Raw genomic sequence first — 143083 nt, 5'->3', positions numbered from 1 at the left:
AAGCTTGCTGCCAGGTTGTGAGGTGTTGAGTTCTGCCTGATCAGGAATGAGCTGACCGGGCATCTGCCGGGAGGAGGAAATGGTAGGTGAACAGCTGAGAGGTGGTCAGCCAATGCAACCAGCCTTGAGGGCCATGGCCAGGCCTGCGGATGCCAGCCAAGCAGACAGCTGACCAGGGACAAAGTCTCCCACCCAGAACCCGAAGTCCAGAAGGGAGCAAGCAGGCCCTGGGGTCCAAACCCTGGGGGACGGGGTGGGGCGGAGGTGGGCGGCAAAGAGGAACTAGGACCAGACTGAGGAAATGCAGGAGGGCCCCAAACCTCCCAACACCAGGCCGGGTGGGTGGGCCTGTCGGGGGCAGGGAGTGCAGTCACAGGCCCAAGTCCTGCTTCAGGAGCCGTCCTCCTGGGAGACAAGGGTGCCAAGGCCAGCCCAGTGTGCTGCTCTCTGGGCTCCCTAGGGGACCCAGAGTGGAGGACTTGGGAGCAACTGTGGCCCCTTCCTTCATTTTGAAGATGAGGCCTCAGTTGGAGCCCCTGGCCCTGGGGGCTCTCCCAGGGCTTCAACACAGCAACACAGACCCGAAGACAGCAGGTCCCCGGGGAAGAGGGGGCCTTAGTAGCACGTGACTACAGAGGTAGAAGGCGAAAGAAGCCAGGATCTCCTGCAGCCTGCTATTTTGGGAAGAGTGCCTGGGATTTGCCTCCACACAGACTGGTTGGGGAGTGAGCGGAGTGGGCTCTGAGGGAGTGAGGGGAGTGGGCTCTGAGCAAGTGTGAGGGGTACACGCACAACAGAGGAGTGAGTGCAGGCGTTATGAGTTCTAGTTTGAAACTTCCCAAATCACTGCTCCCTAACTGTAACCAGTGATCAGCTCAATCAGCTTGACTGTACCGTCAGGCTGCTCCCCTGCTACGTGACTCACTGCTCCCCAAGGGGTTCAGGTCACTTAAGGTTTAAAATTTTTTTTTCTTTAATCTTTAAAAAGGCAACAGTGGCATTTCACCAATGCCGGATGTGACAGGCTCTAGCCTGGAATCTAGGGTCACCGACAGAAAACCATGTGAAGACTGCTGCCAAGTCCAGTGTGGGGACTCCTGCTTTCGTCATCTCAACTCTGTCTCCCCATCAGCAGGAGTGGCTTTGCTGGACCACACAGGCGCACACATGAGGCTCAGAGCTTAGAGTCTGGGCTCAGAGGCAAAAATTAACCCATCGCACTGCTGCATCTCTGATCTTGAAAACAGGTCCGAAAATGTACAAGGCGGGACTTGAAACGTAATGGATAAACGGTCGGAGTAGAGGAGGGGAGACAGAGGTTTAATCCCTCATCAGCGCCACGGCAGCTGGACTCAACAGTGCCATCCTTTTTCTTTTCACTGCCTCCCCAGGACCTCAGAGAGCTAGTGACACCAAATAGATACTTAGTCACATTTTAGTCTATTTATGGCAATACTGTGCCTGGTTATCAAAGTTACTAACAGCCCAATGGACAGACAGACACAGCTGCAGGTAGTGGCACAAGGCAGTTCCCCAGGGGTGGAACCCATCCTAGACACCCCAGAGCGCACCCAGGCTGGACACTCAGGGGTCCAGCCTCCCCCACACAGGAGGTGCAAGCCCAGGTGCACAGCCTGAGCCCTATGGTCCAGACTGTGGATCATCCACCCCTTGCCTTCTTCCAAATACCACGCCTCCTGACCCAAGGTGTTTAGAATCCTTTCTGGGAGCACAGAGCTTTCATTCCACAATCAGAAACCAAACATAAAATGAGAATCCACCCACAGAAAGCAATACCTTGGCTTAACTTCAAACTAAAGTGTAAATGACTGGTAGCAGACTCCTCACAGCTCAACAAAGTCTGGGCTTCTCTTTCTGTTAAAGCCTTCAGGGCCTCTTCCAACCCTTCCCTGCTCTGTTCTTCACTATGCACTTTGGGTTGAACTGCTCCTGCCTCCTGTCTCCCCATTTTGCCTCTGCACCCCCGTATGTACCCCCTTGGCTCCCCTCTGCTCCCACCTGCCCCATCTCTGCCATCTCTCTCCTACTGGATGCAATCAGCTCTCCATGCCTCTCTCTCCAAATACACTGGTTCTTCTTGGAACCCTCTGCTGCTTCGCCCATGCCTGGCACATGGCTGGCTTCTGGTAAATGTCTGTGAGGGAAAGAAGGGAGGCAGGCAAGGCGGAGGCCCAGGGCCAGATGCTGTCGGAGACTTCAGGAAGTCAGACAGCTAACACACACAGAAACAGCAGCACCCTTGCTCTGGCTAAGGATCCAGACTGCCTCACTGACCCCAGACTGTGCGTAAGGAGGGCCGGGACCACCAGCCAGCACAGGTGCCACAGCTCAGGACAGCCGTGGGCCATCGGTGTGAGCACCGCCTGGGGGAACATGGGCTGCGGGGAGAGCCCTCGCTCCTGGCTGGCTCTCTGGCCCCCTCCCCTCCCAGCTCTTGGCAGCTTGGCGGGGCAGGCATATCCGCTGGGATTTATTTGCATCCACTTTGGAACAAACGGATTTCTTCCATATTTATATCATAGAATAAACAGAGATTTTCCTGATCAAAGGCTGCCCAGGCCTGGAGACAATTACCAGGAGTGTTTTCCCAACTGAGTCACGCCTTGCATTCGGGACACTGGCTCTGTCTGCGCCCAGCACGTGATCCAGCTCAGTGATCATCAGGATATTCCAGAAAGGAACAAGGCTTCACACCCTCCAGGGTACACACTCCCCACTTAAACAACAAATGGAGCGCCCAGCTGATGGAGTCAGAGCAAGCACTTTGACACCACCATGCATGCCCCCCAACACAGCCAGAATCCTCTCCAGGGGGCCCATGAGGTAAACAGGGGTGGAGGCCTGGCCTGGTGACACCTGCCGGGCCTCAAGTAAGGGAGATTTGAAGCCACGGCACACAGCAGCCCTGCTCTGGGTCACAGGAGGAACAGTAAGGCTGGTTTACAGAAATGTTCTGGGGTTGCACTTCCATCAATAACGAAAGGGCGAGCCCAAGTCAGTGCCTAGTGATATGGGGGTTGGGGAAGAAGGGAGAAGAGAAACAGGGGCTTGGAAACCCGACCTCCATTCAGATGGGGAACTGCCTTTAGCAGACAGGTACGGGATGGATGGCCATTCCCGAGCCATTTCCCAGCACATCCCAGGAGCAGGGAGCCGTGAGGAGATTGCCCGGGAGGCTGGGTTGCTGACATATGCCAGGACAGCTGACCAGCTGGCCAGGGAGTCTCTCAGTCCTGACGGACATGGTTTTCCTCCACCCCTTGATGGTGCCCTCAGCCCTGCCCCAGCCTGGGTCTCTGACTCTTGATGACAGATTCCTCATCATTTTCTGAGAAGCAGCCTTCAGACCCATTTGTATTTCTTCTTCTGGAAACTCTTCAGATCCTTGGCCCTTTATTTCTGCATAATCGATAAAAGTTTTGATCTGAATATATACATCAGGTATCTGTGCACCAGACTTGACCTGAATATCTACGTCTGTATAATCATCCTGGTGCTGCTGTAACAAATTCATCAAACATATTAAGATGACAGGAGCTGATTCTCTCATGGTTCTGAAGGGCAGACATCTGAAACAGGTCTCATTGGCTGAACTCACAGTGCTGTGGGGCTGGTTCCCTCTGGAGGCTCCACAGGAGAATCCGTCTCCTACCATTTCCAGCTTCTAGAGGTGCCACATCCCTTGGTTCGGGGCTCAACCTGACCTTCACTTCCATGGTCACGTCTCCTCTGATTCCAACCTTCCTGCCTCCCTCCTGTAAGGAACTTATGATGACACTGGTCCACCCTTTCCCGGAAAAGCTCATCTCAGGAGTCGTAACTTCATCACATGTCCAAGTCCCTTTGGCAAGGAAGTGTCCCGGGCATTCAAACGCAGGCCTCTCTGGCGGGGCAGGGCTACCTTCTCCACATGCAGTACTGCCTCTTAGCCTGATGCACGTCTTGCACCTTCTGCCTTCATGTCTTTGCTGCACAACAGCTTAATTTTTTACACCACTGGATGTGTTCATCTTGTCCTTTATGGACTTGGAATTTGGGGTAGTAAGCCTTTCCTACAGTAGAATTATGAATATATTATATTTTTCTTCTATAGATTTTGTTTTGATATTTTTGCCATTTAAACCACATAGGCTTTATTTTGCACATGAGGTAAGGCTCCAATGTTATTTTTTCCCAAAAGGTGAATTAATTGTACTATTAATACTTTTGAATGATCTTTTCCTCTGCTTGAAGTGTTTCCAAATTCCTAAATTCTCATTTAAAGGGCCACATGTTAGACTCTATTTTCTACATCCATTTACCTGTCTCTGCACCATGCTTTTGAAGTACCACTGCTTTGGAGTGTATCTTTTTTAAATCTTTAACTTTATACCAGAGTAGAGCTGCCTAACAATGTTGTGGCAGTCTGAGACGGACAGCAGCGGGACTCGGCCATACATATACATGTAACCATTCTCCCCCAAACTCCCCTCCCGCCCAGGATGCCACATAACATTGAGCAGGTGCCCTGTGCTGTACAGCAAGTCCTTGTTGGTTATCCAGTTTAAATCTAGCAGCGTGTACATGTGCATTCTAGACTCTAACTGTCCCTTCCCCTCTGGCCCTAAGCTCATTCTCTGTCTCTGAGTCTGTTTCTGTTTTGTAGATAAGTTCATTTACATCATTTTTTTTTAGATTCCACATATAAGGGATGCCATACGGTATTTCTCCTTCTCTGTCTGGTTTAGTTTACTCAATATGACAATCTCTAGGTTCGTCCATGTTGCTGCAAATGGCATTATTTCATTATTTTTTCATGGCTGAGTTCTATTCCATTGTGTATCCATGTACCACATCTTCTTTATCCATTCCCCTGTCGATGGCCATCTTGGTTGCTTCCATGCTTTAGCTACTCTAAACAGTGCTGCAGTGAACACCGGGTGCATGTATCCCTTCAGGCCATGGTTTTCCTCTGGATATGTGCCCAGGAGTGGGATTGCTGGATCATATGGTAGCTCCAGTCTTAGTTTTTTAAGGAAACTCCATACTGTTCTCCATAATGACTGCACCAATTTACATTCCCACCAACAGTGTAAGAGGGCTAGGGTTATTTTAATAACTGGGAGGGCAAGGTTTTTCCCTGACTTTTTCCCCAGTATCTTCTAATGCCTCTCTCATACCCCATTCACCACTTGTAAATCCCAGGAGTTGTCACTGGACTTCCCCACTCCAGGTCTGTTTTCTAAATGGTTCTGTCTTCTCCTCACATCTGTTTCTCTCATTTGTGTCCTTAGATCCTTCCTTCTCACTGACTTTGCTAGAGTTTTTTCTGTGTAACTTACCCAGTGAGTTCATTTATTTTAAAAGCTATATTTTTTCATTTAAATAAGATCCTCAGGTTCAATTCCAAGTCCATTTCTCCTGTTCTGGTCTTTCATTCTAAGTCCTCCCTTTATATTTCATAATTTTAAGTAACATATTTATTTCATTTTGTTCTGTTATTTCTAGTTGACAGAGTGCTAATCCTAGGTTGGTTAGTTATTCCTCAGGAGAGTTCATTTCCTCGTGTGGTTTTTTCACTATGTGCTCATCTTGGGCATAAGCTGTTTTTTTCTGGGGGTGTCTGGAGACCCTGAATTCACTAGCCCCCTGGCCTCCATTTTACCCAAAGTCTCATCTGCTTGACTCCGTGCCATGAAGACAGCATAAACACAGTTCCCAGGCCCACTGCTGGTAAGGTTTGAGCTCATTTTGGGGGGCAAACTTCCTGTTCTATTCAAACCCCTGGGCAGAAAGGGAGCTTCTTCCTCACTGGGAACTCCACTTGTCTGTTATAAAGTATTAAACAATGGTTAAGTTTTATATATCTCGCTCCACACCAAACTAATAAAAGTTGAAAAAAAATTTATAGACATAATTCAACAAAAATCAACTTCTGAATTTGAGTCCAAATATGTGAAGACAATTGTAGGCCTATGTTCTCTGAATCTCAACAGCGTTTAACAGTCCCACCTTCTAATCTGTGTGAACTGTTTCTCTCCAGCACTGAACTTGTGTAAAAGCATGGTGTTGGCAGCTCTGGTCACATTTCTCCTCATGTCCCCAGGCCAAGGGCAAAGGTTTTCAATCCACAACTCCTTTGAGCTTCATGGGAGGGCTCCATCTTCTACCCCAGCAACCCTACAACACGTGTGGCTGTAGGTGCGTGGGTTGTGGGCTCCTGATTACCAGGGACATGCAGACCTGCACCAAGGGAGCCCGACCCTGTACCCTGGCAAGGTGGTGCCATGCTGTGCAGGGAGCTCCTGTCGACAGCAGGCCCTGGGGTGGCCTCGGGGTGGACTCTCCCAGCTCCACACCACCTGGGGTGAACTCTCTGGGGGCATCACTGACACAACCAGACCCGCCTCAAATTCTTCTAGCCAGATGCCATCTGAATGGGCTGGAACCCCACACAGAGTGGCCGGCAAGCAGAGGTGCTGGGGAAATTCCTTAGCAGATATGGACTCAGGATAAGGAGGCTTTGCGAGGTGAAAGAGGGGGAGAAATGGGGATGCTGCCCAGGAGCCCTGCCCTGAGGAATGCCCATGGCCCCTGCCCCAGCCAGCTGACTTCCACCTCCCAGAGGGGCAGGGAGCCCTGACCACCTGCACCTCCTTGAAGCCACATCAGCCTAGCAGCCATCAGGCCTGACCCCCGGAGCAGAGGCATGGGGGACCCCTGGGTCAGCAGAATGGAAGCTGGAGCAGCAAGGTTTGTAGGAATTACTTGGATTCCTATCTGAATGTTAAGTAGATCCTAAGGCATTAATAAGATGTTTACACAAGGATGGATAAATAAAGATGCTCACTGCCACGTGGTTTGTAGTAGGAAAAAACCCAAACTACTTAAACCCATCAATTAGGGATTTATTAAATAAACGCTGATGCATTCAAGCAGATCTCATGTTTCGTCTTCACTCTGTACCCCAAGCCCACCCAGCACAGAGGAGCAACCTCCCTCCATCAAGGTTTGCTGAGAAGGAACAGAGGAAAGTGCCCTCCTTCGATGCAACCACCGCGCAGATCCCCGGAAGCCCTGGCTGAAACGACCATGGGCTCCCCAGGGAGCCCACCACGCCGTTGCCTCATAAAGCCCCCATCCACCCCAGGGCACCTCTGTCCACCGGGTGTCTGCTTTGCGGGGGCCCTGCAGACCTGCTGACGACGTGTCTTAATTCACTTAATCCTCCCTTGCTGAGCCGCCAGGCAGCCTTCCAACCTCACTTACAGAGGACCAGGACACCAGTGAGTCTCTGTTCCAGCCACTTTCATTTGTCCTGAAATTTGAATCCACTCTTGCAAGATAAAGGCTTGTCACCAGCAAGAACATCCAAAGGAAGGAGGTACAGATGCTTTCAACTATTCCAAAAATGCTTTGATAAGTGGCAGCGGAGCTTGGGTGGGTGAGTGTGCGGAATGCAGGCTGACTCACTGCTGTCCTGGGTCGTGTGAGTCCTGACGAGTTTGTGACACTGGGCGGGCACAGCTTAGGTGGCCTGGACGTGATCCCAGCTCCAGGCACAGAGACATCACGGAGCTCAGCACACAGCAGACCTGTGGGCGGCGGGTGTTAGCTGAGTCTACCGGCCCTGGCTCAGAGCACCAGAACCCACCATCCACAGCCCTGCCCTTTGGTTCACATTTACAGCCAGGAAGGTAGCTGAGCAGGGCAGAGAGGTGACTGCTGGGAACTAACAACCGTGAACTTGGTAACTTAGAGCCACATAAGTTGACCTGAAGTCAGGGGGTCCCAAGCCAGACCCAGGCCTCATGGGGCTCTGGCGAGGGGCCGGGGGCCAGTTCCCTCTGGAGGTTCTAGGGGGAGGGGTTGGGGAGTCTGTGCTCCTGCCCCTCTGCAGCTTCCAGAGGCTCGGGGCCCCTCCCTCCATCCTCACAGCAGCAGCACACAGGCCTCCAGCCTCTCTGACCTCACCCCTGCCCCTGTGACCACATCTCTCCTGCTCTCAGACCTCTTGCCTCCCCCTTGTAAGGGCCTGTGATGACACAGACCCACCTGGATACTCCACCTCAACGCTCTTAATCTAGTCACACCTGCAAAGACCCCATATCATATCCACGAATGCTGGGGCTCTGGATGTGGACATCCTTGGGGTCTGCTACCCCGCCAACCACCGAGGCAGCACCTCTGGAACCCTGTGCTCTGTGTGGAGTGCAGGCCAGCCGAGCGCTGGTGAAGAAATGATTGAGAGGCAGCAGCTGCTGTGGCCGGGGAGGCCTGCGGTCAGGGAGAGGGGAGCACAGAGGGACCCCGGATCCCTGAGAGCCTCCCAGTTCTGAGCTGGAATGGCAGGCAGGCCGTGTCCTGTGACATTACCACGAGGGAGCGCGAGCCAGCTGAAGTCATCGGCAAGGCCGTGCTGTGGAGGGTAATTTCCAAAACATGTGGCGGAGAGTGATTGCGAAGCATCGGAACTCCAGCCCACGATGCAAAGCAGATGGAGAGGCTGGATGTGTTCTCTCAGCTGACTGGGCCCTGCAGGGCTGAGGTCAAGCACCACTGTCCTCAGCTCCCCTGAAGATGGACAGGAGCGGGGTGGGCACCGTGTCTTGCCTGGCCCAGATGTGCCGTGTGTGGGCAGCTGGGGACCCCCAGCCACCCATGAGGAAGGGACCCACCCCCAGGAGGTCACAGAAGTGAATCCTGACCTCGGCTGTGTCCAAGGGCAGCACATGTGCCCGTCAGCAGTGGACAGGGCAACGGCTAAGCCCTGTTCTACACATCCCTCCTGAATGGGGTGTCCACCGAGATGCCCGCTGGACACAGCTCTGCCTTCCTAGTCCACTTTCTCCCACCCTGCCAGCCACATCTGCACCCAGCACCGGCGCCCCGCCAGCCACATCGAGCCTTGCCAGCTTCATCTCCCAGCATCTGCACAACACTCGCGCAGGAGGGGTGTGTGGTGTGATCCGTGGAACCGTGGAAATGTGAAACCACACTTCCTTCCTTGCCCGAGGGCCAGAAGACCCAGGAAGGGTGGTTAGGGAAAGCCTGCCCCCAGAGGGGAGGGCTGGGGGCACTCACTGGCCCCCATCTGCCTCTGGACGGGTCACAGGCTTAGCAGACACTCCAAGCCTTTGTTTTGTTTTGCCTTCTTTTGTTTTGCTTTTCATTTTTTCAACAGTCTCTGGCTGAGAAAAGTGGTCATTTTTTAATTTATTCAACAGTGTAGGATGATGTGTGTCAACTTTTCACTTTACAAAGACTCAACCCAGGATGACCCAGACAGCTCCCCAGCAAGCCCTGTTGCAACGCCTGTTGTGAAAACACAAATTTGTTCAACTCGACTGATGTATTAGGGAACAGTCTGAACATAAGACAAATTGCCTGTCTTCTTACATGTAATTTCATCTGCCAAGAAACACTGGGGAGCTCAGATACGCCACTGAACAGAGCTGCACACACCCCAAGCCTAGGGCCCCTCATTGGGTACACCCACCTCTACCCCAGCCAGACCCCTCTGGCCCCTCTAGGACCCCCTTCTACTCATGTCCCATGCAAACTCTTGCCTTTGCCACCATGGTGGCAACGTGTTCACCCACTGAACCCAAGAAACAGTGCCCTTTTATTGGGCTTCCATCTTTACTTGTCACTGATAGAGTTTTGAGGGCTGTGTCCCCAGTGCCAGCTTTCCCACAAACCCTGTGGTTTTTACTGTGTGATTTTACAGGACGTGTTGATTTTTAGGAGTGCACATGTCACATTATAGCAGAATCATCCATGTGACATGTGATGTGCAGTTTTCCCAAACAACACCTTTGCCTACTGCACAGATTTGGATCACACATGACTGCCACAAGGCAAGGATTGGACTGTGGCGAGTCTCAGAGCATGAACTGTTTATCCCATGTTTGTAACAATCCTTTAAAATCAGATGGACAACTGTTTTTCACTAAAGAGAAAGCTACAAAAATGTCCTCCTGCAGCACAACAGCGTTTTGAGTACAAGAATTCAGCTACCAAATTGATAACTTTTTCAAACCAAAGAACTTAAGGCTTCCTTCAGAGTACTTCTGTGGCTGGTTAAGCAAACCTTTCAACTGAACAAGAGTTTACTACTCATCATCTGAGTGCTAAGTACTGGCCATTAAACCAAATAAGGCTCTAGACTGAGCAACAGGAGCTTGATAAGCTGCTATAATACAACACGGCACCCTCAACAGTAAATTCAAGTCAGAGGATGAGCCCGTCTTCCCTGCTGAGTCACAGGCTCACAGCTCAGCACAGGAAGACAGAAGAGAGAGCAGCTGCAGGTCAGTGGGGGCCTTCTGCCCACCAGACGCCGCCCACCACTCTGACAAGGCAGCCTGAGGTTAATCCCATCGTTTAAGTCAAGGGCTCCTAGGCTCAGAGAGGGCTGGTGACTTGTGCAAATGCAACCAGCAAGTGGAGGCATCTCTTGCTCCCAAGGAGGTCTCCTGGGAAGGAGTGCCAGTGCCTTTGGATTTTTGGGGATTTCATACTATAGTTCTTTATTACAAATTGTTTGTATTAACTCACGTTACTCACTGTTAACCATTTAGATGGCAGATGTGAGCACACTGCCAGTTTTAGGAGCAAAGGTATGTGTGTCACTTACTCATCTTGGTGCAAGGCCTCCAGTAAAGAGAGGGGCTTCCTCCATTCTTTACTCCAACACCTTGTGACCCTGACTGAAGCCTGAGCTTGGTCAGAGCACAGTGATGCCCCAACAGCAGACAGCCTGCCGGCCGCCCCTGTGCCCCCAGCTCCCTGCCCTCAGCCATGTTTCCCTGCAGCCTGGGTAAGCACAGCAGGGACAGTCAGGGAAACGGGGAGGCAGAGGCCTCTGACAGGCCCTGGTGCGGGTTCTGATTCCTTCCTGGGCAGTCTGCCCAGCCCCCTGGAGCTGGCAGGGCTTCCCAGCTGGCACTACTGGTAAAGAACCTGCTTGGCAAAGCAGGGGACATGAGGGACGCGGGTTTGATCCCTGGGTGGGGAAGACCCCCTGGAGGAGGGCATGGCAACCCACTTGAGTATTCTTGCCTGGAAAATCCCATGGACAGAGGAGCCTAGCGGGCTCCATAGGGTCAAAGAGTTGAACACGACTGAAGTGACTTAGCAGCAGCTTAGGAGTAAGCATTGCTTCAAGTAATGAAATTTTCCACCTAAACACAGTTTTGATTGTCACCAAATCTCATCTTCTTCAACTTAAGTATAGAATCCGAATCAAAAGGAGACACACCCTCACCCACAGCCTGAATCCATCTGGCATTCTCAATACACACAGAAACTTGGTGAGGGGGACAGGGTGACCCCAAGGCCTCTCCCACTTGTCACCTAGCATGTACTGTTTTACACACTTCAGTCTTTCTAATCTTAATGCACAATTATTGTCATGTCTGAATACCCCTAGACTATATATCTCACTTCTATCTTTAGTTGTAAGCTCAAATACAAATATTGAGAAATCAACTTGATGTGAAAAAAATCAGAATCAACTGACTAAATAGAAAGCAATCAGAAAAAAAAAAAAACACTGAAAACAGGTGAAACAATTACATTCTAACTGGATTCAGAGATCCTCATGGAGTATCGCTGAAGTCTACTAGAAATTCAAGGAAAAAAGTAACACCAAAATCATACAAACTCATTCAGAAAATACAGAGAAAGGGAAAGGGAATGAGGCCTGTTATTCTGACACCAAAACCAGATGAAGACCCCTCATGAGCACAGACACAAAATTCCTTAGCAAAATATAAGCAAACCATTTCCAGAGACGTATGAAAATAACAGCACGTTACTACCGAGTGGGGTTCATCCCAGGAATGCAAGGCTCACTGAACATTTTAAAAATCAATCAACAAATTTCCCCATTTCAGGCAGAAAAAAGAGACAATAAGATTCTCTCAAAAGATGCAGTGAAATCTTTGGGCAAAACTGAGCAACTGATTACGATAAAAACTCCAAGTCAATCAGAGATAGAATAGAACCTCCTCAGTCCAATAAAGGGCATCTGTGAAAAATCCAGAGAACACACTGGTCCTAATGATTAGATATTGGACTTTCCCCGTTAATGTGAGGTACAAGGCAAGAATGTCCACTTGTCTCAATTTTACTTTAATGCTGGAGGTCCAGGCCAGAGCAGAAAGGCAGAAACAGACAACGCAGAAACACAGGTCAGAAAGGAAGAAGTAAAACCTCTATTCTCATAAACAACAGGGTCCTAATGTAGAGCACAGAGAACTTTATTCAAAATCCTGTGATAAACCATAACGGAAACAAATATAAAAACAATATATATGTATAACTGAACCACTTTGCTGTATAGCAGAAGTTAACACAACACCGCACATCACCTACACTTGAATTAAAAAACAAAACCTTCTACTCTGAAGCAATGTGAATGTCTACCTAGATAACCCCAAGGAATTAAAAGAAAAAAATGACTAGAACAAGAACTGAGCTGGGTGTCAGGATAAAGGTCAATACTGAATATCAATCACGTTCCTCTGTATAAGGTCTGTATAAGCACAACTGATTGGAAATTGAAGAAAAAGCTTAAATATCACTTACAATTGAATCTTAAAATGCTTAGAGAAACATTTAACTGTGTGTTAGACCCGACAAGGAGAACTACAAAGTGCTACTGAGAGACGTTACAGGAGAACTAAGCATTATAGAAGAAGCAGCAGACTATGTTCATGAATTGGAAAAGTCAATACAGCAAGATGGCAACGCTTCCCAAACTGGTCCATAGATTCATCCCAATCCGAAACAAGGACAAGCAGATTGTTTTTGCAGAAACTGACAGGCCAATTCTAAAATTTACATGGAAATACAAAGGATCTGTAATAGCCAAAATAACTTTGAAAAAGAACAAATTTAGAAGAATGTATTTAAGGCATACTATGAAGCCGAAATAATCAGGACAGTGTTAGTGTGAAAAGAGACATCCAGGTCAAAGGGAGAGACTCAGAAATAGACTCAAAGGTAAGCAGTTGATTCATGTTCAAAAAGGTACAAAGTAATTTGTAGGGTGGGGGTGGGGAGAACAGTCCTTTCACCATCACTGCTGACACAAATACATCCATATGAAAACATATGAATCTCAACCTTTACTTCAGACCATATACAGAGATTGTCTTGAAATGGACCACAAATCTAAATATAAAAGCTAAATTAATAAAAACTTGGAAGAAAACATAAGAAAAATTATTCATGACCTTGGGATAGACAAACAGTCCTTGGAGAGGACACAAAAAGGCATGAACCATAAAAAAAATTGATAAATTAACCATAACAAACGTCTGTTCTTCAAAAGATATTATGAAGAAAATGAAAAAGCAAGGCCAAGACTGGGAGAAAAATATTCACAAAACACATATCTCATCAAGGATTTGTGTCCAGACTGCATATAAAAGCTCTCAAAACGCATTAATAAGAAGAAAAATACCCCAATAAAAAATAAGTAAAAGATTAAAGTAGACACTTCCTCAAAGATTGCAGATAAGCACATGAAAAAAATGTTCAAAATTATTAGTCACTAGGAAAATGAAAATTAAAACCATAATGTGTACCACTACACCCTTATTAAAATGGCTAAAAAATGTTTAAAATGTTTGACAGTACCAAGTGCTGATGAGGATGGGGGGCAATTAGGCACCTAGGTGGTACTGTGAGGAGTGCCCTCCCAGGCTCATGCAGGTCTGGGCAACAGGGATCCCAGGAGTGGGCTCACTCACCTCAGCTTCCTCCCAGCTCTGACACTCAATCTCGGGCACCTTCCTGGTTGGAGTGCATAGCAGGCAGCCACGTTGGAAAACACCTCAGCAGCTGCTTATAAAGTTAAGCCTACACTTGGACAGGCTTCCCTGGTGGCTCAGACAGTAGAGAGTCCACCTGCCAATACAGGAGACTTGGGTTCGATCCCTGGGTTGGGAAGATCCCTGGAGAAGGGTATGGCAACCCACTCCAGTATTCTTGCCTGGAGAATCCCATGGACAGAGAAGCCTGGCAGTCTACAGTCCATGGGGTTGCAGAGAGTCAGACATGACTGAGCGACTAACACCTCAGCTTACACTTGTCTAAGACCCAGCAATTCCATTCCTAGGTACTCACCCAAAAGATGAAAATGACAAGTGTGCACAGGGGCTTGTACATGGAGGTTCACAGAAGCTTTATTCATCACAGCCCCAAAGGACAACAAAAAACCCAAATGTCCATCAACATTAAGGTGTTAGTCGCTCAGTCGTGTCCATCTGGGCTAACTACAGCATGGACTGTAGCCTGCCAGGCTCCTGGAGTGGATTGCCATACCCTTCTCCAGGGGTTCTTCCCAACCCAGGGATTGAACCAGAGTCTCCTGCATTGGCAGGTGGACTCTCTATCATCTGAGCCACCAGGGAAGCTCATCCATCAACATGGGGACACGCAAAGAGCCAAACACTGGATGCTGCCAGTGATGATGGGGGATCAACCTCTGCTAAACAACACTATGCAGGTAAGTGTCAGTAACATGATGCTTGAACGAAGCTGAATGCACATAAGTATGAAGTGGATGGTCCCATTCACTTGACAGTTTAGAAAAGACCCACCTAATCTGTGAGAGGAAGCAGGTTAGGTGGGGCAGTAGACTGGGCTGATGAAAGCGATTTATCTTGATTGTGATGCAAGTTACATGCCATGTATAAATTTGTCCGAACTCATCAACATGTAAAATTCAAATGATTGAAAGCATTTAATGTGAAAAATAAAAACTACGAATTTGAAAGGACTCAGAAGCACCTCGGAGGGTTCCCACTGGGCAAGGATGGATTGTAGCACCAAAAACATGAAGACGCATGGATTCAAGCGAAGCAGCACACGCAGAGCCCTGGCGTGATCATCACACTGATGCATGTGCCTAGCTTTTGGAGGCTGCTCACTCATCAGGATGAATGCTTGGTTCCCCTCACTCTGCTTTACAGGATCCTGTGTGAAGCAGGAAAGTCCTAGAAGCAAGGAACTAATGCTAGACTCAGTCAGTCCCCGATGAAGCCTTGGACCTGGGCTTGCTCACCAGTGCTGAAGTGCCAGGCAGAAGGCAAGTAGTTCTTCCAGAGGACAGAGGGACCCCAACATCGTGGCCCGCTGGGCAATCCATGCTGAGGTCTGCTTTAAGCACTCAGGTGGTGGGCATGGGGTGGGCACGGGTGGGAGGAACTGAGGAAGCAAAACCACGCAATGTGGATAATTGCTGTGGCTGGCCACAGGGCGGGGGGTTCTTTCACACCGTTTGTTTTACTACTGTGTGCAACGGAAAACAGGGCAGGAAACAGCTCTGGTGGGGACAAGAGGCTCACCGTAGCTCTACACGTTTTAATGAAACTCCAGCACCCCATGGAATAAGAAAGAAAAGGTGTATTTCGACAAAATAAAACCCGAATTATAAAGAGTAAACGACCCAAGCCAGGACCTAGCATGTTAATATTTACATAGTTACATCAGAACTATGCAATTTGGTGTTGCAATTGCTTTGCCAATTAGGGATTAGGAAGGCAGGACTTAAAGGTTACCGAACAACAGACAAAATGATTTATTATTCTGAGGTCACTGGAATAAAGTATAGATATACTTAAACATTTCTGGAATTTCACCTACTCACTCTCACGCAGGCCCAGGGCCAGACTGGAGCAGACAGGCCAGCACCACGATCCACAGCCAGACGGCAAGGGCCATACAGCCAAAACCAAATCCCTCTCAAGCACAAGTCCATCCTCTGCTAGCAGATCCCTGAGCTAAGTGCATTCACCCACTCAATGGCCATGATCAATAGTTCTGAAATTTTCAGCCTGTGAGCTGGCTTTGGATGCATCAGCTTAGCTTCTATTTTCTGTCTGACTTTGTACAAATCTCTTATTAAATTCTCTGAATTTGACACTTAGCACAGATCAATGCGGGGCACACGAGAGGCATCTGGTCAACAAAGAGCGCGGACAGAACATCCACACCTTATCCTAGGGCTTCTCCAGAACCTCGAAAGGTCCCAGGAAGGCCAGCCCCTGCTGCAGCCACGTGGTTGCCATGGGAGACTGCCTTGGCACTTCAGCCTGACCTCTGTCTCCCTGGAAGAGGCCCCTGTCCCCAGATCCCCTAGGAGACATGGCCGAGCAGCCGCCTTCCATTTCCTCTCCCTGTACCTTCTGCCCACCCAGAGCCAAGTACAGAGGGCTCGTGGGAACCTTCTGTCCTCACCCGTGAGGTCCACCCGGAGCCATGGTGACTCACGATTTCTGGCGGGTTGGATGCCGCCAGCCCCGCCAGCCCAGCTGAGTGCTCCATGGACACAGGGCGGCGCCTGGCCTGGGGGAGTGGGGGGAGATACCTCCACTCAGCTGCTCACATTGGGGTTCAGGCCTGGGAATGCCCAGCCTTCTGCCACTGATGCATTTTCAGGTGACCCTAATAACTGACACATGACCACCTTCCCCAGCTGCCTGGGGTTCAGGGGAGCCCCCTCGGCTTACTTTCCCAGCCCTGTAGCTAGTAATGCCTCCCAAAAGGGCCGATGACATCACTCGTGAAATGGAAGCAAAGCTCAGAGGCACAGATGCATTTATCATCTGCCTTTTCTATGACTCGTGAGAGGCAGAGGAGGGGGCCTTGAGCCCCGTCTCAAATCCTGGAGGCACCGCCAAGAAGGGACGCCCAGGCCTGCTCCACCCTCTCGAGGATGTTCATCCTCAGAGACCATCAGGCTAACCCAGTGCTCCCTGGAGGCGGGAAGGCTGGAGAAGGGAGGGGGCGTGGGGGTGCATGCCCCACCCACCTTCCCAGGGCTCATCACCCACACGCAGCCAGTGTCTTCTCCCTCCAGAACCCCGTGTGGATGCAGGGGGCTTCTCAGCTCTGTTGGTGGGAGATCCAGGCTCCTGTTGCTGAGCGGCCTCCCCAGAAAGGACTGCTTCCCAAACTGTGAGAGACTTGGTCAGGACAGACAAACCACGGGGTTCTTCAAGCTGATCCAGGCATCTCTGCTCCAGCATCTTCCCACAGCTCGGTTAGAACAACTAGGGGTGTCCACACCCACCACCCATGGTGAGCTGTCTTCCCTCACCCGCAACCACTCTGATGTTTCTGAATTAACCAAGACCAGAGTTTAGGGACCGGGGCGAAACCACCTTCCTCAAAGTGCTCTCCAATTGTGGGGAGATGCTGGAACAGAGCATCCGCTCCCATGTCCAGCTCCTCTGGCCGGCCAGCATCTTCCCTGGTGGGTGGAGGCTGCATGCTCAGCAGGGGACAGCTCCCCACACCTGTGTCTCCATCTCTGTGTCCTGCCCTCTGTGGACATCACATCCAAGCCTGGGCCCTGGCCCCTGGCAGGAGCAGGTGTCTTCATCTCTGCACACAGGGTGTTTGGTTGTTTTGAGCCATTTGCTTGGAAAGGGAAACAGTGACTGGGAGAAAAGCTATGATTCCCACAGCCCAAGGGCACTCTCACTCTGCTTTACAGCGATGAATGCGCTGCGGGCTACTCAGGTGCCAGGGTTCTGGGCCAAGGGAGCCTGTGCTGAAGGGAGAGGGGCGGTGAGTTTGAACCAGGCTCCAGCCGAGCCAAGAACTGACGTGAAGGTGTGGCTGCACTGCGTCCCCCGAGCCCCTCAGCTTCCACAAATCTGACGCACATAAGCCTCTGCAAAGCCTTTCCTCCTCTATCTCTTTCCTTTACTCTCTCGACAACTTGGAGACTGGGGGAATGTCACTACCATTCAACAGCTACAAGCATCAGGAAAACCTGCATAGACAGAAATGGACAAACCCCTTCTGCCTCTCTGCCCTCACTGCCCTCACTGCCAGCCCTGCAGCGTGATCTCTATCCACAGAAAGGCAGGTGCAGTGCCAGGCGGCTCAGCCCCTCTGTAGATCCCCATTGCCTGCACATGTGGTTCTCTGAAACCTTTGAAACATGGGCAATGTCTCCCTGGTTCTCTCATTACTTAATGAGTGAAATAAAATCTCTGATGTGTGCATTTTGTACTGGTTACCGTCAGATATTTATCTTCTTTTTGAAATGACCCTTTCCCATTGGGGTCTTACTGTCAGGAAATGGCTAGTGCGGCCCTGAGCCCAGATTGGCCCACTCGGCACAGAAGAAAGAGGACAATGTGCATCAGTAATGTGCCAACCATCTGCATTTCATTTCATCCTCATTCCTCAGACGAGGAAGCTTAGGCTCAGCTGTATATAGAGATTAACTGGAAAGTGAACCAAATGCAGACTCTGCTCCTAAATCCATTACTGGCCCCAAAGCAAGCCCTCCACCCAGCACGGCCAGACACTGGGTCCTCTCTGCTGCATGTGCCTGTGGCAGCTGATGTGAGGCCCCAGCCCCAAGGCCTTCACGCCTCTGGGCCCTGCTGTGAATGGCCCTCAAGGAAAGTCCAAAGGCCTGAAGTACTGCCCAGGACTCTAGAGAAGACCCCCTGGAAGAAACACACCACCTCCGAAAGCCCTAAAGCAACTTTAATATAGAGATGCAGGTCAGTAACTAACTAGCCAGCCACAGAGAAAAACACATCTACGGGTGTGATTGCCTAGAAAAGAAGGAAAAAGGAAGAAGAGGGGTGAGCTAGGCTGGGAGGGAGGGGGAGGGAGGGGGAGGGAGGACCCCTAGTGGCCGTCTGTCTGTGACCTGGGGATCTGGCTCCTGGTGTGCAGCTGAAACACACTGAGACTTTAGTTACTAGAACCTGCCCTGCACCCTCAAGAAAGTTCCAGACTTTAATGCTATAAACATCCTCTAGGGCCACGGCTTACAGTGCAGACTCCCGGGTTCTGCCCATAGGGATCCCGGATCTGATCTTCTTGGGGGCCCAGCAATCTGTATTTTTGATGAACCTAGCCAAGGTAACAGAGAAGGCCATGGCACCCCACTCCAGTACTCTTGCCTGGAAAATCCCATGGACGGGGTAGCCTGGTGGGCTGCCGTCTATGGGGTTGCACAGAGTCAGACACAACTGAGTGCCTTCACTTTCACTTTTATGCATTGGAGAAGGAAATGGCAACCCACTCCAGTGTTCTTGCCCAGATAATCCCAGGGACAGGGGAGCCTGGTGGGCTGCCGTCTACGGGGTCACACAGAATCAGACACGACTGAAGCGACTTAGCAGCAGCAGCAGCAGCAGCCAAGGTAAACCTGCCATCCCCAGGATGGATAAAGGACTCCATGACGTTGAGTGGGAAAAACACTAAAATCTTCATTTTTTCTACCCTTTAGTGAACTAGAGTGTTTCCTTCAAGTATGAACATTGGCCTCTATGTGCAGTAGAACCCGCGGTGCCAGTGGGGCAGTGTGTGCTCAGCATGGCATCTGAGCCCAGGGGCTGCTGGGCACCACTCGGCCCTGTGAGAAACTTATGAATCACTGGGTTTGCTCTACTGGGAATCTGTACTGCGATAGAGCTGGGCTCCTTGGTATGTCCAAAGAGAGTTTTTACTTTATACATTTAAAAGTCTTTACAGTGAAAAAGGGTCCAGCACCCTAGCAGTCAGGGCCCCTTATCTGGGCCGGGACCACCCACAGCACAGCCCAGGAACTGAGCTCCTGGTGAGGGAACGAAACCCCCACCTTGGGTGGAGCCCCTGGTGTAGGAGCAGGGAGGGCCTCTTCCCCACAGGAACATGGCAGCTCAGAGACGGGTGTGGGGAAGCTGGCCCTGAACACGTGACCCCAGTCTCTCAACTGTGATGCTGGGACCGGCCACCAGGTAGCACAACATCACCCACAACGGCTGGCAGCTTCAGAGAGGACATACCAGAACTCACCTCTGACCCGGCTGCAAAGGAGGGCAAAGGCCTCTGCATCCCCAAGCACAGCCTGTCAGAGCCTGTCAGTCGGAGACTGGGGCCCAACCAGAGAGGTCAAGGGTCTTACTGTAGGTCACAGAGCAGGACATGCACTCAGAGCCTGCAGCTTCCCTCCCTTTGACACCTGTCAGTGCTCCCAGCAATAGGGTTCCCCAAGGCCTAGAGACCTGCTCTGGCAACCAAGGCATAACTGTGCCCTTGGGCCAGACTGGCTCTGCCTCTCTTGGCCTCTGCTGCCTGAGGGGCCTGGGCTGGGTCAGAACTCAGGAAAGACAAACTACTCCCCACAAAGGGCTTCACGGCTGACCCACTGTGGTGAGGACACACCTCACCCCAGCCACCTTCGGTACAGAGAGCTGGGTGACCCAGGGTGGACCCCAATTCGTCTGTGCTGAGGAAGGAGGGTGATGAAGGCCCCCAGGGCATGTGGCAGCCGGTCTAGTCATGGGGAGTGGGTAAGTGTGTGGCCTCCAGAATCAGTGTCAGGTTCAAATCCCCACTCTGCCACTCACTGGCTGTGTGACCTGAGGCCAGCAGCTTTACCTCTCTGTGCTTCCCTTCCATCTTCTGTGTCTGGCACACATTAGGTTCTCAGTAAGTATCTGCTGGCTGGATGCTAAGTGTGCACCATAGATGGGAACAGCCACAAATGTTACTATGCTACACAACCTTCAGAACACTCGCCCACACAGTAGGCATGATGACTGGGTAGGTTACTCATCCATTATCAAGGCTTAGCGAGACGGGGTCCCCAGCTCTAGCTAGGTCAAGGTCTTCCTGGAAAAGCCCCGCCTCCCCTGGGGTCTGACCAGCCTGAGTCCCCAGAGCCGCCTCGTGACTCAGATGGACTTAGTCACTCTCCAAGTGAAAAAGATTAAAGGGAGAAAAGAATTCGTGGTGCTTTGTCTTTGGTTTTCCCCTTATTTAAAAGTTTACTCTTTCAGTCATGACAAATTCACAGGAAACTGACACGTGCAGAAGGGCCCATGTCTCCTCCCCCACTCCCAGCTCCCCTGCATTAACAACCTGTACACACCTGGGAGGCGTCGTCGCTGCCAGGAGGCTTGCCTAGGTCTCACGTGTGTTTGGATTCCATCAGCTTGGCAAGCACGTGTGTGTGGGTGCATGTGCGCATTTGTGTGCTTGTGTGTGAGCAGCTCTCTACTCACAGAGTTCATTCCTTTTCACTGCCAAGTGGTTTTCCATAGAGGTGAAGGACACAGCTGTGGTTTCCAGCTTGGGCTGCTAGAAGTACAACTGCTGTGCGTGTTCTCGTGTGAAGACAGGTCTTCATTTCTTGGGGATATAAACGCCCTCCGTGTCGTTACTGGACTGCATTTTCACTTTTAGAGGAAAGTGCCAAACCGTTTTTCCAAGGGCTATGCAGTGCTGCACACTCCCAGCAACGGCTGAGACTTGGTTCCTCCCCATGCTGCCAGGACCCGGTGTTACCGACGTGAGGACGGTGGCTGTTCGCACAGGTGTGCGGCGTGTCTCACTGCGGGCCTAACATGCATTTCCCCAGGGACTCATGATGTTAAATGTCTTTTGGTGCCCCATTTGCCACCTGTATCTCTCAGATGAGGTGTCTGTTCATGTCTTTTGCCCATTTTCCAATTGGGTTGTTTCTTACCGTTGACTTTTGCGAGTTCTCTGTATATTCTGGACCCAGGTTCTTTGTCAGCTCTGTGGTTTACCATCTTTCCTCAGCCTGGGTCTTGTCTGTCCATCCTCTCCACCAGTATCTGTCAATACTTTGACCAAGCCCATTTGATCGGGGTCAGTACCTTTATGACAACCCTTCAAGGGGCTGCACTTTGCAACATCAGGTCTCAGAACTTCATCTGGCCCAGGTCCTGAAGATCTTCTGTTCCTTTTTTCTAAAGTTGTGTCATTACCCGTTTCAACTTCAAGTCCATGACTCACCTTGTGTTTACTACAAGGAATGCATGAACCAGAGGGGCTCTCAGAGCGTAGACCCCAGACCAGCAGGAGCAGGACTGCCTGGGAATGTGTGAAACATGCAGGTTCCTAGGCCCATGCATGTCAGCAAGACAAGACACCCGGAAGGGGCTCCTGCTCTGTTCCCCGCCACCAGCAGTTCTCATGTGCCAGGGCTGAGTGGCGTCCCACTGGGTGATTTCACAAGGGGCTGGGCTCAGACATCCTGTGAGAGCCACTTCCCACCCTAAAACGTTAATGTTCCACATGGTTTCTTCCTTGGAGGGTGTGTATTTCATAGCTGAGCTGTCCTCCCTAGGACAAATCAAGATTGCTAACAAGAGGATCGAGGCCATGTGGTATGTGCCTTGGGGACACTGTTTTATGGCAGAGGGTTTTCTGGATTCACCCCCACATGGGCGGCCACCTCTCAGGATACCTGTTTTCATCCACCAAGTGTATGGAGGTAAGATGGGAACTCACTTATAAAGTCCCCAACTTAGGGGTCAGGAATGTGAACACAACACCCACATGACCTGACAGGTCCAACTTCAGAGGCTTAGTCCCCTGCCTTGTATGAGGACCCTGAGGTTATGCCAGGCCCACCTGGATGATCCATCCATCTCCATCTCCAATCCTTTATCTAATCACACCTGCAAAGTCCTTCTGCCATGTCAGGTCACATATCTGCAGTTCTGGGGATCAGAATGGGGGCATCTTTGGGGGCCACTTTCGGGGGGCCTCCTCAGTTACCTCATCTTAAAACACAAGACCTTAAAACATGAGACCTGCCCTCAAAGGCCCAAGGGGGCAGAGGCGCACAGGGCATGCACACTCTGTGGGCCTGGCAAGGTCAACACAGCAGTGGTGGTAGGGACCACGCTGAGGTCACCCTGCCAGATGGAGAGCAGTGGCCCCCTGGGGTCCACTCTCCTGGCTGGTAGGGCACTCTCTCCGGGTCTGCTCAGGATAAATGGCCCCCAGGCACTTAAGCAGGATGGGGAGGAGCCTCAGGCCAGCCCTGCCCGCCTGCCCACTGCAGAACAGAAGCAGCCATGGTAGAGCCAGAAGTAGGGGTGATGTCCTCATTAGCCCAGACGGGAGCAGACTGACCGTGCACTCCCCACTCTGGTTGTCTGCTAGCTGGGTCTCTTTTTAAGGGGAAAAACTGACTTTCCAAGAGAAATGAGTTAAGCAGGAGGTCACAAACAAATGCATGCATGAGTATGGGGACCTGGCAGTGGGCCTCAGACACCTGATCCCCAGAGAAGGCACCTGGCCTTCTCCTCCAGCCTCCTCCGTGGGCACTCACTGTACTTGCTGTCCCTCCAATGGAGGACACTCCTCAGAAGCCCCAACTGCCAAGGACTGTTCGTTAGTCATGAGCAGGGGAGGCGCCGGGGGCAGGACAGTGGGGGACGGGCTCGTAATTCCTCTGCAATGCGCTGACTTCAGAGGTGCAAGGGCACATGGTGGGGGCTGGTGGGGGCTGGACCCCAGCCCGGCACTGGCACCCATCCACGATGCTCCCTCCGTGGGGACCCACCGGCCAAGAAGGAAACACACTGTGCTGGCCCGAAAGTCACCAGATGTGGGCAGGCAAGAGATTCTGGTTATTAAATCCTCGGTTATTCAGAGGGGGCTGACCTGGGAGATGACTTCCTCACGGACTCCCTGAAACCAGCCTGCTGGGCCTGGGTCCAGACTCCGCCTGCCTGAAACTTGGCCTGGTCAGCACAGCTGGGCCTGAGGAGGTGTCCTTCCATACACACACACACACACACACACACACAGGTTGGTGCAAGGCTTGCCTTCTGAGTGTGCCTGGCCTTAGCTTCCAGATCCACTTCTCCCTTTTAACTAAATCTGCCACCACACAGCTCACTGTCACCCCTTACCTAGCCCACAGCAGACATCATCAATCAATCACCAAATCCCAGTCGGGGCTTTGGAATCTTTTATAACATAGTGCTTTAGGCAGGTCCAGCTGAAATGACACATATTCACTTATCTTGCCTGAGGCTGCTGTTTGCTTTCAAATGCACACTTCATACACTATTTTGAAAAAGTTCCCCAGGGTCCCCTGGAAATCCCTTTTGCACTTTCAGAAGTGGAAATTCCTCTCCATGTCCAAGTGCTAAGGGAAGCCAGCAGAGTCCCATGGTTAATGGTGAAAGCTGGCTGTTAACTTAGCAAACCCGGCGGAGACGGCCAGGGGTCCTGAGCCTTCCGTGTTCATTTGTCACAACAAGGAGAACAGGGCAAAACATGAGGTCTCCATGAGAAAACATGAAGCGGTGCCCTAGATGAAGCTGGACGCTCCTCCTAAGTCTCTAGATGCCTTCAGGGGCTCTGGTGGGAAAGGCCAGGGGTCTCACCCAGAGACACAGGCTGCCACATGGATGTACCTTGAGGATGTGATGCTGAAGGAGGCAGAGAGACACAAAAGCCAAATACTGTCTGATTCTGTTCAGGGGGAAGGCCCAGACTGGTAAATCCATAGAGACATTGAGAGGATTAGGGATTCCAGCCACTGGGGAGAGGGTGTGACTGCTGATGGGTTGATGAACATGTTCTGAAATTGTTAGCAGTGAGGCTACTGCACCACTCCTCAGACTGACTGGAAACCAGAGAACTGTACTCTTTAAATGAGTGAACTGTACGGTACGTGAGTTACAGCTCAAGCAATCTGTTTTGTTTTTCTTTAAGATTGCATCTGCGAGGCAGATGACCCCTCTCCAGCACAGCCAGGTTGCAGGCTCAGAGCTTCCGGCCAGGTGGCCTTGGCAAGTGTCTTAACTGCCCTGAGGTCCAGCTTCTGTGACCATTGAGTGGGTTAAGATAACTCTCCCTGTGGGACTGTGGGGCCTCTGATGAGGATGAAAACCCACAACAGCAACAGCCTGGTGCTCAGGAGCAGGCCTGACCCCAGAGTCAGAGGGAAGGCTCCTCTGACCACTCCTGAGGGCTGTGCCCACCCCTCGCCCCCCATGGGACGGGGTTCATGGCTCCCACGGTGGGAGAGCAGCTCCCTGCAGAGAAAGGGAAGCAGGCTCCTACACCCCCATCCACAAGAAGCCCATGCAGTATGTATGGTGGGGGCTCTGGGGAGGAGGAACAGTGCCCCAAACATGCGTGGAGAACGCCCAGCAAGGAGGTTAAAGCTGGTCCCCAAGAGAGAAGTGGGGGTGGCTTTGAAAGTTGCTCAAATGAACCCTTCATGGACCCTCCCCCTAACAGAAAGTCCCCTCCCAGAATTCCCACAAACAATCCAGGACCATCTCTGCCTAGCTGGCGCTCAGTGGATGCAGGTCCCTGTGGACACACACGCAGTATGTGGGAGATGGACTAAGAAAGGCTTCCTGCTGCTGCTAAGTCGCTTCAGTCGTGGCCAACTCTGTGCAACCCCATAGACGGCAGCCCACCAGGCTCCCCCATCCCTGGGATTCTCCAGGCAAGAACACTGGAGTGGGTTGCCATTTCCTTCTCCAATGCATGAAAGTGAAAAGTGAAACTGAAGTTGCTCAGTCGTGTCCGACTCTAGCGACCCCATGGACTGCACCCTTCCAGGCTCCTCCGTCCACGGGATTTTCCAAGCAAGAGTGCTGGAGTGGGTTGCCATTGCCTTCTCCAATGCATGAAAGTGAAAAGTGAAAGTGAAGTTGCTCAGTCGTGTCCGACTCTTAGCACCCCATGGACTGCAGCCCACCAGGCTCTGCCATCCCTGGGATTCTCCAGGCAAGAGTACTGGAGTGGGGTGCCACTGCCTTCTCCAAGAAAGGCTTCCTAGCGGCTCACATTTCCATCTATTTCCCCAGTAGATCACATCAGTGCAGATTCATCAACATCCTGGGCTCTTTGTATTACCTACATAGTAGATGGTAGATAAATATCTAACCCTGTTAACTGCTGGATCTTAAACACATACCAAGTTCTGACATCTTAAAAGACCTCCAGCCAGGCTTCACCTTCTATTTTCCAGGGCAGCACTCAGGTATACTGGAGAACAACAAGAAGGGTAAATGACTTAAGCACAAAATGTGGGACTTAGCGTTCAGAGCCCTGCAGTTAATAATGCAGCCACTCACTAGGTATGTGTCCTTGGTCAGGATCTTAACCTCTCTGAGCCTCAGTTTCCTCATCTGAAAATGGGAGTTGCAAAATCAAATGAAATAAGAAGAAATAAAAGCATAACATACTTAAAAAGCTGCAGGAACACTGTGTATTATTATTACTGTCATCAAGTTACTATTACTGTTGCTATGTCACTAATATTGTTACTATGTTATTATCACTGTTACCATTCCAGCTCTGCAGGCAACAGTATTTCCAAATCTTCTCTTTCATCTCTTTACCGTTTAAGAGGTGGGGTTTTGTATTTTAATTTAAAAACTAACAGAAAAACCCCCAAACCCACGGGGCTGGGGGGAGTGGTATCATCCTTCCCTGCTATGGAAGCCTGTTAGTGAGGGTGGTGGGTGCTGTTGCATGTGTGGAGGAGCCCCTCCAGGTGGTTCACAAACTCCACATGGAAACCGCGACTGTCACTTTCGCTGGTGGCTGACTGTGTAATGGGAAACAGACACATCAAGAAGCACCAGGAAGCGAACTGTTTTGAAACTTGCTCAAATGAAGCCATTACCAGAAGACGTGTCCCCCCATGTATCACAGCATGGTTATCCACAGTGCAGACTGGTGACAGGTTATATGCCACTGAGAGGACCCCATTCTCCCCACTGTGGGTTGGGGGACCCAGCCCCGTCTCCACACTTTCTCAGAACAGCCATAATGAGATGCACATTGAGCAGAAAGTGTCACTAATTGGGCTTGTCTGCAGCACATCCAAGCCTGGGTGCTGAGACAGAAGACAGTCACCAGGGACGCGACAAAAGAAGAACTCGGGCAGCGTATAGAAGGCCCTAAGGAAGGAGGGAGCCCTGACTGTGTGGTCAGAGCAGAGACCGCAGGCAGACCTCTATCCACCAGACCAATCTGCCTCTGGGCTCTGGCTTTCCAGCCAGCACTCTGAGTTGTCAACAGGAAAGCAGAATTCTTTGTTTTGCCGTAAAGATGTTTCCAGACTGCATTTGTTGCCACGACTTGGTTGCGAGTCTGAATGCATGAGTAATAAGAAGACAGAGATGGCTCTCAGAGCAGCACACCCCAGCTCCTCAAGAAAGCGCTGTTTCGGACGCCCCTGCCGGCCCCTGGGGCCCCCGGGCGGCACTTACCCTGGCGGTGGCCGTGGCGTGTCTGCCGCGTGTCCTGCGGGCGGCTGTCGACGTGTCCTCCCGACTCCGCGCGCCCAGGTGCCAGCGGAAGCCACGGGGTGGCCGGCGCTGCCTCTCGCGGCTGCTTCGCCCTCGGCTGGGAAGTCTCCAGTTCCGGCGGTCTGGGATTCCCTCTCCGCCCCCCCCCCCCCCCCCCCCCCCGCACACACTTAACCCTGCTCGTGCCTGGCAGGGCGCACGAGCCGGAAGAAGCCCCGGCTAGAGGAGAGCTCGCCCGGTCCCCGCCGGGCTTCCCTCCCGCTCCTGCTTCGTCAACTGAACCCTGTGCAAGCAGCCGGAAGATGCTTCTCCGCAGAGCTGACCGGTCTCTCCAGCCTAGACCGGCCCCCGGCGGCGAGGGCGCACCTGCCGCCGGGGTTCCTGGCCCGCAGGTCTTGGGTGGGGAGTGGGGGGCGCTGCCTTTGGCAGGGCTTCTGTGGGGGCTTCCCTTGGAGCGTGTGGCGGTTCAGACCCGCCCCTGGGCGCGGAAGGGTGGAAGAAGCGCGGCCCGTCGGACCCCAGCCTCCCCCGGTTCCCCTCAGATGTTCGGCTGTCACGCTGCCCAGCGACCTCCTCCTGTCATAAGTCAACGACACCCGCAGCCAGCAATCCCCTGGGGGGCCTGTACGTGCCCGTGGGGGTGGGGGGCCGAGGGTCGCCTCTCCTCCGAGCTGCCCGTTCTGTACTTCCACCACAGTGTCCGCCGCTCTTGTCAGCCACCAAGGAAACCGACTCCGAGAGCTTAACACGGCCATTGCTGACCCGAGACGGATCCTGAGACCACACTACCCGCCGGGTGAGGCTTCCCCAGCCGGAGCAGGAGTGGAAGCCGACAACTACACCCCCTCAGGGACAGCAGCCCCAGCGGAGAACTCCCCGCCTCCAGGGGACCGGGCGCACCGACGCACGCATGACACGCACGACACGCACATCTGCCACAGACGTGCCCACGCACGCATGACACGCACGTCTGCCACAGACATGCCCACGCACGCATGACACATACGGGCACGCACGTTTGCCGCAGACGTGCCCACGCACGCATCGTGTTCACGCACAGGTGAGACGCATGACACACTCGCGCACGCATGCACATTCACACGCGCTAAGGCACCACAGACGCTCACGTTCTCACTCCCTTCTGACCCCGGGGACCCTGTGAGGCCGTGGTTGTTAGACTTCCTGGTCACACAAGGGTCACGTGATCCTTCCAAACGGTCTCAGGAATCCTCCCTTCTTGACTAAGACTCCATAAGGACTCTCGGCAGCCATTAGACTGGGAGCCTGAAAAGACGCCGCCTCAATCATGGTTCTGATTCCTGGTTCCAGAACTCACCTTAGGTGGAGAGCTCCAGTCCACAGGGGGAAGTCCCTGAGGTCTCCTTCAGTGGCTTCCCCTGCTCCCAAGTGGAAGAAAGGGGTGAGACCCCCCCTCCTCAGCGCCCACCCCTTGGGGCCTGAGAGGCAGCCCTGCATAGAGGTCTGTTGGACTGCCACCTGCAGGCCTGCAAGCCTTGTGCTTGTTCAATCTTGAGACCCAAGAAAGAATTGAGTCAGCAACAGACATCACTGGTTTAATGAGTGGGGGGCGCTTACATATCTAATCAGGGTCCGGGAGATACCCCAGCATGTGGGCAGAGGGCAGGCAGGACCAGGTGGCAGGCTTCACTCCCAGGGAGAAGGGGAGGTTACCAGTCATAGGGGGAACTGATGGGCTTATTGGTTACCAGGGAAACCAGCAGAGGGGCACTCCCCTCATGGCCCCTTTGATTAGAACAATCACCTTCTGGGACCTGGGGCAAGTATGCAGGAAGGTCAGTCCTGTGCATAGTGGGTAGGTGAAGCTGGCACTGGTTGGACCAGGGATGGCCACCTTGTCAGGTCAGACCCTGACTCTGAAGCCAGCTGCCTGTTCAAACCTGCTTCCAGCACTTGCTGGCTGTGCCACTTAAGGCAAGTTGCTTAACCTCTCTGATCTTCAATGTACAAATACACAAAATTCAGTTGATAATGGTACCTCTTTCGTGGGGATTATGTTCGGGCTTAAATGACTTTTAGCACATGGAACATTCTTGGAAGTGCTATTAATAACACTGCCACTCAAAGGAGAGATTCCCTCATCTCCTGGTACTGATGCTCCCTGAGAAGCCCTATAGTTTGAGCACATAAGAGCTGGCCCTGGGCACTCCGACATATGATGACAGTCAACCTGCTGACGTGTGTCTGCAGCCCTGAAAATGTTTCAACAATTTGCTGCAGTCACTCCATGGGCACTCCTCTAGGGGAGAAATCCCAGATCCAGGAAACATGTTACAAGGATGGTGAAGTGACGTGAAGTGAAGTCGCTCAGTCGTGTCCGACTCAGCGACCCTGTGGACTGTAGCCCACCAGGCTCCTCCGTCCATGGAATTCTCCAGGCAAGAATGGTGGAGTGGGTTGCCATTTCCTTCTCCAGGGGATCTTCCCGACCCAGGGATCGAACCCAGGTCTCCCGCATTGCAGGCAGATGCTTTAACCTCTGAGCCACCAGGGAAGTACAAGAATAGTAAATAACTGGAAACGAAGGGTCCCCAAATTGGGGGGTTGGTAAATTAGGAAACATCATGACACGGGTTAGCATGGGGCTCATGGGGTGATGCTTGAGTGGCTGTTATTACCTTGCCAGGTTTGTATCTGAATATATGTTTTAGATATAAATTTAATAGATGTAATATACATTAATACATATATTCAGAATTCTACTTAGAATTGACAAAATAATTGTCTATTTAGTCTATTGTCCAGAATAGAGGGACAATGCATTAAAATGAGTAGAGCTTTTAAATCATCTTAACTGATGTCTAAGACATTCAATCCTGAACTGGTGGTGGGGGAGAAGAAAACTGAATAAAATACCCCCCAAACTTTAATCTTGGTGTCTGGGTGGCAGAATCACAGGTGGTCTTTACCCACCTTGTTCTTTCTACTGTTCTGTATTGCTAAAGCTCTGTACAATGAGCAGGACTGAATCTCAAGACAGCAGCTATTTCGGGTGGAGTGTCCAGGGAAGGCCCCTCCAAGGAGTGGCCAGGAGGGAGCCAGGACATAGCAGGCCGAGTGTGGCACCTGGTCAGGTTGGCGAGGCACCTGGCCAGGCTGCTGTCGTGATTCAATCACGTGTTCACCTGAGGGCTGGGTGGAGGCCCCTGGGGGATGTGGGTGGCCCTGCCATCAGCTGACTTGAGGTGGAGATCCCCCTCCAGGATGGGCTGAGTAGCTTTTGGAGAAAAAGGGGGGTTTCCTCGAGGGAGGAGAAATCCCGCCTTTGGGCTAGGGTTGTTAGGAGCAGCTAGAACACCTGGCTGTTCCCAGGTGCCAGCCCATAGCTGTGTGCACCAAGCCCTGCAGTCAGTCTCTTTCTGTATAAAAACGGCACACAGCTTCCATCCCTGGTAGAGCCCTGCCCAGTGCCAGACCGGACCAGTCTCTGAGTAGCTACTGTGTGAAGGGACCTCATGAGTTAATAAAGCGCAGTGGTCCCCGTGGGGCCTCCTTCCTCATGACTTCCTTCCAGCTGGGCAGCTATGCTCTGGGCAGGTAGAGCCTCTGTGGTCGTTTACAGAATCAGTGAACTGCCCTGTTTGTGGCTCCTTCTATTTTAAGAGCCCAGCCGGGCATCCTGCCCTCCGCACAGTGTTTCCTGGGGCACTTTTTCCTGTGGCAAAATGCGATTAAACATAAACCATTTCAGGTTAGACCACCGTGTCCAGGAAAACCATTTCCTAAGATGTGGACTGCCTGATGTGTGGGAATCTCCTTTTTAACCAAGTGCTCTATGTTGTAAACAAGGCCTGAAAACACTTTACAAGCATCAGACTGGCCAATGTGAGCCAGCGGTTTCAGCCGCGGCTGCATTCTGAACATCCGAGTAGGTCTGAGCCTCCGCACGGGATGTGTCCCAGAAGCTGAGTGGGTATCCGGCTGGGGCGGGCACTGGGGGCTTCCAGCTCCCTGCGCCACTTCCAATGTGTGGCAGAGGCTCGGAACCTCTGGTCTACCCACAAGAACTCTGATTTAGGCGTTTTCAATGAAGGCTTTTCCTTCATGGGGCAGACACAGGCAGGCCCCCTGCTAACAGCTTGCCCTACCTCAGGGAGGAGCTGAGACCCAAACATGGACTCCCAAGCCGTGAAGCTGCTAGTCAGGTGAGGGTGTGTCTGGCTCAAGGCCCTGCAGGCAGGAGTGGACCCCCCAAGCAGGTCACCAATGCTGGTGGGAGTGCCGTTGCCCTAGGGTGAGTAAAAGGGGTCCTAGGCAGGGAAATGAGATGGTTTTGTCTGTCCTGGGTGCATCCCCATGTCTATGGTCTATGCAGGTCTGTGTGCGTGTTCCAGTCACTCCTGCTGTGTGTCTGGTCACCGCCACACTCGGCGGCTTATCTCACACTGTCAGCTGGCCAGGCCTTTGGGGAGGGCTCAGCTGGGCAGTTTTCACTTGGGCTGGGATATGAAGTCGTGGTCCTATGTCAGCTGGGGCCACGGCTGGACTGGGCTGGGAGGGTCACTTCCCAGGTGGCTCCAGCATGCGGTGGCACACGGCGTCTCTGCACGTGGCCCTCTCCGTGTGGCTGCCGCCATTCAAGAGGCCAAGGTGGAGGCTGCTGAGCCTTTCAGAGCCTCAGTCACCCCGTCAGCTCCACCATGTGCTCTCGGTCACACGGACCGGCCCTGATTCTGCATGGGACAAGAATGCTGACCAACAGGTGGGGTCGGTGGGACCACCATGGAGGCCGGCTACCACAGCGCCGTCGTGGAGGGTGGGTTGCGAGAAAGCAACGGGAGGGTCCAGGGAGTCACACTGACCAACCTGAAAGTGACCAAATGAGACACGAGGGTGATCAGTGTTGAATCATGAAAGGTCGGCTAACTGAGCTTGCAAAGAGCCAAACTCAGACTCCACAAGCCAGATCTTAGCCCTCCCGCCTCCCGTCTGGGGTTGGTTGTGAGCATCATGGAACTCCCTTGGCAGCAAAATGGGGACCACATGGTGCCTGACTGCCTTCTACTCCTGTGTGTTGGAGATGGAGGGGGTGACAGAACAGCAGAGTGCCAAAGGCGGATGGTGTTATCATTTACTTACTGTAGTGAGCGACAAGGCCCTTTAAATACGTGCTGCTTTGCTGTGATAAACTCACACACCGTATGTGTGGTTCAGTGGTCTGGGTCTGCCATCACCATGACAGACTCAAGCGGACATTCGACACCTGAGGGGGTGTTTTTAGGCCTGAAGAAAAATACCAGTTAAAGTGGCTCCGCAGGGAACTTCTTGCCCCCGGAGGTACATAGAACCATGAAGTTCGGGCTGAAGTTTGCTCTACTGGCCCCTACACTTTTCCTGGCCGAGGAAAGGAAGGGATGCTTATGGTGGGAAGCCAGTGGTGCCCAGGGTTGGAGGGGAAACAGGACAGGGCTTCTGGTGCTTTCTGCTCTCCCACCCGCTCCCTAGTCCTCACTCCTGGTCCCCCAGATGGCCCTGCGTCCTCCACCCACTAGATATCAGTAGCATCCCCGCCCGCCCCCCGCCAGCTTCCACCTCCCCAGTGTTCAGACATGGACCAGCGTCCCCTGGGGGGTGCAGAACCATCCGGTTGAGAATCATGAGGTCCTCCTGTGACCCACCTTTGTCCCCTCTATTCGCCAGTAAGGCTCTGGCAGCCATGGCTTGTGGGTGAGAGGACTCCACCAGCCCTGCTGTGAGCCGGGAGGAGGCAGGGGCTGGGCAGGCACTCAGGCGATCCTGGGCCTCAGGGCCTAGTCCCGGCTGTAGAGAAGCTTGGGAACAAAGCAAACTGCACCGAGTGCACAGGGATCCGCCTGCAGAGCTCATGATAAACCCAACAAAGACCAGACCCAGGCCTACAGTCAGCTACGCCCACAGCGCTGAGATCATCCTCCAATACTCGAGGGCGGGAAGCGCGGCGGCGATAAGCCGGGTCTGGGCTTGGGGGTCCTGGAGCTGCCCCAGGCTTCCCGGCCTGGCCAGCATGAGTCCTCACTAGGCAGGCCGCCTGCGGGTGGGCGGAGAGAGCCTGGGACTCCACCGAGAGGCCTCGCCCCACGCCCACTCGCCTGGCCGGGAGCCAGGGCCCCTGTGTGGTCACACCCGGAGGTCCTCGCAGGGAGCAGGGCCAGTGCCGGGGCGGCCAGGGGGCCGGGCCCCAAGGCTCACCTTGTCCGGGGGACAACGAACAGGGAACGTGCTGAAGACCAGCCCCACCGCCCACATCCCAGGCCAGAGCCCCTCATCCCTCCCGCCTGGCCCTTCAGCCACCAGTGCCCATCAATCAGGGAGTTGATGACTAGATGGAGGACAAACTCTGGTTTTGTGAGGCAACAGCTTACATAACTCTGAGGTCCTTTTCAGGAAAAGCAGTACAAGTCCCCGAGTGCAGACTGGCATAGCAGTGTGCACCCTGGACCCCAGATTGGCACGGCAGTGCACACCTGATGCTGGAGACGTCCCAGAGAACCACTGGCGCGTCAGGCCTGGGCATTCAGACTCTCCCTGGCCGCTGCCCCTATACCCAGCACAGCTAGCAGTGCTCAGTTCTACCAGAAGAGACAGCAAACCCCCATCAGCACGTTCCACCAAACCCAAATGCTCCATCTCCCCGGCCTGCTGCCCTGGGCCAGGCCCCAGACGAGCTGGAGCCGCTGCTCTGCTGGTGCCAGGAAGGAAGGTGATGTGGGGGGTGGAGCAGTGATCGTAACCAAATGTAGCTAAGACATTGCCGAGCACACTTTGCGGACGGTCACGGCCAGGGGAGCACAGCCTCAGAGGCTGGGGCGGGGTGAGGGTGGGGGGCAGGAGCCCCTGTGGACACCTCCCGGGGTCAGCAGGGGCTCGGGTCCAGCCAGGCAGCAGGGGCGTCTGCAGCCAGTCCTCCCAGCTCTGCCCACCTGGGTTTGCAGTCTGGTTCCAGGGTGACAGCCGAGTCCTCCTGGAACCCCAGGCTGCCATCCAGCTGTGTGTGTGAGCCAGGCTTGCCCAGTTCTCTCCACCCTCCCCTACCCCACCCCTGGCCTCCTCTGGGCATCACAGATACCCCGCCAGCCCTCGACCCTCTGCTCCTCCATCCAGTGAGAGGGCAGCTGACCTAGAGACCCCACCTGGGCACCCAGCAGCTGTGCTCACAGCAGTGACCCTCCCTCCTCCCACCTGCTGGTGCAGCTCCCGGGAGCCTCTGCCTCACCTCCTCCTCCTGCAGCCGTGAGGAAGAGGAGGAGCCAGGCCTGAGCCAGAAACGCTCCAGGCAAACCTCACTCCTTGTAGAGCCCACCAGCTCGCTGCCCCAGGGCTTCGGGTGTGGATTTGCAGGAAGGCATAAGCGAGGGCGGGTGGCGTGAGGGCTGTGTCATCTGGCGCCGTTTTAGAACAGGGCAGTGGGGTAAGGGGTCTTTGATGCCACTGGAGTGGGAGCCACAGCCTGACCCACCTCCCAGTTTTCTCGCAGATATGTGCAGAGAGGAGGAAAAAAGCCAAGAGGAGGCACGGCTCAGGGACGCCCCACTCCGCCTCTTGTCCTGAACAATGGATACCGTGGCCGCCAACTCCTTCCTCTAAACCATCGGCTCTGCTGTCCCCAGCTCTCTCAGTAGGGTCGCCAAGCTTCTCAACCGCCCCTGGGCCCACTGGGGCATCACTGAGAAACCACAAGGCTAATAGGCCATCTGGGTCCCGAGCCGGGTCACTGGGGGCTCTGCTCCACCCCGCCTGGCGTGGGGGCCGTGCCCTGCCTCCTGGTGCCCACGGTCAAGGACAAAACAGGGTTCCCAAGTTAGCCGCCTCTGGACTCAGAGGGAGGGGCTTCCGCCAGCCCCCATGTGGATCTGGGCCCTTTATTACCCCCTGCCTGGCACAGTTCGGAAAGTGGAACCTGTGCCAGGGTTACTGCCCGGCGACTCCAAACACTGGGCCCTGTGGGATGGCAGGGGAAAGGCCCTTCTGAAATGAGACTCGCTGGGGCCCAAGGAGAAGGCCTACCCAGGTTGGGGGGGGGGGCGGTCTGAGTTCCGAGCCCACCCAGGCGGGTCTGAGCAGAGGCCTCAGAATTTCCTGGCATGTTCGTTTGTGCTGCAACCAGAGGGTGTGTGGGGGCGAGAGAAAGCAAGGGTGGGGGGACCTTTCAGGGAAGATTGTGTAACCAGCGTCCCCCTGGCCACGTTTCCTGGATATAAAATAAAATCTCAAGCCGACGTGTCTCTTGGTCCCAGCGAGTCAGGGAGCAAATGATCTGCCTGTGGGTTGCTGGGTTTGACTTGCTAGTATTTTGCATACATTTTTTTTCTCTGAGTAAGATTGTTCTGTAATTTTCTGTCTCTACTTTATCTTCTGACGTTTGATGCCAAAGATATATGAGCCTCATAAAATGAGCTGGGAAATGTCCCATCTTATTTTCTGGAGGAGTTTGAGAAAGGATTGGATAAGGCCTTCTTTGAGCGTTTGGTGTAACATTCTTCATTTTGGCTGTTTTCTCCCACTTTATTTTCCAGTTCGCCAGTGATCTTCACAGCTCTGCCTGATACCTACATAGTGAATTCTTAACTTTTTCTATTAAAGTTGTAGGATGACCCTTTTGTACTTTGAGACAGTCTCCAGGCCAGTTTAAATTCCCCCTCTGAGCAGCGTAAGCAGGTGGAAAGCCTGGGCTGAGGGCCACACCCAGCGCTGGCTGTGCTGCTTTCGTCTGGGCTTTTTTCTGACGGTGTGCATGGTAGTGAGTGTGCAGACCTGCTTGTGGATGGAGCTCCACGTTACCCTCCTTTCTCTAGGATCGTGTTTGCTTCAGTACGCAGTGGGGACCCAGCGACTCAAGACCTGGGCAGCCCCGCTCTCCAAGAGGAGGCCCCACCCTGTGCCCCCTTCCTTCCCTGCCTTCTTTTGGATCCACCGGGTACTTTTCCTCACGGCAACTCCCTCCTTATTAGTTTGAAGCTGTAGCTGCTGCCCCTGGTCTTTTAATGGGTGGGGAATTACAACTTAATGGATTGAGTTTATTAACTTCCTACCATCTTTCTGAAAACTCTCTCCAGCACACTCTTATTGTTCAGTCATCCAGTCATGTCCAACTCTTTGTGACCCCACGGACTGCAGCACGCCAGGCTTTCCTGTCCCTATCTCCCAGTTTGCCCAAGTTCATGTCCACTGAATCAGTGATGCCATCCGACCATCTCATCCTCTGAAGACCACTTCTTCCTATGCACACGCTACTTCTTTCTTTTCCTTTTAAGCCCCGCAGACATTACTTTCTCCTGTGCAGTCCATTTTCTAGACGACTCAACACATTTTACCCCTTTCTTCCCCGCATCTCAGGCCCTCCATCCAGGCCCACTTTCCTTCTGCCAGAAGCGCAGGTTTTAAAATGTTTTAGTGCAAGCCTACTGACAGCACATTTTGGTCCTTTGTGTGCTTTATTATTTAAAGAAAACGACAACACCACTTTAAGTACTTAACACTGGTTAAGAATCCACCTGCCAGTGTAGGGGACATGGGTTCTATCTCTGGTCCATGAAGATCCCACATGCCGCAGAGCAACTAAGCCTGTGCTCTGCGACTACCAAGCCAGTGCCCTGGAGCTCAGGAGCCGAAACAAGGGAAGCCACTGTGATGAGAAGCCCGAGCACCACAACTAGAGAAAGCAACGAAGACCCAGAGCAGCCAAAAACAACAGCGTGCACAAAAAAAGCTGCTACCGTTAGAAAAATGGTAATAAAGAGGCCCACAGCACGTGCAGCGCGTTAGGCCCGGCTGCCCTCTCTCAGCGTGCCTTCATGGCTCCTCCACTTCACGGCCTGTGTTGGTGCTTCCTTCCTTCCCTTCACGGCCGAATGGTGGTGCTGCCGTGCGGGTGGACCTCTGCTGAGGGATGCTCAGCGGCTCCCAGCCTCCGGCCTCTGTGACTAGCGCTGCTGTGCACATGTGCCCGTGAACAATGCACAGTGTCCATTCTCCCGGGCATGCCCCTCGGGGTGGGACTCTGGCCAGACGGGCACCGTCATCTGCGTTGCTCAACAGCTGTCCTACTAAAGGCCCGACTCCATGTGGAGCATCTCTCTCTACGCCTCTGCTTCGGACATTCCCTCCCCGTCCTTCCTCCCTGGCTGCTTCTGCGTTGTCTCTGTCTTTGAGGTTCTGCACGTCCAGGTGTGGCTTTGTCTGTGTTTCTGCTCGGGATCTGCTCTGCTTCCCAAATCCCCTCACCTGTCACCTCCTTCTGTTCTTTCCTCTGGGATCAGACACATGTTACCTGCACCAGCTCCTTCCTCCCACTTCCCCCCTCAGGCCTGGCATCCGAGTGCCCGTCCCTGGAGGGCAGACGGGGACAGGGAACACAGGGATGCTGTGCCACAGCACGCGCTGCCCCGGACCACCCGCAGCCCATGGCAAGCCTCGGCATCACGAAGCCCAGGACCCCACAGGGTCGGGCGGAGAAGGCAGGTCTGAGGGGACACCCGGGAAGGCTCCCCGGCGGCAGCGCCGTGGCCACGTTCGGAGTCAGTGAGCACAGATACTGTGGGGACTTCACCAGCTAACAGACGACAGGGGCAGAGCAGGCCAGACCCGCTGGCCATGGTTAACACAAACCCCCTTAGGGGCTTCTGTGTGGAACTCCTTTCCTTTCCTGCCCTTCTCTTTACTGTTTATACACAACAGGGCTCCTTCGGACACGACTTCCTCCAAGGACCCCCTGGAGCTGGAACGTTCTGGGGCTGGAGGAGGCCGTGTCAGGCCTGGGGTGATGCTGAGCGCCCAGAGGAGGAAGAAGCAAGGCTGGCTTCGGGTTGAGGGCGGTGCTGGGGGAGGAGGCAGCTCCCAGGAGGAAACACTGTGACAGCTGCCATGGTCATAAATACATTTTATTTCATTCATTTCATTAGAAATGCACAATTACAGCGCTGAGCGCATCCGTCCCCCTAAAAAAGTAGGTAAGCAACGTCTCCATCAAAATCATTAGTCGTCTCCTGTGAACATCTATCCTTGTTACACTGAACAGATCACACAGCAAAAGGTTTCTGCTACTCCATTTTTTTTTTTCAATTTTCTTTTTTGTTATAAACACCATAGCAAATTAAAAAAAGCTGTTTGAACAGAGAAAAATATCGCAGTTCTTGATTTCCGGCGTGCACTTGACGCAACCGCACTGTGCTTCCCGCTCCTTCCCTGGACGTTCGGGGAGATCAAAAGAAACAGGGTCTCTGGGCAGGGCGGCAGGGGCTACCATTGTCTTTGTTTCCCAGGGCACACTCCCGGCAGACGGGCGCTCGGATGCACTTTAGCAGCACGCGGGCGGGCCCCTCCCGTGCGAAGCCGAGGGGCGGGCGCATGTGAATGGTGTAGGTGGCGGGGGCCAGCGTGCAGGGGTCAGCACGCAGCGGCGGCGTGGCTCGGGTCGGGGAGGGTCAACAGCCTCACTGGATCTGGATGGCCCCGTGCTCCAGCTGCATCTCAGGCTGAAGGGTGGGCTGCAGGGCGTCAGCCGCCTGCAAGAAGGGAGAGGGCTTTCTATCAAGGGGCCCAGGCCACGCCCGGTCACAGACATGCGTGGTTTTCAGGCACGGAGTAGAACACATACCTGGGCTGGTGGCCCAGGCACTGACAGATCCAGGGACGCCGACGTCCCTCTGCAGGGCCTCCACTTTGCCCCCACCCGCCCACCCACTCACCCCTCCCACAAGTGCCCCAGCACCGCCCCCGCCTACCAGCACTGGGTTCCATTCCCACCCTGCTTCTCACTGGGGGCACCCTTCAAGTGGTCAGCATACTCACAGGTTTACAATAAGTCAAAGGGAAAAATACAATCTTAGAGTAAGTCACTGACCACGCGTCTCAGCCACCAAGAATGGGGCCCCCAGAGAGAGACAGTTTGGTGGTTTATCGGACTCCCTAAGCCATTGGTCAAAGGTAATGAAGGTGGGCTCCTCTGGCAGGAATTTTAGCTGGATGGCTCCCGGGGCCACACAGAGGAGGCAGAGTCCCCGGTGGGGCTGGCGCTGCTCCTCCGACTGCGGCTCAAGGATGTGCTTTCTCAGTGCAAACGTCCCATGGACACAATAGTGTTTCCCGATAGTGGGGGTGGCGGGAGTGGGGGTGTCTGCCCACCCGTCTGAGGGCTCAGCACAGGCCTCCTCCAGATGGGCTGGGTTTGAGGGCGCTGAGGAGAGCACACCCGTGTCACCCCCGCCCCAGCAGTCTGAGCCTGACCACGCCCTGAAAGACCCTGATGATTCTGCCTGTCCTATGGGCTTGGGCACCACACGGGGGTCCAGGTCTGGCTCCCCCAGACCCAGGGGAGGCCATGATGGTCTCCTGACCAAGCACCATCACTGGGGGTTACAAACCCACACGTGGGCCTGCAGGACCTCGGACCCTGGGCCGGCCCTGCCCCGACCTGAGGAAGAGCAAGGCCTCGGGTGCACTTGATTTGGTCTCCAAACTCATAGGTAAACATGTGCCTGAGAGTAGCTCAAGAACTGGTTTCAAGCTGGTTCCTGGGCCAGGAACCGACTTCTCACCTTCACACTTCCAGGCGCTAACGAGAGACAGAATCCCAAGTGAGCGCCTAGGTCCACACGGGCACCTCTCACGGTCACTTACCTTCCTCACGGAAGAAGGTCCGAGGTAGAAAGGCCCAAGCGTGTCCACACCTGCAGGAGCCCCGGGCCCTGTGCACTTCCCGAAGGGAGGACCCACCTGGGCCGCAGCGGTGTGGTCGGTCACCGGCGCCAGCTGGACATACTGGACCTGGATGTCGCTGCCCTGGAGCGGCGAGCCGTCCACCCCTGTGGCCGCCGGGTCCGAAGAAGCCACTGCTATCAGCTGGGCCCCCTGGAGCACCTTGAGGCGCAGAGAGGACACGCGTCAGCACAGAGGACAGGACTGCATGGCTGAACAACAGTGATTCAAACGTGCAGCCGCATCCTGGCAACCTGGAGACTTCTAGACCCCCAGCCTGGAGTCACCCTGGCAGGAGCTGGGGCAGAAACAGGCATGCGATCGCCAGGCCCCAAATCCCACAGCAACCCGCCTGAGGTGGGGGGAGCCGACAAGCTGCCGAGTGGACGTGAGTCAGGCAGTGCAGACGTACCGCGCTGGCACTGCTCAGCGGGCACTCACCCTGTGCAGGGACGCTCTGTGAGCCGGTCCCCCTGGCTGCCATCCCTGTAAGTCCCCTGGCCCTGACCTCGCCCCTGCGGGTCCTGGACTCAACCACACGTGTTAGGTGCTACGTCGTCGTCCTGGTTTTGTTGTTGTTGTCCTGGTGAAAGATCCCTTAATATATGAATTTAAAGTCAAGTCAAAAACTATCTTTTAATGAAACTTATGAAATCATGGCACTCTGGTCCTGGTGATGAGCTAAGCGGAAGGCATCTGTGGTACTCTAACAGAGAGCTCTTCCTCTTGGCATTGCCAATAAAGTGACTTTTCACACGATCTGCACAGCTGATTAAATCTTAAGAATTACAAAGTCAGAAACCCCGGGATCTAAACATGCAACATTTATAATAAGGAAGGCAGGCCCATTACCAGTCTAGAGGATAAATAAAAATAAAAATAGTAAAATGTTCTCAACTGGGAATTCATTCCAAATAACATGCCTTTGAAACATTCCCACGCTGGTTTGGTCTTGATAAGTGACTCAGGAATGAGCTGAACCCTTACTTTGCGGGCCCTCCAGACTCGTCCAAGAAAGCCGCTCTCGGCACCATCCCCCGCCCCCGAAAAGTGCAGGGAGGTCTGTTACCCAGGTTGGGAGGACAAGGGCAGCGATGGAGACAAGCGTCTCCTTGGGAATAGCGGCTCTGACTCCCTTGAGAAGGAGGACCTGCTTCTCACGTGAGATGAGCGAGCCTGGAGCAAAGGCACCAACCAGGCCGGGCTCCGATGCTCTACCAGGAAACACCTGGTATCCCAGCCTCCAGGGCTGCTCCACCCACCAAGCCGCCTTCTCATCCTAGGTTTCAGTTACCCGCGATCAATGGCAGTCCAGAAATATTAAAGGGGAAATTCCAGAAATAAATGTGTCCTAAAGTTTGCTGTTTTGAGCCCCAAGAGGACACTCTGCACCATCCTGACCTTTGACCTTGTGCCCCCACCCCCCGCCTCGTGAGCACTCAGCAGTGTCTCAACTGTCGAGGGATCACAGGCTTCCCCTATTTCACAAGGGCCCCGAAGCCCCAGAGCAGCAACGCTGGCCACATGAGATTCTCTCACTGCACCTGATTTACAGATTAGACATCACACAGGTGTGCACGCACAGGAAGAACGCAGCACGGGTTAGGTACTATCTGCTGTTGCGGGCAGGCTCTAGGGGTCATGTGACACACACCCCTGCAGGTAAAGAGGGGCGACGACAGTGCCTCCCGAAGGGAGGGTGGCCCCATGAGGAGCCCAGCTGTGCCACCGGCCCCTGACTTAAGAACATGTCTTCTCAAAGCTACACAGGACTGGGACAGGAGCAGGCTGTGAGGAGTGGTCAGGAAGCTGGCTCTGCGACGCTCCCCGTGCCCACTGGCCCTGAGGCTCTAGCAGGAGCCCCCCCACCGGGAGCTAGGATACCACAGCTCTGCCAGGAAGCTCACCCGGCCCAGCATGGGGCCCACACAATCCCACAAAAGACAACCCAAAGGGCCTCAGGGAGTTCTGCAGTCCGGGCCTCTCCGGAAGGAGGGGCAGGGGTGGACACCCAACCAACAGTCACGGCACCAGGAGCAGGGCGCTTCTCCTGGGAAGATAAACAGAACAAAGTGCTTTGTAGGCCAACTGCACAGACACCGCGGGCTGGGCCATGCAGCCTCCTGAAACTTGGTCCAGCGGGGACGGGACGTGCTGACCTGGATCCTAACGGGTGACGAGGACGCCCGCTGACGTCAAGTCTTTAGCTCAAAGCAGCAGGATCCCCGCAGCACCCAAGGCCATGAGCCCACTGGACACCAGCCGGGGGCCTCGCTCTGGCAGAGGACCAGCCCGCAGTCAGAGGTCCTGCCGGATGGCAAGGGCCCAGCACACCTGGACCGGCTCCCACGTCTCCCAGCAGCGAGCTGTGGCTCCTTCCTGCTCGCAGGCTGCAGGGTGGAGCGGGGTGGGGGCTGGGCCCTCAAGAACATCTAACTGGGCAGCAGCGAACTCCCAGGACAGCAGCCAGGAGCAGCATGCCAGGCTCCCGGGACTGGACCAGGAGTGGGAGCCCCGGGGCCACGGAGACACATCTGTGTGGACTCGGGTGCGGCTCACGCCACCTGACTGGCCTCGGTTGCAAGCTTCCTGCGTGTTTCTGGAGCATAGCCCATTATTTTCAGACCAAAGAAAAATGGCACAGGGCATGGATGTGGAGCAGCCGACCGAGGGAACCCTGGATCTACCAGCACTGTTTTTTTGGAGTGCGCACATCTGGTTCTCCTCTATATTCTGCCAATTCTGAAACTCTGTTTAACACCCAACTGAGATAATGCAAAACTGGTGCAAAATCTAAAATAAATGCAAGAAACCCAAGAACTTTTCAGTAATATTTAGAAACAAAATTCTGAACCCAACCAAGAACCCACCCAGACACACACACCCCCAACCTGAAAACACAAACCAACCAGAAAACCCTCAAGCACTCAGAAGACAGGCTCTCAGCTTAGATGTGTGGCCAGAAACTGGCCCAGACCCCACACCTGAGGCCACCTGGAGGAGCCAAGGTCACCAACCGGTGTCTGTGTTTCTGCTTGAACCCAGCTGGTTAAGGGAATGCAATCAACTCAACCAGTGGACTTCTCCAAATCCGGATGTTAATTCAAAGAGCAGCTTTTCCCGTGACAGAAAGACGAAGAGGCGAGAGGAAGACGCCCCAAACTGACAACCGGCCAGGAGACCCAGCGGCACAAAATCTATTTCATATGTTCGTACAGCAAATGCCAGAAATAAATAACGATTCCTAAGCCTCTAAACCCGAGGATGAGAACACGAAGCCCCTACCTCGGATCCTACTTTGAGTTCCTGCCCAGGATGGTCAGACACCAGCACAACCTTCAAGGAACCCCAGTGGACATGGACAGAACCAAAGAGAACTGAGCAAAGAGTACTTCCTGCGTGTTCCTGGGGCCCACAGTACAAGGCCCAGCCTGGAGGTTCCTCACAGGAGGAGTCGGGGCTCCAGACCATAGACCCAATGCTTTAGGAAGCATGCTACAGCCAGCTGGCAAGCTGGTGCTTCCATAGCTGACAGCGCAGCAGCAGAAACCAGATTTATAGCCCGGGCGACGGGAGATGCCCCAGGGACCCGGTCTCGGCACCGCAAGGCAGGCGGCAGGACAAGCAGCCTGTGCCCTCTGCTTCATGCCTGGCGGCATCAGAGCCTGAGCCTCAAACACAGTCTGGGAGCAGGAAAACAAAGCCTAGAAAAACACAAGAAAGCAAAAACACAAGTCTGCAGACACACAGTGTCCAGCCCAGCATCTCAGAGGCAGCATCCCTGGAACAAATCTCAACCACGAGTCTGAAGACCATCTGGTCAAGTAGGGAGGCGAGGGGCAAGAGGGTGGAACAACTCAGCCAGAGTCAAGTCCACGGCCGCCACCTCCCCACGGGCGCCAGGCCTCAGACTTCTAAAAGGGGCAGGTGGGGTGGGTAGGGAGTGGGCGAGATGGAGCAGGAAAACAAGACAGGCTTTAATTACACATGTAAGTGATCTACTGGGGAAGGGAGAGGGTGCCCACCGTCACCCTCACGGCTAAAACGCCCACCAAGGATGCAGACAACCAGGAAGCAGAGCTCAGGCCTCCCTCGCTCCCCTGCCCCACAACTGTGTACTCGGCTCCTACCGTTTCCTTCTTTAGTTTGGAAAACTCACTGCGCAGAACCGCAAAAATTACTGTTGGGTTTACTGTGATGGGACAAGAAAGAACTTCTCAAAAACAAGGTGCAGTCTTCTTACCGAGTTTAAGTCAGCAGGGAGCACTCAGCAAGTGACCCACTGAGCGACGGCCACTGGGTCCAGCTCCACCATGGCTGTGGCGCCCCAGGAGCCTGCCCCCCCCTGCCAGAAGACTGCCCAACCCCCCCAGGAGTCTGCTCAACACCCCCCCAGCTGCCTGCCCCACCCCGCTAGAAGACTGCCCACCCCCTGCCCTGGAGTCTGCTCAACAACCCACGGCCGCCTGCTCCCGCCCCCCAGGAGGGGCTTGCCCCCCAGAGGCCACGTCTGACATCTGATGTGACACACACGGTCAAGCAGGTCTCTGGGCCAAAGGGGCCTGCACCCCATTCTGCCCCCAAGCAGCACTGTCCCACGTCCCACATCCCTCCTGAGGCAGACGGGTGCTCTGGAGTCCTTCGATCCCAGAAGCCCAACGATCCACCATGCCGGCATGTGGAGACGGGTTAGATGAGGCCATGGGGTGGGGCTCAGTGGGTCACTTGCTGAGTGCTCCCTGCTGACTTAAACTCGGTAAGAAGACTGCACCACGTCTTTGAGAAGTTCTTTCTTGTCCCATCACAGTAAACCCAACAGTAATTTTTGTTGAGCCCATGAGGGCTCAACGCTCCCCAGGAGGAGGAGAGGCACGGGCCCCGCCCCCGCAAACATCCAGGAACCATGTGGGGACGTTAACCAGCAAGATGGCCCTTGCCAGCACCCTGGTGTCGGGCTCCCAGCCTTCAGCCTTCAATGGTGTGCACATCTGCACCTCCCCAACAGTACCTGGCTACAGCCGCCCAACCCAGACAGGGTGACAGGAGACAAGCATCCCAGCCCACCCCGCGCCCTGCACAGGGAACTGGGGGCTGCATTCCGAAGCAGGGGTGCTGCTGGAAACAGCAGGCTCACACAAGAGTGCAGCCGACTACCAGCGACATGTCTGTCTGCACTGCACGCGGGGCACAGACGCCACCCTGCTGCTGGCGTCAGGATGCCACGCACACGACCACGGTCATCATCCAGCCTGCCTGTGAGCAGACAGGCCCTGCACGCGGCTGAGACCACCAGGCCAGTGGGCTTGCAGAGGGGCAGGGCCCGCAGCTCAAGAGCTGCAGCCTGGACACAGGGCACACGTGTCCTCGTTTGTTACCCCGAGCGCCTCTCGGCCCAGGAGAAAGTGGGGACTCAGGCTAACTCACATGCCCAGGACCACAAGCCAGAGAAAACAAGCAAACACAAGAGGCTCTGAAGGCACTGGGCGGCCCCTCAAGGCTGCCGGGCACACCACTACACCACAGCCAGTCAGGAGGGTGGGCGCGTTAGGAAGAGTCGAGCAGGAGAACACAGACCAGACAGTGGGAACCTCACCATGCCAGGTGACGCTAGAGAACTCTCCCTCTAAAGGGTAATCTCTCTCCACCAGCCTCCGTGAAGAAAGGGATTTGAGCCTTTCTCTCCACCTCTTTGGCTTCTCTCCTGGCCAAACACCTGCCCGTCTGTCCTCATCTACCTGGGGTTACCCTCTAGCTCTGGGGAGCTCAACTCAGATGCCAGTGCAGCATTGCCCCAAATGTAAGACCCACCCAGCAGTCACGTCCTTAATGCTGACTTGTAAGGAACAGCCGCTTTCCTTTCTGTTTCAGCCCAACTCCGACTGCTGTGCCAGTGTCCCTGGGGGGCTCCCCAGCCTCTTGGCGCCACGTCTAGATGGCCTGTGCGGCTAGGAGCTTCCTGCCACCCTCCGCAGCTCAAGCATCTGTCAGAGGTGTCTGCTCCAGAGTCCATGTCCACTACGAGCCGTATCCCTCACCACAAGACGGCCACCCTCAGAGTCTGGGCAGGCCTTCACTGGTCAGCACGTGTGTGTGTGTGTGTGCATTTCCTTCACTGCTCAGCACAGGTGTGTGCGTGTGTGCATGCAAGCACGGGTCACACGGGAACATTGTGGGGACGTGGCTGACAGCGCCTGTGGCAGCCCAGGGGTGGACGGGAGGCAGCGCTGGCGCGCCGCGGGGCCGCTCAGTGAGCCGTCTGCGCGCTTCACTTTGGGGGTCAACATGAAACGTCAGCCTGCACTCTTAACATCAGTGACTGTGTCTGTCTACACATGAAAATAATTCTATATCAGTTTTCTACCCTGAATGCCTACCATGCTCAGGCACCTGTCAGCTCAAGGGTCCTTCCACCCCTCCTTCCCTCATCTCTCACACAAAATACCTGCCAGGTGTGCCAGACACTCTCCAACCCAGGGGCACGTCACACCAATTTCACTTTACTCGGGGGCAGGACGTTCATCTCAGTACCTGACTACAGGAAACGCAGGAGAAGCCATCCTGATTCCTCGGAACCTTCTGGACCAGAAGTCAACCTCTGCTGCAGAGGCTCTGCCAGATTCTGAACACGACTTCCCCAGGGCCCAGACTGGGATCCCGCCCACCAACCTCAGACTCCAGACCCATCAGAACAGCGGCTTCAGTCTCATGCCCAGGCACCCTGATCACACTGTGCCCTGATTTCTAGAGGTGTGATTCCTTACACCCACAGTGAAGTCAACCTCAAGAGAACTCAGAGGTTCACTCACAAAGTGAGGAAAAAAGTGGCAAGTGACACTGCGTTTGGAAGGCCACTCTGCTGCAGTGACTCTGCTGCCACGTGGCTCGAGGGCACCCTCGTGTCCCGGCCCTGTGAGAACTCGGCTCTCACTCTGCAGGTCCTCAGGTGGTCCTGTTTCCCCTGGCGTGGGGCAGCCCAGTGCCAACTCCAGACCCCACGTGCCCGAGTCCACTGTATAAAGCTCAGATGCTGTGCACGGGGCAGCCACCCCCTTGAGACTGCAGCCCCCAAGTCCAGACATGCCTGCGCTAAGAGGATGGAGAACTGTCCTCCAGGGTCTGCCTCATGGGCGGTCACGGCGCCTGGAGTCTGCTGGGGGAAAAGCTGGGGCCGGGCAGACAGGAGGGACACGTCCCCATGGCACCTCCCATCTCCTGTCCCTGACTGTAAAGAAGTGAACCATCTGGAGAGACAGCCAGCACTTCATGGGGCAGCCCCATCAGAGGGCTCAGCTTCCACCCACCCTCCGCCAAACCAGAAACTGACAGAGTCAGCCTGTGGAGCAGGAGGGGTATCTCGCTTCGTCCTGGAGGACAGCAGCTCCCTGACGGAGTCTGGAGCAAAATTCTTGGGGGAGGATCCTTAGCTGCTCTGTGCCGTCACCCGAACGCCAGGACGCTGGCCCAGCACCGGCGTGGGCTCCAAATTGCCCGCAGGCCCCTCTCAGAAAACAGGCAGGGACAGAAGAGCTTCAGAAGACTCCAGAGAAATCACCAAGCCTTCCTATGTAGAAAAAGCTTTATAACTTGGGCCACACTGAAAACAAATTTGGAATGACTCAGAAGTCACCATTTTTCAGCCTACTGAGCTATGAGTTTCAGGTAAACTCTCCTCTGTAAATTTCCAGATAATAACTCATGTCTAAAATCATCAATGGACATATGGTACGTTTTTAAATGGCTTAAAAACACAAGTGCAGCAACATGCCTTCAACCAACAGGTATCTTACAGTTAACTAATGCCACTGCACTCACTCACCAACAGGGAATCACCGAGTGCTGAAAAGTCACACTACAGTGGGTGGGTGAAGAACCGAAATGAATAAAGTTTCAATCTAATGGAATCAAAGCTATTTAATTGAACATTTCAAACATATATTTGAAAATGATAAAATGGATCAGAAACGATTCTCCAATTTGAAGGCCTGTCTCTCCTCCCTTGACCATCTGGAGTCAAAGCCTTTGAGGTGAGACTTGACCAAAGGGGTTCAGGGCCATGGGCGATCATCCAACAATAGGAAGAGCCTTGGGGGTTTTACTGTAAAGCTACTTGGCCTCAACCAACATGAGCCTCCAAAGACAATGTGATTCCAACAACCTATGATACTGGAATCACGTACACAAGTAACTGCAACATGCAACTTCCTCTTAAAAGCATTACCGTATGTTTCCAGCCTAAATCTCAGTCAACGTCCTCCTGGCCTTGTCCAACCTGAAACCATCTTGTTTGGAACAACTCCAGGGACAGGTGACAGGCCCAGACTGACATGCTGGGGGCACTAACTAGTTACCCTCAGCCTGAAGCTGCCTTCCCTGCTGCCCACAGGCCCAGGAGACACTGAACGGTGAATCCTGGGCGCTGGGTACCCTCCCACAGCCCCAAGCCTCCTTGGGAGAACAGGATTCCTGAGGAATGGAACTGGGAGCAGGAGACCAGGGCCGACGGGGCCAGCTGCCTCAGGCAGGGTGACGGCCCACAGCGCCACACTCAGAGAGACAGAAGACGCAGGGCTGCTTCTGTGACCTCTCTAGGATATTTCTGGGAACCAGTCAACACCAAACTTTCTCTACATCTGACCTTTTATAGATTAAACTATATTTTCCACCGTTTCTGGTAGAGAAGACTTTTCCGAGAGGGATTAATCCCAAGCTACCTAGGTTCTCCAAGAAGTGTGTCTGCATTTTGGCAGGAACGTATTTTCTTGAAGGAAACGTTTTTCTTAGAAGTGAAGTGACAGTGTGTGCTGGTGGCAAGGTGTTCGCAGACCACTGACAGTGGATTGGAGCCCCTGGGATGGCAGAGACTGCTCCAACGCCACAGATAAAGGACCCTGCACGCACACCATACCCCCCCCCCCAAACACACACACACACAGCCCTTCTTCTCATCCACTCCAAAAAAGATCTACACATAAAATGTTGGATACTTCCCATCTCTTCTAATCTTTTTCCCAGCTGGGTTTATAAGGCCTCGTTTTACGGAAAAAATTCTGAAAGCTACTGAAATTCAACTTTAAGCAAAGTATAAGGACGTACACAAAAGCCAAAGATGTCGAGAGAGGCTTCAGAGTCTCAAGAAAGCCAGAGCTGTTTATCTAGATCCTGAGGAAACATCTCACAGATGCAAGAGGAACGTGGCCACATCACCATGCGGCCTGACTTTCTGTAAGCCACGTGAACCGTGTGTGTGTGTATACATGTTTGTGTGTGTCTGGCATATTCATCACTACAGAGATGGGCTTACCAGAACATACCCATCTCCCAGGTTTCCAAGTGTCCTGATGTCACTCAGCCTGCAGACACACACAAACCTTTTTCATACACATTTTAGATTACATTAACCACAACTGTAAAAAAATAAAAATCTTCTACCAAAATACGCATCTAGTTGAAACAGTATCAAACCATTTCATGGTTCCCAATATAAAGAGCCTGCAGTCTTTAAAGATTTCTCATGAAGCAAAAATTTCCAAAATATAGACAAAATCAGGCCCAATTCAAATGTTCCAACAGATATGATGCTGCCTGATGACAGAGTAGAGACATCCCACTAGGTCATAATCACCTGACCCAAAAATCCCTGGCTCCATACCCAGGTGCCTGCTGAATGCATGGTGCCACAGGCGGGAAACAGCCCACGGGTCTGGCTCCTACCTTCCTCACACGCTCAGTCAACACTGGGGCTGACTGAAACGACAAAGGCGCCAGCACCCTCCCGGGAGCACACTGCGCCTGGGCGCTGACGAGCCCTGCAAACAGAGGCACCTCTTCCCAACAGTCTGCTCGGGAGCACGACTTTTTAGTCACGCCAATAAATGCTGGGGTCTTTGCTTTGTTTTCTTAAACTCCCCCCAAATCAAGATGAACAGAATGCAAAATGTACCCCAGAAATTGCATAACTCTAGATTTTCTTAGATCTCAATTTTTTAATGTAGAAAAGGACATCTTAAGACTAAAGCAAAGAGGAACTAAAGAGCCTCTTGATGAAGATGAGAGGAAAGTGAAAAGGCTGGCTTAAAACTCAACGTTCAAAAAACTAAGATCATGGCATCCAGTCCCATCACTTCATGGCAAATAGATGGGGAAACAATGGAAACAGTGAGAGACTTTATTTTCTTGGGCTCCAAAATCACTGCACATGGTGAGTGCCGCCATGAAATTAAAAGACGCTTGCTCCTTGGAAGAAAAGCTGTAAGAAACCTAGACAACGTATTGAAAAGCAGAGACATCACTTTGCCAACAAAGGTCTGTCTGGTCAAAGCTATGGTTTTTCCAGTAGTCATGTATGGATGTGAGAGCTGGACCATAAAGAAGGCTGAGCACCAAAGAACTGATGCTTTTGAACAGTGGTGCTAGAGAAGACACTTCTGAGTCCCGTGGACAGCAAGGAGATTAAACGGTCAACCCTAAAGGAAATCAATCCTGAATATTCACTGGAAGGATTGATGTTAAAGCTGAAGCTCCGACACTTTGGCCACCTGATGCAAAGAGCCAACTCATTAGAAAAGACCTTGATGCTGGCAAAGAATGAAGACAGGAGAAGGGGATGACAGAAGATGAGATGGTTGGATGGCATCACCAACTCAACGGACGTGAGTTTGAGCAAGCTCCCGGAGATGGTGCAGGACAGAGAAACCTGGCATGCTGCAGTCCATGGGGTCACAAAGAGTTGTACACAACTGAGCGACTGAACACCAGTTAAACAAAATCTTAACGATACACTCTAATTATAAAAAATGCACCCAACTTTACCATCGGCCAAGTTGCCCCAACAACAAAGCACACAGTTAATAGTCGTGTCAAGTTTCTCGATGGGGGTTTTATGCCACTCGGGTGGGTGGGCTGAGGTCGACGCTAGGGCTGACAGGGTAACCACCAACCCACCTGCCTGAGCAGGGGGCTCACTTTCAGGGCTTATGGTGCGTGAATCACCCAGCAACCGTCTCCATAGGAATCTGCTGGGCCTCTTCTGGCGCTCGGGCAAGACCCTGCCTCTATAGGAAGAACACAGCCCTGCCCTTCAGCAGCTCACGATCAAGCTGCACGGGGCCCAGCGTGGGTGCCGAGAGATGCCGCATGCCTCCCTGCTGACCACCTCACAGCTCATCCTCCCGATTCAGAGCAGGACACGGACAGCCCACACCGCCCTCCGGAGGGGGGTCACCTCGGGGCCTGCGTGTCTGCGTCCCAGCTCTCAAAAGCTGGCCACATCCCTTGGGGGCCTGGCCACCATGCTGTGAGGCCCCAGGCCACGCTGTGAGGCCCCAGGCCACGCAGGGAGCCTGCATGAGGACCAAGGGGTTGGGGGGACAGCCCAGCTCCAGCCCAAGGAGCAGCCCTAGACACAGCAGGCCCCTGGGCCTCTAGATGGCCTGGGGACTCCACAGCTCTGGACAGTTCACATCAGGTGAGCTCAGTGAGGGTTTCTGTGTCTTTTTCTCAGGACCAAAAGAAAATGGCAGTGATTAGAGTTTGACAGAAATAAACGGGAACAAAATCTGCCTTATATTGCAGACAGAGACTGCACAGCGGCCCAGGGCCCCGCCATCCACAAGCCCCACCCTGCCTGCAGCAACACGAGCTGGGACCCACCACAAGTGAGCACTTACCTGCCCATCCTGTCCCACGTGGTGTATCTGCAGATTGCCCTGCAAAACAGATTAAAAAAAAGGCAATCAACAACGCTTCAAGACTCAAGACACAGAGGCAGGAATGTCCCCAGGCCGTTTGTGAGAATCAGCAGGACTGTCAACATCCATTCTACAAAAACACAATCCTCCATAGCCATAAAAACCTCAAAATACTTAAGCTACATTTACAAATACTATTTTTTCTTACAAAAAAACAAAGCAAACCAATTAAAAAACATTGGACATAACCCCCAACCCTGACTCCATATGAAAATGTTATTTTCTTCTAACTTTTTACTTGGAACCAATCTTAGACTCACAAGAAGAATTTAAAGTAGCCCAGAGAGGTCCCACACTCCCCCACGAGACCCTGGACACATCACTGTGGCATTACTGCAACCAGGAAACCTGTGGGACACAATGCAATTAATCAGACCACACATATACCAGGATCTCATCAGCTGGAAATCCATTTTCATTGGTTTAAAAAAATAGTTGCTTTAAGTCTGGTAGGCTCTGCTAAACATCTCTCTACGGATATCCTCATTTTGACAAAATAATTACCTAATTTTTAAATGAACAAGGTAAAGTTTTAATGTGATGAGAAGACTAACTGCATGCTGTAACTTATTACAAAGTAATCATTATACTATCAGCAACTGCTTCTAATTCAGTACACCCAATTCCTAATGGAAGCAAAAAACACTAGGTTCTATGGACAAAGGATTCAGTTAAGGAAACTGGAGGAAAAGTGAGTAAAATCGATAATAAAAATGGAAATTCAGAAGTACTCTAGTGAAGTTTTAGAAGAAACAGTATAAAAGCAACACACGTTGCTTCCTCCTTATCCCACCCTTGCAGATTTCCTTCAAGAGCCCCCATCGAGGGAGGTGGCAAGGCAGGTGAGCTGGTGGATGCCCGGCCCTCTGTGGGTGTGGCGCCTCACCCGTGCCCAGTGAAGTGAAGCCCCAGACAACTGGGGGTGCCCCCACTTAGCCTGCAGTCTGCTCCCCCACCCCAGCCCCCACAACCTGCTGCTCTGTGTGAGATCACAGACACCCCCTTAAGAATGTTGAGCCAGCAGGCCCACAGGACTCTCCTGGGACCTGGGACCCAGAGGTTGGGGGGTAATAGCCCTGAAGCAGGAAGCAAGCCCATCCCTCAGCTCCACCCACACTGGGCACAAAGGTCAGGGTGTGGGTCCAGGGTCCTAGACAAGGTGCTGGGAACCACGCTGGCCACAGTGGACGGCTCCCAGCCCCAGCCCTTCAGCCTCTCCTTTGGGAAGAAGGTGGGAGTCAAGCTGACCTTCCCAAGCCAGGCGCCCCGTGGCAGCCGCCACGCACACAGAGGGCAGGCGTGCAGCCAGAAGCCCCCGCCTCCATCCTTACTATGGGTAGCAGTAAGGAGGACGCCAGTGGGGAGAGGCCAGAGAAAGCTGCGAGGCGGCTCACAGGCCTACATGTACTCTCTCACAGGACTCCCACCCCCTCAAGGCGGGCACCAGCCCCCAGGGCAGAGGAAGCCGAGACCGGTGGGGAGGATGGTGAGGCCGCAGTCTGTGGCAACCCTCTTATGCTCCTCCCACCCCTGGGCTGGAGTGCAGGAAGGTCTGTATCTCAGGTGAGACAGCAGTCCAGAGGGCAGCTCTCCAGGAGCAAAAGCCTCCATACAGTGTCCAGGAACAAACCCTGACAGCCACCGGCGCAGCCAGGGCAGGAAGGTCCCCAGAAGCGCACATCAGGGGGTTGCTGCCGAACGCCTGTGTCACCCGGGGCAGCCCAGTGGTGATGCGCACTACAGGGGTCGGAGTGCAGGAGGCCTGTGGGCCCCGGGAGGGCTGGTGGACTCACCTCACTGTCCTGTGTGATCTGCACCTGCTCCCCCTGAGGCACCTGGGCGATGTGTAGGTGGCCCTGTGGGATCCGCAGAAGAGAAGACACAGGAAGCATCAGGGCAGACAGGAGACACCCGCTCCTGACTCACCCTCACAGCTCGGGACAAGACAGTGGAGGCCAGAGCCGCCAGAGTCACAAAGCACTGTGTGAGCTACTGACCCGCCTCCCAAAGGACCACTTTAAGACCATAACACTAACATTTTGCAGTCATTCTTAAAGGGGCAACGAGGCCTAGGAAAACTCTGCTGACTCTTTAAATGTCACTAAACGAGCAAATTTAAGAATGTGAAGGACACACAAAAAAGAGGAGAAACCAAAATTTTCCAGAAAACTGAAGTTTTTGGTGTGTTTTTTTTTTAAATCGTACTATCAACCGGGAGGGACCAGAAACTGTGGACTTTCAGGAAGCGCCCCTAGTAACCTGGGGGTGCCCGAGGCCACAGAGCAGCATGACTAGAAAGGTGAGTGGCTGCTGTACCTGTACCCACACGGAGAACAGGTCAGTCAACTCTTTAAATCAATGACTATGTAAACAACTGAAGTAAACATTAATAAATATAGTTCCAAAGAATCAAAGACTCCAACTAAAATGTTTGCAGGTACAGGCAGACAAGTAATTACTGTAAATCTTAACTTTGCTCAATGAAATGAATATCCCTTATCTTATTTAAAATTCTACCTTAATCAAAATGGGCCTGAAAATCAACCACTGAAGATTTCTCTGTGGCGTTCATGTTACCATGTCTATACAAACCCTGCATCACAGTTATCTACTCTGGAATTCTTTCAGAGAGCTTCCTCACTAACGAGCTAAGAGTCACTGCCTCTGGGACTGTCAGCTAAACAAAGAACCACTGTTTGTAGCTGCTCTGTCTCCCCTGGAAGAAGACACGCCCCTCACAAGTGCCCCCTGTGCTCTCAGGAACCTCTCTCTCTCCGGATGGTGTGTAGAGTGCAGCATCTAACCAGGTGTCCAGGAGGCTGCCCTGCCACGAGCCCGCCGGCAAGGAGGCTGGGTGACGAAGCACCCCCAGGATCCCCAGAGAGTTCCTGCCTGCTCTTTGGCCACGGGACCCACGAAGGGTTGGGAGGGATGTCCACCTGGGCCAGCAGCGCACGAGGCAGGGCCAGGCGGGCTGGGGGGCCTGGGCGCCACGCAGAGGGGGCACTTGTCACCCAATCCAAAGAAGCTACACGCTAAGGCCTCCAGCTTCCTCCGCTGGCCCTCAGTACAGGGTGCCCGTGCTTCTGAGCTGAGGAAATACCTAGGACACATCATGGTGCCCCAGGAAGACGGGCAGAAGTGCAGAGTTGCAGGGACCAGGGTATCTGTGAGCTGTAGAAGGCCTACCCTAACTGCTTCTGCTTTGATTTGGCACTGGACCCCTCCCCCAAGCTGTCAGCGGGGTCCAGAACCGCAGGGAAAGCTGGTCATGCCCCCAACCCTCCCCTCCCCTCCCGCCCACGAGGGCAGACTGGCAAGAAGTACGTACTACTTGGACCTGCCCGTCCTCCCCGATCTGGTGGATCTGGACCTGCTGAGCGTTGGCCAGGGCGTAGTGCAGGGCCTGTGGGGGCGGCTGCTGCAGCTCACTGGCGGGTGGCGGCGTGCTCATCATGGTCTCTGCAGGGAGGTACACACAGGCCTGAGAGATCAGCCCAGGCTGAGCCCACCTCTGCCTTCCCCTGCCGCACAGGGAGGAAGGGGGAGCCCTCCATCCTGGACTTGGCAGCTCCTGGATGTGCAGCGTCATGAGCAGCAGCTGTTCACACGGCAGAGATCTCTGACCTGTGGACAGAGATGAAGACCCGACCACCCCTGAACAGGGACGGTTCCCAGCCACCCACTGGGTATAAGTGAAGCTCCTCAGATGAAGCAACAAAAGTGTAAAACAGGAAGAAAGTAGACACTAAACTCTGTTTCAGACCAGCCCAAAGTAGGATTGCTCCATGGATTATTTGGGGGAAAAGCCCTACCAGCTCAATGAAAGGTAAACTTTTCAATAAAAGTTTTGTTGTCGTTTAGTTGCTCAGTTGTATCCAACTCTGCAATGCCATGTACTATATAGCCTGCCACGCTCCTCTGTCCATGAGATTCTCCAGGCAAGAATATTAGAGTGGGCTGCCATTTCCTCCTCCAGGGCATCTTCCTGGCCTAGGGATTGAACCCAGGTCTCCTATATTACAGGCAGATTCTTTACTGCTGAGCCACCAGGGAAGCCCAATAATAGTGTACTTTCCATGTTTAACCCAAAATGAGATACGTTTGTTTTCATGTGTATCACTTTTAATTGCAATGCTGTCTCAACCAGGAGAATTTTCTTATACACTTACAACATTAGGACTCAAAAAAATTTTAATTATCAATGTACATACATGCTGCTGCTACGTTGCTTCAGTCGTGTCCGACTCTGTGCGACCCCAGAGACGGCAGCCCACCAGGCTCCCCCGTCCCTGGGATTCTCCAGGCAAGAACACTGGAGTGGGTTGCCATTTCCTTCTCCAATGCATGAAAGTGAAAAGTGAAAGTGAAGTCGCTCGGTCGTGTCGGACTCCTAGCGACCCCATGAACTGCAGCCCACCAGGCCCCTCCGTCCATGGGATTTTCCAGGCAAGAGTACTGGAGTGGGGTGCCATTGCCTTCTCCAATGTACATACATATTTTTGTTGTCAAGAATGGATTAGGACTTCCCTGATAGCTCAGTTGGTAAAGAATCTGCCTACAATGCGGGAGACCCTGGTTCGATTCCTGGGTTGGGAAGATCCCCTGGAGAAGGGAAAGGCTACCCACTCGAGTATTCTGGCCTGGAGAATTCCATGGACTGGATAGTTCATGGGGTTGCAAAGGGTTGGACATGACTGAGCGACTTTCACTTTCTAAGAATGGATTACTCAAAAAACTTCTAAAGATAAAGACATATTCAAGTGAAATTCCTTGAGAAGTGGAATACAGGCATGAATGGAAGGACACAAAAGATATAAAACATCTGATTCTCGAAGAACAGACTTTTCGTGCACTTTTGATAGCTAAATGGTACCTATCAACCTGACATGGTATAGACTCCACTGACTACCTTTTAAAAACTTACAATATAACAGCATTAAAATGTTAACATGTGCAACACATCAGAAACCTCAGTTACTGAACTAACCACGCAATCAATAGCTCCCCACAAGCATGCAACTTCGTGAAAACCAATTTAAACCCATGTTTTATAATCTATATTGATATCAAAATCCAGTGCAAAAACGGGCCTCGGTTACTTGCTTACAATCCAAGAGCTACGGCAAGTGACGGGAGACAAGGTTTCCTGCTGAGGGAAGACCTCCCTGCCTGCTCCCAGCAGAGAGACACAGAAAGGGCAGCCTCTCACAGACCTTGCCCCCACTGGCTGGCGCTCCTCCACGTCTGGAGAGACACAAGGTCGGGAGCTGGTTCCCTGCGACCCTCACATTCTGAGCCCTACACGGATGCTCCCCGAGAGCTGCAGGGAAAGCACTTGGGGGTGTTTACACAATAAAGGGCAGCCCCTTAAACTCAAGCACATATAAAAATTCACACAGTGTGGCCAGACAGGAGTGTGAAATACAGATGTTTTAATAAATCGATACTTTAAAAGTCCCTTGAAACTAGTGATGTGGTTTGTGCTCAAACTGGCAGTACTAATCCAGCTTTAAATACAGCAGCCTTGGCTCAGATGCTCACCGACAGCATTTACTTGCAGTTCCTCTTCTGTGTGCTGATAATTCAGAAGTAAACAAGACAACCCCAGCTGGAATTACCACAAAGCCCAAATTTACAGAATCCTGGTTGACTGACATGTTCCTGGATTATGTCTGTCACCAGAAGAGCCTTAGGTACCAGATTCGCTGTGTCAGGCCTCGAGTGCACAGGAAGATCAGTACAAAATCCCAGAGGCTCTTCAACCAACCACCCTGTACGTATCAAGTTTGAGAGAAACATCAAGTCAACAGGAAGTTACAGAAACTGACAGAAGAACGTGCTGTTCCGTGTTTCTCTCAAAACTCTAAGGGCTCCAGTGCCTGAGGAAAGGGCCCTCTCTGGCTCCCAGGAGACCAATCTCCTGAGAGCAGCCCGAGCCCACCCCAGAGGTGCAGCGTGGAGAGCTGGGTGGACGGAGGCAGCAGCGCGCCCTGTAGCACCAAGAAGTCCGCCTCTGAGACCCAGAGGACAGCTGACCCAGCAGGATGACAGGGGGGTCCCCTGCCCCTGAGAAAGCTCTGGTCATTCCAGCCATGGAAGGTGCTACTGGACTCTGCAGACCTTCCCAGGGCCGGCCAGAGTCCATCCCAAAGGACATGTCCTGAGAACCGGAGCCTGCCCAGCATTGGCACTGAAGAGCCTGTTCGCCACCCACAAGAGGACACAAGGCCAACGGCCGCACCGAGCTGCTCAAACTCACAGCCTCTCAGGAGGAACACTGCTGTGTTTATAAATAGAGAACAAACGAACCGAAGACACAAAAGTGCCATTAAACCAAATTACTGTCATTCAGCTGAAAGAAACACTAGTAACTGGAAGGAAAATGTTTAAATAAGTGAGCGAGAGTAAAGATGAAGTGTGTCATCATCAGCCCCCGCTAGAAACCAAGCCTGAGGGGCAAAGGGCGCTTTAGCAGCCAGCCCAGCCTCCCCCACCCCGGCTCGGACCCGGTCCAGGCTGGCTCAGGGCCTCACACAGGTGCTAGCTGGAAACACAGAGCTCCAAGACTGCTGCCCAGATGGGGGATCTGAACACCATCCCGAGGGGCGGCCAGAGAGCCGGCCACAGGCCAACCCGCCGGAGGTCCTGGCCGAGACCCTCGTGATACTGCCGAGCCCAGGACGCTCCGCTCCTTGGCACCTGCACGGGAGCCTCTCCCAGGGCACGAGCGGGCACGGACCACGCTGCCTCTGACGGCCCCAGATCACCCACCCAGCTGCCCACAAACCTGAGGCTCCATACGAGGACGAGGACGGAGTCCTCCTGGAGAAGCTCTTGACGGCCAGGCTCTGGCCTCGCTGTTTTCGCCTCCAAGCTGTCCGACACTTGGAGTCGATACTCTGTTTGATTCGATACCAGTCGGATTCCGTGATTCCAAACTTATAGAAGAGGTGACCTGCAAAACACATCCGAAGGGAGGAAGGTGAGGCGCGGCCTCCCGCCCAGCTGTGGTCAGGGCATGGCGGGAACAGAAAGCCTGACAGGCAAGAGCCACCTTGGGCATGCCTGTCATGGGTGACGACGGCTTTCCATTCATTTAACTTGAACTTTTTTGCCCTGATCCACTCACACCAGAGGGAGACAAGCTACGAGCTAGAGGTGAGGGTTCCCACAGGCGTCCTGGATGCCCATGCTCCAACTGTCTACCCAGATCTCGTACACAGCCTTCTGGGTCCCGAGGCCAAGACAAAGTCAAGGGTCCTGAGAGCTTTACCGAAACTGAAGCTTGTCACCCCTTTCGCGCTGCCTAGCCACCTCCTTCCCTCCTCTCACGTCTCAGCTCCAACGCGATCCAAATGATCTTCCCCTCCATCAGCCCACTTGACCCCAGAACCTTCCCAACTGCCACCCCCTAGATATTGATGATATTTACTCTGTTTCCTCCACAAACACAGAGGATCTTTGTTCTGCTCACCCATGCCTGCCAAGAACCCAGAACGTCCAAGCAAGGACAGACACATCAATGTTTGTTGACTAAATGCTGATTACAATTCATCTGAAGACATTCTTCCACAGCTATTTGAGTCTGAGGCTTATGGAAGTTCCCTTGCCTCCCCATCTGCCTCCTCAGTCAGAACAGAACTCCCTAAAGGTAGAGACCAGCCTCCTCCCTGGAGCCCTCGCACACCCAGCCTAGTGAGCATCACGTCCACTGACCGCTGGCCCCAGAGAGGGAGGGACACCAGGCTGCAGCCCACCAGCACCCTCGCTGGTGGCCCCTACATTACGGCAAGCTCTCAGTGTGCAACATGGGCATCTGAGACCCCCTCTCCCACAGGAGATCCTGCCCTGCCAGCCCACCCATCTCTCAGTGGACCACCTCATCTCTTCCCTGTGCTCAACTGATAGAAACTGTCAGGAATGTGCAAACCACAAGAAATGCTTTTCACCAGGGTGACCTCCTGTCTAGCTGGTCATGAAGCTCCACTGAATAGAGAGAAAATAAGTGGATGAAATCCAAAAATTTAATAAGAAGATTAAGCTGAAAAACTTCCTGTTTTGACTGCTAAGAGCACCAAGTCTGGAGTATCTGCTGAGAGAGAAACTGATGCCCCAAATCTGAGATCTGCTCTATGGGGACCACACAATCTAGAAAGAATCAAAACAAAGGGAGTGTCTGTTTTCTTAAGTAAACTATATTTTCTTTTGTCAAAACACCTCTTGACTTTTTGTGAACATAAGCTAAGACATTTTTAACTCTAAACAGAATGACAACCAAAATGTCTGTAATCCTGATAAAGAGTAATGGGGTTAAGGAGGGCTGGGTTTAGGGGATCGGCAGGGCTGCGGCACCTCCGTGCTGGTTTCCAGGTCATCTCTAACCAGAGTCGTCCCTCACTATTTACTGAGGGATGGCTCCATGCAAGGGATGGCTCTAAGTGCAGGGCAAGCTCACAAAGTCCCAGCCAGTTATTCACTTGAGTGACAAGAGAACCCAAGTACCGGCCACAGTTACAATAGAACTCAAACACTGACTGAGTCCAACTATTGGAACTACAATCGTATAATCACTGGGGACTGACCACTAAATACAGTCGTACAGTCACAGGAACAGCCAGCTACTGACTACAGCTGCAGAGGTGCCCAAACACAGGCAAAGAGCTGATGACCACACGCATGTCCACCACCTCGTCAGGGGCCTGCTCCAACACAGACGGACCCCTGCAGACCACCCTCCGGCCCCTCCTGACTTCTGTGCAAGGAAAACACCTTCCAAACGCCTCGAGGGATTAACAAGATTATGCAAACTTTCAGAACATGTTACTAACAGAAAAGAATATATACAAGACACATGAAGGTGTACAAATATAAGAAACAAACGAAAACGTTAATACTTAAATTCGACTTTGTAAAAACCAACCTGCCAGTTTAAAACCTGGCTTATGTCCTTTAAAGAAAAAATACACATTCTCATAGTTCTGCACTAACCATTTTTAAAAGCTTCTAAGACATCTTATTACATAGTTCCTTCCAACAGTGACTCAAGACTCCAGCTCTATGGCAGATGCCCCCATGATGGCTGCCAAGAAAAACTAATGAAGGAACCAGCAGCACAGATGCCCCCTCACCAAGGGGCTTGCCTCTGCCCCGGGAACCATACGGGGTGGGGGGGGGGGGCACCGAAGGCTGGCGCCACAGCTGGGCTTCCTCTCTTTGCCAAAGGCATCCCTCATCTTTTCTGACAGCTCTGAGCAACCTCAGCTGAGTCAAAGGAGGAGGGAAGCTCCCATAATGAGTGATAAAAAGATTACTTTGAATTAACTCCTTTTCACACTTGCTGAAGCATTTTATCTCAAGTCATTTGATGCTCCTAAGAAAACCTCATGAAATAAGAACGCCACTATCCTCACTTCAGCTCTAAAGCTGAGTTATCAGCGAGGAGTGAGAACCAGCCTGAAAATTCAAGCCTTCGGCACCCACCCACGTAGAGAAGAAATGGCCACAGACAGCCCAGAAGCCCCTCCCCACCCCAGCACCTCAGGACTCTCCGTCCCAGCGCTTGGTCTCAGTGGCAGACAAGCCAGCCAGCCCCTCAGCAGCTGGTGGGGGTGTGGGGGACTGCAGCAGGCAAGCCCCACCCCGCCACGGGCGCCCTGCCCCTTGGAGTTTGAGGAGAGCCCGCTCCAGGGTGCCCTGAGAGTCAGGGCCCCACCTGCCTCTGCTTCTCACAGGCTCCCTCCCCCCACCAGCCCACACTGACCACGACTACCTCCCAGCCCCCAGAGAGGCGTGCTGGGCTGGGCCTGGAGGAGCCTGATCACCCGGGGTTCCAAAGAACCCAGGCCCTGAGCACTGTACTGAAACGCGCCCCAAAGTTCACATCCACGCCCAGGACCCAGAACGTGGTGATGCTCCTGGACACAAGGTCGCCGCAGACATGAGGAATTAACCACAGAAGCGGTCACACTGGAGTTCAGTGGGCTCTGAGTGCAGCAGGACAGGGCTGCCAGGAGGAGAGGAGAGAGACACAGACGCACAGGATCACACGGCCATGTGATGACAGACCCTGACTCGTGCTGCTACAAACCATGATGGCCACGGGCCACAGGCTGTGAGCCTCCACCACAGACAAGACAGACTCACCCCCAGCCCTCCCAGGGAGACTGGCTCTGCTAGAACCGTGGTCTCAACCTCATGGCCCCAGACATGGCCAGCCTGTCACACAGAGAGGCCAGTGTCAGCGGGGCTCTAGGTCCCTGTGGACCATCACCAACACCATCTCTGCCCCAGGCTGCCTCGGGAAAACCTGACGACAGTCCTCATGCACACGTGACTCCCATCTGTGCTGCCAAATCACATCTCCCGGCGCTGGGGTCTCTCCATGTTGTCCTCCTCACAGCCGTCTTCAAAGAGCTGTCAGCTCAGGGCCCCGGGGGGCATGCCAGCCTCATCTCTACTCTCATAAGATCAGCCAGAAGGCTCCCGCAGCCTGAGCAGATGCCTATGTGACTCACCAGTAAAGCCCTGAGAACTAGGCTTCAGCTCTATCAATTCAATGGGGAAAAGGCAACTGCTCTGTCTTTAGATCCTAAGCCTCACGACAACATGGCCAATTTCTTTACGTTTACAATAAACAGCTCCTTTTTGCACAGAGCATGTGAACTGTATGGCTGGTCATCCCAGCTTCTGGGGGCCCGTTAACCCTGGGGAAGCCTGAAGAAGCTAGCATCCCGCATGTTTCTCGCTCAGTAACTTTGCTCCCTCGCTCAAAGAAGTGCTTGTGATTCAAATGCTAATTTTTTTCCCCACCCCTGGAAAAAACCAAGCAAGGAAAATACTTCTGATAATCAGAAAAAAAGAAAAAATGTAAAACCCAGTCTTGTCCACAGTGAGGTGGACGTGGCTGGCGGTGGTGACAGTGGGTTCCTGACCCAGGAGGTGGCTGGCGTGCCCCAAGTCAGAAGAAGTCTGAAAAAGAAACTGCAGGGACTTCCCTGGTGGGCCAGTGGTTAAGACTCCATGCTTCCACTGCAAGGGGCATGGGTTTGATTCCTGATCGAGGAACTAAAACCCCACATGCCAAGAAGTGTGGCCATAAAATTAAAAAAAGAAAGCTAAGTGTAAGCTAAGTGTACGTGTACGGGGCACCCGCTCCTGACCAGCTCTGACCCAGAGCCGCCCCACCCCACCTCTGGGGGTCCCCTGGTGCCCGCCCCAGCGGGACCAGGGGTGGCACTTACACCGGATGCCGTAGATGGTCAGGGGGTCGAGCTGCTTCTTGCCGTGCTTGCCCTGGCCCGAGAGGTTGGAGACAGCCTGCACCTCGCGGTGGAAGAGGTAGTCCAGCAGCGTGAGCGCCATCTTCTCGGCCGTGCGGCAGTTGGTGCTGATGTGCAGCATGTCGGAGGGGATGATGGCACAGCGCACCCGCATCTCGGGGTTATTCTCGTCCCCCAGCCACGTGCCGTTGGGGTAGTCCTCTGGAAGACAGAGGGGTCCGGGTGAGCCCCGCGGCCTACAGTGCCCACGCCCCCAGCTTCCTTGAGGGGAGCCTGGGGGGCGAGCGTCTGGAGCTCAGCTCACTCAGGAGGACCTGCCCTCTCGACCTCAGTGAGGCAGCCAGGGACGCTCCCGCGACGGGCAAGAAACCAAAGGAGGAAATGGGGCGGCAGGGCATCAGGGAGGCTGGCACCCACTCCTCCCAGCAGGAGGCAGAAGCCCACCTGTCTGCAAGCCCAGCAGCACCCCGCCAGCTCCATCAGCAATGAGGGGCAACGCTATACCCTGACAGGGGCCAGTGTCCCCGACACGCCTCCCCCGTCTGTCACAGCCTCCCGGGAGTTGCAGGATTGACTAAGTGTGTGAAAGGGCTTAACGCTGTCAAACAAACATCAACTTTAAAAAGCCTCATCTTTCGGCCGAAGGAAACTCCACTTAGGAACGCAAATCAAGAGAATGCTTGACGCTGCTCGCACAGTGGCCGCGTTCCAAGCACTCCTTCTGATCCTCATGTGGAAGCAAGTTGAGGCGCAAGGCGGCCCCTCAAAGCGCCTGCACTTGGGGGCAGGGTGACAGGAGGGGGAGTTAAACCTCACAGGGGGACCCGGCTTCCTGCAAAGGATCGCCAGGCCAGGGGCCTTAAAGTCATGTTCCAGCCAGGCTTGTCACTGTTTCAAGATTTCTCATGAAATTTATTTTGAAATGTCCTGATATTTACATTCTGGCTTCTATGCACAAAAAAAAGGCCCCACAAAGGGCAGCCAACCCGCCCAGCTTTGCCACAGGCCTGGAAAAGAGCACAGGCCAAGAGGCCGGCTGTCTGGAACTTGCACGCTCTGCTCTGCGAGGGCGGCCTCTCCAGGCCAGGCTCCTGAATCACGCAATTTCCTCGAACACCAGGCAAGGCTCAGCAGCCCCATCATGACAACCATGTCACCCCTGGGCTGGCCAGCCACTAGAGGGGTGAGGGAGACTGGCTCCTGACATTGGCTAAGGACAGAAAACAGATTACAAGTCTGACTTTTGGAACTCAGAGTAAGAGATGAGTAAGAAGAACCACTTCTCAGGAACAGGCTGGTTTGGAGGCAAAGAGCCAGGAGCAGCTTTCTGCCATCAGCCACCTGTGGCATTTACCTGACCACAGAAAAAGCAAGTGGACACATGATCCAAATGTGATGCGAAGGGACTTCTAGAGGCAGTGGCTCAGGCACTGCTGGAATGCCCCAAAGGCACCATCTCCCAGCGAGTTTATTAACTTACCTACAGAGAGTGTCAACTCTATGCCCGGCACTGGGTCTAATGCTCAAGATCTAAACCCTCAGTGAACCTAGAATGACAGGCTTAACGACACCAGAGTGGAAGGACTGCCCTCCACCTGCAGCCATCCGGCCACGAAGCAAGTAGGGGCAGGACGGGGGAGGGAAGCGGGGAGAGAATTGGAGGGGTCACTGCAGGAAGGCGCCATGCAGGCTGGTGCAAGGACATCGGGCTGCAGGCTTCAACCCCAACCTCCACACCACCAAAGACCCTGCAGTTTTTCTCAGGAACAAGTATTATGAATTCTGTGTAGCCAGCTCCTATGTTTAGACAATATTTTTAAAGCAAACACTGGACAAGAGTTCAGTGTCATTTTCCAAACCGTGAGTCAACATCATGTCAAAGAGATGCCGCGCCTGTGCGTAGAGGAGGCGGGACACCAGGTGGGTCGGAAGGGGGCGCTGGCAGGGGTGTTCTGACTCGGCTTCTCCATCACAGACTCCAACTGACATCAGCTTCCCTGGGGGGCTGCCTGTACACATACCCCTACTTGGCTCCCCAGAGCCTGTGTGCGCGCCGTGTACGTCCCTGCTGGACCCGCAGACCAGAGGCTGGGGAAGGGAGGGGACCAGTGCCGAAAGCCCTCAGCGAGAGGTCCTCTGGTGCCCCGGGCCGGTGCTAGGAGCGCCCACCTGTCCAAGCCCTGGACCTGGCCCTGCTGCCATCCTTCTAGACGACACCCACCAGGAGCCACCAGGCTCCAGTGACGACGGAGGAAACAGGCCGGGGCCACACCATGCCATCCCCCACACACAGAGACACAGGACACAGAGGGCAAGAGGCAGACACTGTCCAGCTGATCTGAGAAGGAGAAACGAGGAAGTGATCTCATCTATGAAACTGAATTCTCAGGAAGGCAAAACACCACGTCCAGTGGATGAACAAGTTTACAAACCAAAACTAATCCTGGTTTTCTACGTAAACAGTAAGCACCCATCATGCTGCCTGATGGAAACTACCCAGGCTTCACAGATGAGCTCTGGGAACCCTGTGGCAGACGTGAGCATGGGAGAACATGGCGAGGAAGTGACCAAACGGCCACCGTGAGCACAGGTGCGAGGCCGCGAGGACAAATCCTGGACCCACGAGGGCTGTTTCCTCACCCAGCTCCCTGCTGACACGTGGCCCCAGCCCTGGAGGTGGCACATGGGCCGCAGGGCAGTTACCAGCACACTCTGGAGGATGAAAGACGTCACTTCAAGCTCCTACACGAGTAGAGGACACAGCACCCTCCACGTTCCCTGGCCCAGATGCTCTGTCCTCACCCGGGGGCACCGGTCACAACTGTCGACACAGCCCTATCTCACCTCTGGCCTGACACGGGGGCCGGAGCCTAGCCTGACAGTGACAATGAACCGTGCCCTTTAAATGTAAAATAAGATGGAGCACCTGCCCACATAAATATTTGAGAAATCTGCCTTTTGACAATTCAAAAAGAATATATTTATTTTGCTAAAATAGCTTGGTCCAGTTTTGGCAGCTGAAACAATAGATTCTAGTAGCTCTATTTAAAAACTACTAGTTGGATTTTAAGAAAAATAAACTTGCTTTCTACTCCAATCATTTAAATCTTTAATTAAATTAACTGACACTTCTGAAAAACCTATTTGAAGAAAACCCTTCAGCCAGTAACTTGAACTTTCTAACCACTCAAATAGCTCAGAATACAAATATGTGTTTCGAGGCTCTATTTTAGTTCCAGGAAAATGAAATGAGGAGAAAGCGATGAAATAAAGAGGATGACTGCATTCTCAAGGGTGTCGAGTTGAAGCAGAGAAAGCAGCCAGCTGTGTCCCCACCTCCCCACCCGCTGACGTGCACACATACGTGTGTATATACACGCATACACATGTGTACATCATGTGAATACAAAGGCCCACCTCCTGAGCTGGTGGCGCACACCCTGACACGTCAGCCAACACCAGGGAGATGTGACTCCAAGCCGCCCGGCTGTCCCTGGACCGAGGCGTGCGCACCCCTGCATCCCTCTTCTTCAAGTGCAAAGCTGATCATGTAGGGTGGACAGGATGGTCTCTAACCTGTGCCTCCTGCAAGCCAGGACTTCACATGCATTACTGCAACTCAGGGACTCTGAGAAAATGCCCCACGAGGCGTCACCCCACCTCCAAAGCAAAGGGCAACCCCCGAATCCGTGGACTGTGACCTGCACACCCTGCCCATGCCTCATGCAGGCTGGGAGGCCACCAACCACTCCAGACGCCATCTCCCAGCCAAACCCAGCCCATCACCCTAACTCTCTCCAAATATGCCAGGGGCTCACCCATGGGGTCCCAGAAGCCTCTAAATCCTGTCCAGGTGGCTGTGATGGACGGAAAGGTCCCCCAGATACCCTGGGCTCCGGTCCCCCTCAACCCTCACTGATGACTGGCTCAAATCTCTGCAGCCACAATAGGGGACTGGGGGCACATTTCAGTCTCCAGTTAAAGGATGGTGAACAAGCTGAGAGAGGGCAACCTTCCCCATTCACTACAGGCTTCGGGGCGCATGGGTGACCATGCAGGAGCTGGGGAAGGTCACAGGAGGTCAGGTCCTCAAGGCAGGCCTCTAGCCTCTCCAGGCCAGCCTCAGAGGACACCCTGTGTCATGAGTGGGTGCTGGGCTGCACTTCCGCCAGGCTTTCAGACAGGCTGCCCCAGCTGCTCGTGTATTTCTCTGCGTGTGACATGTAGGCTGTGGGGGTACCGAGGGGCTTGGGAAGGGGCTCAGAGAGGTTTCCAGAATCTGCTTCATGGGCTGCCTCCCAGCACAACCACATACTACCCTTCGTATCCTATGCCGACCCGAGTCCTTCTGAGTGAAGGTATTACACCTTTCTTCAAGGCTCCCGAACCACCTGCTCCTTCCAGGCTCCACTTCCCTGCCACAACCCTGCCCCAGCATACCCCAGGAAGGTGCATAAAATCATTTCACTGACTTGGGGCTTTGAGACATGCACAGGCTGATTTCTGACAATCATTCAGTTTTCATTAAGGTACTTCTCTACTGAAAGCAAGTTCCAAATTATCTTATATGAAGGATTAGTCCAGCTTTGTAAGAATTATCAAATGCATAAACAGCAAGAATTAAAACTCGTCATTAAGAATCTAATGAAATCCCTTCATTAATGAAGAGATCCCATTTTCAGTCCATGCTGGCTAGTCTGTTTCCTTAACTCAGCTCACCAGCTTAGTCGCTGAACTAAGAGACCAAAACCTGTACACACACTGTCAGTACTTAACCAAAGACAGGAGTGAACTACGACCTCTCTCCGCCAGGGGCGGGGTGGAGGGCAGGAGCTAAGGAGTAAGCCTACGGCTCACCGCCCCTCCCATCTAGCACTTCCCTCCGATCCAAATGCAGCCGGTGCTGCAGCAGCCAGAGTGCCAAATTAAGACACAGTAAACCCCTGACACCTCCAGATCTATCAGGGAACAGCACGGCGTGCCAACCCACGCAGACCACGTGGGATTTCTAAGAAATAACCATTCTGAAAATCCATGGTTCTCTGCAGTGAAGCACAGAAGTACTCTGGTAAGACGATCAGAGCATGTGTCCAGTGCAGCCCTGGGCTCTTATCAGAAGGAAGAGGACTCTGGCCCCTCACTGCCTACGAGCTAATGCCACTTCTCCGATAGGCACTCCCCAGGCCTGGCGGGTCAGTCCAGGGAGGGTGTGGCAGGGAAACAGCTAATCTCCCGCTCAGAGCATCCGAATCGCTCGGGATGTTGACCAGACAGCCTGTGGCAGCTCCACAGGACTCGTCCTTGCGTTAGCTCCTCTCCCTGCGTCCTCGTGCACGGCGGCCACTTAGGTGCATGCGCCGTCTCTGCTCCATCTTCACAAACCCCAGGCTAACCGAGGACACTCAACCCGACACTCAGGACGCTGGAACTGCAGGGGGACCTTCCGGAGGACAGGGGTAACCTCCTACTCAGACCCTCAGAAAACCTGTACTTTTTCCCTATAGATGTTAATACTAAGAAGCTCAAACTGTGATTCCTTTATGTACATTCACATCTGACTCAGTCTGTAGCTTCCCCCACTGAAATATATTTCACATTAATCATACCACATTAAGAAATAATAGACAACATCTGTTTTTATGATAATCCCAGACTCCCCCAAATGACCCCATGTCATGTTTAGAGCTGATGCCATTAAACCAAACAAATCAGGTCTAAAGTAAGTAGCCAGATCTAGGGAGGTTATTTACCCAAAACCACATGGATGAAGAATAAACACTTTCTCTGCAACTGTTGCAAGTGTAATTTTCATTCGCTTTCCACCAGGATGAAGTCAGGAGCACCTCTCTTCCTCACACCTAATGAGTCAGAGACTAGTGCCCCTGACCCAGCGATTCCACTCCCAGGTATCAGCCCCAGAAAAATGAAAACACACACAGAACCCTGCACACAGACGTGCAAAGCAGCACTGCTCACAACACTCAGAAAGTGGGCACAGCCCCAGTGTCCATCGATGAGTGATGGACAAACAGCACGTGTCTCCATGACGGGCCGTCACCCGGCCAGAAAGAATGAAGCACTCGTGCATGCCACAGGAGGGCACTACCGCTTCCCTCAGGTGAAACCTGCACGACCAGCAAGAAGCTGGTCAGAGGCCACGGGATGGAGGACCGGGCACGGGGTCCTGCCCTGGGGTCTCTCTGGGGAAAACACCCTGGACTCGGACAGTGGTGCTGTGCACTCTGTGAACGGACTAAAGCCTGCCAGCACGTCTGCTTTAAGATGGTCGGTTTCATGGAATGGAAAGCTTTTCCCTGTGCCCACTCTGACATCTCAATCCTGCAACTTGTGTTAGAGTTGAAAAGAACTTTGTTTTCAACATTTTAATGTGGTAACAAGTCTTTCAAAAGGGACAATCTTTGTCTGTAGAAAAATCTACACTTTTAGGAAAAAATCAACAACTTGGACAGAGGAGCAGAAACACCCCACCAGCCCTCCCTAGTTAACAAACTACAAGCTTGAGAACTTGGTGACACAATGCTACGTCTGCCGAGTAATCACATCTGTCTTTCCAGGCACTGTCATAAGGCCTGTTTGGGAAACGTTAACTCAACCTTCAAGAGCAGGACAGAGATGCCAGGCAGCAGGAACTCTCTGGAGCACAAGCCAGGCCACCTCCCAGACCCAGGGCCAGGTGAGAGTGGACCCCAGACCCCACAGGAGAGAGGAGGGTCCCCCTACATCACATTGGGCAGGGGCGGCACAGCCCCCCGCATGGCCTCGACCTGGACACTCAGTCCCTCTGAATGGAACCCTGACCCTCATCAGAGACACAGGCCAGAGCTGTGGTCAGACAAGTGAGCCGACCGCCAGCTATCAAGTCACAACTGCCCATCACCAGAACCAGATTCAGCTAGTGAAACTGACTGAAAACGATTATGTAAATCACTATTAACATGGAGAGATTTCTACCATGCAGTAGGGAGAAGCAAGTTATAGGATGGTAAATAGAGTATGTGATTTATAGAGCTCTCTGGACCAGAAATGTTTCCAGTTATTCTCACTTCCTTCGTCATTTTTATATTTTATCATCTTTCAAAAGCAATAAATACATATTACTTTTCTAAACAATGGGGGAAAAACCTGAGCCCTGTGGGGATTTCACTCTCCATTTGGTCAGAAATTCACACATCACTGCCAGTCACCCCCTCCGTGGTCACCAGTGAACAGTCCACGTGTCGCAGGCCCTGCGGCTCCAGCCTGTGCTGTTCAAGGGCCACTGCACACCCGTTACCTCACGTGCAGAGAGGACGCACCTTCCGAGTTCAAGGTGATGAGGGTGACGTTGTTGCCGATGTTCTGGCTTCCTGACTGCCCGCAGTTGGAGACGGAGTCGCTGGCCTCGGACCCACTCTCTCCGTCCTCGTTGTGGCTGTCCTCCTGACCTGGCACCTTCACCACGATGGTGTTCTGCCGACGCCCGGGCACCGCGCTGCGCGGAAACAGAGACACCAGCAGCGTGGTGAGAGAAGCACGGCAGCACGCGGAGACAGTTCCGCACGCACGCTCCCCCGCACGCCTCGGAGAGACGTACCCCGGCACGCGCACCGCGCCACCAGCCTTCCCGCAGCTCTTTCTGCTCACGTTAACAGCAGGAAGCAGTCTGCGGCTCCGAGAAACTGCACGAAACTCGAAACGTTTTAAGGGAGTGAAATCACAACAGGCTGTGACTCGAGGCCGGGCACACGGCCTCCCGTCACAGAGGGGACCTTGCACAGCACTGCCGTCGGGGTCACAGCAACTTCTTGGAAAGCGTCTGCAGACTCAGATGACAGCCCCAAACTGCTCCGTCCCGGGACATTCTGAACAAGACGTCCCGGGAGGATGCAGCTCTCGCTCCCAACTGTCCCCCGCTGACAGAAGCTGCTCGAGTGGGCTAACAAAGCCAGTCAAGAGCCTCCTGGGGGACCCTCTCACCACCACAAGGGACCCTGATGCGGAACAGTGAGACACCGCCAGGAAACCAGACCACCACAGCTCCAAAACGTGCTCAAAATAAAAAAAAAATTTATCTGGAGACACGTGACCCTTTGACTTCCTTTAAGAGACTGCTGCACCCAGAGAGGGGAAGCAGTGAGATGTCCCTGCTCGAGGGGGCTCCATCCCGGGGAAGGGAGTCCATCCTGGGGCTCGACCTCACTAAATGCTCCGAACCTGCCATGACCGCCACCCTCGCCAGGCCCGTCTCATGGGCCGTCTGCTCCGTGGCCTTGGCCCCGTGTCTGCACCCACCTCCCTTGGCCGGGCTCCTGGGGGCCTGGGCCACAAGGAAGAAGCAGGACTGCTGCAGGAGGGCCTGAGAGACTCGCTGGGAAGCAGCGTGGCGGGGCCAACGCCATGGGGAGGGGGGGCCTGTACCTGAGGGGCAAAGATGCCCACCACGCACCCTCGCCTCAGCTTCAGGTTACAGCCGAAGTGTCTCCAGAGAGAAAGGAGTGGAGAAGGCACCACCTCTAAATGCCTCCACCACTTTGCCAATGAGACGGGGTGTCCGCCGACCCGACATGCTCGGACAGACAGACAGACAGATGGGAGTGAGGTGAGAGGACAGGGTGCGCGGACCACAGTGAGCACACAGGGCCCGACGACACGAGCGACCCGGACGCCGCCCCGTCCCCGGGGCCCGGTGGTGGTGGTGAGAGGTGGGGGTCGTGCTACTGACTTGCTAATGACATTTTCCAGGGGCTCCGGTGCCCTGCCGCTCAGGGGGTCTTCCATCTTGGCTACAACGGCGTTCTGCCGATCACTGTTGAGAATTACTGTAGTCTGGGGGACGACGCTAGGGAACAAGAATCACAGAGAAAAGAAGACCTTAACACGACAGCGTTCATGGTGAGAGCAGAGTCATCAGCAGTCAACGTCCCTGCCCTGCTCCGAGCAGGGGAGGCCCAGCAGGGCCCCCGACGTACATGAGCAACACCGGCAGAGGGCCAGATGGGGCAGTGGGGGCTTCTTAACAGAGCCTAAGCCTGCTCCTCGTTGGTACCGGCAGGAGAGGTGGCTAGGAATGTTCTCATCTTTACGGAGAAGAGATGGTGCCACAGCTGTCCACTCTACAGCCAGGAGCTCCCTTCTGAAATCTAGGCTTTCGGTCCCTTGCCAGGTGGGAGTGCTGTGCGCAAAGGGCAAACCTTTGAGGCAGGGGCCACGGGTGACTGCCCAGCACTGACCGCTGGGTTCTGCCAGGCCAGTGCAGGACCCACAGCCCAAGGCTGGAGACTGTGCTTTGAAGAAAATCATGCTCAAAGAACTGTGCCCTGACAGGGGCTGTTCCTTGGGGGAAATGTGTGTTTAAACACGTGGGAGACACAGTCATCGAGACTTCTTGCTCCTGAGACCTCCAATCCTCGGCACGCCTTGTGCAGAAAGAACAGGTGGTTGGGATGCACAGCTATGTCACCCGGGAAGAACGTCACCCCTAGACCTCACCCCCCAAAAATCAGCGCTGGGAAGACCCTGTTTTTACAGGCGGAGCACTCACATACGCAAAAGCACCCGTGAGAACCCCATCCCCCGTCCCAGCCACACACTGTCAACACCCCCAAAATCAGAGGCACAAATGGTACCGTTTCCTGCCATTTGACACAGTGTATCACAGGACCATGGGGTGTTTTCCTAAAATAAAAACACAGTCACTGCATTCCACTCACAGCCATTATCGTCTTCTTAGTTATTCTACTTAGTTGTCAGTGACACCGGAGGTAACCCCCCAGGCCCTGACAATCCACCCACAGGTCCGCATCACAGGTGTCCAGGTACCGAGGTGACATGTACGGGCTCCTATGTGACGGCCTCAGCGACTCGTGTCAAAACAGGAGATGGTATTTTCCCAAGCGTGTTCCCGGAAGGCTGGTGTCACCCAGGTCCCCACACAGAGACATCCATCCCCTCACCCCAGTGGCGTGTGAGCCCTTTCACGGGCTGAGAGGTAAGCCACAAACAACAGGTTAAAACGGGCTCACACCAATGTCTGGTAGAGTTGCTGACTAAACGGGCCTCTGCTTCCCACAGGACCTCAAGGTGGAGGGAACGCTGGTCTGAGGCAACCACTTTAAGCTGGAGCAAAGCCAGCCCAGGGGGCACCTGGCTCCGTAGCTGTGCAGGGCCCTCAGTGACTCAACTCCGTGAGGCCCTCCTTCCAGAAGGTACGACGTCCTAAAGATGACCCTTGGGACAGCACCTCTGGCCAACGTGGTTGCTCACTTTCACAAAGCTTCCCCTCAACCACACCAAAGAGCCCCATCCACCCAGACGTGAGATAGGAGGCGCCCTGCAGGGGTCCCTCCTCACCACCTGCCTTCCACGAAGCGCACGTGAAACCATGACCGCAGGTTTCAGAGCCCAGAGCTGCACATAACCTGCGGTGACGGGCTGCCGAGGCCGCCGGCACGCGGGGGAGGCGGTGAGGAGCCTCCACCCCCACACCCTGACCTACACAAAGCTTCTCAGGACTCAGAGCTGTCAAACCTGAAGACAGAAACAGAAGCGCTGAGCCCTGCTTCATTTTAAGTGACGGATCACTCAAGCCAGCCAGAGATTCAGGAAGTAACTCACACTAAAGCCCCATCCATCTCGGGGAGGGTAGGGGGGGTACATTCACAACACTGTATTGTTAAGAGTTAGTTGTAAACTAGTAGTAATTTGCATGGTTTTCCTCAACTGCGAACTAACAACTATAGAGAGTTCTCAATCCAGAAGAGATTAAAACAAAACAAAAAAAACCTTCAGGCCTTATGGTTACAAGAAATACAATTTTCAGCTTCAAGTTCTATCTGTATTTCCGTTACTAAGGTGTGTAACAACCTGGTTCACAGGATAAAATTTTGTGAAGAAAATGAAATGGGAATTTAAGTCCAAAAAAGCAAAAGGGACGATGTAAAATTTGACTGTCTAAAGCTTATTCATGGGATTTTTTTTTTAAGGATGACTGTATTTGGATTATAACTGAAACACTTAAGAAAGCAATGAATCAGTCTGTTTTTAAGTATCAACATTAACGTGCCAGACAATATACCCTTTCCGCTAATGGAGTTATGTCAACCTCAAACTGTACAAAATAATACTCTGGTTTTCAGAAACTATGCAACATCCACAGGACACCGAGGAGGAGGCAGCAGTTACCCTGAGGAGCAAGTGTCACTGCACGTGAGCATCCTGCCGAGGCGCAGTCACAGCCCCAGGGACCAAGTCAGACACAACCTGGGGGGCTACTGGGAAGGGGGCTGCAGAGGTGATTCAAAGGCCCAGCTTATTGGCATTAGATTAATCAAGGAACAGATCATCCTGGGTGGGCCTGCCCTGATCAGGAGAGATCTGTAAAAGAAGTTCAGGCTTTCCCTGGTCTTGGAGACGCCAAACAGCTCCTGCCCGCGGAGTCCCTGCTGGAGATGAACCCCTTCCCCGTCCTCCTGCCCCACAGACTGCACGCACACATGCCTGGCCACCCCCATGGCTGTGTCAGCCAATGCCGTGTAGGGCATAAGCCTGGGCCCGAGTGTGTGCCTGGGGCACACACGCTTGTTCAACCTTTCACCCAGACAGGGGCTCTGGGGGTGTCTGTGCGCTTTGGTTATTACACATAAAGTTGCCATGGACACTTGTGTGGAGGTTCTGTGTGAACATAAGTTTCCACTTCTCTGGGCTAAGTGCCCAAGGATGTGCTTGCTGGGCCACATGATGAGGGCAGGTTAGCTTGGAGGAACACCCCCCCACCACTGCCCTGCAGCAGAGTGGTGGCCCCGTCCACCCGCCCACAGTAGCAGTGGGAGGCCCAGGGGCGCCGCACTCGCTGGCGTCTGGAGGGTCCCTGGGGAGCTCTGTGGTCTCCTCGCCACGTTTCCCTGCTGGCTGACGCTGCTCAGTGGCTCTCCATGTGCTTACTCACCATCCACACCTCCTCTCTAGTGAGATGCCGGTTTCTGCTTTTTGCCCAACTGTCCAACTGGATTGGCTGGCTTTTCACTGTTGAGTTTCGAGAGGTCTTTACCCTGGACATTCCACTAATCTTTTATCAGATGCGTGGTTTAAAAATAGCTTCTCTTAATCAGTAGCCTGTCTTTTCAGCTCCCAACAGGTCCTTCATGGAACATAAACTTTTAATCTTGATCAAATCTAATTTATCTTTTTTTCATGGATGGTTCTTTTGGTATGAAGTCTCAAAAGTTCCCTGCCTAGCCCCAGGTCTCAAAGGTTTTCTCCTGTCTTTATCCCAAAATTCTGGAGCTTTACATTTTACCTTGAAAGCTGTAATCCACTCTGAATTAATTTTCTTTCAAGCTGAGGTTTCCACCAAGGTACACTTCTTTCATCTTTCCTGTGGACGCCAACTGCTCCAATACCATTTATTCAAAAAGCTGTCCTTCCTCCATCAAACTGCTTCTGCAGCTTTGTCAAAATCTAGCTGGCATGTTTGTGTTGGTCTTACTCTGGGCTCTCAAGTCAGTTTCATTGATCAATTTATCTACCCCTGGGTTATTCTGGTTTTAAAGCTTTATGTGTTCAATTCATTCCCTCACAGTCTTAAACCATTACGACATCTTTACCTAGAACTGTATGTCCGCTTTTAAAGTTCCTGTTAAATGAAAACTTAACCAAGAGGGAAATGGCTAGACCCAGAGACCACCCTGATTGTTTTAATTCTAAGATTAGGCTAATTTGCAAGCTGGACATTCTCACCCAGTTTTAAGATTACGCTAGTTACTAGTTGAGTACTCTTGCCTAGGTATACTCTCATTCATCCCACAGCATGTGACGGAGGGCCGCCACCCTGCCGGAGAGTGACTGTGAGTGCAGGACCCCCACTGCTCTTCAGGGCAGTCACAGGAGGGCCGCTCCCCATGGGTAGGAGTGGCCCAGAACCCCGCCTGAAAGGAGGCCCCACCCTCACCCTTAATGGGCAGCAGGCACTGCACTACCTTCCCTGCACAGAGAGGCGGACATCCAGTCCACGGTCACACGGTTACTCAGTGGTCAAGTCAGGTTCGAGTCCAGGTCCTTGAGCAGCAGAGCCAACCTTCCTGACCAAAGTCTGTGGAGCCGGATCTGTACCCCACAACTCCCTGAACCTCAGATTCTTGTTTTTTTAACAACTTCTCTGGGTGATTCTGATGGGTGCGCAGGTTTCACACAACACCAAGCACAGCAGCCCTGGTCCTGCTACGGCCGCCTGGGCCTCCCCCACAGCCTCTGTGCTGTGAGTCTGCTCTGTTCAGTGACGTATCCCAGCGCCCAGAGGGACGCCCAGGATACCGGCAGTCCTGTGTGGTCGAGGAGCAGCCTCAGATCCCGGTGGTGTTCCTAGGCTCATGCAGCTGGTCTGCACGGTGACAAGAGCAGGGCGGGCGTCCAGAGACGCAAGGCCTGCGGCACAGGCCAGGACGCCGCCCTCACTCAGGGCAGCCTGCTTCCTGAGCTGGTGCCTCAGCAAGCGCGAGGCTGGCTGACGCTGGACGCTCACCGAATGACGAGCATTAATTCTAGTGACTTCTGGCCTCCTGGGTTACCCCTCATAGCAACCCTCCCTTATGATTTTTATTCCCCTTTTACTGTTGAAGAAATTGATGTTTAAAAAGGGTAGAACCTGCCTGAGGTCTCACCATTCACAGGCAATGGAGCCTGGATTCAAAACCGAGAATCTCTCATGTCCTTTGCCACTTGCTGGTGGAGAAGAGAAATAATCCTATTTCAATGACTGCTACCACTCACCTTGCAGTACTGGGGATTTTAATCACTTTGTTTTGATGGATTTGAAACCAAATGTCTTCAGCTTTCAGAGGTGTACTGGCAAGCATTTTCCAATTACACTTACAAAGTGGCCCCCAACTTTCCCTCAGTGTCAGGACACTGCTTTGCGAGCAGGTCAGAAGGTCCTGAGCTGCTGTCCTAAAACAACTCGTCAGTCCCACCAAGTGACCACTGTTTGAATAGACACTGGCCGCCATCAGTGGACAAGCAGCCATGGGCATGGCTGGGGTTGGGGGGCAGGGGTTAAACCCACCAGCATTCCTTAGGCTCCTAGAACAGGGTTCCTGGGAAGATCAGGTCTATGTGAGCAGCACAGTCGCCCCTTATTTCCAGTCTCCAGGGAGCAACGAGAAAGTAGGCAGGCCCTGACCACGCATTCTCCAAGCAAACACGCGGGAGAGGAGTTCAGCTGCTATCCACAGCAGATGCTCTAGGGTGGGGCTGAGTCCCAGGACAGGAGGCTGTCCTCGAGTGTCCACAACTGTGCCTCCACACAGGCCGAGGGCACTGCCATCTGGGCAGAAGCTTCAAACCTCCCACAGACAAGCTAGGTAACTTCAGTGTCCAAAGGCCGAGTCCTCCAGAGAGTTCTCACCACACAGGCCTGGGGAGGCCAGGCTGCGGTGTCTGCCTCAAACCCCATCCCCTACCTTCAGGACCGAAACCACACTCGGCACCAAGGGTCACCGGGACCTGCCGCCCTCGACCTGGGGTGAAAGCAACGCTCACACACTCAGCTGTGGGAATCATTCTGGCTTATACCTGAGTCACCGTGACTAACAAAACAGCCTGTCTGTGGCCCACTGCCTGCCTTAATTGGAGAAGGAAATGGCAACCCACTCCAGTACTCCTGCCTAGAGAAGACAAGAGGACAGAGGAGCCTGGTGGGCTGCTGGTCCATGCGGTCACACAGAGTTGGACACGACCGAAGCGACTTAGCATGCGTGCATGCCTTGGAGAAGGCAATAGCAACCCACTCCAGTACTCTTGCCTGGAGAATCCCAGGGACAGAGGAGCCTGGTGGGCTGCCATCTATGGAGGCGTACAGTCGGACACAACTGAAGCGACTTAGCAGCAGCAGCCTGCTTTAATTCTTCATAAAAGGGCGCCCTGACGGCCAGTAGAGAACACCTGTGTTGAAGACGAGAGGTCTTCCTCCCCAGACACCAGTGCTGGTTCTCCTTCCAGGATAAACCTACCTTCCCTCCTCCCCCAAGTGCCAGAGTGTGTGCGCATGCTGGTCTGCTGCTCTGAAACCTTGAAGGAGCAAATCCCTGACTTGTCTGATGCTCTCTGCTCTGATAAGATTTAAAACTGTGCTTTTCTTCTTCAGAGCAGTTCCTCAGAGTAATCTGAGAGGCTGTCTTCTGGGCTAGTCCTCAGTTTGGTTCAGATAAGATTTCCTCTCTTCCTATTACAGATTGTCGATTGATTATCGTGGTCAGCACCCGGGTGAGGCAGTCAAGTCAGGCATTATTTCCTCTCACACAACGATGCCCAACTTTGTCATCTGTGATGGGGGGAGTTACGGCAGAATACTGAAAAACATTTGGAACACTGTTTGCCTCCCTCTCATCTACATTACATTCTGCTGACACTGATCCATTTACAATTCAAAATAATCACTCATCCAGTTCAATCCCTGATCGGGAACTAAGATCCTGCAACCCACGCAGCATGGCAAAAAAAAAACAAAACACTTCTATTTTTAGTTTTGAGTATGCAAAGAAACCTCTGATTCAATTGTTTAAAAACTACAAGAACACATTAAAGCTTTATAAGAAATGCTTAAGCTTTTAAAAATAAAAACCTGGTATATGTCCATTACATCTCAAAAAACATAAATAAACCGTTTATATATTAAAAAATAAAGAATAAAAGTTGATTGCTTTTAAAGGAAACACAAGCATTTTTCTAGTTAATCAGTATGTTCAGTTCAAAAAAACAAACCAGCGCAAACCAGCTGGCTTTGAGTCGCTCTCGAGAAGTCTGGCTCCACAGGACCTTGCTGGGCACCAGGGGCTGCTCCCTGGGTTCCGCACTGCACAGGGGCACTCATGCTGGCCCCTCAGTGGGCACCCACCAGGACAGCACTCTAAATGGGCCTGCACCCCAGGCTCAGCTCAGTCCTAACTACTGCACATCCTTCAACTGGCTGTGTCTGGCATCAAGTCAAAGTCACTCAGTTGTGCCCAATTCTTTGCAACTCTCATGGACTATACAGTCCATCAGGCTCCTCTGTCCATGAGATTCTCCAGGCAAGAATATTGGATGGGCAGCCATTCCCTTCTCCAGGGGATCTTCCAGACCCAGGGATCAAATATGGGTCTTCTGTATTGCTGGCAGATTCTTTACCATCTGAGCCACAGAGGAAGCCCAACGTTTGGCTTCAAACAAGTGCAGAAAGGGTGTTTTACACTAGTCCACATAAACATCCTTGAACACACACTTGATCCCTCCAGGCCTCATAGCAGAATGGAGGCCAATCTTGAAATGCTCACGGCAACGCATGAAGGACGGACAAGTTGTCATGTACTGAGTCACGCAGCTCAACAAAGGAAGCCTCAGGTCCGCCACTTCCAGTGCCAGCGCAACGTGGCTTCAGTGTTAGAGCCTCACACTGCTATGCCTAGAATCTCGATGAGTAAAATCCCAAAGTGTGGCACACTCGCAAGAAAGGAAAAATGCACCCACCTGAGAATTCAAGGCCACTTTCCTTCTCCCTAGCAGAACAGCACCGCTGGATGACACACCATCCAGGTAACCTCACAGGCGTGTTTTTTATAATTAAGCTTGAGCATCAAAGAAAAAGGTTTTCTTTCTTTGTCTTCTTTTCTCTTGAATTTATTTAAAGAATCTCATTCAGGTATAGAATCTGAAAAATCTGAATCTAAAAATGCCAACTGAGTTGGCAGCAGTACACTGGCTTCTATGCTCTGGGGACCCAAGAGAATTAAAAAAAAAACTTCTCAGAGCTGATAGCAATGTCTAGTCCGGGCCCACGTTCATTAGAAGCAACCCACAGGCGAGTGGGCTGGGGCTGCTCTGGGCCCTACGTGCCTCTCGAGGAGGACGGGCCGGCACAACTGCACTGGACGCCTCCTCACTCACCACCCAGAGTCCTGCTCCCAACTCCTCAGGGTGGTCCTCGCTCATCCTGGAAGACGGTCAACTGCCCAGCCACACTCTCCACCACGCCGAGGGGCCTAAGGAAATCATTACTCAGAACATTAAACAATTTTTAATTGTTTTTGGAGACTTCCTTCTCTGCGCTCTACTACCCACACTTAAGACATACGTTTCTCATTTACTCATGTGTTTATAAATTAGTCACTTTCTAATTTAAATATATTCTTTTTCATTGATGTACTAGGATTAAACTCTTGTCCTTTACTTCTCCCCAAATTTTCTTGTTAACAGCTTTCAACTACTGGCAGTTTTTTTTTTCTTTCCTTTTTAGAACTTACATGGAAGGAAGTGCCAGATTTAATATCTTCTTTAAAAAATCATTCATATGCAATCTATTTTAAACTATACCTAAGAAAACAGAGAAATGACCTTTTCTTCTGTCAATCTCACATTAATAGGTATAAGTAATGGTTTTATTAATGATATTAATAAACCTGCCAATAAGTATATTTAATAATATGATAATAGGAGGATATGATTCTTTAAAACTAGAAAAGCTGAGTTGTGGGAACTAGATTATACATCTGAGTCCACATGAGAAAACTTTACTCTTGTGCTATTTGTGAATGCACACAGAGAACAGCTCACAGGCCTCTGCACGATCAAAGCTCCTCCCCGCAGAGCAAAGCATGGGAGGTTCTGCCCAGGAAGGCTGCTAGCGGGTCTCCTGGAACGCTGGGGAGAGAAGGGGCTCCCTGCAGCCTGGAAATGCCTCCCCTGAGTCCGGTGGGCGTGGCCACGGTGGTCCTTCACTGGCCTGTAGGAGGGGCCAGGGCAGGCAGTCCTCCTTTCCAGGATGGGCAGCGTGGACGCTGAGCACAACTCCGCACAACTGTACGACATGCCCCGCCACCCCCGTGTCGCCCATGGCAGCCACCAGGGCAGCCCAAACCAGCAGCCTCGGGGTCCACGCACAGCCGCAGTGGCACCTGCAACCCCGCAGACTTGTCCCCATCCCCCGCCCCACGGGACCGCACAGACCACAGACGGGGAGCCTCAACATCGTGTCCCTGCCGCCAGGGACAGCCTTTCCCCACACGGTGACAAAGAGACAAGCCTCCAGGCTGTCCTCACTCAGGGCAGGAAGCTTGCCTTCACTCTCGCCTCAGCTCTCAGAGCAGCTGTCCCTGAGGGGGGCCTGAGAGACTCCCCCAGGTCTAGGGGCAGAGACCGAAGGGCTGACAGCCTGTGAGGCACGAGAAGCCTCCCTAACACCACCTCTCACCCACTGCAAACGTCCCAGACATTCAGAGTGAGAATCCGGCTTCTAACTCGCTGAGCCCAGACTCACAGCGTTCTACACTCACACACAAAATATTTCTGTATAATTTTAACATAATGTGAATTTTCCAGAAATTTTACTATCATTTGAGTCTAGAAAGAATTGTACGTTGTTTTACTTGTCACTTTAACAGGAACCACTCCTTCTGTAATATTCCACCACCAACTGGCATCCCAGTACCAGGGCGACAGCCTCCCGGTTGTCAGCTCTGACGAGGCCTATCCATGGCCTCCTGACGTAGCCCCCAGCCTTTTACGTATTATGACATGTGTTACATTATTATACGCTATACACTACCATCCTTTAGTTTTTTTAAATTATGAGTTCTATTTTCTAGACATTACATCTTAGGGTAAGGGGTCATTACAAAAAATTTTTCTTTAAAAACGGCACTGGTCCTGGCAAGTCTGAATCTCTCTGCAGAGAAAACACGCTCCACCAAGTGTCCACGGGGAGAAAAGACACGGCTGACCGTCAGGACATGGTATACACGCTGGGTGAAACAACACAGACCACCTGGCCTTCCTCTGGGGACAGAGACCCCTGGGGCCTCCGCAACCCTGGCTGGAGAGCAGGTGTGGGGGCCATGCAGTGTCCCCAGCACACCGTGACACTTCTGAGAGTTACAAGGGCCCACACTGCAGGTGTCGTCCACAGCCACCCCAGGCAAACCAACAGGCAGACACCGGACGCTGGCCCGTCCATGAATGCCCTCCCCAATCCCACGTGCCCCCAAAAGCACTGCCCCTTCCCCAGGGTGCAGATGGGGGACCCACAGACAAGGCAGAGCCTGGCTGGGGCCCCCACTCCTGAGCAGCGGCCCCCTGCCTCCTCCGCACTCAGCAGGAGGCAGCAGCTGGCCCAGAGACCCTTGGTAGAGGTCCCAGCTCCCATCTAGCAGCCAGGTGTCACCACCACCTCCATGAGACTTCTCCACAGCCTCTCGTGGGAAAGGGCAGAAACGCCAGCAGGACGGACGGATGCAGCCACCCCGGCCTGGGCTTCCACTCGTCTCCACAGAACCTGATGGTGCCCGGGACCAAGTACAGGCACTCCGGTCAAAGGCAGGGACACCCCCACATCGGCCCACACACTCCAAAATCTTTGATTCAAACAGTACCTGAACTACTGCACATCCCACTACAGTTAGGCTCTAAACAGAGAAGAAAACCCAGAGGCACAATAAAAACTACAGGCTTGAGTGCAAAGTCTGATACTCTGAAGTGAAATTTATAAAAAGCTGCCTCTGAAGAAAAAGAATCTCTCAAGACCAGCCAGATGGAACAGGAAAAGAGAAGAAACACACATCCAGCTTCAAAGCCCCGGGGGGCCAGTTCCAAAGCAGAGATGCCCACCTCACGCCATGAAGAGGCTGTGAGGACGGCCCAGCTGCCCGGAAAAGGCCATGTCTCGTCCGGGCCTGACTACTGTCCCACCCCGCATGCCGAGGGCGCAGCCTGGGGAGGGGGCTCTCACCATCGCACTTTGTTGCAGGTCTGGGTGGCGCCGAGGGGTGAGCCAGCCACCATGGGCACCTGGATGGGGCTGTGCTGCTTGTTGGTGACCAGGTCCAGCTTCTCTTCCAAGGATTTACATGTGGCCTCCAGAGCCTGCAGCTTGGCTTCAATGCTATCCAATCGCAAGCAGATTGTCTGATTAATGGAATACAGGAATGACTGCAAGAGAAAAACAGAAGAGCTTCAGGAAGGGCCTCTGGAAGTTCAAGCAGACGTTCCAAGAACACCAAGCAGCTCTCTCCCACACTCGGCTGCGTCTATCCCCACAGGACGAGCCCGGCACTCCAGCTCTAGTTGTAAGCAGCAGCGTCTCAGGAAACAAGATGGACCCTGTCCACTCACAGCATGACTGACTCTGCTCTGAGCAGCTGCAACTCTCAGTTACACTAAGATCTACAGAACACAGAACCTAAGTGGGCTTTACGACGTGAGTTTATTAATCAGTAAACCTACACATAAAACTAGTCAAATGCTTCTATGAAAACAGATTACGCCCAACATCAAAAGAGCCCAGAAACCTGCCTGCTCCCAGGACACCCACCCAAGGTGAGGTGTGGTGCCGAGGCTCCCGCGTGTGGAAGTGGCACAGCTGCCACCTAGTGGCCGTTAGAAGAGCCGCCGCACCTTCCACCGCCGTTGCCCAACTCCTGCCTGGGACCAAGGTCCAGCTCAAACACCCGGTGGGAAGCTGCCCCCTCCCCCAGCGGCCACTCCTGCCGTGGGTCAACAGGGGACACAGAGGGAGGTGGCTGCGCCCCTGCTGGCCTCACAGCTGACACGGGACAAGGCTGCCAGGCGGGAGCCAGCCCGTGATGGCTCAGCTCAGCAGAGAGGCAGTGTCCGAGGCTCCTCTGACTTAAGCATCGTGAACCACTCACCGGTAGCTGAAGTCCCGAGGTCAAATCACTAATGACCCCACTACTTTTTATAATTTGAAGACATCAACCATGCAGCTCCCCAGTTCTCTAAACAGTAAAACTTCATCATCTTAATTCTGAATTAGAAATGATTCTGCCTGCAGTTTGGATGAACATCAGTTATTACATACCAGTAACACAACTTCACAAATCAGTAAAACAAAGAAAGGCAGAGAATAGCACTTTTAAATAAGTCTCCTAGATACAAGTGATATTAACCAAAAATCATCCAAGTCTATCCCTTTTGCAGGGCTCTGGCAACCTGGTGAGCACACTTTTCCCAGGACATGTATGGCAGGTTCCAGCTGCGGCCCAAGGCCCTGCTCGCAGGCCAGGGACGTGGCAGGACAGCTTTCACTTGACCTTATCCACGTCTGACTGCTATGCTATTCACCACACAAGCCTCTTCTGTGATGAAACTCTAACTGCATTTTATTTTTAACTATATAATGTAGGGTTACTGAACCCAGTGGTCCTGTATACACTTATCTGAAATAGAAATTTAACTGGATGTGTCTTTACCCACAAGGTTAAGTTCATGCTGCTTCTCCACGTTAACAAGATGAGCCAGACGTTTCTACACAGAAGGCCCAGGTAAACAGAGAATACAGTTGTATAGCACAGGGAACTGTACTCAGTACTCCATAATGAGCTGTATGGAAAAAGAATCTAAAAGAAGTGGATGTATGTGCACACTTTGCTGTACAGCAGAAACAAACACGATAGTGTATAAATCAACTAAAAGCTCCTTTGGTTTTCCTCTGCACTACAGTCCTAACTTCCCACAGGAGCTGATGTTCATCTCTGCGGCTCTGCAAATAGCAGACCCAACAAATAAAGCCAAGAAACAGCGATCGCCCACTGACTGAGCCAGTGGTTTCCAAGGCCCCATCTAGCAAACCACAGAATTTAGGTGCCCTAAACAACAGGCACACAAGTGCTTCATCGCTGGGGGAATGGTGTGCGTTCCCTCCGAGCATGCGAGGTCCGTGGGTCTGTGTAGAAGAGGCCACAACCCTGGTTAAATACTGTGAGTCTTCAAGGGGAAACATTCATGGCTGTACGCGCCTTGTGGGGGATTGAACAGTGACTCAGAGAAACAATATGTCCACATCCTCAGCCCCAGGACCTGTAAATGAGGCCTTTCTTGGAAACAGGATCTTGGCAGATGTAATCAAGGTAAGATGAGGTCATCCTAGGTGAGGATGGCCCTGTCCTTGTAAGAGACAGAAAAGAGACAGAGACATGGAGGAGGCCACGTGAAGATGGAGGCAGAGACTGGAGGGACGCGACCTCAAGCCCACAGATGCCTGGGGGCCCCCCGGGAGCCGGAAGAGGCAGGAGGGACCCTCCCTTGGAGCTTCTGAAGGGAGCTCAGCCCTGGGGAAATCCTGATTTCAGACTTCTGACTTCCAGAACTGTGAGAAAGTAAATTGGTATTGATTTAAGCTCCTCCTCACCTCAAATTGTGATAATGTTACGGCAGCACCATGTCAGATGTAAAAAACCACATATATTAATATTTTCACCTTTATAGAAGGGTCCTGGCAATTGATCTCTAGTCGCTGGCGTTTCAAAGCTGGCTCATCTTCGTCTGTCACTACATGATTCTCCAATACAACTGAAAATCAGAGACAAAAAACACTTCAATACTAAAGGTTTAACAGAGCTGTTTCCTGTTAAGACAGTAAACCATTCCAACACCTTAAACATAAAGGTGTCACCTAAGGTTAAATGAGAATTAGCACACCCTGTTTCATATTTTACTATTTACAGATTTAACTTAAAATTATCAGTCAGGCAGAAAATAGGATCTCTCCTTAATCTCAAGAAAAACTGAGATATTGGATAAATTATCTCCCTAATGTGCCAATGAGTTGATACTAACACTGAGACTGCAGGCTTCTTACTCAAGGCTCTATCCAGCCACCCTTTGCGACAGAAACCAATTGCTAATAACGATTTCTTCCCAACTTTAAAATAAGGTCTTGTCAGCCAGCCACCTGATTCCAAAAGCAAAACCACTCTCAGAATACTACATCTTCTCAAGTGTTGGTCATCAAACTAGTCTCAAATTTAACACACTAAGTTTCAGGGAAAGCCACCCCCCCGAGTGTGTCTGAAATGGAGGTCTCCCACCAGCACCTTCCAAGCACTTCTCCACTGATAAGTCACTTGGCCCAGGTTCAGGGCTGACACAATGTGGTCCCAATCCTGATGTCTTTACATCGTACTTACCAGGTGATTTGTCTCAAAACTCTAAAGACACTGAAGAGACCTGAGACACTAGCAGGAACCCTTCAGGAGTCCCAGGCAAGAGCACTGAGCTGCTCTCCAGAGGCGAAGTTACACCTAAAGCTCTACCTGACAGAGACCAGCCACAGGCCAGCAAGGCCAGAAGCAACCTGCTCGCCAGAGGGCTCTGTGCCATATATTGCGCATTCACACCTCACATGCCTCCATAAGATATGCAGGAACAAGCTCTCACTTAATTAAGTTAAGAGAAAGGGAAAATCCAAGCCTACACCTGTTGTGGTAGCAACACAGGTTCTTAAACCTTCATTGAAGCCTGCTTACTCCCACTGGGAGCTGGTGATTAAAACAGGACTGGGAGGATGAAGAGGCTCTGGCAACCACTAATCCTTTTAATTCGCTGACATCAAGTCCAGAGAAGTCAAGTGACTTGACCAGGGACACAGCTGGCCTCCTCTCTCTTGGCACGAAGCACCTCAAGGTGATGAGCTGGGGGCAGCACAGCACGTGAGGACAAGGAGACAAGCCTGCGGTGGCGATGGGGGCACACACTCGGTTCCACTGTCTATGAGCCGTGGGGCCCCGAGTTCATCTTCTTCTTTGTCCTTGAGTTTTACAATTCTGCATGCACTTCTTTTAAAATTAAACAAAAAAAACTCAATGCTCATTTTAAAGCCATCACGGTCACCTGGAATGGCAGACCCAACAAAGATTACCATCGAGTCTGTGTATGCAAATGGGCAAATAGACTGTGGCTATGGGGTGCGTACACACGAAGTCACAGAAACCTAACTGAGCATGTTGATTTCAACAGGAAATCAAGAAAAAATGGAAGGATGTATATGCCAAAAACTCAAAAGCAGTTCTCTTGCTAGAATTATGGGAAACTTCTACTTCTTCTAGTTGCTTGACTGTATTCTTAAATTTTAAAAAGTTTACATTTTAGAGATGAAAAAAAAAATCTCAATCTTAAACTCCCTCCAGACGTAAATGTCGGGGTACAGCACAGTGCCTGCTGGTGTGGGGGGGTCCCTGGGGTCAGAGACGGCAGGTCCCCTGTCCTCAGAGAGCCCTCCCTACACACAGTAGGTACCCATTACACAGCCATGAGCTGTAGTTCGCAGCCATTTAAGGAAGCTACATGGAACAAAACCAGGATCAAAAATGACTCCTCTAATCCTTCTCCAGACTGAAATCTACAGACGGAGAAAAAAAAATTTTTTTTAAACGGAGGGAGAATTTACTTGGGAAGTAAACTGTTAAAATTTTAGTAGTTTCTAAAAACACTTAAAACGTATATAATTGGACCATTTTTTTAAAATTATTGTATTGCAGTGTGAGTGCTTTCTAAATAAACTGTCTACCCAACAAAATGTGAGCAACTGTTTTTAAAACTGTGATGCAAAAAATAAATAAATAAAAATAAAACTGTGATGCCTGGTGGCAGCGCTGCTGTGTTTTCAGCTCACTGGTATATGAGGAGTGGCACTAAATGAGGTCAAGGCTGCACGCTATCGCTCCAAACAAACCAGTTCACTTTTTACAGAGAAATCTGGGGTTAACAGCTAACTTCAGACGCCCTGACTTTGCTCAAGGATCTGCCAGGTTTTTGACTGTTTCAGTTACCAGGTGACAGTGCCTCTTATAAACAATTCAGAAGCAAAATTAGGAAAAAAACTGACTCAGTTCAGTCGCTCAGTCATGTCCCACTCTTTGTGACCCCATGAATCGCAACATGCTAGGCCTCCCTGTCCATCACCCAAAAAACTGACTAAAGGGGAGCATTTCTGAAGGGGTATCCCCATCTCTTCATGATTGCTTGTTCAAGCCTAAAATTACACGTGCTGCCCATTGTCCATACATAACTAATTTCCCAACCAAGATTCTTCAACTAAGAGATCATACAAGATAGACATCATCACACTTTGAGATTTCTGAAAATCCTCTTTTCTGTGGGGAAAACAGTCAGCATTTCGATACTACTATTCCACAAAGAGGGCTTCCCAGGTGGCTCAGTGGTAAAGAATGTGCCTACCAATGCCGGAGACTCGGGTTTGAGCCCTAGGTTGGGAAGATCCCCTGGAGAAGGAAATGGCAACCCACTCTAGTATTCTTGCCTGGAAAATCCGCAGACAGAGGAGCCTGACAGGCTATAATCCACGGACTAACAAAAAAGTTGGACATGACTTAATGACTAAACAATTCCACAAAGAATAACCGGGCAACCAAAAAAATTTTTGTGATTTAATTATGCATGCTTATGATTTTAAACTTAACAGACATATTAAACACATAAAACTTTATGGAAAAAAAAAGAACACTTACGAAGAAACCTTTTTACAAAATAAAAGTGCTGACAAAGTGTTTCATAAAGTGAAATCTAGAGTTCCCCTTATAAAGTGTCTAATATCTAGTTAAGATTCCAACTAAGGAAGATTACCAGCACTGGCAAAAGTGCAGGAAAAAGTCATCTCTCAGAATAACCGGGTAGTATTTCTGGAACGTCCGTCAACATCTTATCAAAACTCTGAATAAACACAGCAGCTCTGCTTCTGGGAACTTACCCTACAAAAATATTAAATATCTGCCACGATACACAGCAAGACCATTACTGCAGGGTGTACACGGAAGGAAAACAGTGCAAACCACGTGAACGCCGTTCCCAGGGAAGAAGCAGATGAAGGCGGGAGCAGCGTGCACGGAACACCTCGAAGGTGTCCACACACGCAGCAGATGGTCTGCAGCTGCGGAAGAGGCACGGACAGGACCACGGGGGCTTGGGGGGCCGGGGCAGCCAGGGCTGGACGGCGGGGGCGCAAGGGTGGGCTGGGGGTTGTTAAGGGACCAGGTGGACGGGCGTGGGGCTGACTGGCTCACGTGCTCTGAGCATGCCCTGATGTTTCTCTTGCTTTACTGAAGGGAAGGAAGGGAAACTTGCAGAAGATCCTTTGGGTTTTTCCCCAAGACTGCCCCCAACTCTGTACCTGGGTGGCCAGGACTCAGCTCCTCAACGGCGATCTGCACCACATCGGCCAGGTCCTGTTCTGACATCATCCAGGACGCGAGCAGAGTGGCCGGTGGATGAGCCGGAATCAGACTCGTGTAGGACGGTGTTCCTGCCACCTAGAAACAAGAGCAAGACGGCCGAGAGGGAGATGAACAACTGTGATCTTGAAATGATGGAAACTGAGGCCATGTTCTGTGTCCACAGGTTCACCAGGAGCCTGTGGACATGTCCAGTATGAGGCTCTTCTTGCCTCAAACCATCAAAATGTCCCTTGTTACTAGACAAGCCCCCACCCTGCCAGTCCCTTCCCACACCCTCCTCAAGTCACCTTCCTAAGACAGCCTCAACACGTCACCCCCCAGCCAGCTGTCCCCAGGCCCCCTTTCTGCCCACAGAACACGTCCTGTCCCTCACCTGCCCCTACCAGCTCTCAGCTCCACTACACACACCACAATCCAAAAATCATGGCAATCATACCTCCAGATCCTACCCAAGCGGACCCTTCCATCAAGGCTGTCCCCTTGCCCGTTTCCACTCCTCACACGCCCTCCCCTCAGGCAGGCAGAGCAGAGGGCTGGCACCTGGGAGGACTGACCGCGGCACCAGCCCCCTGCCCGGGCCGAGGCCTGGCCCCCACCACTGTCACCCCTGAGACAGCATCACATGTGCAATACAGTCCGTTCCTTTTTTCCTGCCCTGAAACTCTCCAATTAGGCCTGGACACACCTTTCCCAAAAGAGAAACAAGGCCATGTCACTCCAGATACAACCCATTGACACAGGTCTAAACAAGGCACTTGCAGGCTGGGCGCCTGGAGGTCAGGAGCCAATGCCACTGTAATACTTGTATCGTCCTACACTTCGCATTTTAATCACCGGTAAGTAAACGCTTACGACATAAGCAACCTATCCTCCCCAACTAGACTTCTCGTTCCCTAGGGGGGACACTGAGTGCCCAACTCTCCAGGACAGCACCACCCCCCGCCCCGGCCACACACACACACACATACAGACACACACACACACACACACACACACACACAATGCGCACACACACACGCACACACACGCCCGCAGTCCTGAGGCAAGTCCACCCACGCTCCAGGCAGGAGCAGCTGAAGCAAGAATCTTAGGTCATCCACTTCCAACCAGGAGTCTACTGACAGCTCCTTTAAGCGGCTAAGTTCCAGCAGGCATAAAATTAAATTCATAGGTTCCACACATGTTCTTAAACCCTATAAATTCTGATTTAAACTCTATAGCTTAAATGGCAGCAGCTCCAGAATTTCTTAGGCACACACCATTTGTAGGATAAGGATGCATTCAATCTGCTTTTTTCAAGAAATATGCTAGATGTGCACAGACTATCTCTGGGGCATAAAGATAAAGAGGAAATTATATTTGCTTCTACCATGTACACGTATCACCTTCTCAAAAAGTACTTTTTAAAATGATCAGACAACTCAGTACCGAGGCATCTGTCACAGGGAGACCATCACCTCCGCCCCCTCGCACATGCCGGTGCAGCCTCACCAGCAGTCCCAGGCCTCCACAGGAACAAGCTGGGAGAACTGGCGGGCCCACCGGGCTCTGTCTCCCTAAACCTGTGTCCCCGAAGGTGATCTCTGAGCAGATTAACTGTGGTCAGCACGAACACCAAAGCCACTCATGCTGTTGACTCGGTCAGGGATACACTGAGCCCCTTCGAGCAGGCAGTGGTCCTCAATTACGTAACACCCTCTCACCTCAGTCTTTGAATTGATGGGTTTAAAATGTTTTAGGGTCGCATACTGCTTTCAGAATCAATTTTTTTTTTTAATTACAGATCCTCTTCCAAGAAAAAAGCACAGACACTGCCAAGTTCCTGAAACTCACAGTCACCTCAGAGAGACAGCTAGTAGCCAACCAGTACCTGCTCTCTGCTACACTCAGTGCTGTAAGAATGCGAATTCAAAGGGCACGTGGCCACCAGAGCCCAGCCCCTCCTGCAGTGCGCCACGGCCACGTGACTGCCCCTGGCCAATGGAGTGTGAGCCAGCCGGTGCAGGGGCAACCCCGACCCTTCCCGCGTGCCCTCCCGCTGCTGCCTCCCTGACCACCTGCCTCCCGGACTACCTTGATCTGAAGGAAAATTGCCAGTCACCTGCTCTAAAAACAACGTATTCTGGAATCTGTGGCATGCAGCCAGGCTTAACCTCTGAGATCCACCCTGAAGCCCATTCACGATGGCCCAGCGCCTCAGGTCCCAGGTTAAATACTAGTGGAAAGTGATCAGGTGCCAGACTTGAGCCTTCCCTGGTTTCTGGGAGTTCTGTGAGTGGCTTAACACTCCGAACTAACCATAAAATCCTGAACCCTACCCTCATCCAAATGAGGACACCACACATGATCCAGGGTGTTTACTCAAATGATTCTGCTGCCAGGATAGAGTCATTTAAAATTCTGCTAACTGTGATGGTTTGAACAGAAAAAAAAAAAACAAACCTAGGGCAACAAGCCCAAGAAAACTGGAACAGAACAATGCATGCAGTTGCCATTTTGGCAAATTAAATTTGCCATTTCTCAGAAGTCCTGGAGATAGTCCAGTCTTAATATCATAAAGCAGCTGGATTGTGATTAATGTTCAACAACGTCTCTAATGGCAACGAGAAGAGAGCATCCTCCAGGGTGCACACCAGCCAAGTCAACAGCCCAGCGCTCAGTCACCAGGGACTGTACAGTAAGTGACGTGAGCACCACAGCCATCCATGTGGACAGGACGCTCCCAGAGCAGAACACTAACAGAAAACAAGGATCAAAGGGAAACTGCAGGCATGTACAGTCATGTGTCTGTGTGTGTGAATGCACACGAAATGCTCTGGAATGACACATACTGAAGCAAAGCAACTCACGAGGGAAGAAGGGCAGGTAACACCAGCTGACCTTCATCCTTTGTCCTCTGGACCGCTGAGCCTCCTACAAGCACATATTATTTATTGTGCTTATTACACTGGAAATAGTGTCTCTAAAACAAATCAGTAACTACACAGATGAAGCCAACCACATAAAATCTGGATAAAAACAAGGGCGCTTTCTTCCACCCTGCCTCAAACCCCCCTCCCGGCCTGCGTGCGTGCGTAGCCGTGACCTCTGGTGCCCCTGCCCCTGCCCTGCGGGCGCTCCTCCTCCCAGGCTGGGGGGTCAGGCTCCCTCTCCCTCCAGCTCGGCCCTGGGCCTCTCCTCACTGGCACTGAAACACCATCTCCCTGCCCACAGCACAAAATCAACTCCACCTCCAACCTGTCCCGGAACTTCGCATCCTCGTGCCAAATGGCCTTCGGGCCACCTCCTCTGGGCCTCCAGTCTCAATGTGAAGAGGCCAAACTGAACCCACCCCTGCGCACACCTCCAGACTCCCCGCCCACGCGAGGTTCTCCTCCTCTCATGGACCTGTAGGCAGAACTTCCGGCTGCCCTTGCTCTGGCCTCATCAGTGCGTATCTGGATCCATCCACTGGCCCTACCTGGGCCTCCCTGCTCTGCCTTCACCCAGAATCGCCACCAATACCTGTTTAAAGGCTACGGGTCACGTGAAAGCCCATCTCAGCGTCCCTGTCTGCTTAAAGCCCAGCAAAGGTTTCCCGCTCATTCAAGGTGCGTGCCTGGCGCCTGGCACCAGCCAGGCTCCCTCTGTGCCCGCAGGCTCCACCCGAGGCTCCTCACTCTGCCATCTCACACACCAGCCCAGCCCTCACCCTTCGCTGTCCGCTTGTGCTTCCGCCCAGTCACACCCCACCCGTCACACCCACCAGCAGCACCCATCTCCTAGCTGCCCGTTCCTGCTTCATCACAAGGCCCTTCCATCTAACCTGCGACACAGGCGAAACATCCGTCTGGTTTGGCATCTGTCTCCCCTGCTGGAAGACAAGCTCCCCTGGGCGGGAACCTCACCATCCCACTCAGTGCCCCGCATGGGGCCTGGCACGCCATGTACGTCAGTGCAGTGGGGCTGGGGGGGAGCCCTGGGGAGACACCCCGCTGCCCACCCAGCACAAAACTCTGGAGGGCGGCACGTCTGCTGACAAACCACGAAGTAAGGTCTGCAGAGTCCTCGGCACTAGGCTCTCATTTCAATGACTGAAGTGTAACTCGGTCACAGACCTGTTTAGCTTATAACTGTGAATTGCACACGAACAACATGTTAAGTTTCAGAGTAGAAATACAAGCTGTTCGCAGACTGCCAACGACAGACAGGAGCAGTTGTTCATTAGCAGAAACAGAACAGTACATTTAGTTTCGATTTTTCTAGTTTTTAAATATTTTGGACACCTGTATAAAATAAAACCACAAGGCCACTGGAACAGGGAAAAAAGGAAGAGCTGCTGTAATTGAACACGTGACTGAGCGTCAGCAGTAAAGGTGAGAAAAGGAAAGCCTGCAGCCCAGCAGCACTTGTCACGCGACAAAAAGGCATCAAGAAAAAGCAGCCAGGCAGAGCCCGCTGCGTCCACTCTGGGTTTCCTCAGTCACCACGAGAACTACATCACACAGTCATCCCAACAGGGACGTCACAACATCTGGGGTTTTTAGGGCAGACACTGTGCAGAGCTGTTTCTCCCACTGGCCCCTGAACAAGCTCCTACGGACCCTGTCCGTAGGAGGCTACGTCCAGGGAGGCGTGCAAGGCAGCTGCTGTGACCCCTGGGTGGTGACCTGGCCCTGCTCCACCAGAACCATTTCCCAGCCATCAGCTCCCTGCAGAGCGATCGTGTGAAGAGACGCGGCCCACACACCCTGAAGTCACAGGTGGAAGTGGGGCACCGTTGGCGGGGCACTGGAGTCACCATGCCAGTCCGACCTCCCTTTACAGATGCCAAATACTCAGATAACAGTCCTCAGAGGGACAGGGGTGTCCCTGATGAGTATAAGAGACAGAAGACCCCAAAGACAAGTCTTGGAGAGGAGTCGTGGGATCTGCCAGCCCCAGGCTCGACAGTGAGCCCACCCCCAGGTCCCAGTCTCCCAGACACTGCCCCACCTTGGCACCAGCTCTGCTCTGCCCACCTGAGCAGCAAGGCCAAGTCCACACCCCATGAAGACCAGAGCAGCAACCTCCATCTCCTCCAGGAAGTGGCCAGGTGGTGCCCAGTTAAAAACCTCAAGCTCAGAAACAGGGCCCCTCCAAGAGAATAAAGACCATTCCACTCAGACCTGTCTGAATACAGATATAGTAATAAAAATTAATTAAAAACCAGAATGAAGCAAGCAAAGAAATCAACTCTTATTAAACCGAAACATGTGAAGAAGACTCAGCTTTGGCAGGGGGAAGATGCAAAGGAGAAATAGGGAAGAAAGAGAAAATGTGACCATAAACGACCAGTCGGGTACTAGATCATCGGGAAGAAGCACTGATTCATAGGAACACCCAGGCCACACTAGTTCTTCACAACAGGCCCTCTAGCGATGAAATTAGAGGACGGTCAAACTAGCCTCAGACAGCAGGTCCTTCCCCCTACAATTATCACATTTGATTAAACTGGCCACTTCTAGTCACACTTCCCAAAATGGATATACCTCCCCATACAAACCACTAGGGCAAGAAAGGGAAGTGGCCGGCTTCAGCTGCTCCCACAGCACCGCAGTCCTCGGTCGAGATGCACTGCTCTCGGCAGCCCCTCCCCTCTGAAAGCTGGTGAGCTTGTGCTCGTGGCCGTGTGTCTAACAACATCCCCATCTCGGAGATTAGAACAGAAAATGTGTGAACACTTTATTCATCTAAAAATTACAAAAATCGATACAATACATATTAACACAAAAAACTTTTTTTAACCAAAAATTACGAGAGTTCCCAAAATAATAAAAGCAAAACCTTAGCAAGAAGAGAGACCCAGTTTTGCATTTCTACAAATTTCTTCGATGTCAGACTTACTGGAAAACAACTAGGTTCTCCCATCTGTTGCTGCAGAGAAAGAGCCGGCCCCACCAGAGGCGCAGCTGGGAGGGGGTGGTGCACCTGAGCAGCGTGTTCAGGTAGCGGCAGAAGCGCTCTGTAATCAACCCCAACACACTCATCAAGGGCTTTATTTCTCCCTGAAGGCAAGCTGCGGTGAGGAATCTAAAACCTCACTGGTGAACTTTTCTTAACGTTATTACTTTAAAATCCACTGATCTGTCTTGCACTTGAAATGGACACTGACCCAGGTCTGATTTGGTCATCTGGAAAATACTGGCTCAGTGAGCTAGGCAGATTTTCCAAATGTTGTTTATTACAGATTATCTAAAGCATCACATTCCTTAGTATCAGCAATGATCTCATCAGAAAAGTCTTGACATATTAGGAAGCTGCAGGCTCACAGTGGCAGACAAAGCTTTCTGGAATTCCAGTTCCACTTGGAAGCCCAAATGTTACCACTGGCAGTAGGGTTAGCTGCTTTCCTTGCAGTCACAGGCTAACTGGCTACTTAGTAAGAAATACTGGTAACATGTCAACTAGTCTGCTCCAGTGGACCATGAAAAAGAACGGCTGGTTCAGCTAACAACCCAGTAATTGCAGAAGGGCCTGTCCTCCAAGCAACTTTCCAACTCCAAAACGCAGAAGCACTCTCCACACACATCCTGTTTTGTTACAGAGTAGTGAAAGGGGCTCTACTCAGGGCTGAGATTTAACAAAATGAATGATTTTTATTGCTTCATCAAGGACATTCTTAGGTGAGAATGGCTTTTCCGAATTGCACAGCAGTGAAGAATCCCTGCAGCTCGGGGACTCAGTCTAAATGTCAGCAAAAAAAGGCAAATGACCTCTTGACAATCATTATGAAAACTACTCTCACAGCTGGGAAGGTCTCCAGGATATCCCCAGGGTTCTGGGGCCCACACTTTGTCAACTACTGCCTTCAGGAATTACAGCTCTAAAAAGAAAGCCTAAGAACCACACACACATTAAAGTGAATTTCAGATAATGTCTGCTATAAAATAGAAACCATAAAAGCAATTAAAAGCAACTCTTACTTGATTCACTAACTGCCAACTATAAATGTAAATACACTACAGAGGTCTACACATATCTTGCAATAAAAGCTTTGGCTTCTACATACCTAATGCCCTAAAATTTTAATTCTTCCCTGGTAGCTACTAAACAGCTTACGCTGTGAAGTATTACTCTGATAACATAAAATATGACATCAGCCAAAGATGCAGGACTGTATCAATATACCGGATCTGTAGGCTTAAGCACCTTAGCCTCATGACTTTTTTCAGCAGTCAACCCTACAGCACTGCAGGAGCTGCAGCTGGTTGAATCTGAGGGTGCAGAGGCATGGATATGGACAGCCTACTCAAGCTACACTCCGATTTCCCACTCCATGAAGGCTGGCTCCCCAACCCCACATTGTCTAAGGGTCAACTGCACTTTGATAAATAAAAGGGTCCACCACTGAACAGAAGCAGCCCCCCAAAATAACCTTTACCCGAGCCAACAGGACTATATATACTAGAGAGTGACCTCAGAGAACTTCTCATAAACCTAGCAAATGCCACCACGTAAGGTCATGTTCTCTGGGTATGCAACTCTAGCACTTCACAATCCCACCACATCTGCATGTGCGACCAGTGGTCTGTGGAGACCTTAGAAACCGCCTGGTATGCTGCCTCTGACCTCTACTCACAGCCTCCCCTCCCTCCATCAAACAGAACGGCAGATGGAAATGATTCAAGGTGATTTCTGTCAACAATAAACATGCACGCTTTTGATGCTATTCAATTTTCAGTTTGTAAGGAGTATGGTGCCTAATTTGTGATCATATTGGCCAGGGCAAATATTATTGGGGAAAATATATCCAAAGTTATTAAAGGAGCCCCTTTCTCTTTTGCTTAAAAAAAAAAAAAAAAAAGGACATAATGGGACATCCCTGGTGGTCCAGTTCAGGCTGTGCACTCCCAGTGCAAGGGGCACAGGTTCTACCCCCAGTTGGGGAACTAAGATCCCACAGGCTGCACCTTGCGGCCAACAAAAAAAAAGGAGTGGACATTACTGGGATAATCAGTAAAAAGCAAAATCTGAAGTAGATCTGTTGCTTAGATAACACAGCTGCATCAATGAGATTCCTAATTTTGAAAACTGTTGCTGTTGTTCAGTCACTAAGTCGTGCCCAACTCTTCAGCTTCAGCATCAGTCTTTCCAAAGAACATTCAGAGTTGATTTCCTTCAAGGCTGACTGGCTTGATCTCCACACACCCCAAGAAACTCTCAAGAGTCTTCTCCAGCACAACTACTCAAAGCATCAATTCTTTGGCGCTCAGCCTTCTTTATGGTCCAACTCTCACATCTGTACATGACTACTGGAAAAACCATAGCTTTGACTACGGAAAAACCATAGCTTTGACTATACAGACCCTTTGTCGGCCAAGTGATGTTTTTGTTTTTTTAATTCGCTGTCTAGGTTTATCATAGTTTTTCTTCCAAGGGGTGTCTTTTAATTTCGTGGCTGCAGTCACCATCTGGAGTGTCTTTGGAGCTCAAGAAAACATAATCTGTCACTGTTTCCACTCTTTACCCTTCTATTTGCCATGAAGTGATGGGATCGGATGCCATGATCTTAGTATTTTGAATGCTGAGTTTTCAGCCAGCTTTTTCACCCTCTTCTTTCACCATCATCAAAAGGCTCTTTAGTTCTTCACTTTCTGCCATTAGAGTGGTATCATCTGCATATCTGAGGTTATTGATATTTCTCCCGGCAATCTTGATTCCAGCTTGTTGATTCATCCAGCCCAGCATTTCACATGATGTATTCTGCATATAAGTTCGATAAGCAGGGTGACGATATACAGCCTTGATGCACTCCTTTCCCAATTTTGAACCAGTCTGTTGTTTGATGTCTGGTTCTAACTATTGCTTCTTGACCTGCATACAGGTTTTTCAAGAGACAGGTAAGGTGGTCTGGTACTCTTGTCTCTTTAAGAATTCTCCAGTTTGTTGTGATCTTCATAGTCTAAAGCTTTAATGTAGTCAATGAAACAGAAGTAGATGTTTTTCTGAAATTCCCTTGCTTTCTCTATGATCCAATGAATGTTGGCAATTTGATCTGTCTCCTCTACCTTTTATAAACCCAGCCTGTATATCTGCAATTTCTCAGTTCATGTAGTGTTGAAGAATTTTGGGCATTACCTTGCTAGCACGTGAAATGAGTGCAAATGCAGAGTAGTTTGAACATTCTTTGGCATTGCTCTTCTTTGGGATTGGAATGAAAACTGACCTTTTCCAGCCCTGTGGCCACTGATGCGTTTCCCAAATTTGCTGACATATTGAGTGCAGCACTTTAATAGCATCATCTTTTAGGATTTGAAATACCTCAGCTGAAATTTCATCACCTCCATTAGCTTTGTTCATAGTGATGCTTCCTAAGGCTCACTTGACTTCGCATTCCAGGATGTCTAACCTCCATTGTGGTTATCCAGGTCATTGAGACATTTTTTTGTATAGTTCTTGTGTATTCTCACCCCCTCTTCTTAATCTCTTCTGCTTCTGTTAGGTCCTTGCCATTTCTGTCCTTCACTGTGCCCATCCTTGCATGAAATGTTCCCCTGGTATCTTTTCTTGAAGAGATCTCCAGTTGTTTCCATCCTACTGTTTTTCCTGTGTTTCTCTGCATTGTTCATTTAAGGACTTCTTCTCTCTCTTTGCTATTCTCTGGAACTCTGCATTCAGATGGCTGTATCTTTCCCTTTCTCCCTGCCTTTCGCTTCTCTCCTTTCCTCGGCTATTTGTAAGGCTTCCTCAGACAACCATTTTGCCTTGTTGCACTTCTTTTTCTTTGGGTGCTTTTCGTATCTGCCTCCTGTACAATGTTACATGCTTCTGTCCATAGTTCTTCAGACACTCCATCAGATCTAATCCCTTGAATCTATTTGTCACTTCCACTGTATTTGAGTTAAGCCATACCTAACTCAAGGCATTTTAGTCAGGTCATACCTGAATGGCCTAGTGGTTTTCCCTACTTCAATTTAAGCCTGAATTTTCCAATAAGAAGCTCATGATCTGAGCCACAGTCAGCTCCAGGTCTTGTTTTTACTGACCATATAGAGCTTCTCCATCTTCGGTTCCAAAGAACATAATCCATCTGATTTCGGTACTGACCATCTGGTGATGTCTATACGTAGTGGCTCTTGGGTTTTTGGAAAAGGGTGTTAGCTATGACCAGCACGTTCTCTTGATAAGACTCTGTTAGCCTTGAACACTGTACTGTGGTTATATAAGAGAATACCCTTGTTTGCACGAAACAGCCACTTAAATGTTTAAGGTTAACGGGACATTATAGCTTAAACTGTTTTGGGAAAAAAGAAAAACACTCACGCACAAACACAGAAGAGCTGCAGTGAAGAGAAAGGATAGGGCAAATGTAAAATATTAGCATCTGAGGCCCTAAGAGAAGACTACATCATAATCATTTGTACTATTCTTACAACTTTCAAGCCTGAAAAAAATCCAAACCCAGTTCCTATGAAGAGTTGCTAAGGCTTTTGTTCCAAAGAACAGTGCTAAGTACAGAAAGATGCGCTCTCATCTGACACCAATTATACTTCAGCAGGGCTGCCTCTGACTTTTCTCTCCGCGTAGATTTTTCCAAAATAAAACCTCCAGACCCTTCAAGTCAGCGGTGACGGGCACAGCTGCTGGAGGAGTGGCCTGTGCAGAGAGGGACCCAACGGGAGCACCCCTCACCATCAGCTCGGTGTTGCTGACTCCCCGCCTGGACATCTTCCACCTGCATTAGCACGGTGTCTGGAGTCACAGACCACAGTCTGATAGGCAGGCCCCACCAGCAGTTAGTTTTTGTAAAAAAGTTTTATTGGAAAACAGCCACGTCTACTTTGGCTTCTGCCAAGGCAGAGTTGAGTGGTTGGGAAGGACCCCAAAGCCAGAACTGTTTACTCATCCAGTCCCTTACAGAAAGTCTGTCGACTTCTCTGGAGCAGAGCATTTAACATCAGCAGTGGCACCTCTAGACTCTTGAAACTGCCTGGAGACTGAGACGGGGGATAAAGAAACAGGAACTTTTACTGAGAAGCAGAAAAATGATGGTGGCTTCCTGAGGGTGCTCCAGCCTGAACTGACTCTGCCTGCTTCGCCTACTATTGGCTGGAAGGAGCAATTTCTGCTTCCGGTTACAGCACATCTACAGAAATCCCAAGGAGGAAAAGCAGGCTTCCTGAGCTCTTGAATGATCTCAGAAGCAGTGAGGACCAGTGAAGCCAGGGGAGTGGAGTGTTTTACTGACGCTTGGCATGGGAGGAGCCCAGGCTGCACACTTTGCTTTCATCCTCCTGCACCCCTTCAACCTCCTCTCTCCTAACACAGTAGGACTGCATTTTATACACACCTGAATTACATAAACTTAAATCACACAAATTTAAAATAATGTAAAAAATATTAAAGCCATTTTTTTTCCACAAAAAAATGTGTTAGTTGAATCCCGCAAACCTTAAAAAATCCATCAAGTGTTTCATTTCAAAACCAGAAGGCCACATAACTACAAACTGTGTTTGTGCCTCTTCGCTGGTGAACAGGACACCTAGCCTGGGACAGATTCAGTCAAAATCAGGGTGGAGAGAAGGGGATAGTTGGAGAGGTCGTGAATTACGCGGTGTGTTTGCAGAAGATCCCAGCAGAGAAGGCAGCGTGCCACAGCACCTGATCCTGAGGTCCACCCTGGCTCCAGCCACGATCGCTCCCAGGACAGTGTAGCAGCAGGCTGTCCCATCCTGCAGCCCACCTGCCAATGCGACCACAGGGTGTACTTGGTGGTGACAGCTGGCACCCAGCCCGAGTTGTCCCCGCTCCAACCAGGAAGATCAAGGTGCCCGGGGCTCTTAGCACACTCAAGGGGCGCACAGTTCACACCAACAAGGAAATGCCAGCACCAAGTTTTCCCTGCCAGTTTATCCAAACCCACTGCCACTTTAGAAAGGTGTAATTCTGCTTCAAGTTATTTGATGACTTTCCATCATGAAGAGAAAGGAAAATAGAGACCAGAAGCGGCATTCTTTGCAGCACACGATGTAAATCTTTATTACAAAAGGTTTGTCAGTACAGGGCTCTGCCCCAAGCCACTCAACGCAGTCCCCAGCTTCTCGACACCACTCCACCCCCACCCACCCCTCCTACCCGGGCTCTTCCTGCCCACTCACTCTTTCAGAGCATTCCCCACACTCAACTACTCTAAACGTTAACACAGAAGGGCTCAGCGCAAGGGAAGTATAGTCACCTTCCACAGACACTCCCCTCACCTCTCTACCTGTTCTCATCTCTTCACCTTCTCTGGCCTTTGCTGATGGATTTCATTCTTCCACCATCTATGTATTGTCAGCAATCCAACCTTATGGGTCACCTGTCTGGGGCAGCGGTCAGCACCATCACAACATCCCCCCACTCCATATGAGGGTCACTATAAAGACAAGGCCATCTTACTGTTCACCCCACCATGAAGGCAGGTGGTCCAAAACATAAAATCAAATCGGACGGTCCTTGACAATGGGTAGATGTGAAAAACACAAAGAATTTAATTCAAAAATGGAATCATTTCAGGTGACTTCCACAATGCTTCGGGTGTGCTATCTGCTTGGGAAGTTAAGGTTTCCATCACAGTTTAATTCAAAAGCATCCATGGGTTTCAAGCAGGGGCAGGCTCTGGGTGGTCATCCCAAGCTCAGCCTCCTCTTAGACATACCCGGGAAGACGTACTATTATGATGAAGGGATGCTTGGCTGGGGCGGGAGGGTAGGGGATGAGACAGGGTCAATAGCATGCCCTCTACATCTGAAGACAGCCCCATCTTCCCAGGAGGTAGGCCGGGCACAGACAGAGCTGACAGAAAGGCAGACGGCATAAGATGAGATGATTAGCTACAGCTCTCATTTTAAACTGGTTTCACAAACTACACAAAAGTAAGAAACCAAAGGGCTGAGATTTCTTAAAAGTACTCTGAAAGGAGGGTTGATGCTAGGAGTCTATTCTTCTGAGCTGTTAAGTGAGCTCCAGGTTCTATCCCCGAATAAGAAGCATGTGTCACTTTTTAAGAGCAACTTGCAACCACAGGACCCAAGAGATGCTGTCAAATTCCTTCAAACTCCAATGAACATTTCAGAATAGTTCAGGGCACCTCCAGTGAACAATTCACTATGTGCTTTTGTTTTTCTGACCATCAAGTATGTGAAGTCAGAGGACACAATAATGATCTTTATCCTCCTCTTGGAAAGGAAGGGCTTTTTACACATTTTTCTAAGACATTCTCAATAAGAACCTTAATACACATTACCCGCAGAACTCCTTTCTTCAAAATGAGAAAATGCTTATTTTTTCCAGATTTAAATAGTTAAAAGTGGTAAAGTCACAGGACATTTTAAAGTCAGTCTGGCATTATGATATCATGTATTTAACTGTATAGCTGAAGTCTTCAGAATTTATACTGTAGATGAGATCGTGAAGAAAAACTAAGGCTAGTAAGCTATAAGGGTGTTATCAATGAGCTGTTTACACAGACTCACCTAGAGCCTGCGCAAGGCAGACCATTTACCACCCACCAAACAAGGCTGGTGGAGAAGGCAATGGCACCCCACTCCAGTACTCTTGCCTGGAAAATCCCATGGATGGAGGAGCCTGGTAGGCTGCAGTCCATGGGGTCACTAAGAGTCAGACATGACTGAGCGACTTCACTTTCACTTTTCACTTTCATGCACTGGAGAAGGAAATGGCAACCCACTCCAGTGTTCTTGCCTGGAGAATCCCAGGGATGGGGGAGCCTGGTGGGCTACCGTCTATGGGGTCACACAGAGTCAGACACGACTGAAGTGACGCAGCAGCAGCAGCAGCAGCAAACAAGACTGGTGGGTCTTTCTCTCTTAGCTCCTTGTGGACCATCTAGCACAGAAGTATTTCTTCAGCAAGCGCATGTACTATACCTGACAATCTTTTAACTTGCAAATTCTGAATCTTTCGCTACCTTTCAACACCTGGAACGTTTCTGAGGCACACTAGTCAAGATTCTGGCGCATGTGCCTCAATTTGGGTTTTCTCATGATTAGACTTCATGTATGCGTTTTTCTCAATGCATATCATCAGAGAACGTGATATCATTATGTCTTATTACTGGAGATGCCAGGTTTTTCCACTGTGAGGTTATAATTCTTTCTTTGTAATTTATAAACATTTTGGGAGAGATGTGTAAACATCCCAAATTGGAAGAGACTAAAGGAGACATGACAACTAAATGCAGAGTGAGGTCCTGGATTAGATCCTGAAACAGAAAAAGGACATTAGTAGAAAACTGAAGTTCACAAGGTCCACATTTGAGCTAGCAGTACTGTGTGACAATGTTAAGTTTCTGATTTTCATGAGGCTATCTGATAATGTAAGGTGTCAATGTTAAGGGAAGTGGGTAAAGGGCACAGGAAAGCTCCTGAACTATTCTTGTGACTTTTCTGTAAATCTAAAGTTCCTTCAAAAGGATAAGTTTATAAAGCTGCAGATTGATTCCATACATCTGGACAGGGCTTGAGAGTCCATGTTTCTCACAAATGCCCAGTGATGGCAATGCTCCACTAGCAAGGCCCTGGCAAACACAACTGGTGTATTTCACTATTCATAGCTTTCAAAGGACAATCAACTAAAATGCATCAAGGTTACACTTCAAGCACAGTAATCACCGCTTGCCTAGAGGCAATCCTTAACTCTGGCCCACTGATACAAGACAAGCCCCCTGCAGAGGCTAAAACCACAATCTTTGCTCTAACACCGTCTATGGTTGGTATTCCCCAGCTAAGCCTGGCACCTTTCCATGGCTCTGGAGCCAGGAGAAAATCCAATGGGAACAAACACCATCCGCCCACAAGTGCAATGCAGAGGAGGAGCCCACGGGGACCAAGATTTGGCCAGTCATCCCGCTGCCACTGGGCATTCATTACCAGTCAACAGGAGGCAGGAGAGCAGGGTGATGAGAAGGGATGCTGGAATACCTACTCACACAGAGCGACTGGCCTCAGAGGTGAACTCTGCTCATCCCATTCAAGTGACTTTTAGTATCATATAATAAATCCACAAGAAAGAAGATAAGATGTGCAAGAGATTCTGCAAATTTCTGGCAGACCAGAAAGATTAATGGGGGAAGAGGAAACAGTAATCGGAGCACACAGGAGTGGATACAACAAAGGAGGCCTCCAAGCCTATAAAGGCTAGGACTCCAGACCAGGAGAGGGCAAGGGTTGTGCCTGCACATGGAAGTCAGGTCCCGTACGAAGAGCTGTACAAGGGCCCTTCCTAGACCAAGTGGAGCAGCCCCCAATCAAAGGCATCTTCCTTAAGCTGAGAGGCCCAGAGAAAATCTGCCTTCTGGCATTTGAGATCCCAGCACAACAAAAAGTTCCCCAAAACTCAATAGGAAACCTGCACATTTTCAAAAGTAGTCCCACAGGGGAATTCCCCGGTGGTCCAGAGGTCAGGACACCATGCTTTCACTGCTGTGGGCCCAGGTTCAATCCCTGGTTGAGGAACAAAAATTCCATAAGCCACCATGTGGATGTGACCAAAAAAATCAGCCCCCCAAACTCACAAGTTCTCTGCCTGCTTCCTCTGACCTTAGACAACAACAATTACCAGTATTTGAAGAGTACTTGCCACACAAAGCTAAAAGCCAGCCTTTTTAAAAAGAGGAAAACAGTGACACAATAGGACACAAGAAATCAGAGAACAAAAGGGAACTAAAAAAATCCTTACTAGTATCTTCAAAGTCAAGGAGATAATGCATTCATCAAACAATACGTTATTATGAAAAAGAAACATTATAAATCCTATAAATTAAACTTTGTGGAAATAAAAAATTTTAAAGTAGGATTGGAGGATAAATGTTTCTATCCCAGAAACAAGAATAAGATGACACAGGAAGAGGATAATGACAGAAGATTCAGAGGATTAATCCAAGATGTCCATCATCAAACTAACAGAAACTCCTAAAACAGAAGAGTAAAAGCAGAGCTGGAGAAGGAAATAGCAATCCACTCCAGTATTCTTGCCTGGAGAGTCCCATGGACAGAGGAGCCTGGCGAGCTACAGTCCATGGGGTCACAAGAGTCGGACACAACTTAGCGACTAAACAACCACCAAAAGCAGAGCAGAAGACATTCTCAAGTGACACAAGAGACTTTCAAATTCCAGAGCTGAAGGACAAGTCCCCAGAGTCAGAAAGCAGTCAGAGTAGGACTCTACATTTTGGGGGAATGTCTTAACACCAAAGAGGATCCTGAAGAGTTATCCAAAAGGAATAAGGCTACTTGGCAGTAGGTGCTCATTGAAATAAAGGAAGTCAAGATTAAAACGTGAGACCTGAACAAACTCAGTTGTATAGTAAAAGAAAGTATCAAGGATGATACCGCTGCTGGTCCAAGGAGTAAACAATCCAGATTAGAAAAAGAACACCACAAGGCTGGAGACGGTAAGAGAGATTTAGTGCCATCCTTCAGAATCTAAAACAAGGTAAAGTGGGACTTCCCTAGCAGTCCGGTGGTTGAGACTCCATGCTTCCATTGCAGGGGGTACAGGTTCAATCCCCAGAGAACTAAGATCCCACATGCCTCAGGGAACAGTAAAAATAAATAAATAAATAAAAGGTAGAGTCAACAGGAATAGAAAGTGCAAAGGAAAAGAAAGGCCATCACCAACAACAGAAAAAAGCAAAAACCCGTATAACAGTGGAAATAGACTACCTGGCTGTGAAGTAATATCTGCTTAGTTATAAACAATCTGAACTAACTGAACATAGTGAATTCAGGGGATAGAGGTGAGATGCGATATGAAAAAGTCAGTCATCCTATCTGTTAACAGCAAGTCAGGAATGTATAAAACCAGGAAAGTGCCAGCTTATTATTTTTAGCTACGAAGAACTTCCTCAAGAAACAGCAAAAAAATAAAGTCTTGGAGGAGTGGAACTGGGAGGTGGGGTGAGGGCTGTTGTTCTATAGTTTTCCATTGACACTTTGTGGCATTACTTTATTAAAGTATCAAACGTGTGCAATTTTTTCAGAACATGGACTTGGGACAGATCGCGTTCAAACCTGGCCGTGTGTCCCAGGGAAGCCCCTTCCCTCCGTGGGCCGCAGCCACCTCCCTGTCCACCTGGCCGGACCGCCGCGATGAGAAGCGCTGGAAACGCTGGCGGGACCGGCCGCAGCACTGGACCCACACACGGCATCCGCTTTCTCAAAATTGGAGCCGCGACAGGACCCGACGTCCCAGGAGCACACGCTTATTTTAATCGCCAGACAAAGGGGGGCAAAGGAGCTTTAAACACACGGAGTTAACGTTACCGGCGGCTCGGAGATTCCGAGCACCGGGCAGGGGTCCCCAGGGCCGCCCCTCACCCGGGCCCGCCGCCCGCCCAGCGAAAACAGCCGCCTCCCGCACTTCCGCCCGCAGCCGCTGTCCCCGCGTCCGCGGCCTCCGACCTCTCGGGGGGAGCCGCCTAGCCACCTGCTCGCCCGTGGGCTCACGACCCGGAGCGGCTACACCGCAGCAACAGCAGCAGGACCCCACCCCGCCCGCCCGCGGCCGGACGCTGCTCTTGCGGGCCTGGTCCCGGAAGGGAGGCCCGCTCCGCGACCGACCCCGCGCACCGTGACGGCGGGGGCGGCGGGCCGGGGGATGGGCGGCCGGAGCCAGGTGCGGGTGCGCTGAAGCGCGGCGGGCAGGAGGCTTGACAGGGCTGAGACGGGGGCGCACAGGACGGCGGGCCGTTGGGGCCGGTCGCCTTGTCGGGGGGGCGGGGGCGGCGGCGCGGGCGCCGCGGCCGGAGGAGGGCGCAGGGAGGAGGGAGGAGGGGAGATCTCGCTCTCGCTCTCGCCCCGCGGGAAGGGGGAGGTGGAGACGCGACCGGCTGCGGGAGCTGCAATTACCGTGTGGGCTGCGGAATTCTCGTGGTGTTTGTCGGGGAGATGCGATAATGGCGTCCGTCCTCGCGAGAGAAGCCGCCGCTCTGCGCAGGCGCCGCGAGTCCCTCCCCGCGGCCCTCCGCCCTGCACCATCTGCGCAGGCTCACCGGGAGGGGAACCGGGGTCGGGGCGGGGCGCGAGGGCGAGGATTGCCGCTCGGAGTCTCCAGCGCGCGCTGGGCTGGCGCCGACGACCGCCGGGCATGCGCACGGGTCCTGCACCCGCGCCACAGATTGGCCTCCAAACTTCTTACTTTTCTGTCACGCGTTCAGGCTTCTCACTAGCCCCTGAAAAGTCGCGTTGGTGGACCGTTCGAGGAATTTGCATTTTCTTTGCGGTCTAATGAATAGGAATTAGCGCCATAGACGACTACATGTCCCGGAGGGCCCTGCGCAAGCCTCGAGCAGTGCATTCTGGGACTCGTGGTTCCTGCGTCTGCGCGAAGCCTGCTGGTACTTGTGGTCCCATTCCCCCCGACGCGTGCTAGCGCGTGGAATGCTGGGACTTGTAGTTGAGTTGTGCAAGCTCTGGCCACTGCTGCAGCGGGGTTCCCCTGAGTAGCAGGCGAGCACAGGGGTTCCCAGGGTCGTCACAGATTCAAAGACACGCTCCTGGAAAAATATATATTAATTATATGTGATATATATTTTATGTGTAATTGATGTTTGTTCTGTATTGTGATGTTTGTTATGTATCCTTAGAAAAGGCAGAGAGGACCCAGAGATCAAATTGCCAACATTCGTTGGATCATACAAAAAGCAAGAGAATTCCAGAAGAACATCGACTTCTCCTTCATTGTCTATGCTAAAACTTTTGACTGTGTGGATCACAACAAACTGTGGAAAATTCTTATTAAAGAGATGGAAATACCAGACCACCTTACCTGCCTCCTCAGAAACCTATATGCAGATCAAGAAGCAACAGTTAGAACAGGACATGGAACAATGGGACTGGTTCCAAATTGGGAAAGGAGTGTGGTCAATCCTGTATATTGTTACCCTGCTTATTTAACTTACATGCAATGTATTGTGTATAGAATGTCCATATGTAATAATGCAATGTTATTTATATATGAATATAAACACAATATAAAATGTGGTTGTATTGTATTTAAAGAGCATAAAAGCGTGTTTGTGGGTACTATAGGAAAAACAGTCCCAAACTATAGACAATTCTCAGGAATGTTATTCCTGCTTACCAGTATTGCTGGGAATACCACTTTTCATTTTTATTCTTTACACTTGCCTCTGTTTCCTGAGTTGTTTCAGTTCAGTTCAGTCGCTCAGTCATGTCCAACTCTTTGCGACCCCATGAACCACAGCACACCAGGCCTCCCTGTCCATCACCAACTTGCGGGGTACACCCAAACCCATGTCCATCGAGTTGATGATGCCATCCAACCATCTCATCCTCTGTCACCCCCTTCTCCTCCTGCCCTCAATCTTTCCCAGCATCAGGGTCTTTTCCAATGAATCAGCTCTTCACATCAGGTGACCAAAGTATTGGAGTTCCAGCTTCAACGTCAGTCCCTCCAATGAACACCCAGGACTGATTTCCTTTAGGATGGACTGGTTGGATCTCCTTGCAGTCCAAGGGACTCTCAAGAGTCTTCTCCAACACCACAGTTCAAAAGCATCAATTCTTCAGCGCTCAGCCTTCTTCACAGTTCAACTCTCACATCCATACATGACCACTGGAAAAACCACAGCCTTGACTAGATGGACCTTTGTTGGCAAAGTAATGTTTACAACGAGCTGAAATTCCTTGGATCCTCCAAACATGAAATGGTGGCGCTATTTTCTTTCAGAAAAGAAACGATTTACTGTGAGTTTCCTGCCCACCTCTCTTTTGCCAATAATAAAACGCTACTCAAGGCAGTAACCAGCTGTAGAGCCTTGGGCAACCTTGTTGGGGCTCTTCCAGAATTAGCCCTCAGGGGTCTTCTGAGACTGGTCACGAGATTCCCCTGCAGGAAAAGTGCCCTCAAGAAATTCCAAAGAAAGTTACAGCAGGGAAGATCGCGGTATTGAAATGAGATCTGTCCTATTCAGAGGTGAGGAAGAGTCCAAAGAGATTGGAAAGTTGCTCTGCAAGGTTACAGAGCTGGGAAAAAATGAAAGTGGGGTCCTGAATCCAGAGTACTTGAATCTGGAGTCCAGGGTCTGCTCACAATGGGGAAAGGGTTTCTGAAGCCAACCACAAAAATCCCAAGAGAGCTGTGCTTTCTGTCCCCACCTCTTCTTCAGTCACAACCAGTCTGAACACTTAACTCTAAAATTCTTGCAAGGATACTTGCATATCTGACTAGAAAGCAGATGAATGTAAGATGATATTTGCCACACTGTTTTAAAATATCACCCTTTCAAGATGCAGCCCCCTTTCAGGTGTGGGCTTGCCTGCTCCTTCCTTTCCAGGCAACTGCTCAGTCATCCTGAGTCACTTTTAAGTGGAGCAAAACAGTAATTGTCCTTAGGCTGGAGTGCTAGACTTCTCTTGTCTGTTTTTGATGTTTCTGTTTTATTTACTTTTATTTGGGCTTCCTTGATAGTTCAGTTGGTAAAGAATCTGCCTGCAATGCAGGAGATACTGGTTCGATTCCTGGGTCAGGAAGATTCCCTGGAGAAGGGATAGGCTACCCACTCCAGTATTCTTGGGCTTCCCTTGTGCCACAACTGGTAAAGAATCCACTTGCAATGTGGGAGACCTGGGTTCGATCCCTGGGTTGGGAAGATCCCCTGGAGAAGGGAAAGGCTACCCACTCCAGTATTCTGGCCTGGAGAATTCCATGGACTGTATGGTCCTTGGGGTCGCAAAGAGTCAGACAGAGCTGAGCTACTTTCACTTTCATTTTCACTTGCTGCCCAGGAACTGAGACAAATGAAGGTTTGTAGTATTGACACCTAACTGATTCACCATGGTTTTTAAAAAATCAAATAGCTAGAAATCAGCAAAGACCACTGCCTACCAATGAAACTCACTTCCCTACCATAGGGGACCCTTCTCCTTGCCATCAAGCCGTACTAGACTCCGATCCAGGGACGCTGCCCACCCACCCCCCATCAGGCTGTCCAGTGGTTAGGACTCCAAACTTTCACTGCCAGGGGCCAGGGTTCAATCCTTGTTTGGGAAACTAAGCTCCCACAAGTCTCTCGGCCAAAAATAAATAAATAAAATAGAACGAATCCAATCCAAGTTTCCAGAGTTAACTAGGCTGAAGACAGATCGATGGGAGCTTTATAAAAAGAGAGGGAGGTGCACGCTGGCCTGGATGGACCCAGAGATGGGGGCCCATGTGGATGCACACGTGCCAGGCGTTTGCAAATATCTCCCTTGTTTGAAACCGTGCAGGGCCCACTTCAGGCACACCCTGGAATCCTTAGAAGCAGCCTGTTTCTGAAGATGCACCCATCAGGGAGAAAAGTAAATTGTTTATGAAGCCCTCAGTCGCCCAGGAAAAGTCTAGAAGAGAGTATAAAGTCCACAGAGCAGGGCTGTGGGAGCAGGCTCGACCTGGGCTTGGAGTCCTCGCTCTCCTGTGGCAAGTCAGCTGCCTCGTCTGGGAAATGGTGTTTCAAACCCACAGCTCCCGGGCACATTAGGAGGATTCCAGGGAAGTGGAGTTTGTCAAGGGTTTAGCGGAGGGTCTGTCTCAGGAAACGGGCATATTATTGTGTGTTGAGTTACCTCACTTTGCCAACAAAGGTTCGTCTAGTCAAGGCTATGGTTTTTCCTGTGGTCATATATGGATGTGAGAGTTGGACTGTGAAGAAGGCTGAGCGCCAAAGAATTGATGCTTTTGAACTGTGGTGTTGGAGAAGACTCTTGAGAGTCCCTTGGACTGCAAGGAGATCCAACCAGTCCATTCTGAAGGAGATCAGCCCTGGGATTTCTTTGGAAGGAATGATGCTAAAGCTGAAACTCCAGTACTTTGGCCACCTCATGCGAAGAGTTGACTCATTGGAAAAGACTCTGATGCTGGGAGGGATTGGGGGCAGGAGGAAAAGGGGACGACAGAGGATGAGATGGCTGGATGGCATCACTGACTCGATGGACATGAGTCTGAGTGAACTCCGGGAGTTGGTGATGGACAGGGAGGCCTGGTGTGCTGTGATTCATGGGGTCGCAAAGAGTCAGACACTACTGTGCGACTGAACTGAACTGAGTTACCTCACCTAGGCCAGGCACATGATTATAATCCCTTTTCATTTTGCAGGACGTGAATTTCAGAGAGGTTAAGCAACACTCTTAACTGGAGCGTGGCAGTGCTATTGCTTCAAGGAGGAAGCTTGCGAGCTGTGGCAGGAAAGGTACTTAGAATGTGGAATGTGGAGGTCCCTGTCAAAACTTGCCAAGGGACAAGTTTTGTCTTTGTCCTAGGATAACTCGAAGCCTTTACAAGGTTTTAGGACAAGGGTGTGTATGATGAGATTTGCATTTTCAAAACTCACTCTGGCTAGAGTGTTGGAAAATGAGTTGGGGGTGGGGAGGAGGGGTCCTGACTGGACTTGGGGAGAGCAGTGGAGGCTGTGGCAGGGGTCCAGGCAAGAGATGATGGAGACTTGGACTAGGGTGGTCACAGTGGTGGTAGAGAGGCAGGGGGCACAGAATCAGAAGATTCCAAGGGGTGATTCAACAGGACACAAGCACAAATCTGACCCTCGGGTGGGCGGGGGTAGCGGGGTGGAGTGCTCGATGCCACCTGGACCTGCAGATGTGAGACTTGATGGATAGTTGTGCTGTTCCAGGAGCCTGCCCGGGGCCGTGCCACCCTGGGGCCCCTTCTGTAGTTCCTCCCCCTCCCCAGACACTGGGAAGAGACCTGGTTTGGGGTGAACTGGGGTCCTGGGAACAGAGCTCAGAGACAATCCAGGGGAGTGGGAAGGAGCAGGATCCAGCATGCCCTGTAGCTCCACCCCCACCTGGCGGGGAATTCCACCCAACCCAGGACCGGCAACTGCTGCGTGTTCTGAGCCATGAAGAAATTTAAGGAAGTATCATCAGTAAAAATTCCCTTAACGTAAAATTAACCATTAACCATTCAAAGGTGTACAACCCAGTGGCACCAAGTGCATTCACAGTGGTATGCAACCGTCAGTAACTGGTTCCCGCATGTTTTCATCACCTTTCCCGTTACCTGCCCTCCTTCCCCCCTCCTGCCCCAGCTCCTGGCAGCTGTCTGTCTGGATGTTTCCTATAAACGGCATCACACGTAAGTGGCCTTTTTTGACTGGTTTCTTCCATTCTGCACAATGTTTTCAAGGTTCATCCTTGTTGTAGCCTGTGTCAGTGCATCACTCCTTTTTTTTTAATTACTAAACTTTATTTTTTAGGGAAGCTTTCAGTTCACAGCAAAATTGAACAGAAAAGTACAGATTTCCCATATACCCTCTGCCACATCCCCAACCTCTCCCTGATATCAGCACTCCTTCCGGAGCCAGAGTGGTGCATCTGTTACAGTCGATGACCCTGCAGAGACACGCCATCACTGCCCGGAGTCCCGAGTCTACATCAGGACTCACTGTTGATGTCCTACAATCTATGGATCTGGACAAACATGCAGTGACGTGTATTCCCCTTTATAGTCTCATACAGAGTAGTTTCACTGCCCTAAAAATCCCCTGTGCTCCACCTGTTCCTCCTTCCTCCCCACAATCCCTGACAAGCACTGATCTTGTCACTTTTGCCATAGCTCTGTCTTTTGTGTAATATCATATGGTTAGAATCAGCCTATAGCCTTCTTGGATTGGCTTCTGTCACTTAGTAAAACACATTTAAATTTCTTCCATGTCTTTTCCTGACTTGACAATTCTCTTTAACACTGCGTAGTACTCCACTGCCTGGATGTTCCACAGTTTATTCATCCTTTCACCCACTGAAGGACATCTTGGTTGTGCCCAAGTTTTAGCAATTATGAATAAAGCTGCTATAAACACCCATAAGTTTTCAGCTCCTATGAGTAAATACCAAGGGGAGCAATTGGTAGCTCATATGAGAAGAGGATGGTTAGTTTTGTGAAAAATCACCAAACCGTCATCCAAAGCGGCTGCACCATTTTGCGTTCTGCAGTTGTTTTTCAGTCGTTCGTTCATGTCCGACTCTTTGCGACCCCGTGGACCACAGCACCCAGGCTTCCCTGTCCTTCACCAACTTCCGGAGTTTGCTCAAACTCATGACCATTGAAGTCCAGCTTATTGATTATTTCTTTCATGGATATTGTACCTAAAAAGTCATCATCATCAAGTCCAAGGTCATCTAGATTTTCTCCCATGTTACCTTCTAGGAATTTATAACTTTGAATTTGCATTTAGATCTGTGATCTATTTTTTAAATATATTTTTAATTGGATGATAATTACTCTACAATGTTGTGTTGGTTTCTGCCATACAACATGAATCAGCTATGAGTGTACATATATTCCCTCCCTCTTGAACCTCCCTCGCAACCCTCCCACTCCACCCTTTGTGATCCATTTTGAGTTACTTTTTGTGAAGGGTGTGATGTCTGTGTGTAGACTGACTTCTTTGCTTGTGGACATGTGTCTGGTTGTGTTAGCACCAGTTGTTGAAAAGAGGATCTTTGCTTTGTTCCATGGTAGAAATCAATTGACCACAGTTATGTGGGTCTATTTTCGGTCTCTAAAGTCTGTCCCAATGATTGATGTGTCTCTTCTGGCCAATACCATGCTGTGTTGATCACCATAGCTTCATTCCTTTTAATGGCTAAATGATTGCATTTATATCACTTTTGTTTATTCATTCATCCCCTGATGGACCTTTGGGGTATTTCTATCTCTGGTTGTTATGAGTACCGCCCCTCTGAACTCGGATGTACATTTGCGTGGTTTTATGCTTTCATACCTCTTGGGTGCGTACCTAGGAGTGTGATCACTGGGTCACACCAGGTACAGCTCTCGATTTAACTTGTTGGGGGACCTGCTTCGCCTCTGAAATGACACTCCTCATTGTTTTGGGTGAGCAAATGCTGACTTCCTGATTGAGAGAGGCCCACGTGGAGGGGAACCAACAGTAACCCCCGGGAGCCACAGGGGTGTGCCATCTTGAGAGTGGGTCCTCCAGCCCCAGGTGAACTCCCAGTCTGATGCCTCTTGGAGCAGAGAGAGCTCTTCCCACAGAGCCCGGCCCAGACTACAGGTTTTTGAGCTCAATAAATGATTGTTGTTTTCACCAACTGTTTGTGGGTGGTCTGCTGGGCAACAGTACATCATTGGGGTCTAGAGTCTATTCACACCTTTTATTCCAACCAAAGATCTCCTTGGACCCGGTAAGAACCTGGAACAGATGATTGACCGTCCACCTGTCATACTGCATGCAATGATTGTGCGCCTTATGTATATGCCTGTGGAAGTGAAGACTAGTCATGTGGTGGGGCCCAAAGAGATTAAGAGCTCAAGGCCACACGGGGACTTAGTCCTGTCACCACTCTCAGCTGCAGGCACATCATCTGTAAGATGGAGACTAAGGCAGGGCCCTTTGGAATACACAGAAAACAAATTAAACAAGCTTCATAAAAGGGAATTATTGATGCAATACCTGAAAATTTGGAAATGGACTTTAGGATATAGCAACAGGAATTGCCCAGCTGAAGCAGTGTCATTTTCTCTGCGTGTATCTCTCTCATTCTGTCTCTGTCTCTCCCTCCCCACCCTTCCCATCTCGGGGCTCAATTTTCTCTCCATTCTTGGATCCATTCAGGATCTCACAATGCGTCTGTGAGCTGTTTCATAATGCCCAGGGACAGACAGGGCCTCTCTCCTACAGCGGCAGCCATTTCCAGGGCTGACAGGTACTGGCCAGCTCAGGTTACCTGTGAGCCACTTTCCCTCTGATTGGCCAAGCCTGATATACACCAGGGAGGGGGGAGGAGTCAGCTGGCAGAGAGGGAGTATCCTAGGGAGAACCCTTAGGTGCTGTTACCAAAGGAGACGTGGCCAGGCATGAGGGAGACATCAAGGCATTTGCCCGAGCACGTGTCTCCCTGGGCTCTGGAGAGACCCAAGGAGCAGCCGAGCTCCAGCTGTGATGTGGACGCTGAGGTTTGTCCAGCAGAAGGAAGGCTCTTTTCTCCCAGCAGCTGTTGAGTCACTCTTTCCAGAAAGAGAGGCTTGAGAGCCTCTCAGGGGTGGAGAAGGATCTGGTTCCCTTGGGCTCCCAGGCAGCCCGGCTTCATTGTTTTCATTTGACTCAAGGCGCAGAGCAGCGAAGCCAGACAGGTGAGGACCATCAGGGCAGCACTGTGGTGTGATGTCCCTGTAAACGTGAAATTTCCACTACAAAGCATTCCCTCAGGCGCTGCAGATCCGGAAACAACGGGATCCATAAAATCGGTAAAAATGCAAGCTGAAAATTGTGGTATAAACAATCCAGTGCAGAAGCAAAAGAAATTACTATGAATAAAACATATTGAAACATCCATGTGTTCTCAAGATTCTGCCCAGTGTGAGTTTTTTCTATTTACTTTTCCTTCCTTTTTTCTTTTTTTTTTTTTTTTTGACTAAAACAGAATTCCTTTATAGACAGTGTTGGCTTCCCTGGTGGCTCAGTAGTAAAGAATCTGCCTGCTGTTCAGGAGAACTGGGTTCAATTCCTGGGCTGGGAAGATCCCTTAGGGAAGGGAATGGTGACCCACTCCAGTATTCTTGCCTGGTTAATCCCATGGACAGAGGAGCCTGGTGGGTTACAGTCCTTGGGGTCGCAAAGAGTCAGACACGACTGAGCAACTAACACTTTCACTTTTCACTATAGACAGTGTAAGTATCTGCTGGGATCTTAAAGCACTTTGGAGAGCACTTTTGCATTTAGGAGCAAATTTGAATTTCTATCATTTAAGCGCTATTTATAAAGAGTAATGCCAAGAAATTTGAGGGGTCTCATAGAAAATTTTTCTCAAAGAAAAATTATTTTCTTTGATCACACACTCATTTCAGCAAAAAGATCTGGAGTCTGCTCCTCCAATGCATGTGTAATTATGTATGAATTATATCCATATATCAGGTTCTAATGTACTGTGTCCTCTAAGAAACATATGGAAAAGAGAAATTATAAAAGGTGAAAGAGGAAATAAAAATAGAAACTTCAGTCTTTCTTTCTGCCCTTTGAAAGATGTGATTGGGGAGGCCTAACAAGTCCAAAATCTGATGGGGTGGGCAGAGGAGTGTGGGGTGAGGTCCAAAGGCAGAACTTCTGCTTGCCCAGGGGAATCTGTCTTTGTTCAGTTAAAGCTTCCGACTGATCAGACAAGGCCCACTCATATTGTGGCAGATAACCTACTTTACTCAAAGTCTTACATGTTAATCACATCCAAGAAGACGCCTATCCTGAAATATCTGGAATAACGTTTGACCCAATATCTGGGCACCACAGCTCAATCAAGCTGACGCAGAATTCACCATCACAAATCTACATGCTGCTGCTGCTAAGTTGCTTCAGTCGTGTCCGACTCTGTGTGACCCCATAGACGGCAGCCCACCAGGCTCCCCCATCCCTGGATTCTCCAGGCAAGAACACTGGAGTGGGTTGCCATTTCCTTCTCCGATGCATGAAAGTGAAAAGTGAAAGTGAAGTCGCTCAGTCGTGTCTGACTCTTAGTGACCCCATGGACTGCAGCCTTCCAGGCTTCTCCATCCATGGGATTTTCCAGGCAAGAGTACTGGAGTGGGATGCCATTGCCTACTCCGCAAATCCACATGAGGACTCACCAATTCCTGCAGAGAATTATAGTACATGAAGCCCACTGATTAGTGTTTTATGTGCAAAGGAGATAGCCAAAAATTAGCAGGTGTTGAGTTGAATAAATTGAGACTCTTTGATTCGAAATATAGGTGAGTGGATGAAAGTGGGACTTGGAACAATCTCTCAGGTGAGCATCGTGACACATGGATCAACAGCGTCAGTGCTTTTCTCCTTTGACCTGTAAACGTCAGACCTAGGAATTCCATTCAGAGATGTTCAGTGCAGTGTTACAGATAAGACAAAAAAAGTACATCTGGAGGGAAACAGATTTGATAAATTACGATTACTGTTTTAATGAAATGCTGTGTTGAAATTCATGACAATTATTTTAAAATTTTTTATTGATGTATAGTTAATATACAATGTTGTGTTAATTTCTCCTATACAACAAAGTGACTTAGTAATACAAATACATACATTTTTTATATATTTTTCCCATTATGAATTGTGCATGTGTAAGCACATGCTAAGTTGCCTCAGTTGTGTCTGACTCTGTGATCTTATGGACTGTAGCCCACCAGGTTCCATGGGATATTTCTTGACAATTATTAAGTGACTAGATACATACCTTCTACATAGGATATGTTATCTCCTGTATTTTGTTTTATTTGTTTATTACTTGGCCAAACTGTGAAGCTTGGAGAATCTTAGTTCCTGGACCAGGGACTGAGCCCATGCTCCCTGCAGTAGAAGTTCAGAGTCCTAACCACTGGTTACTGCCAGGGAAGTCCCATCTCCTGTATTTTAAACAAAAGCAATATACATATATATAGACTTATATATATAGAAATTTCCAGAAAGAGGGACAAGAAACTGCTATCAGCAGTTCACTCTGTGAAAGACAGACTTTTCACTTTTGAAGCCCTTAAAATGTCTTCTGTAACATGCATGTATATGGCTTTTACGTATTTTTTTAATGGCAGAGAGTTTAGCTCCTACTATAACAGCAGTTGAATTGATGTCTGAACCAGCCATGAGGATGTCCAGGACAAGCTGAGAGTGAGGATGTCCACAAGGTACTTTCTAAGTGAAGCAGGGCCCTGCCATATGGCTGCAGGGAGCAGGGAGACCCCAGATCCATAGAGACAGCCAGGGAAGTGGTCTACCTATGGTAGGGAGGCTGAAGGTGGCAGGGGAGCTGCAGGTGCTGAGGACATGCCCCGAGGAGCCAAGGGAGCCCTTGGGGTGTCAGCTGATGGATTTGTGATGCCAGGACCTGCTCCTTCAGGGCACAGTCAGGTCCTGCAACTCAGTGGTCAGCACACAGTAACTAAGGGAAGTGGTATCATCTAAGCACTTTCCTTGCATCAATTCATTAAACTCTCATGGCAACCTAACAGAGTACCTACTAGTATTTCCCCACTCCACTGAAACAAAAGTCAATGAACGGGTGAGTGAATGGATGAACGAAGCCACCCAAAGGTGGGTACGTTTCTAAAATGACTCCACAGGAAGAAAAGCATCTATGTTCGAGAGTTGGTTTTTGTTGCTTGCAACCCAGGCGATCAACTCATGGGCACGTCAGGGAACTGCACGGAAGCTGGAGACCCAACTATGAGTCCAATCAGCAGTTTTCTTGGGCCCCTGGGAGCACCAAGTGGACTCAGAATTCAGGACCCCCGTCCTGTGGGGTTTCCAGGTCAAAGAATCCAGGATTCTAGGATCAGTTATGATAGACTCACTCTCTTGAAGCTTATATGTTTAAACCCGCCCCAAATTTTTACATAACTTTCCATCTGAACCCTGCCATCTCCACTTCACAGTAGGAAGTATCTGGGGGAATAAACTGCTGTATAGTCCAAAGCAGGTTTTTTGTTGTCTGGCATCTACAGATACTACAAGTTGTGTAGTTAGGATAACCATCTGACTTATTATCCGAATGTGGACATTTTGAGCATGAAAAGGGGCATGTTAATGTTTATGCTGAGACAAGAGGCAAAAGCTAGAAGTGTCCCAAGCCAAGCAGGACATTGTACTTTGGGCAGAATGAATTCCTATCAGATCATGCCAATTTCATGGATGCAGGACGGGCTGCTTCCCAGGGGCCCTGGGCAGAGGGGCCACCTGCTCCCTTGCCTTGTTCACAGGCAGCTTTGGCAGATTCCCATCCTGCCCCTCTGACCCCGCCGCTCCCTGGAGACACATAGCGCGGCTCTGGGCCAGGTCTCGAATGGCCCGAGGCTGGAGGGACCCGCAGCCAGGGTCACACCAAACAGGGACTTTGCTCTGGTCTGTTTGCTCTGGTCTGCTCCCTGGTCTGGCAGCAGGCTCTGCACAAGCTCCCCTCACTCCCTGGCACCCTCACCCCGCTGTTTATCCAGTCAAAGCACAGTGACCCGAGGGGCTGGCCACAGCAAATGTCCCCAGTCCCAGGGCACCCTTCCCTAAGCCAAACCCCACGTCATCCGATAAGTTGGGGTGGGCATGGGTTGAAATTTAACCATCAGTGCTTTGGGTGAGGTTTCACAAAAGAGGTGGGCCACCCCCACCCCACCGCTCGGCTGTCCTGCCAGAAGTGAGGGCAGAGAGTGGGGAAACCCCCCTCTGGTTGTTGGGTCCCCCGGGAACAGAGGCAAGATGGTCAGGCCCCCAGTGCTGGGCTGGAGTCATCTGAAGTCCTCAGGCCTGTCTCTCCTGGCCAAGCAGATATGGGGCACCCTCCGTAGCCACTTGCTAAGGCCGGCGCGATGGTGCTCGCAGGTTCCCTGTGCACAGAGAAGGAGAAATGACGCTTGTAAGTAGAGCCTCCGGTCTCCCCAGAACAGACTCCCGCGCTGTGCGTCTCATGTTATGGCGTCTTTCAAAATGGGAGATGGTTGGAGCCAGATGGCTTGGGTTCAGATTTCTACTCCGTCTTTCCCGTGGGAGACGTGGGCTGGTCCTTAACCTCAGATCCATCAGGAGGGTGAGATGCTCAGAACAAGGAGGGAGCAAGTGACAACCTCTCCTCCATCTCACAAGACAAGCTGTTATTACTCAATATCCTACCCTCCCAGAACGAGCCATAGCGGCCAGTCATTAGGGCTCCAAGCCCCAGCAGAGAACATCTCAGTAAATTTGATAAATAGGCCACCAGCCAGTTCCATCCAGAGACTGGCCCAGGTCAGCCTCATCCTGGCGGTGGTGTCCTTGGTGTCCTGTGACCTTGGACTTGCCCCTCCCACTCTCTGGGCCTCAGGTTCTTCCTGTGTCAGATACAGGGCCTGCAGGTACCCCTAAGCTCACCTCTGACGTCAGTATTCCACACAGGACAGTTGGAAGAGCTTGGACTTTGGAGCTAGCCTCCGTGTTGGGCATTGGTGACAATGATCAGCGGGGAGAGCTGGTAGATTGCTTCATCTCCCTAAGCCTCGGTTTCCTCATCTGTAAAACAGGATGATGAAATCCCACAGGGGGCCACGTGAAGATGAAATGACTCGAGCAGAAAGCCTGGCATACGCTGGACCCTTAAAAATACTACATTAGTTGCTCAGTCGTGTCCCACTCTTTGTGACCCTCCGGACTCTAGCCCACCATGCTCCTCTATCCATGGGAGTTTTCAGGCAATACTGGAGTGGGTTACCATTTCCTTCTGCGTGGGATCTTCCTGACCCAGGGATCAAACTCACGCATCCTGTGTCTCGTGTATTGCATGTGGATTCTTTACCCACTGAGCCATCAGGGAAGCCCAAACATTCTTACTTTTTCCAATTTTTCCGTGGGTCCACACCTGAGGATGATACCAAAATCCCCATCTCTCTGTTGTCCTCAGTCTCTCCTGGCTTCATACTCCCACCAGCGCTGTGTGATAAGTACCATTAAGATCCACCTTTTACAGGTGATGAAATTGAGACTCAGAGAGGTTGAGAAACTTGCTGAGGGGCACACAGCCACAGAGTGGTGGGGCCAGGACTCGGGTTCAGGTAGCCTGATGCTCTTCACGGTCACCAAGTATAAAACAGGATCCAGGTGTGAAGACATCTACAGTTAAGTGAAGAAAACCAACACGCAGGTCCACTTTGTACTGAGCAGTGCTTTTGGTTTTTTGAGAAGCCTTGAGTGTGTTTCTCTGAGCTTGGAGGAAAGTGCCAGAGGCTGAGCTCTACATCAGCCAGAGCAGCTGCCTCTGGGAATCCAGGAGGGAGGGTCTTCCTCTGTAAGCAGACCCTTCTATACGGTTTGAAACTTGCAGGGAGTCTGGATGGGGCCTGGCGTTCTGCATCTCTAGCGAGCTGCAGCCAGGCAGTGCCCCACCTTCTGTGCGTGCTCAGCCATGTCAGACTCTGCCACCCTGCGGACTGTAGCCCATCAGGCTCCTCTGTCCATGGGATTCTCCAGGCAAGAATACTGGAGTGGGCTGCCATGCCCTCCTCCAGGGCATCTTCCCAGCCCAGGGCCTGGACCCGCCTCTCTTATGTCTCCTGCATTGGGAGGCGGGTTCTTCACCACTAGCGGCCACCTATGCTGGGGACCCGACCTTGTGTGCTGCGTAACTGAAAGCCTGGGGGTTGCGGGTGCCAAAGCTTCTATTCCAGGCCCTTCTGAGCAGGGTTTTCCTTGGATCCTGGGACTTTGGTTTCTCGGAGGACCCTCGCGTTTCCTGTTCTCTGACACTTGTAGCAACCCCCATGAGTCCACAGTCCTCCACCGCCTGCCTCTTAGGACTGGGCTGGGCTGGACCCCCGCCCCCCACTTCCCTGGCACAACTCCCTGTGACTGCGCTGTGACAATGACCACAGGTCAGAACGACTGCGCGCAGCCACAAGGCCACAGCGGGCTGCACTCCATGCGAAAAGGAATCGGTCCTGGGCGTGGTCCCGGGGAGGAGATGAAGCGAAGGCCCCGCCTATAAGGGCGGGGTTACGAGGCCGAGGGTCAGGTGGTCCCAGGCTCCACGTGGGGCCAGGTTCCCCAGAGCTGGCTCCTCTGGGACCAAGTTTATACGTTTCTGCCTCCTCGCTCTGAGGCTGGAATGGCGCCCATGCACCATGAGGGTCTCCTCTTCCCTGTCTCTGCCCCCAGTGCACCCCGTCTGGAAGGGTCCAGCCTCCGTGCCAGGGGGCACCCGGCAGTCCCCCATCAACATCCGCTGGAGGGACAGTGTCTACGATCCCCAACTGAAGCCCCTGGGGGTCTCCTACAACGCGGAGGCCTGCCTCTATGTCTGGAACACCGGCTACCTCTTCCAGGTGGAATTCGACGACTCCACCGAGGGGTCAGGTGAGCCTGAGAGGGGGTCCGGGCCCCTTGCTCCTGTGAGTCCTGAGAGTGGGTCACAGCAGGGGGGGGAAGGCTGAGGCTGGTGGCGGGGATGGACAGAGTGATGGTCACTCTAAAGCTGGTGATGCTGACCAGCTATGTTGGTGTCACATCACTGGGGGATGAAAGGGAACAATGAGGTCCTCCTCTGGGGGTTACATTCCAGGGGCTGGAAGGAAGAAACTGGGAGCTAATAAAACATAATTACATTGCACTCTGAGGAGAAAAGCATAATGGGGTGGAGGAGAGAGGCACGGAGGTGGGGAGTCCTGGACGGAGAGGAGGAGAACTGTGGCCAGGCGTCCAGGGTCTGGGAACCTCATTGGTCCCTGCTCAGAGTGAGATGGGCAGTGACGTGGCTGACACCCAGCTGCCTCAGGAAGCGGTGGGGAGCAGGGTCGAGCAGGAGGCTGTGTGGAGTGCTGGTGATGGAGGCTGCGGGGCAGGGCTCAGCGTCCTCCCAAGGAATCTGGTGACCATCTCACTGAAGCCTCACTGGGATGCCTTACAAGTGTGGGGTGGGGACTCTGTAGGTTTGGGAAGTTTCCTTCCACTGCTGTTTTACTTGGCAAGATTGGCTGTACTGGAATTTTTTCAACACCTAGACACATCATCATAAGCCTTGTTTACACTAAACATGTGTTCTCTCTCTGGGAATAAGGAATTTATGACAGGCAGAGGATGCCCATGTGACAAGTCCTCAGTGAAAACATGGGGCATCAAGTCTCCTGTGGGCACCCCTTGTGGGCAGTGCTCCACATGTGTTGTCATAGCTTGTTGCTAGGATTCAGGGCATCCCTTGTCACTCCAGAAAGAACCCTGGAAGCCTGGTCTCCTCCAGACCCTGCCTCACCCTATGCTGATGTTGCTTGCATCCTTTCTCTGTAATACGTCTTAGCCATGCTTATGACTTAGTGTGCCAGCTTTTCTCTGCCTTTGTTGGTCTGTTCCAAGTCTAGATTCCAAAGGAGCAACTAAAGTTGGCTTTTCAGGTTTAATATGCTTTGTATTAAATTTTTTTCAATTTTATGCAGCAACTTTAAAAAACAGACTGTACCTGAGTTCTGGGAGTTGTCCTAGGGAACCGTCAAACCTGTAGACCCCCAGCACAACCCCCAGACCCAAGCCCTCTCCAGGCCAGCCCTCAGTCCACCTCCTCCCATAGGCCCAGTAGTCTTGTTCACTAACCCATCACCCCGGTGAGGACGTGAACACCACAAGGGCAGGATCACTCTTACTGGACACTGCAGGTTGCTCAATAAATTGGAAGATAAACCATGAATGAAAAGCTAAAGGTATGAATGAGCCAGGCAGAGGGACTGGTCAGTGAAGGAAGGCCCAGCCTGACCCTCCCCGACTCTGATGGACTGATGGTGCAACAGGGGACGGGAGCCCTTTTTCCCTGTGCTGGGCCCTGTGTGCTTCTCACACATCACGACTCAGTTTTACACATGGTGTCCATAGTATATATATGTCACTCCCAATCTCCCGATTCATCCCACCTCCCCTTCCCCACTTTGGTGTCCATATGTTTGTTCTCTCTGTCTGTGACTCTTTTTCTGCTTTGCATAAGATCATCTATATCATTTGTCTAGATATATGCGTTAATATATGATATTTGTTTTTCTCTTTCTGACTTACTTCACTCCGTACGACAATTTCTGGGTCCATCCACATCTCTACAAATGGCACTATTTCATTACTTTCTATGACTGAGTAGTATTCCATTGTATACATGTACCAGATCTTCTTTTTCTACTCATTGATCAATAGACATTTAGGTTGCTCAACACAGCATTTTTTTTTTTAATATATTTTGGAGTGGCTTTTTTTTAGTGCCTTCCATTTTATTTTTTTTATAAATTCATTTATTTATTTTAACTGGAGAATAATTACTGTACAATATTGTGATGATTTTTGCAGTACATCAGCATGAATTGGCACAGGTATACATGTGTCCCCCCCATCCTGAACACGACATCCCACCTCCCTCCCCACCCAATCCCTCTGGATTTTCCTAGAGCACTGGCTTTGGGTACCCAGCCTAATGCATCATCAGCACAGCATTTTTAAAAGCCAGGTAAGGGAGAAGTGTCTCAGGGTCTGTGATCAGCTTGTGCACAATTCTCTGATCAGCTGATGATGATAAACCCTTAGGCTCCAATAGGTCTGGGAACTGTGTGTTCAATTCAATTCAGTCAGTTCAGTTGCTCAGTTATGTCTGACTCTTTGCAACCCCATGCACTGGAGCATGCCAGGTCTCCCTGTCCATTTCCAACTCCCAGAACTTGCTCAAACTCATATTCATTGAGTCGGTGATGCCATCCAACCATCTTACCCTCTGTCATCCCCTTCTCCTCCTGCCTTCGGTCTTTCCCAGCATCAGGGTCTTTTCCAATGAGTCAGTTCTTTGCATCAGGTGGCCAAAGTACTGGTGCTTCAGCTTCAGCATCAGTCCCTCCAATGAATATTCAGAACTGATTTCCTTTAGGACTGACTGGTTGGATCTCCTTGCAGTCCAAGGGACTCTCAAGAGTTTTCTCCAACACCACAGTTCAAAAGCATCAGTTCTTTGGCACTCAGCCTTCTTTATGGTCCAGCTCTCATATCCATACATGACTACTGGAAAAACCATAGCCTTGACTAGATGAACCTTTGGTGGCAAAGTAATGTCTCTGCTTTTTAATATGCTGTCTAGTCATTGATCTGTTGCTTTTTTTGGTCATTGCTTTTCTTCTAAGGAGCAAACATCTTTTAATTTCATGGCTGCAGTCACCATCTGCAGTGATTTTGGAGCCCAAGAAAATAAAGTCTGCCACTGTTTCCATTGTTTCCCCCATCTATTTGCCATGAAGTGATGGGACCGGATGCCATGATCTTAGTTTTCTGAATGTTGAGCTTTAAGCCAACTTTTTCACTCTCCTCTTTCACTTTCTTCAAGAGGCTCTTTAGTTCTTCTTCACTTTCTGCCATAAGGGCGGTGTCATCTGCATATCTGAGGTTATTGATATTTCTCCCGGCAATCTTGATTCCAGCTTGTGCTTCATCAAGCCGAGTGTTTCTCATGATGTACTCTGCATATAAGTTAAATAAGAAGGGTGACAATATACAGCCTTGATGTACTGCTTTCCCTATTTGGAACCTGTTGTTCCCTGTTGTTCCAGTTGTTCCTGTTGTTCCAGTCTGTTGTTCCATGTCCAATTCTAACTGTTGCTTCCTGACCTGCATACAGATTTCTCAAGAGGCATAAAATATGAAAAACTCCAAAGGTCACTTTGGACTTTTGTGTGTGTATTGTTAAGATATATTTGACAAAATAATTCCCCAGGGGAAAGGGGCTGGCGGTTGAGCTTGGCACTCACTCTGCTGCCTGGTCGGCAGAGCACCCAACACCCTGACTGAGATCCTCACCAAGATCACATGCCGGGACGTGTGAGTCCAGGGGAAATCTTGGCACTGTTTCTCGAAGGGGGAAGGTATGCTGGACAGACAGACATGCAAACACTCCCTTTCACAATCACTCCCACTGGATGAACGGCAGCACGCCACAGACAGACGGCACCGTGGAGGCTCTGAGCATCTTCATTCTATGCAAGGAGGAGGCTGGAGGCAGGGCCAGAGGGGTCTGATTCAAGTCCAACTCCTCTTGATCCTAAAGCCAGCGTTGCATCACTGTGTCAGCTGAGTACTGACACGTCCAGGCACAGCTGGTCAGAACTCTTCCTCCCCCAACTCTGCCTTCCTCTGGGCGAATTTGTTCCAGAAGAGGGATTCCCAAATGGGGGAGGATGGAGCCTGCAGCACAGGCCGGCCCCCGGCAGAGCAGCACAAGGGGCAGCACCTCGATCCCCACAACTGCCGAATCAGCCCCCTGCTGATGGTCATCACCCAGTTTCAGTCACTCATGTCGGGTGATCCTGCCTGGAGCAGGAGAGAGCTGAGAGGGGAGGACCCCAGGGGTACTGGGGAGGAGAGAGGCACACTCCCCAAGTCTCCTGGGAGCCCCCACCTTGCGGTTGAACCTGGGCTGACCCTGGGCCCCCCTGATTCTGATCGCTCTCAGATTGAAGGCTCGTGCACCCTGTTGCAGCCAGGCCTCTGCCTTGACCGGGTCCTGACCCCCACTTTCTGGCTCCTCCACTACTTCTCAGTCTGGCTTGAAAGGCCCCACCCTGTCCTGCCACAGACCAAAAGAAATATCTGGGTGTCTCTCCCCGGCCATATAAATTAGTTGGATAATTCCCCCCGTGGCCTGTGTCCACACCCGCCAATCTGCTTTCACTTTACTTGTCATTTTCCCCAAAGCCCAGTTTCCTCTGCCTTTCTCTCCTGCTCAATTTCACATGCTGCTCCCGCCCTCCAGCCTTGAGCCCCCTCAGTTCAGACTTGCTGTCTTCTTTGTTCACCTCGAATGGAAATTGGGAGCTGCCTGGAGCAGAGGAAATGGAAAATGCAGCTGAAAGATGGGAAGAGCTCAAAAAAATTCTGCAGTAAGAAAATGAAAATCATTTTCTTGGGATTGAGACACTCCCATGATTTTTTTTTTTTTTTAAATGCATAGACAGAAAGGGAAAGCCTCGGGGCAGGAAGGGAGGTGAGTGGAGAAGGACGTGGTGCAGAAGTGACCATGCACAAAATGTTCACGTTGGTCAGGTCACGCCAGCAGGTCAACATAGGAACCCCAGAGACCCAGAGCCGAGGCTGAGGGCGCTGGGGTTCCACGGGGTCAGGGACAGGCGTGCTCGAGATCAAGGCCCGCCAGCAACGATGAGCAACAGAGCTGGAGCCAGTGGTTCTTTCCAAGGAATGTGCGGCTGAAGGCCAGGGATGGAAAGCTGCCGGCAGGGAGGAACACAGCGCCGGCTCCAGACTCGTGGTCACACCCCACAAGCCCCTCACAGGCCAGGCCCCCTCATCTCAGCTCCAGAGAGATCTCTTAAGGCCACTTCTACCCGATGGGCAGTGTAGGTGCAGAAAATGGGGTTGAGGGTCAAGGGCCAAAGGCCACAGGTAGATCCTGCCGCTCCACTCCTTGTGGAGACGCCTGTGTTCTCTGAACCAGGTCCTAGCTTACCACCAGCGGTGACTGCTCTACCGCCGCCAAGTGCATGTGAACGCCTGTTACGTGAGTGTGTGAATCAGGGTATACTTTTCAAGGCATGTAGTTCCACCTGCCCCTGTGCCATCCACACCCCAGGAGGCCAGGGCGGCCCTGCCTCATCCTCTGCATCTCCAGCACTTAGCAGAAACTGTGGCACATTGTAGGAACTCAGTGAGTATTTGTTGAATGAATGAATGATTTTCCCTTTTTATGTTTTGTGGCTGGCCGAGCCCCCTCTGAAGGACACTTTCTTAAAATGCATTTATCCCTCAAAGTCTTTACATGCAGGTCCTGTCTTAGGGGTAATAGCGGCTGTTTCTGATGACAGCAAATCTCCACCTTGATGATGAAGATGGCGACCATGATGTTAATAATAACAATGCTGCTGCTGCTGCTAAGTCGCTTCAGTCATGTCCGACTCTGTGCGACCCCATAGACAGCAGCCCACCAGGCTCCCCCGTCCCTGGGATTCTCCAGGCAAGAACACTGGAGTGGGTTGCCATTTCCTTCTCCAATGCATGAAAGTGAAAAGTGAAAGTGAAGTCGCTCAGTCGTGTCTAACTCTTAGCAACCCCATGGACTGCAGCCTACCAGGCTCCTCCATCCATGGGATTTTCCAGGCAAGAGTAATAACAATGAGACAGTAACAATAACAGAAGGTGCTCCCACTGCTGGAGCTCCTCCTGGTGCCAGGGGCCAGGCCAGGAAACATTTTGTAAGGGCCAGCCATGTTCTGATGGGGAAGGCATCATCGTCATTGTGCAAATGTCAGGTCTGAGGTGCAGAGAGATAAGACCACTGTGCAGAGAGACGCTGCTTGAAAGCAGGGGCTGTGCTCACGCTTGCCTGGCTTCAGACCCAGAGTCGACGTGCAGTGATCCCAGAGGTTAGGTCCCCGAGAGCAACCTGATCCGCCGCCCTTCCGGATTTTGGAATTCTGGGGTGGGGTTGTACCCCTCAGCACTGGCCCCAAGTTGTGGCTCCTGCTTACCTGGAGACAATGACAAAGACCTCCCTGATCCAGAGAACACTTAGAGCATCAGATCATCAGATGCGCTAAGATATTAAATCCCAGGGGGGCACCGAGAACAGGCTGATCCTCAGTGCCACTGAGTTTTTGCAGTTCTAAGTATTAGTCGCTCAGTCACATCTGACTCTTTGCAATCCCATGGACTATAGCCCACCAGGCTCCTCTGTCCATGGGATTTTCCAGGTGAGAATAATGGAGTCGGCAGCCATTCCCTTCTCCAGGCACTCTTCCTGACCCAGGGATCGAACCTGGGTCTCCCACATTGCAGGCAGATTCTTTACCATCTGAGCCACTAGGGAAACCCGGATATTCTAAGTAGAACATCTCAAACTGATACCATTGAGTTATTTTCAGTTTTTGATTAAATAGAACATCTCAAACTGTTCTCAGACTTATTTTAAGCCTTAAAATGGTGTGTGCCAAACGGCCTGTTTATCCCGGTCAAAGCACCAAAATACTAATAGATGGCTGTTATCAGTGGCTGTTATGAGAACAGAGACGGTAGGTCCGGGCTGGGAGTCAGGCTCCAACATCGCTGTCCTTGGGGATGCGATTCCCCAGCTGTGTGTTGAGCACCTGGAGCCTCCGGGGCGGGGGTGGGGAGTGGGGGGAGGAGCAGGTGGGGGGTGGGCGGAGGATGCATGGCCTCCAGTCTGTGAACAGTGGCGCTGCTGGTGGAGTCTGGGGCTGGCAAACTAAAAGCCCCCTTGTCACAGATCAGGCTCATCTTTTCAACTGTTTCCTTGAAGGGAGTTACTCTGACACTGTCGGTATGAAAAGTCACTAAGATGATTTTATCCAGGGTGGCTGCCAGTTGTTTTAAAACAACCCAGTTGTTTTAAACTGAGTTCCTAATTTTGCTACAAGAAAGGACAAATGTTCAGCTTGAACTCCTCCACAAAAGCCAAGGGCTGGACCTTCAAGCAGGCCTGGGTTGGGGTCGCTGGTGGACCTGGACCAGGTGACTAGGTCCTGTGAGTCTCAATTTTCTCATCTTGAAATTGGGCCAGTAGTAGCTGTTTGCAGGGTCATTGTGAGGAGCGGTCACTGGGGAAGGTGGGGGCTGCGCACGATGCTTAGTGTATAGCAGGCACTTGGCAAAGGCTGACTCACCCGTGAATGGCACCTGGAGCGCGTGCTGGCTGTCCACCAAGCGTGGACAGGTGGGGGTGCACAGTGCCAGGACACAGGAGACGCTGACCACTGAGAACCGACAGGACCCTATCCTCAATCAGCCGCTTCATCCCATCTCAGAGATGAGTGCTGTGGCTGCCGGCTCTGTGTCCTTTGGTGCTTCCAGAAGACCGAGTGTTCTGCTAAGAAGTTTGTATTTAATCCTTGCAGCATCCCTATGGAGTAGTTGCTGGGATCCTCCCCATTTTACAGGTGTGGAGACTGAGGCTAGGAGCGGTTTGGTAACCGGACCAAGATCACTGTGTTTGGAGGCGATGGTGCCAGCACCGACCCAGTGCAAACCCCCGACCACTGCAGCAACAGGGCGCTGTTCTCTGGTTTTGAAGCAAAGACACCGGTGCCCGGCTCGTGGCTGTCTGTGCCCGTCCATCTACCTTTACAGACATGGTTCCAGAGAAGGAGGAGGAAGAAGCTCGAGGTGTAGAAATGGGACACCCGAGCTTGTACCTGAGCAGCTCCTGTACCAGCCGGTGCTGCTTCTCTGCTGAAGTGCGCGTGAGGGAGGGAGGCCGACAGGCATCGCAGTTACAGGCTCCCGCTGCACCTCCGCCGGCCGGCCGCAGGGCGCCGCTGCAGCCCACGCCAGCATCCACACTCCTCACACGGTGCTCTGCTCCCGATCTGCACCCGCAGGTCGCAGAGCTGGCAATGGGCAGCAGCCCGTGGGGTGTGCTTGGTCCCAGCCAGGTGTGGCCACTGCCCACTGATAGATGACCAGGTGTTGGGGAGGAGAGGTCCCGCTGCCAACAGAAGCTCGTCTTCCCTGTGGCCCGGATTCCAAAGCCGACCTCCGTCCACAGTCTCTTCCTTAAACGGCTGCCTCTTTGGGAAGCAGGCAGGAGGGAGGCCCCTTGCGAGAGGCTAGCCTTGGAGGGTTCTGGGGGCAGCTGGATGCGGAGGGCAGGGAGCAAGCGGGGCGGGGGGGCGGGGGAGCGACCATGGGCCCTGTTCCAGGCCTGGCTGGAGGACGACCTTGGGAAAATCCTCACCCGCCAGAGGAGGAGGCGATGCCCATGACCAGCCCCCTTCCCACTCCCCACTCTCTGCTGGTGACCACCAGCACGCAGGGAGTTTTCTACAAGGTTAGTTTTGGCCGGTCTAGCCAGTGCCAGCTCATGGTGGGTTAGTGCCTCGTGCAGTCGGTGTTGCTCTTTCTGGAGACCTTATGTGGTGTCTCCAGAGTCCTCAGATGCTCCGGCTGAAAGGGACCACCAGGACCACCTAGCTAGGAATCTTTTCTTCCTTAGTCAGTGAAGAGGCCAAGTGCCTGAAAGGCGGCGGGGTGCGCGGTCGCCGGCATCACTGTCGTCACCATCTGATGACCGCGCGTAAAGAGGCCATCCTGCCAACACTGCTCTTCTCACAGGTGGGACAGCTGAGGCTCCAAGAGGCTGAGCAACTTGGTCAAGGTCACACAGCACATGCACGCGTTAGTGCCTTTTGGTGACCCCACGTGTCAGCTGGCCAGGGCTGCCACCTCCCCTGCCATCAGAAATGGCACAGAAATCCCACCACCGGTATTGGCATAATTTCCTTAGGTGATGTTTTGTACCCAAGGCCTGGGTTTGAGCGTCAGACCTGATGTTGAATCCTACCTCCCATGGCCAGGATAACTGGAAACCTCTTTGACTTCTCCTAATAAATTAAAAAACTACACAAGGAACTTTCCTGGTGGTCCAGTGGTTAAGACTCCCAAGTTTCCACTGCAGGGGGCATGGGTTCGATCCCTGGTCAGGGAACTAGGATCCTACAAGCCAAGAGGTGCAGCCAAAAAAAAAAAAAAACTGTACAAAACTACAGAAGCTGGTCGGCTCAGGTATCCTGACTCCTTGAAAGAAAACACCACCCCCTTTGTATTTCCAGCCACAGAAAACCCAGTAAAGTCTTGTATCTGATCCCAACAAGGAGGTTCCCTGCCTATAGAAAGGCTCCTCCTGATCTGCGGACTCAGGCTTCATGATTTACTGTGTTTTTGTATAATAACTTGTGGAGCAAAGAGGTCCTTCTCTGTGAGCATTTAAAGTGAGATAGAATGGTGTGTTGAGAAGAATGACGTCATAGACTCCATGACGAGGTGCCCGTAGCAATGTCCTGGAGCTGCCCGCTCACTTTCGAGTGAGAACAGATCAAGCGCAGAATCGTGGGCTGAGTCCGTTGTCTGGTTCGCGGTTCAGTGCCTTCTGCCACCAACACCTTCAGAGGCAAAAGCATTCAGAAAGCACCCTAAGCCCAGTAGTATCTGGCACTTGCAATAGCATCTGTTGCGTCACTAAATATTTTCCCTGCTTTTGCTGCATGGAGGAGCTGATACAAGCAACCCCCACCCGCACCCCACACTCTGCCAGTGTCTTCCACACTCATCCCAGGATCCCAGCATCCCAGGACGCTCACCTCAAACTCGGGTGGGATGTCCAGCAGTTACCATTACATTCTTGCACTTGGTGGAGGAGCTCTGTTAGCAAAGTGCAGCTGGAGACAGGCTAAACCCTGTGCATCTGAGCCCTGCCCCACCCTCGCGAGCTCGTTCAAATGCAGGCTCCCAGCCCCGGCCCTGGACCTCTGGGGCCCACAGTTCAGGGGTGAGCCCCCGTGCGTCACGATCACAGTTCTTGGGGAGGCTTTCCGGGGATCTGGAATGACTTAGACAGTGGTCATCTGGTGAGGCTGGACCGAGCAGGGGCTGCCTGGAGATCAGCCCTGGTGGGAAAGTAGCACTTTGTAGCTCAGAATTTGTGTATTTAAACATCTTGCTCATTGCATATTAGCTTATGAAATTATTTGGTGATAGAATTCTGTCTGCCATTCTTTCATTCAGAAGACATCTCTCTCTGTCTCTCTTTTTTAACTAAAGGAAAGTTGTAAAGTCTAACAGGACTGGCACGCATCTCAGAATCGGTTTTTCTTGCCTTCCTGCTGCCTGCTCAAGCGCCACCTGGTGGCAGCACTGGACTCTGCATCTCTCCAGGGTTCCCTGTGAGTCACTGGAAGGTCCCACCTTTCAGCTTGTGGTTTTAGCAACACGGCTCTCTCAAGAGTGACAGCATGTGACCTCAGTGTCGTCGGGGTCACAGCAGCTCCACAGTCTGACAAGCAGACTAACACCATGTCCATGGCTTCATTTTCCAGGAATCAGCGGTGGCCCCTTGGAAAACCACTACAGACTAAAGCAGTTCCACTTCCACTGGGGAGCAGTGAATGAGTGGGGCTCAGAGCACACGGTGGACGACCGTGTGTACCCCGCAGAGGTTCGTAGTAGCTAATACGTGGGGGCTTCCCGAGTGCCTCGGCCGCCTGAGGTCAAGTGGCCAAGCATCCTGGTTGCTCAGAAAGGATTTCCCGGGACATGGAACTCAGTGCTCAAGCCAGAACCATTGGCCACCCCGTCCATTCACTCTCAGGACTGTCCTTAAGGGGAGAGTAACATCAGCACTTTCACTGACTGAAAGAAGAGACTGAGGTTCTGAGTGGCACTGTGACTTTCCAGAGTCAGAAGGCTGGGTTTCAGGAGAGAGTCTGTGCCCTTAGCTCAGCCTCGCTTGAGGCTGGTCCACTGGGGACAAGCTACCTGTCCTTAGAGGCATTCAAGGCCTTTTCCTGAGAATAGAAAATCTTTACGATAGAAATTACCTCCTTAAAACAAAGTGATATTTGGGACATTCCATAATGGGAGTCAGTAAAGAAAAGGAGCAGAGACAAAGGTCAGGAATTGAGTTTGAGGTGGTAAGTGGGGCCTTATAGATGCCCCCCAGTGTTTTATTATGAAATTTTTCCAACTTACCCCCTCCAAAGAAAATGAAAGAACTGCATAGCGAGAACCCGTAAAGTCGCTCGCCATATAGATCCTGTGTTGATATTTGCCATATTCACTCTATTTCACCCCCATCCAGCCACCAACCACCTGGCTTTCTGATGCATTTCAAGTTCTTGACTGTTTCTGTCGCCATCATTATGGAATTAGTATTATAGAACCAGAGTCCAGTCGGACCAAAACCTGAACATTGCTGTGATCACACAGCCAGAGGGGGCCTCTGGGGACAGTTGATAATTAGGGAGTGACATTATCACTCAAACAATTAGTGATTGTTATAACTTCCCTCACTAATTGTTTGAGTTATAACTTCCCTATGGCTTCCCTGGTGGCTCAGATGGTAAAGCGTCTGCCTGCAATGAGGGAGACCCAGCTTCAATCCCTGGGTTGGGAAGATTCCCTGGAGAAGGAAATGTCAACCCACTACAGTACTCTTGCCTGGAAAATCCCATGGACTGAAAAGCCTGGTAGGCTACAGTCCATGGGGTTGCAAAGAGTTGGATGTGACTGAGCAACTTCACTTTCACTTTCATAACTGCACACATCTTTACAAATATAACAAAAATGAAGGAATAGCAGCTTGTAACACATCTGCTTTCAGCAAGCCACGTTCCTTTTAATAACTGTGTTCCTGCCCCTTGGTCTTTAATGAGCAGCTATTTCAACAGAAGAAGTCGCTGCAATGTGCTCATCTACGAGTCGGACACGACTGAGCGACTTCACTTTCACTTTTCACTTTCATGCCTTGGAGCAGGAAATGGCAACCCACTCCAGTGTTCTTGCCTGGAGAATCCCAGGGACGGGGGAGCCTGGTGGGCTGCCGTCTATGGGGTCGCACAGAGTCGGACATGACTGAGGCGACTTAGCAGCAGCAGCAGGAGCCAAATCAGAGCTTGGGACCCACCAGAGCCTGACTGTCTCTGGGTCAGGTGGGCAGGGGCTGCAAGGCTGTGCTGGCCATGCCACTGGCCTCTGTTGGAACAGGCCATTTCCTGTGGGGTTTGGAATGTAAGGCCAGCCCCCTACGGCAGGGTCTGAGAAGGAGGTAGGCTCTGGGCAGGGCCCCGAGATTTCTTCTATTTCTGGAAGACCCCACAGGACAGTGGGTAGGGAGTTCCAGGTGAGACACGGGAGGACAGAAGGAACCCACGCCACCCTAATGGTCCCCAGTTTGTGTGGTCATGAACAGTGGGACTTGTTGGCAGTGAAGTTTCACCTGGGCCCAGCACCCCGGCAGGGCTCCCCACGCCCTCGAGTCCGTCAGCCAACTGGGGGAGGAACTTGCCGACCATGAGAGGCTGGAGGCCTCTCTGGGCCAAGTCTTCATGGCCTCAAGGCCTGGGTCAGGGTTCAGAAAGGCCTCCACCACCATACGCTGCAGCAGGAAATGCCAACACTCAGGCCCCATCCTGGTTCCATCACGCAGAACCCAGGGGTCCTGGCTCTGCCTCCTGCTCACCAGTGCCCCAGGAATGCCCAATCCCCCAGCCATTCCCTGCTGATTTAAATCCTTATCATCTGGTCAGCTGTAATGCCAAGTTCAGACTTAGGAAAACCAGCAGAAGGTGTCAAGAATAAGGAATTCAGGAGAGGGTGACAGAAAAAGTGCCATTTGGGTGGTGTACTCTCATTTAAAATTATCCTGTTTATCTGAAACTCAGATTCAACTGAGAGTCCTATGTGTGATCTGGCAACCCTGGTTCAAGGCTGTCTGTGCGTGCATGTACTTAGTCGCTTGGTCGTGTCAGACTCTTTGCCACCCCATGGAGGGTAGCCCACCAGGCTCCTCTGTCCATGGGATTCTCTAGGCAAGAGTACTGGAGTGGGTTGCCATGCCCTCCTCCAGGGGATCTCCCCAATCCAAGGGTCGAACCCAGGTCTCCCGCATTGTAGGCCGATTCTTTACCATCTGAGCCACCAGGGAAGCCTGAGCTGTCTGAGTGGTAGCCAATAATCCAACCACCCATGTGTGTTTGACAGAGTTAAAGCGAGCCTCCTTTCTTTCCCGAGAACTAAGGCTCTGCTTTCTGGGGTTTGAGTGAGCCTGGTCTGGGCGAGGAGGCACTAGTGATAAAGAACCGTCTTACAGGAGGTGTAAGAGACACGGGTTTGATCCCTGGGTGGGGAAGATCCCCTGGTGGAGGGCATGGCAACCCACTCCTTTACTCTTGCCTGGAGAATCCCATAGACAGAGGAGCCTGGCGGGCTACAGTCCACAGAGTTGCAAAGAGTCAGACATGACTAAAGCGGCTCAGCACGCATGCACACACACGCACAGGCTGGGCGACCCGCCTGCAACCATGAATCATGACAGCCGCACAGAGGGGAGCGAGGATTCGCCTCTGGCCTCTGCTACCTGGTGATGGGGGACTCTCTCCTCCTGGGTTCCAGCTGCACTTGGTTCACTGGAACGCTGTGAAATACCAGAACTACACAGATGCCGTGACAGGAGCAGACGGCTTGGCGGTGGTAGGTGTATTTTTAAAGGTAAGTGGGCCGGGGCGCAGCTATCCTAGTGAGACCTGCTTTCTAGGCATGGTCTCCTTAGGATGACATGTGCTTGTCACCCTGTCCCCGGCCCTGTCACGTGACTACTCCCCGTGCCACGCTGTGTAGCTGGGGGCCCGCCACGAGGAGCTGCAGGAGCTGGTGGCAGTCTTGCCAGACATAAAGCACAAGGTAAGCTACGTACTTTGAAATCAGCATAACCAAAAAAGCAAGATTGCTTAGAGTAATGGCTCCTTTGCAAAGAAAACCAAATGAACAAACTAGTTGGGAGAGAGGAGCAGTGCTGAGGGGGGTCTGAGTCCGGTCCTGAACCTGGGGCTCCCTGGGGCTCCCTGGGGCTCCCTGGGGCTGATGCCAGCTGTCTCCAGCTGGCTCACCCACTTGAACGTGTTCCTGCTATTCCCAAGTCCTCCCCACTGGGTGTAACGGGGTATCCCAATACTCAGCCACTCAGGCATCATCTTGAAGACTTTTGCCTCATCTGCCGCCAGTACTACTGTTAGTTATGTAGTATTTTTCATGAGATTAATCCACTTCAAAATTTTTAGTCTTGTCCCAGGCAACAACCTCAACCAAGTGATAATGTTAGTTTTAAAACCCATTGAAATGAATTCCCAACTATGGCCATTTAAGAATATCCACCAGCAAGCCACCTTAGGGTCAACCCATCCCAGGAGAAGAGGGAGGTGGGGTGAGGGGGTCCCATCCGGACCCAGCACAGCCCAACAGACAGCACGGCCAGCAAGGTACCAGCTGAGAGAGGACTTTGATGGAGAAATGGAAATTCCTATACAACCTGCAGTTTATTTGTTCAGTGCCGAACAAAAGAATTCAGAGAGGGAAGGAGTCACCGCATGGTCCTTGGCCGTGGGGACGGATGGGGCTCTGATGTGTCTTGACAATGGCCAGAGTGACTCCAGAGGGGAGCTGGGGACGGGCCCTTCCTCGGACGCTTGTCGGGGGCCGTTTGATCTGTGCAGCACACTCCCCTTGATGTTGGCCTCCTGGGACCAGAGCAGCTCGCTCTCCCACTGCCCATGTGCCAGCTCAGGAACTCAGCAAGGTCAAGATACTGGGAGGACCCTCCTCCTCGCTGGTCCACAGCCAAAGTAAACCTGGACTGTTCCCTGCAGCATCCACCCCCCAGGCGTTGTCCCACCTCCTGGTGGGGAAGAAAGAGCTGCTGTGAGGGGCTGTGTGCTAAGGGGGCCGTGCTTCCCCGGAGGCTCTGGGCACACACACAGGCAAAACGGTGCCAGAGGGAGTGAGGGAGGAAGCTGCCGGACAAGCTGACGCTTGTCCTGGGGCCTCAGCTTCCTCAGCTGAAAAGTGAGATTTAGAAGCTTAGGAGAGAAAGGCCCCATCTTGGAGGGCAGGGGTCTGTGCCTCGTGGGTCAGGAGAGTGACAGCTTGAGTCATCCATGAGTCTGCACTCCCTCCTGGGCTCCCCAATGTCTGGGTGGACTTTGAACATTGGCGGCAGTAGGGGTCACCTCCGTGAGGGCCAGCTGTGAGGGACGGGGCAGGCCTCCTGTAGCACCTGAGTCCTGCCACTGTCTGGTCACATGGCTTTGGAAAGGTCTTATCTCTCTTGTCTTAATCAGTGAAACAGACATAAAGGCTGGTTCTGGAAAATCAGTGAAACAGACATAAAGTCTGGTTCTAGAAATCCAAGGTGAGAGCCTCAGAGGGCATCTGGCAGGTCAGCACCTTGGGACCAGGGTCTGGGGGGAGGAGGTCTGAGGGGGTTTATCTGTTCCCCCCACACCTGCTGGTAGGACTTTCTGCATTTTGTCCTGTGTGCATATGTGGCCTGTGCCCTTTAAGAACCGAGTAGACCGTATGGGGGAATATTACTCAGCCAGGCAAAGGAATGGAGCACTGACACTGGCTGCAACGGGGATGGACTTTGAACACATCATTCTGAGCGAAAGAAGCCAGGTGCAGAACTCCCCAGGTTATGTGATGCCACTTCTAGAATCGTCCAGAATGGGCAGATCAGGGAGCCTGTGGCGGGGTGGAGGTTAGGGGAAGTGACACCTTAAGAGTCTCTACTGGGGCCCTTTTTCTCTGGAGCTCTGTTTTGACGAACATGTTCTAGAATTGACTGTGCTGAGGGTTCACGTGTCTGTGATACAGCCTTAGGACTGTGCGCTTTAGATGGGTGGGCGCCACACTACGGGAATGTCATCTCCGTGACGCCCTTTAAAGTCGTTGACTAGACATTGGTTACAAGCCATCTGCTGCCGATTTCCTCCGTTAGAAGTGAGTTCCACGACAGCAAGTAGTGGGTCCACCTTGTGTGATCCGGTAGCCCCAGCACCTAAGACAGGTTTACCATGCTGCTGCTGCTGCTGCTGCTAAGTCACTTCAGTCGTGTCCGACTCTGTGCGACCCCATAGACGGCAGCCCACCAGGCTCCCCCGTCCCTGGGATTCTCCAGCCAAGAACACTGGAGTGGGTTGCCATTTCCTTCTCCAATGCATGAAAGTGAAAAGTGAAAGTGAAGTCGCTCAGTTGTGTCCGACCCTCAGCGACACCATGGACTGCAGCCTACAGAGGAGCCTTCCTCTGTCCATGGGATTCTCCAGGCAAGAGTACTGGAGTGGGGTGCCATTGCCTTCTCCGTGGGTGCTCATCAAATAGCTGAGTGGGCAAGTGACATGGAATCCCTCCAGTCACTAGGAACCTGGAGACAAGTTTCTGTCCTTTCTAGAGCATGGAAAGCAAGCCAACGTGAATTCTGAACACAGGGCTCCCAAGCATGGCATGAGCTGACAGAGCACCCTGGAGCACTAGGCTGTCCTGGTCCATCAACGCCACCCCCCTACCGTGATGAGAAGGAAAATTGTGATATGAGTCAGGGAATCTGGTCAGAGCAGCGTGTCCTCCTGCACATGTGTAATTACACAACTCTCATGTCAGGGAGGGCTGCTTTAAAGAGAGGATCAGCTGTCTCAAGAGTATAATATTTTCTGGTGTAGCCACTATGGAAAACAGTCTAGTGGTCCCTGAAAAATCTAAACACAGAGTTAACATGGGGTCCCACGTTTCTACTTCTGGTATATCCTCGAATCATTAAAAGCAGGGACTTGAAGAGATATTTGTACACTCGTGTTTATATCAGCTTTATTAACAGCGCAGATGTGGAAGCAACCCAAGTGTCGGTTAGTGATGGTGGATACACAGAACATGGTCCATCGGCACAGTGGAATATTACTCGGCAGTAAAAAGTGGGAAATTCTGGGACTTCCCTTGTGGTCCGGTAGTTAAGACTTCAAGCTCCCAGTGCAGGGGGCCCGAGTTTGATCCCTGGTCAGGGAACTAGATCCCACATGCCACAACAAAGAATTTGCATGCCACAACTAAAGATCCAGCATCTGGTGCAGTTAAATTAAAAAATAAATATTTTTAAGAGGAGGGGGGGATTCTGACACAGGCCCCAACACAGATGGACCTAGAGGACATTGTGCTGAGTGAGATAAGCCAGTCACAAAAGGACAAATCCCATATTATTCCATCTATACGAGATCCCTAGAGGAGTCACATTCATAGAGTCAGAAAGTAGATGATGAGTGCAAGGGGCTGGGGGAGGGGAGTAGAGCTGGAGAGGGGAGGAGAGCTAGTGTGTGGTGGGGACAGAGTTTCAGTCTGAAATGCTGAAAACCTTCCACGGGTGATGGTGGGATGGTTGCGCAACAAGGTGAAGGTACTTAACCCCACTGAACTGTGTTTTAAATGGCTAAAATGGCACATTTTGTGTTGTGCATGTTATTTGACATCATCCTTGAAGACTGTGACATTTTCACAGCCAAGGTGTAGGAAACATGAGTAGCTTTAAAAGAAAACATGCAAACCTGTGGTGGACACCCCTGCTGAATGTGGAAGGCCACATCCTCTTGTTACAATTTCCAAATGTGGCAGCTTCGGCCATGGCCTTTATCCCAGGGATGCACTCCACTCCAGGCCAGTCACTGAGATGAAGCCGAGCGCGGTGCCCCCTTTCTGGCCTCCTCCACCCACCTGACAGCCCACGCTCTCCTCCCTCAGGACGCGCGAGCAGCCCTGGGCCCCTTCCAGCCCTCCTGCCTGCTGCCTGCCTGCCAGGACTACTGGACATACCCAGGCTCCCTGACCACGCCGCCACTGTCGGAGTCAGTCACCTGGATCATCCACAAGAAGCCCATCGAGGTGGCTCAGGACCAGGTGAGTGGCACCTGTATCCGGTGCATGGGACTTCATGGGGATCCCTCTGGTTTTGCAGCTTCACTGAGACAGTGTGAGTGAGCATTGTGGGGTTTCATGCTTTGGTGCATTTTTGATGTTCCTTCACAAGAACAATTTCCAGTTGAAATAGGAGCTCGTGGGGGTTGAACAGAAGTTCCCAGTATTGCAGCTCTTCTCCTGACCTAGAGATATTGGTGTGTGAGAGGGAGGTGGAGACAGAGAGAGACAGAGACAGAGAGGGCCGAGAGACAGACAGAGGAGAGAGAAAGAGAGACAGACAGAGACAGAACCAGAGGCAGAGAGACAGAGACAAAGGAAAATAGAGATAGAGAAAGGGGCAGAAGGCGGTGGATGAAGGGGAAACAGAGCTGGGGACACAGGTGTGCTCAGCACCTTCTAATCTTAGTGGTGAGCCTCAGGTGTGGCGAGTTTCCCAGATGATACTCTCTGGGGCAAGGCCAGCACCTGCTCTTTGGTCTCCATTGGGGTAAAGCAGCCTTACAGAACAGAAGTGATATTATCGTTGGGACATGGGTCCTTGCTCATTCAGGGACCTCTGTGGGTATTTGCAGATGAGTAACTTAGGCAATCGGAGAAGGCAATGGCACCCCACTCCAGTTCTCTTGCCAGGAAAATCCCATGGACGGAGGAGCCTAGTAGGCTGCAGTCCATGGGGTTGCTAAGAGTCAGGCATGACTAAGCGACTTCACTTTCACTTTTCACTGTCATGCATTGGAGAAGAAAATGGCAACCCACTCTAGTATTCTTGCCTGGAGAATCCCAGGGACAGAGGAGCCTAGTGGGCTGCCGTCTATGGGGTCGCACAGAGTCGGACATGACTGAAACGATTTAGCAGCAGCAGCAGCAGCAACTTAGGCAATAAAGGGATGTCATAGGTGAGTGCTAGAGAGCCGTGAAAGAAGTAGGGTCGCTGCAGGAGAAGAGGAGGATTAGGGTCTGTCGCACTTCTTTGACCGACAGAACAGTAAGAAATCATCGCACTGTAATAAGACGTTATAGAATATAAATGCCCAGAGAAAATTCCAGAGGGGTTGTATCAGTCAGCTATTGCTGCAAAATGCCACCTAACAAACCACCCCGAAACTCAACAGCTTAAACAAGAATTTCTTTTTCCCTACTCACAGATATTTGGGAGCTAGGACGCTGTTTTGGCCAAAGTTGGGTGTTGGGTCAGGCCATGTCTCTCAGCACCCAGGGCTGCTTCTCATGGGACAAGATAGCAAAAGAAGGGCCAACTCACACATGCACGTTTATGGCCTCTGCTTGCGTCACAACTGCTCACATCCTGTTGACCAAAGCAAGTTATGATGGCCAGGCCAAGGCCAGAGGGGCAGGAAGGAGGCGAGAATCTATTTGCTGAGTGATGCCCGAAGCTGTCACACAGAGGTACACCAAAAAGTTAACCCTGGTTGTCCCAGGGTCACAGGTCTGCAGTGATTCTTATTTTCTTTCTCTTCCTTTATTAAATATTGTGTGTCTGGGTATATATGTGTGTGTGTGTGTGTTAGTTGCTCAGTCATATCTGACTCTTTGTGACCCCATGGACTGTAGCCCACCAGGCTCCTCTCTCCATAGAATTTTCCAGGCAAAAATAGTGGAGTGGGTAGCCATTCCCTCCTCCAGGGGATCGTCCCAACCCTGGGATCAAACTCTGGTCTCCTGCACTGGCAGGTGAGTTCTTTACAGTCTGAAGCAGTAGATATTACTCATATACTTTTTTCAAGTTGAAGTATCGTTTTCTCCGGGAATTTCCATAATCTGGAGAAACTCTGTCCGTCTAGGGCAGAGTTCCGAGATGACAACTGGGCAGCAGGCATGCTCCTCTTGACCAGCCTCTGCCTGGGACAGACATTTCTAATAGATCACAGCAGCATTCACCACCTTGGTTTCAGCTATGCACTTCCTGAGGGCTCTCAATGAGCACTTGGATGTCTTTCCATCCTTTCGCTTCTGTAAAACATCCTCTTATTTAAAAGTCATGAGATGGGACTTCCCTGGTGGTCCAGTGGCCAAGACTCCACACTCCCAATGCAGGGTGTCAGGGTTCAATCCCTGTTCAGGGAACTAGATCCTGCACGCCACAACTAAAGATCCTGCATGCCACAACAAAGATCAAAGATCCAGCATGCCACAGCCAAGACCCAGTGAAGCCAAATTAAACAAACAAACAAACAAACAAACAAAACCCTTGAGAAGATGCTGTTGTGTGTGTGTGTTCAGTCGCTTAGTTGTGTCCAATTCTTTGTGACCCCATGGACTGCAGCATGCCAGGCTTCCCTGAGGTGATGCTATTTGCTTTGAAAGGTTAAAGGTGAGATCACCAACCTTGCCACAGAATGGAACTGTTACAGACATGGTTGAAACTGGCCATCCTCACCAACACCCCTCTATTACTCAGCAGATACACCCGTTAGGAGTCAGATGTTACGGCAGGAGAGGGTGGGTGAGTGGGGGGGCGGGGGGAGGCAACACAGTGATCACAGTCTCTGCACGCAGCTGCCCAGCAGGAAAATAGAAACGTAAGTCAAGAGTTTTAAGGCAGAGTGGTGAGTATCACATAAAAACGCAGGGTGGGGTTGGGCGGCTGTAGGGGCACTATGAGCACCCGCTGGATGGTAGGGAAGAGCCCGAAAGGACATTGCTGTTCCACCACATTGGTTTCATCATACAGGGCCGTCCCCAACTCCGGCTGGGAGGGCCCTTCACAAGACAGGACAGGCACGGGGGCCGGTTCACTCCGTGCCTGCACCTAGCTTGCATCCACACCCTCCCTTCCAGCTGGCCGCGTTTCGCTCGCTCCTGTTTTCGGTGCCTGGTGAAGAAGAGAAGACGATGGTAAACAACTACCGCCCACTCCAACCCCTGATGAACCGGAAGGTCCGTTCGTCCTTCCAGGCCACTCACGAGGGAGCAAGACTCTAAATTCACTCTGTCCACGCTAACAGGTAGAACTGACTTTAACAAGAGAAAGTATTGTTTCCTGGGCTTCACGGTCCGATCGTGTGTAACCTTTGAAATTAAAAAGAGAGCAAAAGGTTATGATTTCCGTCAATGTACTTTGCAGTTGCAAGGAAAAAAATGGCTTCAAAGAAGCTTGAGCATCCCAGGGAATGGAAGTCTTGCACATGGGATCTCTCAGAGGACTCTCAGCAGTGCCCAGGCCTCAGGGGCTGTGCCAGCCCCGCTGACCGAGGTCATCCACCCTGCCCTCTCTTAGGTCCACAGTGTCCTCTCTCCAGACCGCCAGCGCTTGGCAACACAGAGCCCGGGACTAACGTCCCTCCTTCCCAGTTCCAAGTTCCTTGTGTGTCAGTGTCCTGGGCTGACCGATGGTGCGACCGGTGACCAGCACACTGTGGGTGCGGGGTACCCAGCAAGGCCTATCTGTCTTCCCACGGTGCTGAGACTGGAAGTCCAAGATCAATGCCAGCTTGGCTGGGTTCTAAAAGGGTCTCTCTTGGCTTCTTGTTGT

At 51.6% G+C, this 143083-nt stretch overlaps 2 protein-coding genes across 5 annotated transcripts; one reads left to right on the top strand and one right to left on the bottom strand.

The window, feature by feature from the left end:
* Nucleotides 1-37959: 37959 nt before the first annotated feature.
* Nucleotides 37960-107061, bottom strand: BANP (BTG3 associated nuclear protein). Of its 4 annotated transcripts, none has more exons than XM_055551576.1 (13): nt 106700-107061; nt 88766-88904; nt 85058-85149; nt 82571-82770; nt 71543-71659; nt 70137-70312; nt 62782-63021; nt 58329-58496; nt 54870-55000; nt 53332-53394; nt 51458-51496; nt 39714-39953; nt 37960-38599 (listed from the first exon to the last, which is right to left on the bottom strand). In XM_055551576.1, the coding sequence occupies exons 1-13, from the start codon at nt 106937-106939 to the stop codon at nt 38528-38530; spliced, it is 1917 nt and encodes a 638-aa protein (XP_055407551.1). In that variant the 5' UTR covers nt 106940-107061; the 3' UTR covers nt 37960-38527. The 4 variants fall into 4 exon arrangements, with proteins under 4 accessions (XP_055407551.1, XP_055407552.1, XP_055407553.1 ...); XM_055551577.1 differs by having other exon boundaries at nt 39810-39953; XM_055551578.1 differs by lacking the exon at nt 71543-71659.
* A 12000-nt stretch (nt 107062-119061) lies between these two features.
* CA5A (carbonic anhydrase 5A) lies at nt 119062-142533 on the top strand. Its single transcript, XM_055552739.1, has 7 exons — nt 119062-119218; nt 121486-121683; nt 132174-132292; nt 135247-135342; nt 135472-135534; nt 139414-139569; nt 142390-142533. Exons 1-7 carry the CDS (start codon nt 119062-119064, stop codon nt 142531-142533), a joined length of 933 nt encoding a protein of 310 aa, XP_055408714.1.
* Nucleotides 142534-143083: the final 550 nt, after the last annotated feature.

The sequence above is a fragment of the Bubalus kerabau genome, chromosome 17 (genome assembly GCF_029407905.1).
Source record: "Bubalus kerabau isolate K-KA32 ecotype Philippines breed swamp buffalo chromosome 17, PCC_UOA_SB_1v2, whole genome shotgun sequence".
NCBI lineage: Eukaryota > Metazoa > Chordata > Mammalia > Artiodactyla > Bovidae > Bubalus > Bubalus kerabau.
The sequence above is the reverse complement of the archived record's forward strand: the minus strand, read 5'-3'. Positions and strand labels throughout refer to the sequence as shown.

What these genes read in the sequence shown, in the direction of transcription:
- BANP (XM_055551576.1), bottom strand. Translation starts at nt 106,939, where the DNA reads ATGCCCGGCGGTCGTCGGCGCCAGCCCAGCGCGCGCTGGAGACTCCGA. An exon ending in GCCAGGACCCTTCTATAAAG is followed by an intron (nt 82,771 to 85,057) that starts GTGAAAATATTA and finishes TTTCTCTTGCAG; the next exon opens with TCATTCCTGTATTCCATTAA. An exon ending in GTCCTCGTATGGAGCCTCAG is followed by an intron (nt 55,001 to 58,328) that starts GTTTGTGGGCAG and finishes ACCTCCCTGCAG; the next exon opens with AGACCATGATGAGCACGCCG.
- CA5A (XM_055552739.1), top strand. Translation starts at nt 119,062, where the DNA reads ATGGTCAGGCCCCCAGTGCTGGGCTGGAGTCATCTGAAGTCCTCAGGC. An exon ending in GAGAAGGAGAAATGACGCTT is followed by an intron (nt 119,219 to 121,485) that starts GTAAGTAGAGCC and finishes CTCTGCCCCCAG; the next exon opens with TGCACCCCGTCTGGAAGGGT. An exon ending in CGACTCCACCGAGGGGTCAG is followed by an intron (nt 121,684 to 132,173) that starts GTGAGCCTGAGA and finishes TTCATTTTCCAG; the next exon opens with GAATCAGCGGTGGCCCCTTG.